The sequence below is a fragment of the Toxorhynchites rutilus genome, chromosome 1 (genome assembly GCF_029784135.1).
Source record: "Toxorhynchites rutilus septentrionalis strain SRP chromosome 1, ASM2978413v1, whole genome shotgun sequence".
NCBI lineage: Eukaryota > Metazoa > Arthropoda > Insecta > Diptera > Culicidae > Toxorhynchites > Toxorhynchites rutilus.
Genome location: NC_073744.1, coordinates 71,954,808 through 72,062,160, shown reverse-complemented (window position 1 = coordinate 72,062,160; position 107,353 = coordinate 71,954,808). Strand labels below are relative to the sequence as shown.

Sequence of the window (107,353 nt, the reverse complement as noted above, 5' to 3'; positions counted from 1 at the left end):
ACTCCCATGGAACAGTATGGGGATCACTCTACGATGACAACCGTGCCACTTTGATTTATGATCCGTGCGACAACTTCAAATTGACAGTTTTGAATACTGGGGAAGCAACTAGAATAGCCAACCCTCCTGCACTGGCAAGCATGCTAGACATATCTCTGTGTTCTTCTTCGTTATCCCTGGATTGCACATTGCACGTGGAAGGTAATCCAAGATCCCCACGATAGTGATCACCTACCAATAATTTTATCGATCGCTGATGAATCAAGCTCTCGTGACTCAGTCAATATTGCGTATGACCTCACGAAGAATATTGACTGGAGAAAATTTGCGGAAATAATATCTGAAGCAATTGTTTCAATGCATGCACTTCCTCCACTCGAAGAGTATAACTTTATATCAGGTTTGATCTACGAAAGCGCACTTCAAGCTCAAAAGAAACGTGTACCTGCCACCACTTTCCGACGTGGTCCTCCATCACCTTGGTGGGACAAGGAGTGTTCAAAGGTCTACCTTGAAAAATCATCCGCTTTCAAAAAATTCAGGAAAGTGGAATAGGAAAATGCGTGGCTGGAACCATACAAACGAAAGTGAGGAATACTCTGAATGTTAGATTTTTATCTTTGCAAGGAAGGTTTGCCCCGACTCCGTTCCTGCACAAAACGTCGTACGCGACATTACGCTTCAAAGCAATTATGAGAATTTTTCGATGGTGGAATTCTCAATTGCCCTTCTGTCATGTAACAATTCAGCCCCGGGGTCGGACAAGATTAAATTCAACTTGTTGAAGAATCTTCCCGACTTGGAAAAACAGCGTTTGCTGAACTTGTTCAACAAGTTTTTGGAGCTGAATATTGTCCCGCATGACTGAAGACAAGTGAGAGTGATAGCCATACGAAACCCCAACAAGCCAGCTTGCGATCACAATTCGTATAGGCCGATTGCAATCCTGTATTCGTAAATTGTTAGGGAAAATAATTCTACTTCGTTTGGACAAGTGGGTCGAAACGAACAATTTGCTGTCAAATACGCAGTTTGGCTTCCACCGAAGTAAAGGGATGAACGATTGTCTCGCGCTGCTATCTTCTGAAATCCAAATCGCATTTGCTCGCAAAGAACAAATGGCTTCCGTTTTTCTCGATATTAAAGGGGCATTTGATTCAGTTTCCATGGAAATTCTCTCAGAGAAGCTTCATAATCGTGGACTTTCACCAATTCTGAATAATTTCCTGTACAATTTACTGTCAGAAAAGCCTTGGCTCGTGCCTAAGCCCCCTCCTATACAGTTTTTACGTCAATGATATGGATGATTGTCTAACTAGAGACTGCAAAACAACGATATCATCAGTGTTAGAATATGGCAGTTTTTGCTTCCGATCAGTTGCCAGGATTCATATTCTCAAGCTGGAGAGGATATAATATCGTTGGTTGCGTATAGCCATGGGGTGTTTGCATTCGACACATACGATGAGTCTCGAAGTCTTGGCAGGAGTACCCCCGCTTACTCTCCGGTTCACAGAATTATCCTACAGATTTCTCATCCGTTGTAAGATAAACTTTTACTTAGTCGCGGCAATACATACACATACTCTTTACAGATACACGGGCCGAAGGTTGTGCAGCCCACTGATCATTTACCAAGAGCTGAGGATTGTACCGCTCATGGCAACTCTACACGAGCTGATGATTCTGCCGGCTAGTGACCATTCTATTCTGGATTCCTCGAGTCGAGAAAGACGCACCACGCTAGATATGGGGTACAGACTAGGGATGCGTTGTTGATTAATGGTCAGCTGCATCCCAATAGGAAGTATCCCGTGTCTGGCACACGTACAGAGTAATCGGTTACATATTACTAACATAGTTGTAAGCAAACATTGTCGAATTATTGAACTCCCGGCCTCGTTGTATGAGTCTTAATAAAAATATATATTCTGGGTAAAAACAAACATAACATAATGTGAAAAACAAGTAAAAACAGTAAAATCATTTAAAACATAACAGATGAAGCACTGGTTCTTTCTTTTCCTTTCCATTCAGAAACGACGGAACGCGAACTACCATCCGGCGCGGCAAACGTTTCGGGGAAAAAAACTCCTCGAACCTCACCGGCTCGAATACATTTATTCAACCTTCTATTTTTACAATATCTACCTTATTTACTAACTTAAAACCTAGGGCGCGCGGTCGTCGCGCTGAGCTACCGCGCACGCAAGCGGTCGCACAATAAACCAACAAACTAACGATATCGCCGGCTCACTGTTGCGTCGTCACGCTGAACTTCCGCGCGCGCAAGCGACCACACAATAAACAAACAAAAACTAACTGTAGCGCGACAAATTACTTCACAACCCCCAAAAGTGTGCCAAGTTCACAACGGGGTTTTCAAATTAACTAAATACATCCGCTTCGAACACATCCGGGTCGCTACACAGATAATCATTAGAAAAGTGTGCAGAATATATAATCTAGGTTAAAAACGTTCCGAAAAATGTATCGTTTTGTAGAAACTTGCACAAATAATGTTTACAAAAATGTCCAATTGATCGTGACTGCATTACAGGTTTGTTTAATTGGCAAGTTGTCGAATTAGAAGCAAATCTCTGTATGTGAGCCCCTCGCCAACAGCTGACAGCACGGCACTATGTGAAGCAAGGAAACAAACAAAAACAAAGATCGCTGTCAAGCTGATCCATTTTGAAAGCCCTACTGTCCGCAACATTGGTTGTCACTGTTTCTCACCGATCGCGCTAGCCCTGTGCGAGAGGGAAAGAAGTTTTTTGTTGTTGTGGCAAACATTGATAGAAGCACCAGCAGCAGCAGCAGCAACAGTAGTGAAGCCTTCAAGGCGAGGAAGGAAAGAAAAATCTGTCGAGACATAATTTAGACAAATCGTAGTTGACTGCTGGTTTCAGTTGATATAATTCATTTTCCTCGTTTGATGTTATTCACACAATCAATTGGGTGATCGCTTTTTTGCACGCATTCTAGCGAAATCAGACTGTCAAATTGGTTTAAAAAGAGCAGCTGGTTTGAAGGATTTCGTTTCGATTTTTTGTGAGGCACGGATTTTTCCTTTTATTTTGAAATGGCTGAAATAAAGGCTATGGAACACCCGACGTTAAAGGTAAGTTTTAGTTGAATCTAACACTGACATTTGCCAAGCTTGTTTTCACTAGACGGCAATGTATTGCGCGAAATTCTGTCGCTGAAGAGGTAAATTATGATTAATCAATTCTGAATGCATACAATGTATTCCGTTTCATTTGCGTTGTACATAGCCCCCCCTTGTCCCACTAACTTCACTGAATCAAGAGTATAGACAAGTGTGGAATAAAATGGTTTCCATTTATCTTCATCCTGTATTTTTCGTATTATCTGTATTCTGTTATACACAGAGGAGATAAAGTATTGTAATGTGATATTTAAGGCTGGTAATATATTCTTAATTACTGAAATCGAATGAAGATTTTGCGTGTATTTTTCTAGCGTCCACTCGAGCATTATGTAAATCGAATATTTCAAATCCTTTCTGGGAAACAAATGGAAATTCTCACGCTCTACTAGGAAATTCCTACAACAGATGTTTATCAAAATGGAGAGACATCTATTCTTCCATTCCTTTCCGCTCATTGGATTTTTTTTTCATCGTGTTCATGTTTATTTTCCGCAGTCAACTCGGATCTTTTCTGATGCACACTGAAGCAAATTCAATGATACCAGGTTTTTTCAGCTTCTGATTGTCGTTGCTTTGTTTGTTTCCATTCTTTCAATTATTTCTTTTCCGAGCAATGATTTTGTCTTCATTAGATGCAACGCAGTCGATGAGATGTTAATTGTACAATAAACTTTAAAAGACTTTAAAGCAAATGCTCAGATTACATCCCAAATTTCTTCAAATTGAAATTCAATTAGAACTCTTATATTGCAACGATGACATCATTCACTGTTCGACGATGGTAATTTATACAGTAGAGTAAACAACTGCTCAACAGAATGAATTTCTGGAGCTAACTTGTACAAACAAGAGGAAAAACAAATAACGCTCTGTCGTCTATATCTAGTTACATGGATTAAGGACTCAGATTTATAATGCAAAATATTGTAGAAACTATATGCACTGATACAAACACGAATTGTACAAATGTAATTGTAATTGGAATTTGTAGAAACTGAACGATCGATGTGAAAGATTTCAATAAGCTCAAAGATACGACTAAATTAACGAAGGCTCTTCCCAAGCAATCAAAAATCAGTTGATATATTTCACTTTATTATTCAGCTATTATTTTAGAATGTATCGTATTGTAGATAACTTTTAATAACTCTTTTGTGAAAGATTTGGTGGTCCTGAAAAGCGCCAATGGATAAATTGTTGTTCTCAAGATGCCGAATTTTTTGTCCTCATTTTTCTCGACAAACTGAATGCAGCCACAGGTACTGGTGTATTGGATCGATTACCAAAAACAATGGGTTACGGTTGTCCATTTGATGAAAACTCGTTGGTTGGTTGGTCTGTTGGGAATTTTCTAACTTATATTGGCTTATATTGGTTATATTGGCTGGTTGAAATGGACAGTCATATCCATAATCACATCCAATGCATGATAGAAAGTAAAGGGAAGAATATTGAACTCCTTTTTATATTGCTTTCTCTTTTTGTTCTATATCAGCTACTGAACGCACAAACACAGAGAGAGAGTGAAATTATTCCTCTCGCGAGCGATAAACCTCTACGCTTCGTATATCATGAACCTGGCCATATTCCCCCCACTACATGTCCATTATACCCGCACCGTTAAAAATGTTCTACTTTTCGGCTTGTTTTAATTTCAGTAAAAAGCATGGAAAAACACATTTTTATAAAACATTTGGCCAGTTATTTCGAAAAGCAGTATATTGAATTGTAAGAAACAGCTTTTAAATTTTTGAAAACATGAGTTTCCAAAGATACAATTGAAGTTTTCCTTAACATGTCCGTCTTACCCCCATCTCCCCTACTTGTAACAGTATCTATTTCTTTTATCTTGCCTTTTTGATAAAAACTTTTTCAAACATTTATAAAAAACAAAAACCAACACTGTCCAAGAAGTGGTTTGGTATTGACGTCACACATTGACGAAAAAAGGACGCTAATTCGCAAAGATTAATTTGTTAATAAGAAATTTAAGGTGTACACTCAATTCTGCGATGCTTAGAATAGAGATTGTTCCCATTTTTTTGGAATAAATAATTAGCAAAAATTTTTTCGCGAAATTTTCTTGCGCGCATAGTTAGTTGGGGGTGTGGGGTGTAGCCAACATTTTAGTGCATGGTGTTTATATCAGTGGCATTACATCGAGGAAGGAATTCACTAACACACTAATTCTGCCAGCAAGACGATAACCCAACTACAGGGAAACTTCGATATAACGTACCCTCGTTATAACGTACCCTCGATATAACGTCACTCGATATAACGTACATTTTACCTCGATATAACGTACACATTTCCAAAGTGTAAAGGACATTTTTCTTCAATTTTTTTTTCTGATAAAACAATGAATTATCTGTATTGTGATGCTAAACAAGTTTTGTACCTTCAATCAATCCCGAAATACAGCTGGTTTTGTGATTCCGGATTCTAAAGTAATCAGGCTTTAATCAACAGTACGAAGGGAAACATCATGAGAAAGGCTGGCTTCGTCTTCTGATTGAAGTTATTCATTAAATTTACTAAAACAGCAACACAATCATGTATTATAGACTACGTTTGTGAGTACTTTATTATGCTTCGATATAACGTACAATTCGATACAACGTACAATTTGGAAAGTGAAATGTACGTTATATCGAAGTTTACCTGTATATCGAGAAACCCAGCTAATCCTAGCTAAGTACTATTAATAATTTGCAATTTCAGTGGAGGCGATCTGGCGTAGTGGTAACATCCGTACCCAGCGTTGCCAATGTTCCAGTTTAAACTGGATTCTTCCAGTTTTTTTCTTCCGATCCAGTCGAACAGTTAAATCCTAAAATCTTCCAGTTTTTTCAAATATCATCCAGTTTTATCCAGTTTTTTATATGTGTACTTCAGTTTTACCCATTTTATGAAAAATGAATTCACGATGTATAAATAATATCCTTCAAAGGGATTCCAGGTGATTTTTTTCAAATGTCTTCACATGGTACGACATTATATGAATTTGATCCTTTATGGGTAAGATTTCTTACTATGTATGTACATTACATAGCAAGAAATCTTACCCATAAAGGTTCAAAGAGCCCGTGTGCTATGCTGGCGTTGATTGATATAATCATCAAATGTTATAGATCCTCCAAATAATTCTAAAGTTCAGATGATCATAGAGTCAATATAGTTGTTGTTAAGTCAGAGGAGACCAAGTCGCAAAATTGAAAATATCTGGTTATTGATTGCATTAGGTTAAGTATTTCGTAAGCTACATTCCACATTTATCAAATTTGTAAATCGCTCGTGCAGCAGGAATCTCATTTAGATCTGGATAAAATACCAGAGAATAAAGGGTGTGTCACATCAAATTGCATCACGGAAAAAACGCTGTAGAATTTCGCTTAGTAGACCGATCCTTTTGAAAATTTTAGACAGTAAATTCAAAACTATTAAACAACTTTTGGCATTTTCTTTTTATTCATACTTCGAGCCCAAGCCCGTATGCTCGCACCTTCCTCTTTACCCCGTCCATAAGGTTCTGTACAACGTCAGGTTGTAGTTTTTTTTTAACAGAAATCCATTTTCTCTTGAAGTCCGCCTCCGATTTGACAACTTTTGGGTTCTTCCGGAGGACCTGCTTCATAATCGCCCAATATTTCTCTATTGGGCGAAGCTCCGGCGCGTTGGGCGGGTTCATTTCCTTTGGCACGAAGGTGACCCCGTTGGCTTCGTACCACTCCAACACGTCCTTTGAATAGTGGCACGAAGCGAGATCCAGCCAGAAGATGGTCGGGCCCTCGTGCTGCTTCAATAGTGGTAGTAAGCGCTTCTGTAGGCACTCCTTAAGGTAAACCTGCCCGTTTACCGTGCCGGTCATCACGAAGGGGGCGCTCCGCTTTCCGCAAGAGCAGATCGCTTGCCACACCATGTACTTTTTGGCAAACTTGGATAGTTTCTGCTTGCGAATCGCCTCCGGAACGCTGAATTTGTCCTCTGCGGAGAAGAACAACAGGCCCGGCAGCTGACGAAAGTCCGCTTTGACGTAGGTTTTGTCGTTCATTACCAGGCAATGCGACTTCGTCAGCATTTCGGTGTACAGCTTCCGGGCTCGCGTCTTCCCCACCATGTTTTGCCTTTCGTCGCGGTTAGGAGCCTTCTGAACCTTGTATGTACGCAGGCCCTCCCGCTGCTTGGTCCGCTGGACGAATGAACTTGACAAATTCAGCTTATTGGCGACATCCCGGACCGAACTTCTCGGATCACGTCTAAACGGCTTAACTACGCGCTTGTGATCTTTTTCACTGAGGGAGCATCCATTTTTGCCGTTCTTCACCTTCCGGTCGATGGTTAGGTTCTCGAAGTATCGTTTTAGTACTCTGCTGACCGTGGATTGGACGATTCCCAGCATCTTACCGATGTCCCGATGTGACAACTCCGGATTCTCGAAATGAGTGTACAAGATTAATTCACGACGCTCTTTTTCGTTCGACGACATTTTTCCAAATTTACGAAAAATTGACAGTGAAGCATGGCCAACGTGATCTATACACTCTTATCTGATTATAAGCGAAAGCTGAAGATATAATTCCTAAAAATTAAATTTCTACAGCGTTTTTTCCGTGATGCAATTTGATGTGACACACCCTTTAATACCAAAATTGGAAAGAAATAGCTTTTAAATACCAGTATTTCATAATTTCAATACCAAAGTAACACTTTATCAGTGTTGCTTTGGTTTTGGAAGTACTCTTTTTGTATTGGAATAATATTGTAGACCTGATAAAAAATTATTCCTGCATTTCAATATATAGATTTGCTCGAATGATATGATTAATTGTTTTTGCCATTTTATGAACTACATATAAAAACTACACGAAGCTTCGAAGGAAATACTATTGCTCAATCATTAGAATAAATAAAAAAAAAATCATTTTAGAGCCGATATTTTTTAAAATAAAACGGTTTTACAGGATCCAGTTTTCTTCCAGTTTTTGAAGTAGAACTACCTCTATCATTAAGGGTGCCAAATCAGAAAACAGGTCACGTTTTTATGAAATAAAGTTAACGTTAATAACTATTTTTGTTGCGAACGGATTTAGACGATGTACAATCCCCTAATGTGGAAACGCTTTATATTGATGAGAACTAGAAGCACTTCCATTTTCCAATACATTTGTGAGCTTTCCTACCCATGCCATCAATAACGAGCAACTCATCGGCGATCAACGAAGGGGAATGATTTAAAGTCACCGTGAACAAAGTAAAGAAGAAGAAGAAAGAAGGAGAATATTTGCCTGGAGCATAAATATTGGATCTCGCTGAGGTGAACTTTCAGTATCGTTCTAGATACGAAGCAATAAATATCGCTTGTTCTTCCTTGTTTTGCGTCATCACATGTCTTCGTTTCGGTTTGAGCTGTGGACGCGACCAAACTACTTACTCGCTGATGTATCTGGCATTGCAATATTTACATCAATCTGACGCCATTCTATAAAGGTTCTGAACTGCACAATTGTGTGAAGGAATCATTAAACTAGGCTATCATCGGCTCACCAAGAAAATAATTGTTCAGGAATTTTGTGTGTGGTTTGATTTCGCATGACAGTAGCAATACTATCTCCACCAAGGATGACAGCTAAGCTAATCGAAATCTGAAATCAGAAAGGGCTTGTGTTGAGGAGAGCACAAAGCGGAGATAAGTGTGTGGAAAATAATATCCGAAGTTATTAACAAGCGACTTGAACAAAATAACACCGTAGTTCTACGTCAACAAAGTGGTCGTGTCTTGGACACAACCTCCTATAATTTTTTTTAAAGCAATTTTCCAGTTTTTTGAAAAATATTATTGGCAACCCTGTCCGTACCTCTCACGCTCAAGGTCACGAGTTCGATTCTCACTCCCGACATTCTTCCAAAAATGGAAGTTAAAAGTGACGAACCAGCCAAAATGTGTTGAAAATCACTATAATACAGAAAAAAAAGAAAAAAAAATTTGCAATTTCAATAACTGTTCCGAAATCTGTCCGAAATGCGCATCGCTTGCGGAGAATCTCTCGGTTTTGTGTGAGAGAGATAGTATCAGTTAATATTAGGTTGCGATTGTGTGTGAGAGCGTACCTGTACGGTTGGTGTGCGGTCGTGAAGGATGAGCACCTGCATGGGATTGTATTGTTGTGGTTGCATTGCCTCTAGAGATGGGCAAATCAGCTCATCATGGTGAGCGGCTCAGAGCCGTTCAGCTCATACAAGTGAGCTGCTCATTTGGAACAGCTCTTCAGCTCAGTTGAATTTTGCAGTTGTCCACACAATTGCATATGAAACGTAATCACCATGGGACATTGCATAGTGTGCATTTTCTTAATAAAAAGCAAAAAATAAACGAATTTAATTCGTAATTGTACAAAAACTAAAACTGATATGAATTCTAACAATATAATATACAACAAATACTGAATGCTGAAATCCAACATAGAAGATGCTATCAATCATCAACATTTATGCCGGGTGGTTTTCTGAATTGTTTTGATTCAGTACGCGGAAATAAATGTATGTGTTTCCACAGTAATGTTTAAATAACAATGTAATATATTAAATTTATTTACAAGCATATAATAATGTTTATTATTTTGTTTGGCCATATAAGAAAAATTTAATGAAGTAACGAACGATTGAATATCTTCAAAACAAACACCTTTTTTCCTATCTGGCATCTCTGCTAAAGCTAAAGTACGAAGAGGGATAAACGAAAACAAACTGACGTCATGCCATGAAGCGCGGGAGACGAAAAATCCTTTCGCGTCTCGCAATTCACACTCTCTGCAGCTTTTGCGCTCCACAGCTATGCATGCAGCTCAACAGCTCAACAGCTCTTCAGCTCAACAGCTCAGCAGCTCATCAGCTCAACAGCTCAACAGCTCATCAGCTCAACAGCTCATCAGCTCAACAACTCAACAGCTCATCAGCTCATCAGCTCCAGCTCCGTAATGAGCTGATGAGCTGCGTTTTTTTTATTGCGAGCCGATCCGAATCCGCTCACTATGATGAAGCGATTCGAATGAACAGCTCATGAGCGGATGGCACATCTCTAATTGCCTCCCCACTCGGTCTGCTTGGGACGAGCGGGGTGGTTTGTTTGTTTTCGTTGGTGTACAGTCAAGTATTTGATTGGATAACATAATTTAACTGTACACTGAGAGGAATAATTAGTATATATTACGAATTCTTTAGTAATTAATACCAATTCGTTAGTCATTTTCTACCGTACTAATAATTCGTATATTTTACGCGAGTAAATTAGTAAATACAAGTGTCAAAACATGTACCAGAATATCGCCCCAACTTCGATCCTTCTTTCGGGATTTCGTGTCAACGCCCAATTTATTGATATCGGGTTGCATTCGTTTATTATACAATACAATAATGACGATATAGAGGTTATATTTTGTTCATTTATTTCCATCGAATAAAATTCCAACAAAAAAAGAGCACTTAAGCACTTGTATGGGCACAAGTTTGCAAACGGGTATACTTCCACGCTCGGAGCATTTTGCTGCTGGATGATTGGCATGTTGGTAATGGATATCTACGTTAGTATTTTGTTGCCGGTGCCGTCGAGATAGATTATTCAGCACAACAATTAGTATTTATTCGGTGTGGCCCTTCATTTCCTTTCGGCGAAAATAGCTTCGTGACCGAGAAGAAATATAAATGTGTGATTATATTTTATTTCAAACAAACTGCTTACATCCAAATTGCATTTCTTTCATGAGGGAAATGGCGACTGCGAGCTTTGCTCTACACAGTTGCTCAGATATGGCAACACTCTAACTAACGCTTACTAATCTCTCGTAAGAATGTATATTACATCTGACATTTGCTTTACGAAATTTTGGTAAAATGTACTAATAATGTGTGCATTCTACCAATGTATCGACTACTAAAGATTTGGTAGCTCCAGTTACGAAAGATTTCTTCTAGTGTACGATGACTGACGGATGGAGGCAGGTTATTTTGTTTGCTCGAGGCGAACGATTTTTTTGGGGCGAGCGGGTGGTGTAGCCGTGCTCCCGTGGCCGAGTGGTTAGCGTCAAACCTAACATGCCGGGGGTTCGGGTTCGATTCCCGTTCTGGTCGGGGAAATTTTTCTTCAAAGAAATTTCCTCTGACTTGCACTGTGGTCAGGCGTATTCTAGAGCTTGCCACTCAGAATGCATTCAAGGCGTGTTATTTGGCATAGAAATCTTAACTAAGTACTAATGAAAATGACGCAAGTAATACTACGTTGAGACGGCGGAGTTCCTCTAGGAACGTTAGTGCCATATAAGAAGAAGAAGAAGGGTGGTGTAGCCACACCGGTGCAGTTCTGTGCAGTTATTTATTTTTCGCAATTTTTGCGCGAAGTTGCATAAAATAAAAATATAATATGAGTGATGAATAACGAAGTATATTTCGTCGGTTGGAAAATTTAACAGGACATCTAACGGCGACCTTCTTAGGTTACCCAAAGATAACCTCTACCGTCTCGATTGAAGAATGCGTTGAAATATAATACAAATGATGAATAATAATATATACCATCGGTTCGGCCATTTTTACGCCTTAAAATTCATCGGTGACCTTCTCAGGTTATATATATGCTCGATTCGAAGAATGTTAAAGAAGTTTCTCGTCGATCTTCTCAGATCTATATCTTGATATATCGTTCGACCGACTTTAAAGGAGTTACGTAGATGATCTTCTCAGGTTGAAAAATATATTGTCGATTTCAGGAATCTCAATGGCTGCCTTGTAAAGAGTCTCATCGGTGACCTTTTCAGGTTGACCAGAGATAATCTCAGCCGCTGCGTTTAAATATTTTTTATACATAATACGAGTAATGAATCACAAAATAAATTGTCGAATCGAGTAATTTCAGAGGGATTTTCTCGTTGACCTTCTCAGGTTAAAAATATATCGTTAATTCAAAAAATGCTAAATAATTTCTTGCCGACCTTCTCAGGCTGCCCAAAATAACCTTAGTTGTGGCAATTGAAAAACATGTTAACATGTAAAATCGGTTGGTCGTTGAATAATATTCTGAAAGATAATACAAGTGACGAACATCGAACTACATAGTCAGTTTTAACAGGTTTAAAGAATTTCCTTTGTGACCTTTTCAGGTTATGGGAACCACGCTATAGAGGCGACCCTTCTGGCCTTCGGGCGGCGAATATCATACTAACATTCCTTTCCTTCCCCTGGTGATTGTAAGGACGTGGCCGGCGTCGTTATTGACCTTTAAAGCTCGAATCACCGAAAATTGCACAACGAGAATGGTTTGCTAGTCCCAAGCGTCATTCTGTGTGTTCTTTGTGCAATTTGGTTGGTTCAGGTCAATCACGAAGAGCAACTACGAATTGTACAGTGTACCCAAGCTCAAGCTCAAGCTATTCTAGTCCAGAAATTTGTAAAAATCTTTTTTCATTCATATTTCTGTAGTTTAGGCATTCAAGAATATACCCTACAAAAGACTTATCAAAAATACTATTATTTACCGAGTAAGAGCCATTTTGGTTATGCGGTATCTAACCTGATACGGCCATAACAATGAACTTCAAACGCGTTTTTCTCGAAACTAGTTTTTACAAACTGGCGTAAACCATACCTCAAGTTCTATTGAATCGATTCATGTCGAATTTATATGGATACATTCTGCATGCATCTCGCTATCGCACGAACCTCTGAAATATGATATTTTTTAACTTTTACTATTTTTAAAAAATCGGGAAACATAAAAAAACACATTAAAAACAGCATTTTTTTCTTCAAGCGGCCGCCATTTTGTCAAAAAAGATGTTTTTGACTTGTCCGAGGTTCATGCAATAGCGGCATTTTCACTGATTCAGATTTTTTTTGTTTCAGATAACCAGAAGGGCTGGAATCGTGTACGCCATGGCACAACTTTTTTGAACCCTCTCACTTCATCAGCTCTTAACTCTTTGCGATCGTATTAAATTTGGGTATGGTTATCGTATTGGTCGGAATTTTTTTTCCTTGAAAAAGCAGTGATACATGCAAGATTATGAGAAATAAACATTTTTTTGTGAACTTTTTATTTATGTATTAACTTAACAATGTATTTTAAAGTGATTTTTTTTATATAAAAAAATTAATTTTATGAATCGTCTTCGTGTGAAATCTCCAAGTGTAAATCATATGATGTATAATCAATACATAATTTCATTTTTATTATCCGTTGAATTTATGGAAACAATTATTCAGCTCTTTGAAAATAACTACTTCAACATAATTTAATCCAGTAGTTTCTCAAATAATGATTTCTGCGTATCCAAAATGATCAGAACTTTTCACTTTAGATTAACAAAGACTTTATCGCTTGAGACACTTATGCGATTATTCAAATAGTATGAGCCATTTATGTAAACAGTAGTTCTGATACTTATGATATTATTCCATCACACAAAAGTGTTACAATGGTAAATTCTGCTGTTATATTTTTTGTCCCACATTCCTGTGCATCCAACACACTGTGCGTTGTCTTGTGTGGGTGACTACTTTGTTTGATACTGAATACCGTTATTTATTACTCATAGAAGCACCGTGTTGATTCGTGAACAGGTTCACTAGACATCAAGCTGTGTTTTGGAAAAGCAAAAACTTAAACTTGGTTGAGTAAAATATAATATTAGCATTGTTTCTTGCTGTGGTGGATGAGAGCAGACAAACGACCAGAACGGTAAAAAAGGTATGGTGGCTGGGAGCAGACAAACCACAACCTTAGACCCCCATAGCCAAATTTCTTTGAAATCCTATCCTTAGTTTTTTTTCTTACTGAATAATTATCAATTCGAAAACATTGCAATTGGTTAAATGAATAAACTTGACATATTTTTTTCACGGAGGCGATCTGGCATAGTGGTAACATCCGCACCTCTCACGCAAAAGGTCACTAGTTCAATTCACACTCCCAACATTCTTCCAAAAAATGGAAGTAATGTGACAAACAAACCAAAATCACTATAATACAGGAAAAAAATATTTTCTCAGTAATGTTCAACAAAATAAATTGAGATGAAATTTAGTAAATATCAAGTGTAATAAATAATTATTAATACTAATTACTCACAAACTATAAAAACCTCCAAATCTCAAACCAATCTATCCACAATTACCAAAATACAGTTCAATATTGGTTATTTGAGGCCTTAAATCTCCGCGTTCGTTGATTTTCAAATGTTCCCTTCGGTTTCGCGTTGTTTCTAATCGTAATGAAACCTTTTTCGTCAAAGTATGATGATGGAAAAACGAGAAGATAATTTTCAGCAATGTCTCACATCGCAGGATACTGTTTTTCAATGTTTCGTTATAACTAGAACATTTTACAACCTTGGTTGTTCTCCTGCCACATCTGTGCTGATGATAATCAACTTTCCTTGCATTATCACCTTGGCTCATTCCATTGATGTGATATAGTGCCTGATTTATTATCCATTGAGGAATTTGAATATTTTGAAGATCTAAAAACATTTTAGTAAAATCCTTGTGTAATGCGTCCAAGTGAGTGACATATGATAATATAACATGTTCTTGAAGCTTTTGTGATAATTTTGATAAATGCGAGAAACTGTGAATATTCTCTTCTGCTTAAATTTTGTTTGGAAAGTTTTGTCAGAAGGGTCAATGTTATTGATATTGTTTCGATTAAGTTGAAATCGTCACCCTGCAGCTGAAACACAAATTCAAAAAGCTGAAAATCTTGCTATGCGAGGGGCTCTTGGTGGTCAGCGAACTTCAGCGTGTAGAAGTAACCGAGTAAAGATTTCGTCGTTTTTCTCATATAGCTGAGCAAATAATCGAGTGTTCAAAGGATTGCTTCGAAGGTTTTTGATAGCACTCATAACATACAGTAAATAGGTTTTTCGGTAAAAAAAAACTCGATCGATTCTTCTCTGGTATCAATCTTCATATATGTAGCAACAATCATTTCTTGGTTCATATTTTCATCTTTGATGAACATTCTCTAATAACAAAGCTTCATTGCTGGGTAATGTATACTCGTCAAGTTGGAGAGAAAATCTATTGGTCTATAATAAATATATAATTTTAAAATAATAATAAATAACATATTTCCCTTTTCGCGACCCATTTCAAGTTTCCTGAAATAATTGAATTTTTTTTTGTTACGTCATGCACATAGATGACCAAGCATTTTGTAAATTCTTTTTCAATCACTTTATTCCGGTTCACTTCATTTAGCTATTTAAATACCTTGTAATTGCTTGAATTAAATTAGAAGTTGAGTACATTATCATTCAAGCTCCCATGTATTTAGAACGCATATGAAATTGCAATCTAAGGACAAGCTTGTTATACCGTAAAATATCAGGAGCATGTTTGGACATGAATTTGATGATGACTTCTTTCGTGTTAAATCGCGTATATGTTTAAAATACAGAGAAACATGTTTGAAGGACTCATACGCTCAAACACATTAACTTGCACGAACCGGTTCAGGTTTTTTTACTTTCCGAATTTTTCATCTTGTACTTTTTGTACTTTTTTATTTTCATCTTATGCACATTCATCGTCTTGGTGAGTTTTTAAAATGTACAGCAATACTATTTTCTACTAAGATATAAGTCATTCTCAAGGTTGCCACATATACAGAACATTCTGTATTTTACAGATTTTACAGAAACTGAATCTGCATATACAGAATTACAGATTTTCTGCAAAGATGCAGAATTTAATGATATTTTTTCAAATTCAAATTTAAATGTTATTAATTACAGTTCATTTTCTCTGTCTTCCTTCTCACTAATAAACTTTTTGTCGTTGATTTATGAAGATATGTACCTTGACCTATAAAAATGTATTTGAAATGTCACCTCACTTCTCCATTCTTGCTAATCCTGCTGCTTTTGGGATACTTTTTGATAATTCCACATTCATCAGCGTGTGTTGAGCGAATATTCTCGCTTCACAGTGCCAACAAAACAAAGTTCTGAAATCGGTTGGCTTACACAATGATGGACTCTATTTTGAAAGCGAATAACTATGTATCGGCTCAAGGAGGAGCGTCAAGGATGAAATTGACGGAGAATTTAAGAAAAGCAAAGTTCAACAAAACCATGTATAAATATCATACAACTTATTATGAGAAACCTTTTTAATGATTTATTTTGTTTTATTGATACGACTTAAGCAGACCATAAATAAGAGCAATAAATTCAAAATGGAAATAAATTTTTCTTTTCATGTTTTTCGTTAGTTTTTTTGATACAGATTTGTTTTCCAAAAATACAGATATACAGATTTTTTCGGAAAATTTTACAGGATCAAATGTGGCAACCCTGGTCATTATTATAACAGGGTGGTTAGAGTAACGCTCTCGGTATTTAAAACATACGCGATTGAACACGAAGGAAGTAATCATCAAACTCATATTCAAACATGCTCCTGATATTTTATTGTATAACAAGCATTTTCATATGCGTTCTGAAATACGTGGGAATGCTTGAATGATAATGTAACTTCTAATTTAATTCGAGAGATTACAAGGTATTTACATAGCTAAATGAAGTGAACTGGAATAAAGTGATCGGAAAAGGATTTACAAAATGCTTGGTCATCTATGTGCATGACGTAACTTTTTTTTTCAATTATTTCAGGGAACTTGAAAATATGGAGCATCTTGAATATTTCAAATAATAATTTTATGTTTTATAGAGGTCGATATTCAGACCCCGTCTTCCCCCAAAATCAGTTTTCATTTCTATCGACCTCTGGGAAACCGAAATCGACCACTGGGGTCGAACCCCGGGAAGCCGAAATCGACACCTGGGGTCGATATCGACCACTTTGAGAAACTCTGGTTTAGGCCAATCAAAGTGCCTGGTCGGGTAATGAAGTAAAAATTGCCCCCAAACCAAATCACTAGCTGTATGGAAAATATTGTTTAGGGTACTAAATTAAACATTTTGGCAGAAGTACCATATATTTGAGTCCTTATATGGTACACCTTAGGATCTGTGGTGAAAAATGCACCTTTTCTTTCTTTTCACGCCATTCTCAATAGCTTTGAGACAAAAATATGAAAAAAAATACTGAAAGTACATCTTACTAAGGTGTATCGATCAATATTTCAATCAATTTTGTCATCAACAAATCAACTACTAAAAAAAATTAAATTTAATTTTAGTTTAATTTTAAATTAAATTAAAATCGTTAACCTCGTTAATAATTACGCAGTTCCGGTCCTATTGATTAGTGCGCAGATCTGAGGACCAAAAATCATGTTCGTCCATTTCAACTTGGACCGTGGACCGAGGCAGGAGTGGTGATAGTTTTTTAAACCACGAGAAAAGTTGTAAAAGGTAGTTGGTGCTCGCGTGTTAGTTATACACACATGTGTTCTTTTTTTTTTGTTAATTTTCGTTAGCTTTGTTAGTGATTAAAAGTTGGTGAAACAAAACTGTATCCTCCCACGCATCCGCTCAATAAATTCTGAAGGTAAGAACAACATTGTGGTTTTGTGTAATGTAGCGTAATTTTGAATGGCTTTCTGTTAACGTCTTAGGAAGTGCTGCTTTTGACCCCATGGAGTCAACGTTGAAATTTAGTCCTGTAATGAGATTCTCGGCATAAACGGTGTTCTTGGGACTAGCCGAGGTTGTATCGTGGATCGCGGACCATCGGTGTCGCGGCTCCTCCAGAGAACGCAGAAAAAGTCGCGGAAATAACCAGGTTTGTGAGAAAAAGCTTATCTGTGCAAAATCCCCGGTTGCGACGAACTCGCGCGCTTCCCCGGCATCGCGGGTTCCAATGTGTTTCGGTAAAGTTTTTGAACGAATTTTTCTGGCTCATTATGTTTCTTGAAGCATTTTTAACGGAAAATTTGCATTTGTTGTCGGTTTCAAAATACGGTTGGTTGTAGTATGTGTTAACATCACACAAAGTAAGTACTATTTTGATAGTTTTATTTTGTTCCGGATGGACTTATGAAAATTGCTCCGCATTTGCCCGCAAAACATTTTTAACGAAAGTGTTCCTCAAAGTGTCTCTTATCACTTTGCACTTGAACTTTTCACCCGAAATTCCCCTTTTTGGATTTTCCCTCGATATTAACCCTAAATATTCATTAGAAATAACTTTTATTTGAAGTTGTGCCTTTTCATTAAAAATGTGAATAATTTTTTGTAGATATGGCCTCCCAGTTATATAATAATTTGTTCGATCATTTAAGAACAACTGGGCAAAATATAACAGGCTCAACTCCCGTGAGGAATTCATTATACGACTTCGTTATAGGAAAAATAAATTCAACCAACATTTCGTCAACTTTGCAAGCGCTTCTACGAAAGAAAATTGGGAGATTTGTTGGTATATTAGTAGAGAAATGGTGCGCTGCAAACAATATGGTCGACCGATTTTCAAATAAAGAAGATGCGTGGCTGATGTTGGAATTTGTAATTCCTTCAGAAACTGGTAATTGTAGTGTTTTCTTATTATAAATGGTGCTTTAAAAATATTTTATAGGTTACAATATTGTTTATGTTATTTAGGGGCTGCGGCACCGAGTAGTGAAAATGGTTCATCTCTCATCTTTGAACTTTGCCCCATTGCTTCCCCCCTTTTAGTTTTTTGGTGAAACAGCGTCGCAATTTTGAACTTTGCCCCGTTGTCCCTTCTCCTTTTTGGTTTTTGGTGGAACAGAGTTGAAAAATAAACTCAGCGTATCCGAAAACCCCAGTCTACCAAAAATTGGATTTTTAGCTCAAAAATCTGAGTTTTGGCCGCCTAAATTTTCTCAGGTTCGACATTCTCCCCATATTATATGAAGTACACCTAATATAAAAATGTTTTTGAAGACCATGTGAATTTAAAAAGTAAATCAAGTAGTATCAACGAAGAACTAAGGAGTCGATGTATTTTACTATCGGTCAAAAATATTTCTTCTTGACTATATTTACTTTTTAGTGTGCAAACATGAACATGAATATTTATTTTCTCAAAATAAAATTCTCATATCGCTAGTCAAATTTTTGCTAATGATTTTCTAAAAATTATTTCCTCACAGGTGCCGTACGAAATTCTCAACAAAAAGTTCCGTATTGCGCAGAAGACGCTGGACCGAGAACTCAGCCAAATTCAGAATGCAGCCTCGGAGCTGGAGAAAGGTTTATCCGAGGGATCGGCCGGATCGGAGATCTCGCGGCTCCTGGGCGGTGTCGTGGAACGTCTGCAAGTATTGAAACGCAAAGCCGAAGAAAGTATTTCGGAGGAACTTTCCGCGGGGCTCGTTTGCAAGCGGCGGTTGGAACATCTCAAGCAGAACGCTAACCCTCCAACGGACCCAGCGACGCTGGAACTGCAGGCCGCGACCACGAACCAGTGGAAGAAAATTCGCATCGATCGTATGATTGTTGAACATTTTCTCCGTTTGGGCTACTATGACACCGCGGAAAGGTTAGCCATTCGCAGCGGTATTCGAGATCTAACTAATTTGGACATATTTCAAGTTACCCGCGAGGTCGAGCGTGACTTAGCCGATCGAAGCACTGCAAAGTGCATAGTTTGGTGTAACGATAACAAATCGAAACTGAAAAAGATCAATTCTAACATCGAGTTTCAGCTTCGTGTACAGGAATTTGTCGAATTAATCCGGGAGGACAAGCGTTTGATGGCTGTGAAGCACGCACAGAAATATTTCCCCTCCTTCGAACACGAACAGTTGAAGGAAATTCGCCAATGTATGGCGCTACTAGCGTTCCCTGTTAACACTGAGATAGAACCATACAAAACCCTATTCGACCCGCAACGCTGGAATGATTTGGTGCTGCATTTTCGCTTGGAGAACTACCGGTTATTCCAACTGCCATCGCAATCGGTACTGAGTGTAACAGTTCAAGCGGGCATTTCGGCCCTTAAGACTCCACAGTGTTATTCGACCACATCGAAGAACTCGAAATGTCCCGTCTGCCAGAAAAACGTCAACGAGATTGCAGAGAACCTGCCATTCTCACATTGTGCTCAGAGCAGATTAATTTGCAGGTGAGTAATCATGTTTATGACCTTTTTGAACAACATGCAAACATGCAGTACTAATCCGCTGTTTTCTAGAATTTCTGGTAAGCCACTGAATGAGCACAATCTACCAATGATGCTTCCTAATGGACAAATATTCGGACAGCAAGCAATAGAGCAGATGCGGCGCGAGAATGACATTCTTGTGTGTCCAAAAACGAACGAAACCTTCCATTCACCAAAGATCGAGAAAGTTTTCGTCATGTAGTAGAGTTGTTATTCCACTCTACGTCCTATAGCGATATTAATATCTGTATATGAAACAAAATCTAAATCAGTTCTTGTTTATCGCGGTCGGTTTGTCTTTCATTTTTACTTATATTTTTTATTATTAAGGAATCCATAAGGAGGGAAAACACTCCTGAAAATAATTTTACTCTGAATTCTAACCATTTTGATTGAAGTGATAAACGAAGTAATAAACGCGAGAACATTTTGAATTTTATTTCGGATTAATATATAACTTGCAGTACCACATTCTAAAATAGTAACATGACTTGTGAATCGACTGATCGAATACAACGGGTAAATGACGAAAAAACATTCGTTTCATACCAGAAACTGGCCATCTACTGATGATGTTGATTCTATCGTTTGGTATCTATTGGAAATGTTAATTAGCTTATATATTTTTGAGACAACAGCTATGTACAAAAATTCAAGCATTACAACTTCAAATATAATCGAGCAACAGCAAACATGTAGTCTCGGATTCTGAGTACAGTTTGAGGTTAGTTAGGGTTCTCGACTGTATATAGAACTGTGTGTAGCCTATCGATAATACAGTAATCGTTCGCTAACTGGTCCTGGTTTAACTGGGCGAACGTTAACTGGTCCTTGGACCATTTAAAAAGCAGAATTACGTAAACAATCGACGCCATATTCAAATGGAAAATTTGCTGGAGGGGCATTCGAATGTTATTTGAAATGTTATGAAAATTGACATTATTTTCGCGTGACAAAAGCATTGATTAATCTACAGAAAAATAATTTTCTCGAATTATATTTCATACCTGTTGTCGCACTCAATGCGAAACTTCCATTGGAATCCTTTTGTTTATCCAATTACATGAACAATGCGAATCAAACAATTCATTGAAGTTTTCCTCGATTTTATTTGACGGACTAGTTAAAACGCGAATTTCGATAAGTGGTCTTCCCTTTTCGCCCAGCTAGTGAATGTTTACTGTATTGGAAACTGCGAACAACTTCTAAATGTATGATAGTGCAAGTTCGAATGCTGCACACTGTGTATACAAACATAAAATTTAAATTTGCTTTTTTGACGAAACTGAATAATGAAGAAACTAAATTATCACAAAGTAATGTTTCCATGATGAGACAAAAAGAATAATTATAATTATAAAATAGATTTTTGTCTTTGTATGATAAGTGATAAATACTAGTCTTTTATGAAAATATATGAGTTTGGGAGAAAGAAAGCCAGCGTATTCGGGTTTATTGCATTAAGATTTTGTTCGTACTATTTCGTTTACCCTCCCGTGCAGCATTTCCAATTGGTCGGTGTTAAAACTTTACGGACCGCTCACGAGTTTTCACGATTTCGTGTTCCTTCTTTACGGGCTTGTGTAAAATAGCGGATAAAAGTTTTTGTTGCGTGCAAGTTTCTGTTCAACGTCTTGCTGGATTTAATGAATAATGAATTATTTTAATTGAAATAAATTGATTGTTTATCAAGTAACATCTTTCACAATTGTGCACATCACAATCATTAGATAGAGAATTGAATCATTCCTCTTTCCACATAATTCATATAGTATAGGAAAATACACAGAATTTTGAAACAGTTATCGAAGTTATTCGAGATAAGTGGCGGACAAAAATGCATCGGTTCCGCCTGAGGATTTGTCATCAGGAATAATATCATGCTCTGGTTTCGTTCAGAACTCGACTGTTCTCCGTTTATTCAATTCATATAGTTTTATCAATTCTTACATTATTGTTTCTTTATCCTAAGTTAGTAAGAGAAATAAACATAAACATAGAAGTTTGGTTTGTTTGGTGCGCGCATGTTGTGTTTATTCGAGTATACGCGCACGGTCATAAAGTGGGTCAGTTTATTACGATCGCGTATGGTCGTAAAGTATGTGCTGCGCGCTGCGCTGCAATTATGCGTCAGTATGATTGAAAAATAATCAACATGACTCACAGTCATTGTTCCGCCTTAATCAGTATGTCGATTGAAGCAGAATAATGTTAGTAAGCACATGTCTAGGAAATGAACTGATTTCGTTGTAAAGTGTTTAAGCGTAAAAGTCCAACAAAGTCATAAAGTCATAAATGGTAGTCGGATGACTCAAGCGTATGCTACACATATTTCAGTTGGAACAAATTACATTTTTCCGCCTGAGGGTTTTGTCATCAGGAATAATATCATGCTCTGGTTTCGTTCAGAACTCGACTGTTCTCCGTTTATTCAATTCATATAGTTTTATCAATTCTTACATTATTGTTTCTTTATCCTAAGTTAGTAAGAGAAATAAACATAAACATAGAAGTTTGGTTTGTTTGGTGCGCGCATGTTGTGTTTATTCGAGTATACGCGCACGGTCATAAAGTGGGTCAGTTTATTACGATCGCGTATGGTCGTAAAGTATGTGCTGCGCGCTGCGCTGCAATTATGCGTCAGTATGATTGAAAAATAATCAACATGACTCACAGTCATTGTTCCGCCTTAATCAGTATGTCGATTGAAGCAGAATAATGTTAGTAAGCACATGTCTAGGAAATGAACTGATTTCGTTGTAAAGTGTTTAAGCGTAAAAGTCCAACAAAGTCATAAAGTCATAAATGGTAGTCGGATGACTCAAGCGTATGCTACACATATTTCAGTTGGAACAAAATTACCCCCGACCTGCATGTATTTGAAATGCCAATTTACCTACGCTCCATGGGTTAGAAGTCTGTGTTAGGGAAACAAATTTCAGTCGGGGCAAAATGACCCCGACTTGCATGAATTTGCAATGCGAATTTCCCCACGCTCCATGGATTTGAAATATGTGTTAGGGAAACACATTTCAGTCTGAACAAAAATACCCCCAACTTTCATGTATTTGCAATGCCAATTTCTTCAACGCTACTTGGTTTTGATGTCTGTGTTAGGGAAACCGTAAATCGGGCCAATCAAAACGAGGCAGTTAGGGTGTTTAGATAACGCCTAACATTTTACAGTTATTCAATTGTTTATCTTATAAAAAATAACATTTTATCAATTGCGATAGAAGCGTAGAAATATTCCCTATCAATTGGTGCAAACATCTTTCCGATCCAGTAAGAAATGTTCGAGTTATAAGCATTTAGAATCTTTCGTTTTTTCCTGCATGTTCTGTGTTTAGGTTTTCATTTTACCCCCCCATATATTCCTGTTAGACGTAGTCCCACGTCAAAACGTAGATCACGAAAATCGCCTTGTTTTTTGTCCTAACTTTATTTTTCCGCGGTTTCTGAGGCACTGAAACTAATTTTTTGAACGACTCTCGTAGATGAGTGCGCATAAGTTCGTTTAAGTTAAAAAATTTGGCAAGTGCATTTGACATTTGCGTTCTGAAATTTGTTAGAACTTGAATACACTTATTTACTAATTTAATTCAATAGATTACATTAGTAGAAATAGAAAGAAAGTCACCAGGTTCATTTCATAACAAAAAACTTACAAAAATGAATTGCCTTCTCCAGTATTTGTGAGTAATTTGTATTAATATATTTACACTTAAATTATTATTTGTGATTTCACATTACATTTTGTTGAATTTTGATGGGAAAATGATGTCAAGTTCACTCGCTCAAACCACGGTAGCCAGACGTCCAGATTTTTTCTGAAATCTCCCAGACTTTAGTAAAGCATCCAGATATCCAGACTGTCCTTTATCTAGTTCAGCTTTCCCCCCAGATTTAAAAAAAACTGCAATCACATTTCACTTTTTTAAGTTGGTCTGAAAAGTTAGTTTGTGCTAATTTTATTGAAACAGTTGTTCAAAATGGCATCACTGATTTCACCGAAGGGTATTCTCAGAGTATCGATAAGCATGCTGGTTTTTACAAAGTATGTAGTAAGGACATGTTCCATGACATGTGTCTCGGAGGACTGAAGGATTTCTTGAAGCATGCTGCGACTGAGAAGCACAAAAATGGCTGCTGTGATCACGAATGTTCTCGAAGATGGTCAACACAAGGAGCCCATTAGTCATTTGCGAAGCAATCTTTTCAGTTTGATTGCCGACGAATCGATGGATCTGTCGAAGAAATAGTCCCTAACCTTAAGGGGGTTGTGATCTAGGGAACTCGAAATTCCCTAGATGCTTGCTATTGAAGCAAGACTTTTAGCTCGTCCTCTCTCGAGTTTCTCGTAATTTTATCTAGGGAATTTATTTCCCTAGATATCGGCAATTTAGGCATTAGAATCACGTTATCCGGAACTGGTAGTTTTCTCCAAGAATGGAGCCACCTGGTGTTAATGGAGCCAGGGAACCTATTTCTCTGGACTTGTTTAGAAGTGGTCTCTTGAGGGCTAAGCCCGGTCAAAAATACCCCGTAATCACAAATACGTTTCAGTATCAGACGGCTCCAGATTGGTCCGTCCGAGTGAAACTCGCAATTACTTTCGTTTGGGATATTTTTGTTTGTATACCATTTATTTCTGGTGTGTGGCACCTGATTGCCAACGCTTGGATGGTGGTTTTCGGATCAATCCGCTCTTCTTCAATTCACCAGTGCGAACCGTTGGTTGGTGCAAACAGAGAAGCACAGCTCAGTTTTTGCACATTACCCAACGTGGCGAACGATAACACTTCCTCGATTGCTGAAATTTGATAACTTTATTTAGATTTTAGAATTGAACAAATTGAACTGTGCTTTTTGACTTATGAATTGAACTGTGCTTTTTGACTTTTGATTGAACTTGTCCAAAGGTTTATACCTTTGGATTGAATGAATTTGAACTAACTTTTCTAGGCAATCTTCAGTTTTTATACCCGAAATTCTTACCCAGCCTAAATTTGTGAGAGAGATAAAACATCTCCCTCCCCTACTCAGACAACCGAGACAGTGTCGGTTTGCCTGCCTAATTCTATCCGCTTGTTTTGTGGTCCTTCGCCCTCACTAGAGGGTTCAATACCTAAATAAACTTAAATAAACATTTCATCTTACACGTCCTTTTCCTTCTTCGGCCTTTCGCACGTTTCATGCGATAAGGGACGAACCTAAACTTGGCTAATTGCCTCAATAAAAATATTTTGTTTCTTCGTCTAGCGCACTATCGCTGCGCATGATCCATACCGAGGATCGTGCTGGTGTCGTAAATATTATTCGTTTGTTACCTACTCTTTCTCTGACCTTCGCATTTACGCGATAAAGATCGAGACCTAAGCAAACAAACTAACACCTCTCGGGTGGCCCAGTGCTCTCGCTTGGGTCTTATCTTAATCTTAATCAAACATCCAGCACGCTTATCTGTTGGAAGCTATACAAAACAAAGAAAAGAAAGGAAAAGGGACGAATCACATGGCCGTATCTGGAATTGGTGATTTATTTTTCAAGTGCACATTGTGCCATAAATTTCCTATGCGCTTGTTTGCGCTTCAAATAACATTAGTTATTGCAGGCCCTGCTATCTAAGCTGGGTCCGTAACAGGGGTAGTACACTATGGAAACTTGAAACAATAAAAAAAAATCTGGCTTAAAATGCTCTCTGGGATGTCTACTTTACTGTAGTTTTTGTACCAGGTTTGTCCGATGCTCCGTTGGAAAGTTACAAACCAATTAGTGGACCTAAGTCCTTGCGTAAGGAGCGCGGATCCAAAATTTAAAACGCGTTTTTCTCGAAACTAAGTTTTGCGAACTGGTGGGAGTTCTACCTCCGGAATGGTCCATCTGATTTTGATGAAATAGTTTTTTCCCAGATTCTCCACTATACTTCTTGGCCCTCGTGCGTAGATTTTTTTTTTGATATTTTGAAAAATAAAATTTTGGAGAAATTTTTCCCGATTTTTGAGGCAAAAACGCAATATTTTTACTAAAAAATTCTCTATTTCGTCAAAAATCAATATTTTGAAAAAATCCTACGTACAATAACAGGAAATATATCCAAGATTACGTTAAGAAAAACAGTGGTTGAATTCGGTCCACTAGAAAAACTTGTAGAACTCTCTCAAGTTTACAAGGTTTTGGCTGCAAGGGTTCAACAAACCGGTTGCGGCTATTCAGGAGACAGTCCAATTGACACCCACTTTTTTCAAATTTCCAGATATCCGTTAGAAATCTACTGTCATTGCGCATCTTTTCCAGTATATGTCAAAAAGTTGAAGTGTAAACAACATTGCTTTTTCCACTTCGAATATGTCGAATTTCGTACCAACGAGAGTGTTTTTGTGGGGAGTGTTACTTCATTACTTCAATATGAAGAAAACAGCTGCGGAAGGCCATCGCATTTTGGTGGAAGGTTATGGTGACCATGCTTCAACTGAGCGAACGAGTCAGACGTGGTTTGCACGGAATTTTGACTTGGAAGAACGTTCCGGGCCTGCTAAAAAAAATTTGAAGATGAAGAATTGGAGGCTTTACTCGATTAAGATCCGTCACAAACACAACAAGAACTTGCAGATACGGACAGTCGTGGTTTGTATGGTTTAAAAGTGGTAATTTCGAATAGGAACACGAAGAACGTTCCGGACCGCTAAAAAAATTTGAAGATGAAGAATTGAAGGCTTTACTCGATCAAAATCCGTCACAAACGCAACAATAACTTGCAGATACAATGCTCGGCTGCATGTCGTGAAACCGGTAAAAATATACTTGGAAACGCTGAAATGGAAGGTAATATCCTACCCGCCATAGTCTCCAGACATTGCTACGTCCGATTACTACCTTTTTCGATCGATGCAACATGGCCTGGTTGACCAGCACTTCTCCAATTTTGATAAAGTCAAAAATTGGATCGATTCGTGGTTAGCCGACAAATCGGCCGATTATTTCCACAAAAAGATCCGTGAATTGCCAGAAATATGGGAACAAGTTGTGACTAGCGATGGGCAATACTTTGAATATTAAATTTGTAACCATTTTTGCAGAAAGCATTAATTAATTTAAAAAAAACGAAGAAACTTACCAGTACTTAATAAAACTGTTATTTCAGATTAATTATAGTATCTATTTTCTCTTTGAAAAAATTAACCCCAAAAACACTGTTTGCCGCTGCCTTGTAAGCTCATTTTATTGTACCTTTGGTTATACAAAAATAAAAACAATATCTCTAGCGCAGCGAAATTTTTTTTTTCATATAGACTTACAAAGATAAAAATATAAAATTTGAATTTTTCATCTAATACATCAATTTTTTATTGAATAGAACGCTTACAGTGAAAAACTTATAAACTTATTGTATGTTCTACGAATTTAAACAGAAATTTTTGCCGGCGTTTCGAAATCGCTGTTTTATTTACATAAAAATTACTCCCACATGAATATCGTACATTTTTAGCAGCCAAAAAAAATTGTCATATTTTATGTGGGTGGCAATATAGTTGTTCTAACAGGTTAACCAACCACAGAGTTTTTAAATTAGTAAAAATTTCATATGAATAAGACAAAAACTAGGAATAGATTTTTGTTTAAACAATTTGGCTATAGGGGTCTGAGGTATCACTTAATTCTGGAAAAGGGGTATATTGCCCAAAATAGTTTGAGAACCCTCTGGACTAGACCATGTGTCATTTTAATGATTCCGAGAAAAATGAACCTGAAGTTTAGTGCTATAAGGGATTTTTGTTTATCATTCAAAACAATTTCGATACGTTGTTTCTGCTGCACGCGTGACAAAATGTTGTATGTAACTTACGTAGTGTTAAACCTAATGTAATGAATTACTCGAAATTTTTATTAATATTTGCATCTTGGTCCCCTTTGATTTAACACCGACCATTTGTATCTCGAACTTAATGCCGCATTAATTTTCCGAAGTGTCTAACTAAAAAGATTATTCCAATATTGGGAAGTGGCAATTTGGTTCCTAGATATGGTAACGGGTGTTCAATAAAATAATGAGAATGGTTTCAATACCTTTCTGTAAAAAAAGTAAAGAGCGTAATTTTTGTTCTCACCGAAATAATTGCTCTCTGGGCCCCTAGAAACGGGTTGCTCGTTTCTTTTCGCTCGGGTGCTGTCAGTTCGGTCAAATATGGCGTCGAAACAACAAGCTTTTCGCGAACGTGTTGTACGATTCTTCGAAACACTTGAAAGTCAAAAAAAAAGTTTAGAGTAGAACACTTTCGGGACGAAAATGTGCCGATGAGCACTGTTTACCGTATTCTGGCATCCCGGAACGTCGAGCGGAAGACCGGTAGTGACGACATGAAGCTCACTGGGCCATGGAGGCCGTATAAGGTGTTCCGGGACATTGCAGCAGAAAATTCTGTTGGGGAAGCAATCGTTCAGGCGCGTAAATGCGTCAACTCTTCTCCGTTTGGTTGGTAAACGACTGAACTAAGCGTACCATCGGTACTTCGCGTACATGCAGGCATAAAATAGACCCCATTCGTGGTTCTTAGCTTCCCGTCCAGTAACATCGTAGCACTGAAGGAGGTGTGCTGGAAAGATTTGATGGTGTGATACTTTCAAGGTGGGTATACCATCTACCAAGGCTGCGGCAACACACACGAGTTGGGTACGGCTTTCATTGTGATGGGGGAGATGCAGAAACGGGTGATTGGCTGGTGGCCGACCAACGAAAGAATGTGCAGACTGAGGATACGAGGCCGCTTCTTCAACATCTGCATTATCAACGTCCTCAGCCCCCATTTAGCTAGCACTGATGACGACAAAGGAGAATTCTACGCGCAGCTAGAGCGTGAATACGATCACTGCCCAAAACACGACATTAAAATTGTCAACGATGATTTGAACGCTCAGGTCACCCAAGAGAAAGAGTTCAGACCGGTAGTTGGTAGGTTCAGCTGCCATCAGCGAACCAACGAAAACGGCCTAAGAGTTATCGACTTCGCTGCCTCCAAGAACATTGCCATACGTGGTACTTTCTTCCAGCATAGCCTCCAATACCATTACATCTGGAGATCATCTCACCTGAACACCTGAACAGCGCGCAGACAGGAGAACATGACGGCGTTGATGAAGACTACACCGGTGCAGTGAATAACGACGAGGTATCACTGCACCGCGGATCATCCGCTCGCGGATAATAGTGGTTCCACTGTATATACAGTAGTACAGGAAAACGGAGTATGGAGAAGGATAATGAACCACGAACTAGCGCAACTCTACGGCGTACCCAGCATCCAGAAAGTCGCCAAGGCTGGACGAGTACGATGGGCAGGGTATGTTGCAAGTTTACCGAAGAGCAACCCTGCAAAGATGATGTTCGCATCGAATCCTGTAGGAACGAGAAAGAGAGGAGCCTAGTGAGCGAGGTGGTTGGACCAGATGGGGCAGGACTTGGCAAGAATCGGTGTGGTCGAAAATTTGGAGAACTGCAGGCATGGATCAGGTTTTTTGGCGAAAAATGGTGAAGAAGATATGTAACCATTCGAAGTCCCGACACGATTATAGTGAAACACGGTGGCTTTAGCGCCACTCCCAAATGGGAGACCACCTGTCGTGTTTAATAATTGCCCGACTAACTACAAGGATTGCTCAGGGTCAAGTTAGCCTCGAATGATCATGCACGTTCTCAGGAAGGGGTTACGTAATCACAGATGAACTCTCCTGCAAGAAACCTTATCCGGTCAATGCTCGGATTTCGCGAACGCGTAGGGATATGCTCTCAGAAATCTCACCAAGCCGAATGGAAACATTTGGGAGAGAGAAACAATCAAACCAACATCGAGGAATAAAATCTGTTAGGAAATGTTATCTCAATGAAGGAAGAAAATAGTGTTTAGAACCCTATTTCCAATTTTTGTTTCTACTTGTTACCTACCCTCTCCTCCTCTTCCTACCCTAATTCTCCCGCTTATCCTTCTCTCTTCTCAAATTTCCTCAACATCAAAAATTCAACATAATTTAATGTAACGTGTAACGTGTTACGTTTCACGACATGGCCGGTTTACCGGGCGTTGCTGAGTGGCTGCGTGCGATGCTGTGTGCGCTGATACAGGCTAGATACAGATGAAGCTAGATTTATCGTCGGTACAAATCAGAAAGCCCAGCTTGTAACGGCGGACGCTGACGGACACTGCGACTTCGTCGAGTGCCGGTCGGCTAATCTTTATTGTCTCACGTCGGTTTCGTTGAATTAGGGAATACTCGCGTCCCGCCGCCTTTTGAACAGGCTCTCTTTCTTCCTCGAAAACGAAAAATATAGTGGAACAATAATTATTACTCAGTAACTCAAAAAACTGCAAATATATAAGCTTTTGTACTTTTGCGCACTTTAAAAACCGTGACACTCTCCGACCGCTCCGCAAACGATATGCCCGAGAGATTCTGAAAATTGTAGGCTGAAGCCGTAGCCGTATGCCAAATAGCGACTTATTTCCGCCCGAAAATGTCTTGCAAATGATTTCGCCGTGCAATTGTACGACGTTCCCTTATCGATAGTCATTATCGATAATAGTTATCGATTATGAATACCTCAGGCAAACTGGACCCCTAATAGATGTCGTTATTGGTTTTTTTTGTAACTCTTTAAATTTGCGGCAAGAACTCTCTGTTTTATTTGTTAATACACTGCGTTTCACAACTATAGAATCACTCGTTTTTCCTGAGTTTCCAGAGATAAAGAGTGTGTCATATCAAATTGCATCACGGAAAAAACGCTGTAGAAATTTAATTTTTAGGAATTATATCTTCAGCTTTCGCTTATAATCAGATAAGAGTGTATAGATCACGTTGGCCATGCTTCACTGTTAATTTTTCTCAAATTTGGAAAAATGTCGTCGAACGAAAAAGAGCGTCGTGAATTAATCCTGTGCACTCATTTCGAGAATCCGGAGTTGTCACATCGGGACATCGGTAAGATGCTGGGAATCGTCCAATCCACGGTCAGCAGAGTACTAAAACGATACTTCGAGAACCTAACCATCGACCGGAAGGTGAAGAAAGGCAAAAATGGATGCTCCGTCAGTGAAAAAGATCACAAACGCGTAGTTAAGCAGTTTAGACGTGATCCGAGAAGTTCGGTCCGGGATGTCGCCAATAAGCTGAATTTGTCAAGTTCATTCGTCCAGCGGACCAAGCAGCGGGAGGGCCTGCGTACATACAAGGTTCAGAAGGCTCCTAACCGCGACGAAAGGTAAAACATGGTGGGGAAGACGCAAGCCCGGAAGCTGTACACCGAAATGCTGACGAAGCCGCATTGCCTGGTAATGGACGACGAAACCTACGTCAAAGCGGACTTTCGTCAGCTGCCGGGCCTGTTGTTCTTCTCCGCAGAGGACAAATTCAGCGTTCCGGAGGAGATTCGCAAGCAGAAACTATCCAAGTTTGCCAAAAAGTACATGGTGTGGCAAGCGATCTACTCTTGCGGAAAGCGGAGCGCCCCTTCGTGATGACCGGCACGGTAAACGGGCAGGTTTACCTTAAGGAGTGCCTACAGAAGCGCTTACTACCACTATTGAAGCAGCACGAGGGCCCGACCATCTTCTGGCCGGATCTCGCTTCGTGCCACTATTCAAAGGACGTGTTGGAGTGGTACGAAGCCAACGGGGTCACCTTCGTGCCAAAGGAAATAAACCCGCCCAACGCGCCGGAGCTTCGCCCAATAGAGAAATATTGGGCGATTATGAAGCAGGCCCTCCGGAAGAACATAAAAGTTGTCAAATCGGAGGCGGACTTCAAGAGAAAATGGATTTCTGTACAAAAAAAACTACAACCTGACGTTGTACAGAACCTTATGGACGGGGTAAAGAGGAAGGTGCGAGTATACGGGCTTGGGCTCGAAGTATGAATAAAAATAAAATGCCAAAAGTTGTTTAATAGTTTTTATTTTACTGTCTAAAATTTTCAAAAGGATCGGTCTCCTGGGCGATTTTATGCAGCGTATTTTCCGTGATGCAATTTGATGTGACACACCCTTTATGTAAGAAGTCGGTTCAATTGAAGTATATAGTGTAGGATATAATAACTATCTTCAATTAAAAAACTGGCCATTTGAACTTTATTGTTGTGTTCAGACAACAAAACAATCAAAAAACTACTTCCAGTTTTTCATAACTATAGAACCACATGGAAAAACTCTCTCTTCTTTACAATATTTACGTCAATTTCACATGAATTAAAATAAGTTTGTTATTCGTAGATCATCTTTAGATCTCAATCAATTCAAATAACTCTTTCGGGGTGGTTTTGGCCGTGTTGTAGTGTGTATCTCGTTCTACGCAGAGAAAACTGGTCGTTTAAGCTCTTCAAATCACTTATACTGCTTGTAAGCTACTTCTACTATTCGTCACTCCTCATAAGTTCTTGATAGGGGTTTGATCTGGTAAACAAGCTGACCAGTCCTGAATCTGAAGTCCTTATTCATCAAACCATGCCATGACCTTCCAGATAGGTACGAAAAAATCATGTTTTTGTGCAAATAAAAACCCTGCGAAAGTGAATATTGTTCGTCTTGTACGCTGTGTTTTATGTGAAACACGAAAAACTGCTGTGACGTATGATAATTGCAAAACACATCAAGTTTCATGCCCAAAACAGAGAGCTATTTGGCTTTCTATATGTACATGGTACACTCTGACTGAACCAATGAAACCCTTTTTAAGACTTGGTTTATTATAACTGAATAATTTCGAAATATTTTTCAATCGATTAGCAGTTGTGAGCAGAGATTCCAGGAGATTATTTCGAATGACTCCACATAGTACGAAAAAATGTCTTCAAATCTCTTCACAATCATATCGGAGGTAACTAAAATTCATAACATACTTTTGAACAAAGTTTGATGGCTAATCCAATGTTTATTCTAATAGGTATTGTTATTTAGCGTATTTCATTAAACATGTCTTGATGTTCTGGAGCTAATTTCAATAAATGTGAACAAAGAATATATTGCGCAACTGCGAACTAAATTTTATGAGTTCATAAACGATAATTGACCTAACAAACCTTTCATTAAGTTCTCAATTTGCTTGTTTCAGCTTTGAAGTTTTGGTTGTAACTCAAGCCACATTGAAACGGTATGTAACGGTCGTTTGAAATATCTAGTTTAATCTATTATAAAGTAAAGGCCCAGAATAATAAAAATACAATGTCACAAACATTCGACTTCTCGAAATGAACTAATATCTTCTAGAGACAGTGTGTTTTCAGACCGCTTGAAGTTCTCCAGAATTTGAAGTAAAAGTCGTTTTGTTGTTAAATTCATTTTATATGCTTGTGGATTTTTTGTCTTCAATCATGTTATCTCTGGTTGTGAGTCAAAGTGTGTCATTATGATATGAATATTAGACTGAGAAGGGGTGTGAGCAGTGTTGACACATTTCTCATCTGTACTTTTTCTTCCAAAAATCTGTACCATCTAAAATATTCGTTGTAGAAAAAATATATATTATTAGAATGAAAAAAGAAACTCATTTATTTATTACAAATACCACATTTTCATTTGCAAGTCATGCGTGTGTTTGATGAAACTCATACATAGCTACTATGTTTAAGGGGGTATTCTAGTCTAGAAATCTGAAAAAATCGAAATTTTTGTTTTACCATATTTCTGTAGTTTAGGCATTCAAGAATATACTCTAGAAAGGACTTATCGAAAATCCTATTATTTACCTAGTTAGAGCCATCTTAGTGATGTGGTATCTAACCTGTTACGGCCATCACAATGAACTTCAAACGCGTTTCTCTCGGAACTAGTTTTTTTCTAACTGGCGTACACGATATCTCAAGTTCTACTGAACTGATTTATGTCAAATTTATATGAAAATAATCTGCATACATCTCTCTATCGCATGAACCAATAAAAAGTTATAACTTTTTAATTTTACTGTTTTTAAAAAATCGGTAAACGCAAAAAAAACGTTTTAAACAGCATTTTTGGTTTCAAACGGCCGCCATTTTGTTAAAACCCATGTTTTTGACTTGTCCGAGGTTCATGCCATAGCGACATCTTTACTGATTCAGAATCTGTTCGATTTTTTTGTTTCAGATAACCAGAAGGACTGGAATCGTGTACGCCATGGCACAACTTTTTTTTGAACACCCTCACTTCACCAGCATGTAACTATTCTAATTATGAATATTTTTTTTCCGTCCTATTTTTGTTTTATTGTTGAAAGATAGATAAACGAATAATGATATAATGGATAGTAAAAATATTCTTTGTTTTATTTTTACGGAGTTCGAAAAAACGTCCGAAATTCGTGTCTCTACACTAGAATACCCCCTTAATCAAATCTTTTAATCTCAAAACAGCGTTCATCGTATCGTAGCTGAGTCGATTTCGAAGCTTATTTTTGTTCTGATTACATTCAGAAAAAATTGCAGAGGAGCAAGGCATGGTGAGAAAGTTACAAACAAGCCATCGAAGCGCCGAAAATGCGATCGAACCGTCTATTCTTTTCAGATATTGAATTTTTGTCCACCAATCCTGCACATGCTCGATTTCTGAAACTGTGATTTTCTTAAGGTGAAGGTGGAAGCTAGCCATTGTAGTAGTATAGGTAAACCCACGTGTAAAAATGGGGTAATAGTGTTTGTGAGAGAAGAGCAAAGCACACGTAAATAGATTAATTCACTTATCAGACTGTGTGGCGCTTCATTTACACGAGTCTTTGAATACATTTGAAAAAATAAAACAATTCAATACTAAAGTAAAATGGATGAACGATATGTTCCGGTGAACAATTGCAAATATAAATATATATAGAAGGTGCATTTGCATATGAAGTAAAATTCTGATTATACGCGAGCGTAACACAAGCAAATTTATAACACATGCAAATTGGGGTTCTTTTGGTATTAACAAGTTCCTCCGCATAGTAACTCGATGTTGATATTTCCTTAATATTTTCCTTCGTTGATAGTATTGTTTTCACATTTTCTCGTTGGAGAGCCTTAACCCTTCTCTTCGTTGGCCGAGGCATTTTGATTGAATGTAATACTTTTCCGTTTACTGTTTTTGAAAGCATAGGCAGCCGTGGCAATGTTCCGAGCTCTGCAATATAATTTTCTTACCCAATGTTAAAGTTGCTAAAACTTACATTATAGACCCATTAAACGTAAAAATAATAATTGTATTGATATCAACACAATTTTATTCTATTGATTTTCATGACATGAAACGCTAAAACTCAGGAATAACATTTTATTGAGTGGTTTTTATAGCTGTTTCGATGATGTTGTCTGGCATCAGTGTCGAAAAAATAACGATGCTTTCACCAATACAAACAAAACCATTGCTGAAGATTGAAAAATGAAAATTTAACTTTCAGAGCACTTGCTCGAGTTTTCCGACGTTTTTCACTATACAGTGCGATAGAAGATGAAAATTTAACATCTTGTGAGTAATCGATTAGAATTTGGTTGATATTAATTGATGGGAAGTGTGCGAAACCGATCATTTTCTTCACACTGTTTCGTAAAATTATTGATTTTCGGGCGAGGGGTGAGGGAGGGAGATGAAAGAAATGAGCGCCATTGTGGCAACCATTTGTGGCTAGCTTCCACCTTCACCTTAAGGAGTAATTCTTCCTTTATGGTACGGAATTTTTTCTCCAGATAATGTATATTCGATCATGTAGAATTTCGGTCTTATGAAACTGATAAATTTTTGCATTGTAAATGCTTTTATGATCAGCAGCACCGAGTGATACTGCGGCGGAAAAGTCGCCATGTACATTAATGTTGGTTTGCTCAAATGTAAGAAATTTCACACGCGGAAGAAAATCTGTACCAATCTGTACTTTTCGACGAAAATCTGTACTCTGTACCGTACAGAATCTGTACCGAAAATAACGAAAAAATCTGAACCTTTCCAGATAAATCTGTACGTGTGGCAACACTGGGTGTGATGGTGGAACTGCATAAGCATCTGGTTGAGTTCAGTACAATAGCCTCTGCCATTTACTACAGGCATGAATATGATTCCACGGCTTACGTGTTAAAGCATATACTCCCCATTTTCAATCATCTTAGGCAGTATTCCTCAATAGAATCGTCAGATTCGAGTTCATGAGGGGTTTTCGTTGATTATTAAGAACCATTTCGATCCGTTATTCCTGCTGTGTGCATGATTTTCCATATCTGCAAATATTGCAAAGGAGATATCAAGGAATCCTCCGAGCTACTCAGAGTGCCTAGTACTCCGCCTAACGTATTCGTCTGTAGAAGCCAAAAATCGGGAGATTGTTTTTCTATAGGCTTTCAGGCTCATTGGAAATGGGGAAAGTCATCACTAAAATAAAGTACATAGCACCAATTTCTCTGAATTAATTTTCATTGAAACATACCCTCAAAATTTATTTTTACCGCTAATATATCTTTCATACGGAAAATATAATTAGGAACAAACGAAAATAGTTTATTGGAGCCATCATTTTGAAGAGTCCAGTGTCAGTGTTCCGAGGAAGTTGTATTTGTCCATGACTAGCCATAGACGTTCGGTATTTCTTAATAGTATTAATAGTACCAATATTCGATCATGCATCCAGAACATCCGTTGTGATCGATGACGGGAAGTTGATTTTATGTTTGCACTCAACCTTTCGGAATGATTTCTCGTGTGATTCATTTAGTTCGATGAGAATCACCTGTTCCTGCACTATGTTAGAAGATCGCGTATCACCTAGACTCGGTAAAGTCTTGTCCAAGGGCTGTAAAGCAGTAGCTGTATAGACAAATTAACAAGAGAACATCTCACACTTGAAATGAAATTGGAATGAATTATTGAAATGGAGGAAAATAATTTTGAAAAACAAGTTCAGTATTGTTATGTTAGTATTTTATTGTTACGCTACCTCAACTGTTTTAGTTGAACAAACGTTACTACCAATAATCATAGTGTCCTTTTTTTTGCTTGCGTCTATCGAAAAGTTTTTGTATATCCACTATCGCATCAATCGAAGAAGAGCATGTTTGCTATACAATGCTTAAGCGTAACATTTTGATTTGTTGTATTTCTGTACCTTTTCACTGCGAGGAAAAACTGGGTTTGTTAATAATTCTACTATAAAATGTATCGAAAACTGTAAAGCGATTTCATTTAGAAAGAGTCGAGGATTTTGTTGTTCAAAAATTGCTTATTGTCATACTCTGGTTCCATTCGCTTTGCTTTAGTCTCTAGTAATACTACTGGTTTAATTTTGAGTGAGAAAAAGTAGCATATGTCCGATAATATTCACAAATGCGAAGATTAGTCGATGAAATATGTAATGAGATTTGAAGTGATAAAAATAATGAACTACATATTGATAAATATTCTTTACTGAATGGAACATTGTTTTAGCTGTCGTTCGCTGATAGCACAAACATAAATATCGTGTTCATAGCTATTTACCAATGATATGTAAAACAAAGTTTCTTTAGTTTCTTAGTTGTGGAATGAAGGATATGTATTATTCTATCTATCATGATGTTAAAGGTTATCTTCAGATGTTTATAGGATTTCGAAGGTCAATATTTGATTGGTGTGGGAGTTCTATATTGTTATTGTTCGAATAGTGTAATTTCCCCTCGAACTATCCTGTGCATTCTGTTCACGAAGGAAGTCCCGTTTTTGTATACAAAATGTTATCGACAGTCATCTTGTTGTGAAACATAGCGAGGCGATATCATATACGTTCAGTGAAGCTCATATACCTATATTTTTTAACTGATGAAAAATTCAAAGATAGATCCTTGTTTGTAAGCAAAACACAATACGTTTGCTCACGGTTTGTAAACTCTATTCAATACGGTCATACCTTTATCGGAGAACGCTCCACGACCAGCTCCAGTATAACACTTCATCTCCGTTTGCTGTTTCTTAGGGAGTTCCGCTAGGCGGAAATTTAGGACCACTGCTGTTTGCGATCTTTTATAACGCTTATTCTAGCATCAAATTTAGTTCCATTTGCTTAATTAGTTCTCGAGTTATGCAGAAATTCGTGCTTCATTCGTTTGGCAGCATTTTTCAACACCTTTACCTGGCAACAAACATCCTTAGAATTGTGCTTCCTGTGGCAGTCACACGGATCAACCATGTTCGCATTGTTTTAGGTATACGTCCTCTTTGTTCCGCAATCACGGACTTTCGCTTGTTTTCATGAAAGAGGTGAATGACGAAGTTGACCAAACTATTATGGTGATAGCAAATGGGACAAACAGAGCAGCAAAGCACTGTTTCTCCAGTCGAAGTGATAAACAAGTGTTAAGTGGTAGTCCTGTGTTAACAATGCGATCTTGTCTTGGACATAACCCTCTATATTTTTTATAACACTTTGCACCTTACTAGTTAACAATACTGCTTCCATTTTTATGTTGAAGAACTCTAATAAAATCATCAAAATTAACATCAACTTCAGTGTCAGATACATCATCTCTGTAATATACCTCAGGCCAATAAAGGTTTGGAAGATCACTGATAGTAGTACAACATGACAGTATTACAAATGAGGGGCTTAGAATGAAAGGGGTGTAAGTGATTAGATCGATTTCTCTACATCGACTCTCTCTTTTGGTCATAACTTAGCTGCAAACTCATTCTCAGCTGTAATTAACAATGTGGAAGATAGGTCAAAACCTCATCTATCGTATTCTATAGCAAACTCAAATTGGAACGTTTTTGTAATTGAGCTATTAACTGAAGAAAAAGTTGATGAAGAGAAATGAGTGTTATAAATTTGCTCATGTTACGCTCGCGTATAATCAGAATTTTACTTCATATGCAAATACATATTCTATATATATATTTATATTTGCAATTGTTCATCGGAGCACATCGTACATATATTTTACTTCAGTATTGAATTGTTATGTTTTTCAAATGTATTCTAAGACTCGTGTCAATGAAGCGCCTCACAGTCTGATAAGGGAATTGATCTATTTACGTACAAAGATCAAAACAAACGAAACAAATTGCTCTTCTCTCACCAACACTATTACCCCATTTTTACACATATACTACTATACTACTACAAAGCTTGCTTCCATCTTCACCTTAATATTTTTGTCGCCACAGTTTATCTACCTCCGAATTTTCACCCTTCGCTTTATGAGATGCTCTCAACTTGTATACAGCAAATTGCTTCGACGGCACGGAATCGTGATGAGTTGGTTGTGATAGGTGATTACAATCTGTCAAAATTATGCTGGCAATATGACGGGGACATGTTTCTTGCCAATGAATGCATCTACTGATCGGAGTTGACTTTAATACGAGGGTCGCTCAAAAAATAAGTTTCAGTATCTCAGAAATCGCGGAAAAATAAAGTTAGGACAAAAAACAAGGTGATTTTCGTAATCGACGTTCCATTTTCTATTTTTCTACATAATAGCCGTAAAGTTCGAGGCATTTTTCATAGCGTGGCACGAGTTTTCCTATTCCGAGCGCGAAGTGCGTAGCGTCCAACTTTTTGAAGTACGATGTAACTGCGTCTCGAATTTCTTCAGTGTTATCGAATCGTTGACCGCCGAACGCCTGTTTCATCACCGTACTATTGTGAAGAACCGATTAAGAACCGCAATTAAGAACAAAAGGCCAGGCTTATTGACGGAAGAAGTGTTCCTAATCCACGATAATGCGCGGCATTCTGCTCGCGTAACTCAAGAGCAATTGAAAATTCAAAATTCAAATGCAAATGGACTGTGTTCGAGCATACTCCTCACTCCCCAGCGACTATCACTTATTCCCGGTGATGAAACAGGCGTCAACGATTCGATTACACTGAAGAAATTCGTGACGCAGATACATCGTACTTCAAAAAGTTGGAAGCTACGCGCTTCGCGCTCTGAATAGAAAAACTCGTGCCACGCTATGAAAAATGCCTCGAACGTTACGGCTATTATGTAGAAAAATAGAAAATGAAACGTCGATTACGAAAATCACCTGGTATTTTGTCTTAACTTTATTTTTCGGCGATTTCTGAGGCACTGAAACCAATTTTTGGACACCCTTCGTAGAATCTATGCTGGTTACCGGACTGCAGCAGCAGAATCATTTCGTTAACAACAATGGCAGGCTACTCGATCTGGTTTTTACTAGTAGGGAAGCTAGCGTAGATATTTTCGAGCTACTACTGCCCCTACTGAATGTAGAAACTGAACCCGATCGTTTTGAGGCTCGATGATATGCACAGTTTTATCGAAGAAAAGATTGATCGTTTTAATTTTCATTGTTGTGACATGATTGCACTCAATGAGAAAATTCAGCAAGTCGATTGGGAGCAATTACTTGGAATTAGATCAGTGGACGAAGCAGTTGCACGCTTTTACGATGTGCTCTACTAGTCTACGAAATGCATAATCTCTGCCGACCAACATGGTTTCATGAAAAAACGCTCGACTACTGTTAAGTTTCGTATCGACTTTGGTGGACAAAATGGAAAAGCGGCAGCAAGTCGACGCTGTTTATGATGATTTCGCCAAAGCTTTCGACAAAGCGCACACATAGCTGTTGAAAAGTTCAGGAGAATAGGACTTCCAGAGTGGCAGACACGATGGTCCTCGGTGAAAATTGGTGGTGTATCCTCTGCCTCGCAGTGTCTTGGGCCGTTGCTCTTCGTTCTGTTCATCAACGCCATCTGTAAACCGCTGAAATCACCGAAATCTGTGTATGCAGACGATCTCAAGTTTTATCGAGCAGTTCAAACGCTTGTGCGCTGCAATCGGACATCGACATGATTCTGGAATGGTGCAGTTTGAACGGAATGAAAATCAATATCAGCAAATGTTGTGTGATTTCATTCAGTCGCTCACGAACACCGATTGTCTTCGACTACAAAATGGCAACGAGTACCGTGAATAATCTGGGGATTCTCATAGACAATAAATTAAGGTTTACGGAACACATCGCGAAAGCATATTCCATGCTAGGTTTCTTGAAGCGAAACACGAAGTTCTTCGATAATTTATATTGTCTAAAAACTCTGTACTGCTCATTGGTGCCTACTATGTTAGAATACGGGGTACAAATCTGGTCTCCGTTCAATGTAGTCCACATCGAATCATCGCACCCCCTATAGTGTGAACTATCCCCTGGACGTCAGCTGTAGAAAGTTCAACGAAGTGTCTGATACGTTTATACAATGTTATTTCATCTGCTATGCTCTGAGTCTTCTACCAAGGAACGATGAAACTATCTACCCAACTACCGTTCTGAATCATATTTCGGACACTTAAGGCATATGATGCAGAAAACAGATCTCAACTTTATGCACAGGTTTTATTTGGTTGATATTTTTAATAAATTAGTTCAATATGCTACTAAGCTTTCTACTTTGGTACCTATTTCATTGAAAACATAAAAAAATCATCGAAAAAAATGCTTTTCAAATCAAACGAAAAAGAATCAAACTTCGGACACTATTCATAAAAAAAATCAAATTTCGGACAGATTGAATTCAAATTTCGGACACTTTATTTTGTAATTTTTGGAACGAAAATTACATTACACTTGATTATATTTTAAAGTTAACTGCGAAACACTTACCAAGCAGTCACAGTAAGCTGATAACGATGATGAGAACTGATGAAACACGAGAGAAATTTAAATATTGATGTAGGGGTAAATTTTACGTGCTCACGATAAGCGAATGTCAAACACAAACGATAATGAGTGGATTTTGGATTTTGGATGGATTTTTTCCTACTATGTAATAATTCAAATGTAAATCTCAAATGAAGTGATAGTGAAACCAAGGGATTACTCTAAAGAAGTAATTGTGATATTAATTTTATAGTTATATCATCAGCGCATTAAGCATTTCAAGATATTAGAACAAATATGATGTTGTCCGAAATATGATTCAGAACGGTATGAACATCGTTAATTTGGAAACGAATGGTTGTCTGGCAACATTGATTGTTTTGATTGTCATCAGTGGCGACACAAACTTCCTGGATAACCTAATAAACATGTATTAACGAATACCAGATTTTCTTGAGGAAGTCTAACGGCGTCAAATCGCACGACCGAGGCGGCCAATTGACTGGGCCATTTCGTGAGATAACACGCTCACCAAACTCGGTTTTCAACAAATTGATTATTAAATTCGCTGTGTTGCATGTGGCGCCGTCCTGTTGAAACCACATATTGTCCATGTCCATATCACCCAATTCGAGCCAAAAATATTCGGTTATCATTGAGCGGTAGCGATTCCTATTCACAGTATCGTGCCGGCCTTGATCATCACGGAAGAATTACGGCCCAATGACGCTGCCGGACCGCACCAAACCGCAATTTTTTCGGGATGCAATGGTAACTCATGGAGTACGTGTGGATTGCTGCCTAACTAATAACGCATATTTTGCTTATCGACGGAGACATACAATCAGAAATGAGCCTCATCGCTGAAGATGATTTTCGGTAGTAAACTTTAATAATCTCGTTGTTGGATCGTATATCTTTCCATTATGAAATGGCAAACCTTACTGAAGAGAAATGTCAAGAGAGCGGAAAAAATATGGCGTCGTTTGCCATATTTTTCCCGCTCTCGTCTCTATTGGTCTACTTTTGTAGCGTCCCTATTGAAATACTCTTTACCTCGTTCTGATTGGTCGGGTTTAATATACATGCTTCCTCTTGTACTCGCAATTTTTGCTCAGTCAGTTTCTGATAGATTTACGAGAATTTTGCATCAATCATTTTGGGCATCCCATAACAATTCATTACAGTGAAAATGAATAAAATAATATATTTTATGAAACTACAGACTTCAAAACCAAGGCACATAGAGAAATCGCAAATACATGAAAGTAGGGGGAGCTTTTGTTTCCACCGAAATGTGTTCCCTAAGATCTACAAAATGTAGGTTAAAGAACGAAATGTAGGAAATTACTTAGGCTTTCATTAAAAAATATGAAACATTTTTTTGAAAAAAAAATATTCTGAAAATTAAAATTGATTTTTCTCGAAAACATGTGTTTTGAAAATTCCGACAAAATAGATATAAATAGCCCATACAGTTTCCAACAAGACTCTCATACTTCGGAAGACACTTTTACAGAGAAAAGTTTTTCTGACAACAACTTTTTCAGGATATTTCCTATCAGTTGATGCAAATATCTTTGCGATCTATGGAAAATGCGTGAGTTATGAGCATTCGAAACTTTTCATTTTTTCCTACATGTTCAGTGTTGAGATTTTCATTTTACTCCGCTGTCTAAGCGACACTGAAACACTGAATTTATTGAACAACCATGTTGTTTTTCAGTATCTCTTATGGCGGGTTTACATTAGGGAGATCTATAGCTATAGATGGATTTATTTACGTGAATATAGGTGTAAACGGGTGAGAATAAATATGATACACTTATTCGAGGTATATATAACTTGAATAAATTCAGCATATGTAAACGCTTGTGAATTTCTCACTGGTGAGAAATCACTAAAGTTGGATGCAGTTCTACTTCAGGTGAATAAATTCACCGAAAATATGAATATATTCATTATAGAAGTTCATGCTAGTGTAAACAGTTGATGCGATTTCTATGAATCTCTTCACATGAATATATCACTAGTCTAAACCCACCCTTAGTAAAAGAACATTTCCAACGCTCCGAAAAATACGCAAAACGGCAACAGAGAATGCGAACCGAATCGGATGTGTGATAGGGTGATGACGTCGACACCAACCACTGCAGAACATTTTTTTTCTTCAGTTTTCCACTGAAGAACGCAATTAACAACGCTGAAAATACGACTTGGAATGCGCTGCACTTTGACGCCACTTTTAACCCGGACACAATGCTGAATTCACGAAAATTAATTGATCGATTAATGACAGCGGCAGCGAGCCTTTCCTAATGGTCTTTCTCAAGGTCGAATGTTTAGTTTAGTTTTCCAAATTGGCCTTTTTAAGGCTAGAAGCGAATGATCTAAGAAAATCTGCAATCTGCTTTCAAGCTAGGATTGGGCGATCTTAGATCGACCTTCAGAAGATCGATATTTTTGACTCCGATTTCCGATTTGTTGGATCGATTATTTGTACTCCAAAACAATCGAGAAAATCGATCTTTCCGATCGCTTTGATCGTATGAAAATTTTTGTAAATTAGTTTTTCAGATAACATTGATGTTAATTTCAACAAAAATTAGTCTGATAACAAATTTCATAAACATTGGATCCCTTTCAAGGTCAAATTTGACAAAATTCCAATCCAATCCAATTTCAAATTAGTGGTCGCAAATTTGGGAGAAGCAGTTTTGTAAAGTTGGGCATTAAAAAAACAAGTACACAAGTTATATTAACACCATCACATTCACTATGATGACAGTAAAAATTGTAACGAAATTGGATGGTGACATCAGGTCCAGCTAAAGCGTTTTTTTTTCTAGAACTGGGACTATTATCAAGATTTTCAAATCCAAGACTACCACACACTAGACGTATGGCCTGATTGTATTTTATGGGATTATTGTCAGCAAAGTTCAGGATGAATATCAGTTGTTGAATTTCTTATAAGGATTTTAAATTAATTTATTTAACTAAAAAATTCTATGATGAATGACCTGGAAAATACGATTTTTCTAAGCGTTAATGTGCATGCTGAGAATAAAAATATAATCCTTTGATATTTGAATAGAAAGGTGAATTGTTTATTCTATGTTTAAATGTGTTAAATGGAATGTTTAAAGTTAATGGAACAAGTAGATAAATTGGAAAAAATGCATCCATTCTTTTCAAAGCAACACTTTAATGGAACAATGAAATAAATTGGATAAAAGGCATTCGAGTTTACGAAGATCGATTCAGCAAAGATCGATTCTTTACTACCGATTTGATCAGTGAATCGATCCTTACGCCGTTTTGAAAATCGATCCGTCAAGATCGATCTTTTTCGAAACATCGCCCAATCCTATTTCAAGCGATATCAATCTTCCATTGTTCCTTTGTATCGAACAAAACAGCTGTGTCAAACATCAGCATTGCGAAATACTACTATCTGCTAGCTGGAGCGAGGCTGTGACTTGAATAATGATGATCATGGTTTGAATTACAGATGCTTTAAACTTCCTTAGTTTGGTCGCTAGCTGGATGCTTGATGAATCGTGAACGCTGTGAAATCGCGAACAGTTTGTTCATACTCGAAAAAAACGGGCGTAGCTTAAATTGCAATATTTATGTTTACGTAGAATGAACGCTGCTTTTGCTATTTCTATTTTATAAGAATTATGCTCTCTTCTCTTCCATTATTGAAAGACGTAGTCCTACGTTATATAATAGGTAATTATTTCTTAGGTTTTCGTTGTTACACGTACAGAAGCCAACCAGAAGAACACTTTGGACCACACGCAACCCACGGACCGTATAACTGCTTTAGCTAATCACGAAGCCTTCGATTGCAAACTTTCCTCAATCCGATTCACCAAGGTTTGTTCCGACAAGATGATTGTGAATTTCAGACAGAATCATATCTGGATATCCGCTTTCGTAGTATAAAAAAAAACAAATTACAAGCAACGAAGAACTTCGAATTGCAGCTGTCCTAAGACTTCTGTGAGGGTAAAATAAAAAGGAAAATTCTTCATGCATATAGAATTAAACGAATTTTGGTTTTGTAAAAATACACTTTCTAATGTAACAATTATCTTATTACAATATAAATTAAAATGCGATCATTCTAATTCATGCCTAAACTTAACTACGCAAGACTTATGTTACATTTCAAATAAGAGCAATTTTAACAACGGAAAAAAGTTGTCTTCAAGAATTTAAATTAAGATAAAACGAAAAATAAAGACAGACAAGCTAAAAACAAACATAGAATCTACAATAATTCGTAAATTCTACGATATGAAAACAATATGAAGAACCTAATGTTATTAGCATTATGTTATCAATTTTGGTTTGCTGCATTTTTTCAACAATCCCTATTTATTACTTTTTGTTCTTATCTAGATGATACGTATTCATAATTTGGTTCCGTTTAAAAAAAAGTGAAAAAAACTACTTTTTACTAAGAAAGAACTAAAAACCGTAAAATTCGTTAAAAAATAATAAAATAGAAGAAAATTGAGCGCATCTATGAGTTTCACTAAACGCATAGTTTTTCAAGAGTGCGTGACTATCGGTTGACGCATCCGGAGCCGGGTGGAAACGATGGATCTAGCTATCCAATGCCAGCAGTCCGATTCCCCAGCGCCAGCCCTAGTGCAACCACTCGAGGAAGTTGTGCTGTACAACCATGGGAAAAACCATCGAGAACAGAATGCCGGAGAATATACCGGTGATCAACATCGCTGCGGCAAACATTCCCGCCGTGACTGCGTACCGCGATTCTACTGTCTGCGGAGCGTACATCATTCCCAGTGAGCTCAGATAGCCGGAGCTGAAGGCCATCACGGCAGCCACAGTCCAGTAGACCCAATCGTTGTCGATGTAGATCGGCAGCGTCCGTTCAATTCCCAGCGGGCGATAGTTACAGAATAGGAACAGTGGTATGAACGCGGCCCGGAGAATAACTGGGTATACCAGATATTTTGGCTTCGGCCATGTCACCCAGGAGGTCGTTAAACTACCTAACATCGCGAACACGTTGAATGTCAGGAAGCAGGTGATGCTCACGTACAGATCGTCCTCGATCAGAAAATCCGGACTCGACCGCTTCACATCCGAATGCACCGCGGGAAAAACAGCTAGCGTAACGAAAAACACAAAGAACACGTTGAATAGCTGAGGGAAGGCTTGATTGAAGATGGTCAAGAAGGGAGGTCGACCATCAACGTTGATGCCAGCCCTCTTGTTTGTTTCTGCTTCCTTCTCTTTCAGCATCTCGTGGTAGCGGTAAAATTTCTAGAAGTAAGCGAGGGTAAATGTGGAATTCGAAATATGCAAGAACCAACAACTCACGTTCAAAGGCAAAGCGAAGTAGGTGTCAAAGCAAATGAGCAACACGAACATTGCCGTTATGAAGTAGTAGATGGCAGCAGTTCGCACCGACGATGCAAACTGCGAGCTTAGAATGGCGATTATTGATGCGAAAGTGCCACTGATATTGGATCCGAGCACAACCGCACCGGTGTATTTAAACGGGAGCTTGGCCACCATGCCATAAACTGTGTTCTGGTAGATACCTCCAGCCACTGAAATGAGAGATAGTTCAAGTTTGTATCAAGTGTTCGATCGAGAATGTTTTCCGGTTATACTCACTGTTAAGGATAACCACTGTTACCATGGTTATCCAGAAGAAGGCACCTGGCCAGTCAGCAGAATCGATCATTGCGAGTACCACAGTTACAACGAACACGATCACTTCAATCAGAATACTGTATACAATGCGCTTCGTAAGATTTCCTCTGAAAAAAAAGGAATATTATTGAACAATCTTATCAATCATAGCTGACCCGGCAAACTTCGTCCCACCCAAAATTAGTTTTTTGTTATCAATACCTTCAAACATTCACGTTTTCTTACTAAGCGCAAGTTCATGAGTCCAATCGCAAAACTGTTCATTGATTGATCTTCTAATCGACCCCGTTGAATTTACGTTTTATTAAAAAAAAATCCTAGTACTTCTACCAAAACTCATCATTATAATATCAGATAATTTTCAGACACAATTCTCGTTCAAGATTTTTCAACCACTTGCAAATAACATGTTTCTCCGTTACATGGAATAAATGTTTGATACAGAAAGTATGATAGAATAAAGACACCCCTTAGAGAGGGAGGAGAAGTGTCCATTTACTAAAGAAACGTTTCGTGTCCGCTAAAATCTTCACATGCCAAATTTGGCTTCGTTTGTTTGATTAATTCTCGAGTAATGCAGAAATTTGTGTTTCATTTGTATGGCATTTTTATTTGTATGGCATTTTTATTTGTATGGCTTCTCTACCCATGCCGTCAATAACGAGCAACTTATCGGCGATCAACGCACGGGAATGATTTAAAGTCTTCTTGATTTGAAAAACGAAGAACGAAGGGAAATATTAGTCTAAAGCGTAAATATTGGATCTCGTTGAAGCAAACTTTCAGTATCATTCAAGATATGAAGCAATGAACATTGCTTGTTCTTCCTTGTGTTACGTCATCACATGTCTTCGTTTCGAATTGAGCTGTGGACGTTACTCGCTGATGTGTCTGGCATTGCAATCATTACATCAAACTGTGCCATTCCATTAAGGGTCTAAACTACACAATTGTGTGGGGAATCATCAAACTAGGCTATCATCGGCTCACCAAGAAAATAATTGTTCAGGAATTTTGTGTGTGATTTGGTTTTGCATGACAGTAACAATACTATCTCCACCAAGGATGATAGCTAAGCTAATCGAGACCGGAAATATTAATATAAAGGGCTTCTGTTGAGAAGAGCGCAAAGCTTGTGTATAAAATAATATCCGAAGTTATTTACAAGCGACTTGAATAAAATAACAGCGTAGTTCTACGACAACAATGTGATCGTGTCTTGGACACAACCTTCTATAATTTTTTTTGTTGTTTTCATGGCTTTGGACTAGAGGGCGCAATTTTTTGTAATATTTTTTCTTGAAAGCTGAGCTTTTTACATAAAATATCATAACATAACATAATATCAGAGATGCTATTTTTTTCGTTTTCGAGACATAATTTTTAAAAGTTAACCGGTGGTACAATCAATAATTACAAAAACAAAATCCATTTTCATTGCTAATTCAATATTTTTTATAAAAGGCTAGCTTTGGCTTCAATTTTATATATCGATCATTCAAAAAGTTATGATTTTTTTTTAAAAATCATTCTTGGGAAAAAGTGGAAATAATTGATTTTTTGGACCACCCTAAAATGGAAATGGGCATCCTTATAAAAAATTTTAAAAAATGGGTCTAATGTTTTGTGATGGAGAACAAAGTTACCACTTTTCACAAGAAGCACTGTATCGTTTTGGCATTGAATGGCTGTATACTTAAGAGTTTGATAGTGTTTGAGTCCCGGAGTTTATTAAAACACTGCGTAACTAATCGGAAGGTTTATCCTTTTTAGTAATAGTCGTTGATAAATATTAAACAATGTTTTCTATTTAAGGCGGAATATTATTGGAGGTGCGAAAAAATAATAAATTTCTGCTAATTTGCGTTCATAGAAAACGCCTGTGTAAAAATATTATATGATAAAAAAACAGATAAATCACTCTCACTTTGCAAAACAAATAAAATTGAAACAGGAAACTGCTAAGAATGAATTCACGGTCTTTACCCCTTTACACATGTGTATTTTGAACCATTCTACTTACCCAAGATTAACGAAAATGTTCAACCAATTGAACAACAGGTTAGGAATCTGCGATGCGAATCCAACATAAGACAGAAAATAGGTTCCGTACTCGGACTCCATACCGGTATAGTTCTGGCTGAGCTTATAATCTACAAAGTACTGAAAGAAAAGGGAAAAACATGATTATATTACTTCGAACCAGAACGAATTGCACGAAAAAACTTACCGATTTGGCAGTAATGAACATATTCCAGGGCATCAGCGTACCCACGCCGTGGATCATGAGCGTTAGGAAAACGAGCAGCAGTTTGTCCCGCGGTGGGTTCAATTCCATTTTGGCCCGTTCCATCGTCATCCCTGGAAGAAACCCCGCACGGATTAATAGATAATATATGGAAAAAATCATTATTAATTCTATGCTCAGATTGTAGTTTTTTTGTGAGAACCAATATGGCGATCACGCCACGATGACTGCTTTCTTCAGAATGAATTCAACATGGTCGATGCAGAAGAAAATCACGGTGAAAATGCAACGCCAAAGACCCTGATTGTACCTTGTCCTGTGTGTGTAAGTTTTCGAAAGAAAAGCATATGAGGGCACACAAAAACTAAACGAATGATAATGCGCGAGTTGTATCATCTCCGTCGGAGATTATACAGCTCAGGAATGCACGCTATTTGATCGAAAAAAGAAAATTTAGACACTAACTTTTGCACTTAACCATAAGTTGAAACCCGTTGGGATCCATTTTAGCGGCACCAAAACAAATAAATGTGATATTACAGAAAACGATCGTGCTCAACCGATATAAAACGCCGAATTTGCAAAAGCAATTATGTTCGGTGTTGCACTTTTGTACTGTTTTTTTCCCCGTGAGCCTTTTTATTTCATCGGACCCTCGGACTCAGCTTCAAATAAGAATTCTTAGAAACCCAACAACAGAATCGAAAATATGCTCAGCAAATTCCAAGTTCTTGCTGTGCCAGTCTTTTTAAGCCGTTGAATTATTGCTCGAAGACGACACCTGCAATAAGTCAATGTTTCGGCGAAACCTGCATGGATTTCTTCAGACAGTTCAACGGAAATAATTTTTGTTTGTATTTGATTTGTTATCCGCAAATTGTGATTAAATTTGATTTCGTACGATGAAATTACAAAAACCAACTTTGCATGATTTTTTTTTGTTATTTTTGGTAAGTTAGCAATATTTTTCCCATCACTCCTGTGATTATTTGATAGTGACAATTTATCGAATTGAGTACAGTAGATCCCCGATTATCAGTAAGCGGATGATCCGCAGTGCGGGTTATTCGCGAAAGTGAAATCCATAGTAATTCTATAGAACATCCCGAAAATTGTCAGCGAGAGGTAGGCACTGGCTCTTTTGTTTTGGTCACCGCTTTCACATTATCTGACCACTGATGTAGGTACACGACCTTACAGATGGATAGTTGAATGATTTCTATATTGATAATACATAGTTTTCATGTTGAAATATCTTTATTTAGGGTTTGCACCTCATTTTTAGTCCTTTATCGCGTTATCCGCGATTTTCATTTTTCGCGATGACCTTGCCAGACTATTTCGCGGATAATCGGGGTTCTACTGTACATGTTCAAATGAAATGGTCTATGAGAAGAATATGTATAAAACTGATGAGCCTGAATTTATATTGAGGTTTCTTGTAAACCTTATTGTTCTGATAAGGTTTTATTTTTATCCTCACGCCGCTAGTTCAGCGGGTGAACTGTGAACCGGAGATGACACTGGAGTCCTATCATCAACAATGATCAATGACCGGAGGACTCTTCTGCGAGTCTTCTCGAAATTCTTCTGTGAATCGTTCTTTCCGCGTCGACCAAGGACCGCATTAGACACTGAAACAAAACTTGGTGGCCAAAAAAACACGCGCTCGGGAATTCTACATGATGGTTCTAAAGAGGTACTATGTGGTAGGTATGCTTATTTATGGATGACATTACGAAGTGGAACCATGACAACGGTCCAAAAAATTGTTCCCAATTTCGCCCATTCGGAAAATGTCGGGCAACTATTAAATGGAAACTGCTCAAAAGCGACAAGGTGACAAATGATGCTGCAGAGATGGTGGAGTATGATATGATGTGGACCGGAGTGTCCAAAACTAGTATATTGTAAGAAAGCATCGCGATTTCATTGAAACCGAATCGAGTTAGTTTTTTTTGTATTTTTTTAAGAAAGACATAGAAATCTTAATTTTCAGACCACAACGTTTTAATTTTATCATACCTATTCTGAGATAGAGCGTAATTTTTGTGTACATATTCTAATTGAAGCAAGCTTTACGTATACAAAACACACTGCGCTCATACGAAGATATCAATATATATTGAATGGCGTTAACGTTCCCATGTTCAGCTAGAGGCTAAGAAAAGCGCTCTAAAGCTTAAACAATGAAAAAAAATACTAGACGGAGACAAAATTGGTCACTTGAGCATCCTGAATCTCTTACCCGTAGGACCATCCTCAGAGATGAACAGTGATTGGATGGAACCTAGGACTAACTACGACATTCCATACAGTGTAATCGAACCTTCTCGTTCAATATGGGATGAAGGCGGTCCCAGTGTTCGTAATGGTTCAATCATGTTCTACACTGATGGGTCAAAAATGGAAATCAGAACAGGTGCTGGAGTGTATGGTCCCAGAACAAAAATCTCTGTAGCTATGGGAAACTGGCCAACAGTTTTTCAAGCAGAAATAGCTGCGATAATAGAATGCTCAAATGTCTGCTTTAAAAGAAAATATAGACATGCTAACATCTGCATATTCTCAGACAGTCAAGCGGCACTTAAAGCTCTAAATGCTTTTAAATGCTCCTCAAAAATTGTCTGGGAATGCATTCTCCTCTTACGGCAACTAAGTCGGATAAGTTCGGTACAACTGTACTGGATTCCTGGCCATTGTGGAATAGAGGGAAACGAGCGAGCAGATGAACTTGCCAGGAACGGCTCAAGCTCACCTTTCACTGGTCCAGAACCATTCTGTGGAATATCTGACTGTGTGTTAAAAGGTGAGCTGAAGAACTGGGAAGACCGGGAAGTGTTAGCCAACTGGTTGGCGGTACAACTTAACCAGTCAAAAAAATTTATCACGCCGAGTATTAAAATTACTCAACAATTGCTGAGTCTTAATAAGAAAGACTTAGGCACAATCACAGGCCTTATAACAGGACACTGTCCGAGTAAATACCATCTCAAAAACATAGGTTTAGTGCAAGATGATATTTGTCGTTTTTGTAATACCGAAAGCGAAACCTCGGAACATTTGCTCTGTAATTGTGGAGCTCTAACTAGACGCAGACTTCAATACCTTGATAAGGCTATTCTGGAGCCCAAGGAAATTTGGTCTGCGTCGCCGATCAGGATTTTAAAATTTATCAAACAGAGTATTCCTGATTGGCACCTATCTCGCTATAGCTTTCAGTCTACTTCTTCATCAATAAGCAGTAGGTAAGCTTGAAGCGGAGTACAAAAAAATGGGATATACCACAATAGTTCAGAATAATGGACGCAGTGGTTCACATCCAACAGGGGAAAAAAAAACGTTCCCATGGAACTTTTGCCGTCTCAACGTATGCATTAACTAGCATCATTTAAGCCAAATAACACGCCTTGAATGTATTCCGAGGGGCAAACTCTAGAATACGCGCGACCACAGTGCAAGTCGAAGGAAATTTCTTTGACGAAAAATCCCCCGGCTAGAACGGGAATCGAACCCGAACACCCGGCATGATAATGTGAGACGCTAACCACTCGGCCACGGGTGCACCACGAAGATATCAATATAAATATCATAAATATCATTTCACAATTTGTTTGTGCGAGTTGTATTTATAATATTGCTTACTATTTTGACATTATTTTATCCTTATGTGATACTTGCTCTACTTTGTCCATACTACAATGTGTCTATTTTTTTATCAGACCCTACCCTGCTACAAGCAAAAGTTGAATTCATGAATATAAGAGTCTGCCGAAGTGATCGTTTCCGAATCCAGACAGCTGAGCAAACCGAAGCCTAAATCTAGCCGATATTTCAGGCTCATTACAAAACATGTCAAAAGAATTTTCAATCCGAAAAAACGTAGGGAGTTGCGTCCAAGACACGACCGTATTTTTAACGTAGTTATGGGATATTATTTTAGAAGACATCTAAAATAAATATTCAGTAGAAAGTTTAAGTGACCCTAAAAAGAGCCAATGGCTTGTGTGGTTTTGTCAACTGGTCAACTGAAAAGGATTGAAGATTCATGGTTCATTATTTTCCTCGCGAGAATAATACAGAAACTGACGATGCACTGATGGTAACCATTAATTTTCATTTGGCAACGCATAAAAACAACAACAATGTGATGTGATGCGTAAGCTGCAAAAATATACAAGCGCTCTCCTCCACCAAACGGCATGAAAACCGAAGCTTTGTATTATTGTTTTAACGTTGGAATTGAAGTTGCGAACAAAATCGCACTGACTGGAACGACACTGTATAACAAGAAAAAAGATAGAATTTGACCCATGTCAATTAATGACAATCGGGTGAAGCTCAACTAGAAATATTATTATTATAATCAGTCGTAGCATCGACCATGTTGACAATCTTTATGCTTTTCGACCCAAGCATCTTTAAATGTATTTCTAATCGTTTATTCATATTCATTTCACAACACACATAAACTTCCCGTCTCGTTAATTTTCCATACAAAATCTTCAGCTGATCTTCACAAGAAAATCTATGAATCGTTTATGAAGCATTTGTTAGGTATTTGAATAAGCCAAATGAAAATAGAGAAATGAAAGCTATATTTCAGACTAAAATTACATCTGTTCAGTTTATCCATGAACTGTTACACAAACAAAAATAAAATCACTCTCAAAACGTTTCACTTGCATATTATCCAGGTAAATATGAATGGTTGAAGGAAAACTTCAATCTTTTATAGAACGAATAGTTCAGCATATCGTTTTATCATACACTCTATGCTACTGTTCGACCATTATTCACCTGATTAGTTGATTCACAGCTAATGCTTGTTGGGTGAGCAGAACAAATGTATGAGAAAATAGGAATGCTATCAATTTTTCATCCATTTAAACCATTTACAGACTACGAATAGCATGGAATCGTGAGCTATAGCATATCAAACAAATCTTAGAGAATTTCCGATTCGATTGGTATGTAAATAATCAAATAATCGTTCACAGCAAAAATAGTTATTAGCGTTAAAACTATTTCATAAAAACGTATCCTGTTTTCTGATTAGGTACTCTTTCTGAGGCAGTCTTACGTCAAAAAATACTTGACTGATCATGAACTGAACCCATCATTCAATGCGATCGCTTTCGAGTTCTGACTGTTGCGCAAACCTTTTCTCAACTCAGGGTATAAAATTATCAACCTGAATCTACTATGACATCCGTCACAGCACAGAATAATTTGCTTATGATATTCTATAGAGAGGATAAATTTACAAGCATTCCGGCTGAGCTATCTCAAGTTTTATTCCAGTTTCCACTTTGAGTGATTTTCAAGCTATTGTAGACTGTACAAGTTTTTAAAATCAATTCTACAACTGAAATAAAAAAAAATACCATCTTTACATTTAGCTATCACTTAACACGATTTCATCTCTTAAGAGGGTATTCAATTCAAAAAATTCAAAAATAAAATCTTCATGTTTCTGAAATTTAGACATTCAGGAATTGTCATTGTGGGCACTCTACGAAGTTCTTATTATTAACCGAGGATTTAGTGACGCGATATCTTATCTAGTACTTTTTTGACTCAAAGCATCTAACGCGAAATTATGTCACCTAGTTATAATTGTACAGCGGTTGGGGCATGTTATCGCTGCTCAAGATTGATGTGGTGAAGCTAACTTCGTAAATCAAGAGAGCGCTGATGAGCGGTGTCACCATCAATTGCCTGTTTGTGCAATCGAAGGACACTGATGTGTCGTGTTCGATCAAGTTTCCTTTTAAGGTCAAAGAGGAATCCACCGAAAAATGGTACCGCTAAGAAGGCGATCAAGAAAGCGCCAGCATTAAAAAAGGCTATCGCAAGGCATAGAAGACCGCCGAGAAGAAGCTGAAAAGTGTCATCGCTGCTGGCAAATAATCTGCCACTGCAACCGGATAGAAGAAGGTGATCTGCAAGAAGAAATCTGCTGCTTTTGCTCGAAAGTAAAAGCCAACTTATCCTTATAAATCGATACACAGAAGCCGAAAACGCCGAGACCACCGAAATCAGCAGCAGCTTCGAGAAAAACTAACGTCGCCACGCACAACACGAGAGATTTTGGCAAATCAAATCAAGTTCTTTTCAAAACACCAACTTGCTTTGAGGCGAAAGAGTTTATAGAATATTGCGATCAAATACATTATTTTTGTAATTTCTTCGATCAAGTGCGATCAACGTAAGATTACGTCTCTCGGGAACTTATAAGGGATACAATGAATCTTGAGAAAGACAATTCATTCCCGCTCGATGTTTGCCGACAAACGATGTTCACTCAACAATTTCTCGAACGGGAGGTGGGTGTTGTGAGAAAGGACAGAGCGAACGCAACATATATGTAGACTAATTGGAAGCGACAGATATTTTGTCATTTAGGAAAGGTATACAAATTATATCACAAACAAAAAATTTGTTGAATATTTTTCATTCGCTAAATACAAGTTGCACGATGATGTGCACAAAGCGAATGACAATTTTGCTTTGCCAACCGTGTCTTGCATCACCCGCATATTAATCATGACATTTCATGCAGGTACCCGTATTTATAGATCTTTGTGATTCCAATAAATTGTTGTTGTTGTCTTCAGCTATAGAGACTTTAAACTATTTCAGTTCATTCGTCTCTATCAATTGTTTGCTTTCAAAACATATAACTCGAAGCATCTCGATGTTTTCCTAGAATAGTTATTGATCTTAATTGGATATACTCAAACAAAAACTCATTATCATGCTAGAATAAATCTGGATCAACATGTCAAAAGGGTCTATCTTTTTTGATCGATTCTCTTCATCTACATTCTCTTTCATTAATAACTCTACAGTACCAGAATTTTCGGATGTGTTCGACGATAAGGAGTGTGAAATGGGATCTCATTTGTCAAGCTACATGACAAAACTGGAGCAAAATGTGTCTGAAAGGCCGTGGTTATCGAAAGAGAAAGTCGGTGAAGAGAATCGATCAAAGAAGATAGACCCTTTTAACATGTTGATCTAGAAATATTGTTATCAAATATGGATGCACTCGAAAAAGAAGTTGAACAGCTTACCCTTGAAATTGAGTTCATCATTGGGAAGATTAGTTTCTTCCCAAGCCGGCGTGAGTCGGACAGGTTCCGTTGGCAGGAAAGGTGCTTTCTCCGTATCATGATTGGGACCTGCGAAATATATGAAAAAAAACATTTACTTTTCTGTGATACGCTCTTAACGATAAAACTTAAAAGTTCTAAAGAGCTGTCCATGTACACTTAGCTGTCATAGCAAATGCTTTTTATGAATCAAGCAGTAGTGTTGAATATCAAAATACGCTACAGGTCGGTTCAAATCCACTAATGTAGATGTTTCAAAACTATATCCTGTACTAGATTTTCTCATCTTTCAAATGGAAGCAACAGCCCTGCGTAGGGTAATTTTTTAATTGCTGCCAGTTTAAGGGGAACAGAGCCCGTAACAAAAGAGAAGTTCAACAACTCTGTCATTGTTGAAATTGGAACATATACGTAGAATACGTAGAATTGGAACATATACGATGAATCAAAAATTAAATTCTTCTTCCATATTCAAAAAAAAAAATATATATTTATATAAAGCAATCATAAAAAAATGTTTTGACTCGATTATATGCAGAATTCTATTATATACAGTGAAAAGGATTTGGCTGTAAACAATCGAGATTGCCCTGTATCCTAAAATTTTCTTCAATGCTATTCGAGTACATTCGGGTGCGATGATAGCTTTGAGCAAGAGATGACGCCACTAGGTCCTGTTTTTGGCTTGTTTTCTACATTAATAGACAGTGATACAAACTTGAATTCGTACGCCATGCAGATCCATTTTCCTTTCTTTTGGAGTATTCTATTCAAATAATTTTAATTTGACACTGCAATTCAATAAAATTCGTACGGTGTTTCAAATGATTTGAATTCGATTCCGAAAGAGTTGATCAATTTTATGATTCAATATTTTGTATGGTAATCTTGCTCATTGCAACTCCCTTCAGCCCTTTCAGAAGGCTATCTACGAGATTTTTTGTATACTCGGCAGTTTTCATCCATTCGGATATTCGGATTCGAGTTTGTATCACTGTATCTCACTAGCATATACAGTAGGGTGCTAATGAATGTATGGGAAAAAATCGACCCTACAATTTCAAAAAGATACCCTATACAAAATGTTTACTAACTCGAAAAAACACCCTATGCCAAATTTCAGCTCAATCGGACTTAAGGGAGAGTGGTGCAAAGCGGTCAAAGTTTGAGTTTTTTGAAAATAGAAAAATCAACAAAGGAGGGAGGTAAAGGAAATAGGGGGGTTCGAAAAAAAATTTTTAATGCCAAATGTTTTAAAATTGCATGAAACGTCGAGAGCTAATGTCATTTCGAATTATTTTTTGTCAAAAATCGACACTCTGGCACTTTTTCGGAATACGAGACGAAACGTATGGTTTTAAGAGCCAATAAAAATAATTATCTCGATTTTTCATTCGGAACTTGTTGCGAAATGATGATTTGCATGATAATATACCCTATGCAAAATATAAGCTCATTCGGACTTCATTTATTAGTGTTGCAGACGATAAAATTTGAGTTTTTTGAAAACCGAAAAATCACTGGAAATCGGGGTTTTAAAAAAAAATTGATGCCAAATATCTTAAAATTGCACATTGGCACATCGAGATTTACAGTTATCTCAAAAAAATTTTTGTTAAAAATTGAGCTTTCAGACGGAAAAACGACCAAGTATCAAAATTTTTTGTTTGCAATTTTCGACGGTTAATGCAATTTTAAGACATTTGGCACTAACAATTTTTTTTGAAAACCCCGATTTTCGGTGATCTTTAGTTTTTCAAAAAACTCAAATTTTTACGTCTATGACACCAATAAATGAAGCCCGAATGAGCTAATATTTTGCAAAGGGTATATTATCGTGCAAATCAACATTTCGCAGCAAGTTCCGAATGAAAAACCGAGGTAACTATTTTTATTGATACCCAAAACCATACGTTTCGTCTCGTATTCCGAAAAAAAAAACTAAGTTCCAGAGTGTCGATTTTTGACAATTTTTTTTTCAGAAATGACACTAGATCTCGACGTTTCATGCAATTTCAAGACATTTGGCATAAAAAATAAATTCGAAAACCCCTATTTCCTTTACTCCCCCCTTGGGTGATTTTTCGATTTTCAAAAAACTCAAACTTTGACCGCTTTGCGTCGATCTCCCTTAAGTCCGATTGAGCTAATATTTGGCATAGGGTGTTTTCTCGAGGTAGTGAACATTTTTTATGAAGTAACTTTTTGAAATTAGAGATGACCATTTTCATTGGCACCCTAATATACAGCCTATCGCAAAATTGAAATTGAATTTTCCGGTTTTTCGGGTGATTGGACAGCACTTGAAATCGGAAGTGGCTACACGAAAAACTGTTTGATAAAAATGGTTGCTTTTGTAAAAAAGCGCCATAAGGGGCAAACCGTTCACGAACGGTACGAAAGAACTAGTTCGCCGAAAAGAGTGAACGAACGGTTTGTGAACGAACTGATTCCGTAAGAACGGTTTGCGAGTGAACTGTTTGAGAGTGAACTGTTAGAGAGTGAACTGTTTGTGTACGAACTGTTTGCGAGTGAACTGTATGGGAAAGAACTGATTGAGAGTGAACTGTTTGGGAACGAACTGTTTCAGAACGAAGTGTTTGCGGGCAAATTGTTTGCGAACGAACGAGTGCAGCTGAACTGATTTGCGCTGGACGGAATGGATAAATATAACGAGAACGCTTGTAAGTAAAATAAAATGATTTGTCATTCATGAGCAAGATGCATGTAACGCAGGGTTTATTTCGTTAATGTATTCTCAATTTTGGGTTAAAAATTAAATTAGATTTTCGTAGCTTTAAAAGCAAAACATCATATACATATATATCAGAAAAAAATCTGGGGGAAGCTGGGGCGATTTATGGATTAGGTAAACATAAAATTTTATAGTGAGGGCATGTTGAAAAAAAAGTTTTTTCGATGCTCTCAATTCATTGTTTGGCCTATTGCGTGTACGTGTTATCGTGATTGTTTGTATGATTGATTGTTAGTTAAAATCGCTGCTGATTTTTTTCCCTGAATGAACATTATGAAATATGATCTTACATGGAACCTGCGTGTTGTCCAAAAAAAGAATATGAAAAATTGCACATATTTTGTGCGCATCAAATTATTGTATAAACTTTTGTCGAACGATAAACATATTTTCACATAAAGTTTGCGACTTTTAGTGAAGCAGCTTATCTTTCCCCACTAACTTTCAAAAATATAAATCCCATACGTACACTATCCAATCCAACGATATCAATTAATAGCTGTCTATTGAGTTCCAGCCAACATTCTATGTTGTTCTTAATATCGCTGAACGAAAGAGCGAAAGAACGGTTCAAAAGAACTGATTTACTTAGCAACGGTTATGAACGGTTAGTGAGTGAACCATTCATCAAAGTGAACTGTTTTGCCCATCTCTATTTTGTATCATCAGATGTGTCAAAAAAGTGGACTTCATGGTGGTCCAGATCATGATTGTGAGCAGTGTTGCCACATTTAAATCTGTACCAGAGGTGTTACAAATCTTTCTCATCTGTACTTTTGTTCCAAAAATCTGTACCATCGGAAATATTCGTAGTAGAAAAAACCTGTTTTCTTAGTATGAAAACATACTCATTTATTTACTACAAATTCACTACATTTACATTTGCAAGTCATTCTTGTGTTTGATGATGCTTATACATCGGTTTTCTGAATCTAGACTGCATACTATCATTTATAAAAATTTTCAAGCTGCCACCACGATGTTTGATCAAAACTTTTGATCTCAAAATAACATTCATCGTATCGTTGCTGAACCGATTTCGAAGTTTATTTCTGTTCTGATCAGGGCTCAGCATAGTCATAGTCAACTGAGGATAATCGGCTGACTAACCGACTGACTATATCCATAGTCAGTCGGTAAATGACTTTTGGCTCTTCACGCAGTTTCTCCGCCAAAACGACTGAACAGTCAGTCAGACGTTTAGTCGCTAGTTTCGTCGTCGTTTAGTCGTTTAGTCGACTCGACTATATCATTCCATTTTCCCCAGTCAAATTGTCCTCATTGCATTTTGAAGTGACTTCCCCCAAAACGAATTCGTTCCTCTCTCTCTCACCCATGCACGTTTGCATGCATCGATGTTTGAGTTCACCGGAGCTTGACAAACGCTACAGGTGAGCTAGATTTTTTTTGTAGCGTACACGAAAACTACTCACACGTATAAAATAGCGTGCAGTGTGTGTGCGCTATTTTGCACGCCTAATACTTGTTAAGGAATGAAATAGTTATGCCAAGTTTGTCACCCTAACGTGATCCACACTGTTGTACTAAAGACAACACAGTCTTTCTCTTTCGCAACAATGATCGCTCGCTCGCTGGTTGCCAATAGGAGAATTGTTCTATATTCACCACTGACCATTGGTATCGTATAAAATACCAGTGGCAGTGGCAGTCAAGTCAGTCACAAAAAGAACATCGGATAGATCACATCTCGAATTTATTAAACTTGCTTATACCCGTTTCGAAATACAGTGTTTCTTTGAACCGCGAAATCAAATAGTTTTTTTTTCCAATTGTGGAATCCAACGGCTAGATCTAATCTTGAACATACTAACTAATACTAATGCGAGGACCTTTATATCATACTTGATAAATGTCTAAGTTCGTTGGTTTGAGTTCACGATGGGTAGAAAAAAAACCGTCCATTGATGGGGTAACTACTTTTTTGCATCAGGAATCAAGTTTTCGTTCCTCTTTATATGGACGTGCGTACGCGTGTACAAAATTAGTATCAGGGGAAAATGGAAATGTGGATTGAAGTCAGTTGAATGAAGAGGCAGATTTGTATTCATTAGTCGAGTCAGTTAAAATAACCACTGACTGGACTAGTTCACCAGTCATCCTCGCTAGTCAGCGCTAGTCAATTCATTTTCTAGTCAAGTCGTTTTTTGTTGGCGGCGACTGCCGAAGCAACCTAGTCGAAGCGAAGCTACTGGGAGTAGAGTCGTTCTTCATTTTCCCCTTCGAAGATTTCGGGCCCTGGTTCTGATAATATTCAGAAAAAAAAATCGCTCGACAGTTTCCGAGGAGTGAGGTATAGCGAGAATGTTACAAACATGGCATCGTAGCGCCAAAAATGCTAGCGAACCGTCAATTCTTTTCAGGCATCTAATTTTTGTCCACCAATCTTGTACATGCTCGTCTTCTGGAACTGTAATTTCCTTACGGAGTAATTTTACCTTTAGGATACGGAATTCATTCTCCAGATCTCATCATGGAACCGTGGAAACGCCTGAAACACATTTTTTCTGAATTCCCCTGAATTACCTATATATGTCCCTCAAAACATGCTCAACTAGCACACAAAACATGCATAACTAGCACTCAAAACCAAGGAATGACGTGTACATTTGAATACAAGTAGATCTGGGCAATCGATTTTCGTCAAGCGCATTACGGAATTCGAAACCTCCCCCATTATCACGGTCGCACCGTCCGATGCGAATCCTTTTAGACGATCCTTGTAAAAAAATTCGTCCTAATGAAACTGATCATTTTTCATTAGATTTTTGACGAAAATTTGCATTTTTGTACGGACTTGTGAAAATGCAATGAAGAATTGAATTTGAAAAAAAGTTGATGGGTTAGGGCGTAGGAGCACGCAAAAGGACTTGACAAAAGACTGCGAGATTGTGTGTAGTAATTGCATTTCAATTGAGTTTTTTCATTGCTCAAAATCTGTTTTTTTCCCTCCTGATACATAAAATGGATGCTCTGAAAAAACCGTATGAACTTCCTTCCTGTATGAACTTGTGTCCTTTATGGGTTAGATGAGACAACGTGGTAGAATACGGAACCACATTCTGTTCAAAAATGTACACAAAATATCATTTATCATTGTTAAACACTAGTTTGAATAGTGTAGATTTACATAAATATAAGCCTAAGACAAATAAATATCAACTACAGAAATATATTATATATATTTATAAATATATATTATATAAAACTAGCATTTTCTCCTTCGTTGCACGTTGACCGGAACATTGTTTGTAGGGGGTTGTAATAACTTTATAGCCAGTTGATGTATATCATTTTTTTTATCTTGAGAAGTTCGTGTAGCTGCTGTAGTGAAGAGATCTCATTGAGTGCTAAGTTCTGCTTATGTATAGGAAATGGAAAGAAGAATGCTCTGAAAAAACCATGCAAAGAAGAATGCAATTGCATTCGAGGAAGCGAAACGGGCTTCTAGGAAGACATATGTGAAGAACATAATATTAAGATCACGACTACTCGAGCTCTCATAATCTGATATGCGTGAGTATACCCATCGAACTTCTAATTCAGCAGCGAGTTAAATTCTTTGATTGCATTTTTTACATAACCAAACAACATGCTCGATATTACGACATCCTAGACCACAATTACATGAATTTTTAGTAGCAAGACCTTCATGATAAAGACAGGAATTGAACCCGAATTGATTGAACTTTGGGGATAATAGAGCAAAACCATCTTCCAAGATTATCCCTCCATTGATTCTGCCAACTTATAAAACTTATAAATGCCTAATTGTGCGAAAAATGGAGAATAACTCGTGATACGCATCAACTCATATCGTGTACTAACGCCGAATCGTAGGCCAAAAAGATTGCTTGTTACGTCGGGAGGAACGAGTGTTTAATCGTCAAGTTGTTTAACTTTTTTACTACATTTTGTGTTCGTGTTTCAAGCCAAAAATATGCTGCATGAATTTCCTGTCTCATGGCATATAACACAACATAGAGTAGTGCGCGGCAAAGGTGCGCACGGGACAAAAGTGCGCATTGTACGCACAGTGTATTCGTTTGATACATTATTACACCAGCAACTCACACATATAAACAAGATACATTCCATGAAAGTGGCAAAAAGTTATGAGGTAAAAAGAGTTTTGCGATGTTTGATCTATTTTTTTCAATTTTGGAGATGATGATTAACTTACCTAAAATAACTAGAAAGTTCGAAACTACACTGTCAAGGAAACCTTCATTCTATAGTAGATGATAGTGCGTATTCGTTTTTGTGAAAAAGTTCAAGAGCTTTTTTTGAAAAAATCGATTAGTTCAAAAATTGCTTATGGGGCAAAGGTGCGCAGTAGCTGTGGGGCAAAAGTACGCACCAGAGTTTTGCTCTGAAAAAAAATGTTTTCAACCAAATTTTTAACGGGACCCATAAGAAGAAAACTGATTTGAAGAAATGCACTCCAGACATGCTCAAATGGCCCGACAGAGGTTCCGGAAGGGAGTCTCGAAGCGTCGAATTGCGGCAGACCTCGATATTTCTGAATTAGCTCTGAGGAAGAGGCTCATATCAGTGAGTGATTTATGATTTGAATCTTCTTTTATTGACATTTCTACTTCTACTGGGATGTGCCAGCGAGCACCTAGAGCGGTTCAGACAAGTATTTACAAGTGAGCTGTCTGAGGATCTGGCGGACCACTGCAAAGCACTGGACAAAGCTTTCAATGGTATGACTCTCAAGGTTTTAAGTCGGGAGCCAATAACCTCCAGCACGAATTCAACAAAGTTGTACAACTGGCAGAAAGAGATTGGGCTTCTTGCTTCATGAGGAACCATCGTCTGTCTCTTCAAACCCCACAACAGCGCAACGAAGCAACAGTGCTCCAAGGCAAAGCGTCGGAAGCCTTAGAACCAAATCCAAGATTAGGAAGAAAAATAGACAATTGCTTAAAAATAATTCAAAATAAATTTCTAATATATTAAAAAAAATATTTCCACCATGCATTCAATTCAATAACGGTTATGTTTCGTTTATGTTTATGTTTTCACAATGAACTTCAAACAAATATCGTTTTTGTTTTCAACAATGAGTTTCAAATAAATCAAGTTAAGGTAACTATGCTTTAAATCCGTTGCTCCGTTCTCAAGTTAAATTGTGAGGAACGGACACCAAATCATTTTTAATTAATATAGATCAAGTTTATAAAAGCATAGTTTTTTTTTTCCAAAATATATATTTTTATAACGCCATATGAGCCTTTATAAAAATATATATTTTGGAAAAAAAAACTATGCTTTTATAAACTTGATCTATATTAATTAAAAATGATTTGGTGTCCGTTCCTCACAATTTAACTTGGGAACGGAGCAACGGATTTAAACAGTCAGTTTCAGGATTGATGCGTCTTAGTTTGCATCAGGTTGATATGTCAAAAAAGAAATTATATACCGCGAGTATAGGTTATGTATTATTATTATAGAAATAATTTCTATGGGAACTTGAGTGATCGAAGTGATTTATATCAGGGATGTCCAAACGGTAGTCCGCGGTCTACCGGTCGCCCGCGTAAGTATTCTTAGAAGCCCGCCAGCTGGTCCAGGATAGTGTCACCTCTAAAATTAGTTGTAAGAGTAGATATACCTTCATTAAAGTTTCCGTTTTTATATATATTTTTCCAGATTGTTAGTTATTTTATATTAACACAACCAGTTGTTCGACCATAACTTGTAATAAAACAAAAAATTGTCACTAGGAACAATTTCTACAATTTTTTCTCCATGCATTTCATTTGCTGGATGACCATTTGAAAATGCTGGATACATCCATCATAAGATTTGTAAAATCAAGAAGAATTAAATTTTTGGAGAAAACTTCGCCTTTGAAGACTGCGAATGCGAGTTTTAATGAAGTATTGTTATTTTTCTTTAAAAGATGAGATGAGTAATATGAATTAATTGTGCTAATTTCTTTCAAGAAATATAGTCATGAATAGAACAACAGAGATGAATGAGAAACTTATATATTGGGCCCTATTATGGAGTCTAGTTGAACAGAATTTTGCTCGTCATCTCTATTTTGCTGTTATAGATAATGAAAGCTGTCGGCATAATTTTTCGAGCTGTTTGATTTGCTTGTTGCTTCTTCTTGAATGGCGTTAACGTTCCCTTGTGGAATTTTTGCCGTCTCAACGTATGCATTAACTAGCGTCATTTTATTAATACTTGGTTGAGATTTCTTAAGCCAAATAACACGCCTTGAATGTATTCCGAGGGGCAAGCTCTTGAATACGCGTGACCACAGTGCGAGTCGAAGGAAATTTCTTTGACGAAAAATCCCCCGGCCAGAACGAGAATCGAACCCGAACACCCGGCATGTGAGATGTGAGACGCTAACCACTCGGCCACGGGTGCATTTGCTTGTTGCATTCCTAATATTTTGCTTTGGGAAACAATTCAACAGCTTTTCGAAATATGCAATTTGCAACACATGACGTTCGAGCAAGAACTCGATTCGATAAGATTCTATTGATTTACAAAATACGAAAATTTGCTCGGTGTGATAGTTATAGGGATCTAATTGACCGTTCGATTTAATGTACATAATAAGGGCCAATATTTCCGATAGATAATTCTTATTAGTGATGAAATGGATAGTAGTTTAACCAGCTACCGGATATCTGGCAAGCTTCGAGGCCGGATGGCAGGATATTCAGCTTCTTATTTGCATATACGAAACTAGGAGAAATTGCATGTGTGCATGAAGCAAATAAATGTTTATATTTTTTAAGTAAACATAAGGAACTATGATTAAATTATCCGTATAGAATGAATAATCCCTAATAGAGTATTAAGTTTTCTGCATAGAATATTGAACAGTTTTTTTTTGTTAAGGATTTTCTATTACAATTATGAAATTTTTGTGGATATATTAAAATAATTTTAATACCAGTCGAGTAAGAGTAGGAACTATGAATTTATATAAACAAAGAACATTAATCAACTATTTTCATTCTGATTTGAAAATTTGAAACCGTCTTCAGGGATGACAATCTGAGACTTACTTCACCACAAATCAAATTAAACGAAGCAATTAAGACGAAACAAAATTATATGTCACACACGAAGCTCATGACATCTTTTGAAACAGTTTCAACGAAGTGGCAAATAAAAATTATAGTCAGTTTCCATTAAAAAAAATCCATTACTAACGAAATCGACTGTCATGCGAAAACATTTCGAATCGATCGAAACCACCGTCAAAATCACGTCACGTCACGTCACGTCATCAAAATCTAATCAGTACCCTTAATTCGCAAGGTTCGCTACAGTTCATCTTTCAGTTCCTTGCAGTAGTGTTTACAGTGAAAGAAAAAACTTGTTCTCTGAAACAAGCCTGGAGTACGAAGCAAATGCTTTGCTTCGTCGTTTAAAAAACATTATAATAAAAGTAATAGCGTTAATGAATTAATGTTATGACTTAATATTAACCTAATTTTGAAAAAAAAAGACTCATCTTCTGTTAATGAAAAACAATTGATTTTTTTTCTAGTATCCGGAATCCGGTCGGATAGCAAATATTGGCCGGATAGTTACCGGATATCTGTTCCATCTCTAGTTCTTGTACCTTTTGGTAGTTGAGGAATATAATTATAATTTTGGGTGTATTTTTATGAAAAATAAATGATTTATATGTTTTATATGTTAACTTTACGGAAAACAAAGTATAACATACAATTATTTTGTAACCGATAATTATTTTATTATATAGATACTCGGTCAGTGATACCCCCTATACATAACATACGGTGTCACTGACCGAGAATCAATAATTTTGTTTTGAGGAGGCTGTGTTAACATGTTAACCCCCACGTTGAGCTGCATTTTTTAATCAATGTCACTGACTACTGACGAGGCACGTTAGTCACTTCCTACTGACAAAATTCTCGGTTATATGGTGACTAACAGAGTACGATGCAACAATTTGCCTGTTACTGAGTTTTGTCAATACGCTTTGACCGATCAAGTAGGCGGTAAAATTGTCCATAATTAATTGATAACTGTCGCAGATTGCATTTCATTTTCCCTGGACACTGAATTTTCCGCCTTTTTTGCGCCGATCTCACCGGACCGACAGCAGATTTTTCGTTCGGATAGTGTCGGCATTGGGAACGGCAACAACAAAGTTACAAAATGATTTTTAGAAAAGCCCACTATCGATTCGCTAGGGCCGACACGGGCCAGACGAAAAGTTCATTGTCGGTCCACTATTTCGGTCGGAATATTTTCTGGAATTTTTTAATTTATTTATAGGTATCTTTTTTACTTTAAATACCAAATACCTTCTTGAATGGTGTTATCGTTCCCTGTGTAACTTGTGCCGTCTCTAAAATATGCGTGACCTCAGTGCAAATCGAAGAAAATTTCCCGGCCAGAACGGGAATCGAACCCAAACACCCAAATACCAACTACCAATAACCCCTAAAAATACAAAATAGCAAAATTATAAAGCCACGCACGAGTTATACAAGTTATCATTTGGCGCGCGATTACAGGAGGGTTAAAATTTCGTTCTATCATCCCGTACTAAATACATTTTATAATGTCTTTTTGAGACAGTCAACGTTGGGTGACCCCAGCCTAACATTTGAACAATTAGTCGCCCGGAATGCCCAAAAGTATGTTCCACCAAAACTCCCACTCATCTCCACCCATAAAACATCATACTGCATTTCCCCACAGGATGGTGTCTACACACTCTGGTAATGATGCTTCTTCCGCTGATAATGATAAAGCATTTATTTTTGTTACAAGTTACCCTACAAGTACAATTTAATAAGTGCGCACTTTTGCCCCCACTCCACTTCAGATTGCAGTAAGTTTTGCGCAATTTGAAATGTTTCAATGTTGCAAAAACTTCGTTTTGGTTAATCAATTTACACTTTAGTTCGCTTTCGTCGTATTCGTCGCTCATTCCTATTATTTTAATGGTTGGTTTCATGTTCTCGCGCACTTTTATCTCAAACCGACTTCCTAGTTGTTTGTCAACTGTCTCTTCAAGATGCTTGATTGACGCATCATCCTTCAGAGCTACTATGACCGACCCATCTTTACTACTTGTCACCCGTCTAACGTTCATATTTTTCAAATTTCTATAGAAACATTAACGTTTGTTTGGGTCTTCGTAGCCGCATTAGTTGCGCATTCACTTACTAAGCGATCGATCGTGAGTTCAAAACTCAGGGTTGTATTGTCATAAAATACCTACGTCTACCCAACAATCATCAGTGATGGAGATTGATTCACGGTCGGAATCCTGGCCTGAATCCATACAAGCTCTGCTTGTAACAAGAAATATCGGGCTATTGAGCTATTATTAACACAAAATGATCATATCAACTGTCTTCGCTGTCCGGTCAAACTGAGTAATGGAACAGAAAGAATACTCTTACGCTCATGGCTACTGTGTAATATACCATATGTATAGATATGATAAACATTTAACATGTACACAATTAAACCCGCCCCTGTTACGGCTAAAATGTTAATGAGCCTAGATAAAAAAATAAACCAATGGGATGAACAAAAATAACATTTTTCCGAAACATTATACACTCCGTTGAATCTTGACTTGTTGGAACTGATTGCGAGTCCAGACAGCTGACCAACTGATTCAACCTGGGGTATAAACGTGTCAACCTGAATCTGCAATGCCACAACACAGAAAAATATTTTTGAATTATAAGAATATTTTTCTCTGTTATGATCTTTTGGGAAGATGAATTTACAAATCTTCCGGTTGAGCTATTCGTAGCTTCATACCGGTTTCCACATTTAACTTCTGAGAATGCTTTTATTTTATTCGAGAAAAATAACTCTTCGATCTCAAATTTATTTTTGCTTGTCAACGCGCGTAGGCACAAACTATTGAGATTTCACAAACATCGTTTGAGTTTTAGATCTACAGCTAAAGGAGAAAAAACAAATGACATACCATCACTATAGTCGGAAGAATAAAAATACAAATACCCTTTTAGAAATACTCCTCATACATACATTGACCAATCGAAAATATCGATTATGTTGAAAATTTTTGCTTACTACATTTGGTACAGTCTACATGCAGAGATCGTTTATGATGGCCTATCTATTCCAGTATGACCTGGAATTGAGCGTCGACGGCGGCGAAACAACTCTCTATCACACGGAGTGATAAATATGACAGGGATCAAGTTCAATGGATAAATTAAATTTTACAAATTGACTGTTATTGAATAGAGTTGGACGCGCGTTGGAGCATGCTTCGCTTCTGCTCATATTACGGTAGTCAGGCGAATGGGAATTTCATCGAGTAAAATAGATACTGCATAGTATTTGAAATGGACAAACACAGAGTGGCTCGATTCGACACTTTAGGATTCAATTCAATCACTGTACTACAAGAACGTAAATGAATGGTATCTGCTAAGTAATTGAACTGCAAATAATCATTAGAGTGTTATGAGTGGATGCCTATTGCTTATGTTCTCATAATATGTGTATCTCAATGTGCAATATACAATATTAGGTACCAGATATTTTCAATGACTAGAAATTTACTATATTTTTTTAGATGCTTTAACTTATTTCATCGTAACCACCACTTTTCACTGCAGTCATTTATAGGAAAACGGTGGAAACACAGTTGCACACCTATTAATTCACACCGTTTGGTCGATTATTTTCTCCTTCATTCCCTTCTGTTCCGAAGAATATTGCAGTTAACTGCTTGTTTACTTTTAAGAAACAATTAATTAAAAATTACGATTTTCCAACACCACTTAATTATCAAACTTTATTTCGGATTAAGACACTTAGGGGAAAAGGGGGGAATTTGGACCACCTAAGCAAATCGCATAATATTTCCAAACCAATATGGTCTAAATAAAAAATGTCACATTATATACTGAGCTACACTTGTTTTCTCTCAATCAATATTGTTGAATCATTTTATCAAGCTTCAAATTACGTAATATATCATAAAAGAGATGATTTCTGAACATTTAAATTTGATGCGGGGTGATTTGGACCGTCTGTGGGGTGATTTGGTCCAGCGTGTGTTTCATCGAAAAAAACATACTTATGTTTATGTAAATTATTTTGGAATAATATTATAATCAGTAACAGTGTTATGGGATCGATACCAGGTGTCTTGGCCAGATTCCAGACCGGAAAAATTGGATTGAGACCATCTCGAATTCTGCATGGATCTTTTCACTGTTTTTCGAGCATTTTCAAACACTTTCGAGGAAAGTCCGTTCAAGCTCTCCCTTCTTCCAACGTTGTCTGCCCATCCTTTTTTGTAATTCAGCGGCATCTGGAATCAATTAGACCAAAGAAAAGCCTCAAACCTGTAGGACCAATTCACCCCACAGAAACGTGTCCATGTCACCCCACACAACATGCAAAAATTAAAATGCAATTAATTCCATTTATTGTTATCAAACTGACAGTTTCGCTGTATCAAATTGTTCCTCTTCTGTAGACGAACAGAACTTTACTGCACAATACACGAAAAGTTTGTTTAATCAGCGGGGAAAACCTTAAAACCACGATCGGAAAATTCACATTTTTTGACAATCAAAGTGCTTGTTGTGTTCATGCTACCATTTCCTCCCACCTGTCGAATTCTACCAAAGTTTTTTTTACGTTAGGTACATACGGTTCAACAGTAGAAGGAGATGACATTATAAAAAATCCAAGTTGAGCCGTACTTTTTGAGATAAAGGGGTGATCCAAATCACCCCATATGTCCAACTCACCCCGTGTTACCCTACTACCGCACTAATGGATGTTTAAAGCTTTTTCAAGTCAAGTTCAAGTAACAAATGTATTCTCATAAAGATTCTGCGACTTAGATTGGATCTTAGCGTGGACCCAATTCTTCAAAGCGACTGAACATAAGATAATTATGAACAGATCATGAAATGTATAACAATCTGTCAATGCTATTTTGTGATATTCCTCATTCTCATAGGATTGGTGACTGCTGTGTTAACCGTCCTCCAGAACAAAATTACCCGTTTCAAACCTCCCGATCCAACAATGAACTGTTCGATCACTTATGGCACCACTTCCATACGCAGTACAAATCTCAGTTGCAGTATGCTTATCACTATCACATAACTTATTAGCACAATGAAGCTGTATACGTCGAAAATATCTTCTTCGATTATTCATACTTAAAAACTATCTCTCAGCAGAAAGACACGAAAAAGACAGCAATAAAAATGAATCGCATACTACGAGGGCTTGATGACAACTAAAGATTGAAAGATTAAGTTTCCTGTTTGTAGAAACATTACCAGATAAAGCAACTGTGTGCAGTGCAGATAGCGGAAGACAACCGGCAACCTGATGCTAAAATAAACATATGTTATTTGCTGTATTTAAAGGGATCGAATGTTTGAGATTGAGATAAATTCAAAATATTATTGATATACGAAAATAATAAATTGATAATAAAGAAAATATTTCCGTTTCAATTTTACGTTTTCTTTTTCTTATTTCAATCAAGAACGAGTAAGATTCCCAGAATGAAGCGAAAATGCATTTTTTTTCAAATCGACACAGGTAATTTCGAAGATAGCTATGCATTTCGGTTATCATATCTATGTGACGCTACCTGAGGTAAACCAGGTGAAAATAAACTAGATGTGTGACTCATGAATTCTGACAACTGAAGAAAAACTCAAATTTTAACCTCGGCGACCTGAGATGCCAACCCTCCTGATTTTTCAGGATTTCCCAGACTTTTTGGCACGTACCCTGATATCCTGACAAATATTCAATTTTACCTGAATATTCGTTTATACATTTCCTGATATTTCCATAAAACTCATCATTAAAATATAATATCATCATAAGATACGGGGTTTTTCAATACTTTTCATTACTAAAAAAAGTGTTCTTCTATTACGTAGAATACATATTCGATACGGAAAAGTAAACTTTCATTCGTAGTTTTTATATGAAAGCGTCTTTATTCCACCTAAAACATCCGTTATGATTTTAATTTCACAATGACAGAACACGAAGCTAAATTACGTCAGCCATATGTTTCGTCTCGTATTCCGAAAAAAAAGTCCCATAGTGTCGATTTCTAACAATTTTTTTTTTCGAGATGACAGTAGATCATGAAACGCAATTTTGAGACATTTGGCAACCATTTTTTTTGTTTTAAATTCCGATTTTTCGATTTTTCAAAAAACTCAAACTTTGACCGCTTTGCGCCACTCTCCCTCAAGTCCATTTGAGCTGATATTTTACATAGGGTTTTTTTTCGAGGTGGTGAACATTTTTTGGGGGCAACTTTTTGAAATTCCCATTTCCATGACCATTTTCATTAGCCCCCTAGTAAATAGCTTACCAGAACAAAAATCGTAGCTTTTAAATCAAAATGAACTTAAGTGATACAACATGGAATGTAGATCGCAGAATAGAAAAGTTTAGTGCGCATACAACAAAGTACTCGGTGATCATTTCCAGCAGTTTTTCTATACGAACGAAGACAGTGAAATGGAAATGCGGACGGCTAAATATATGAATTGTGAACGATTCAATCTCATCAGTACTGTCAACGTTATCAGTGAACAATTGTTTCTTGTTTATTACAAACCACTGATATTAAATAATTTTGGAAATGCTTATCAGCCGGCTAAATGCCCGATTTAGGATGGACGTAGTTATTGCGAGGTTCATTTTTGGTACTGGAATCTGGCATTGACAAATCTGGCGAGCTTTTATAGGTTACTTCGTATTTACGGACGGCCAAGATCATTCGATCAAGGTCTTTCGAGTGTCGAGTGTTGATGTTCAGTTCAAAAGATTATCGCAATGCTACGTGCCAATGATCCTTAATGTCTTATCAAGGTGGTCCTATATGAGAGCAACAAGAGGGGCTTGGCCAATATGAGGCGATTTTTTTTAAATTACTTTGAGATCACAAAAAAATACCATTACGAAAAGAACGTCTCGAATAGAATTTTGAAATTCTGCAAGCTGTATCAGAACGTTTTTAGGTACAGTTTTCGTACAGTTTTGGTTATCGTTTCTAACCTAACAGTTGTAATCATATAATAAGAGTTCGGAATCGATTCCCGTCGGGGGATTTTTCGCCAAAGAAATTTTCTCCGACTTGCATTGTGGTAGCGCGTAAAGCTTGGCACTAATCAATACATTCAAGGCGGTGTTATTTGGCATAGAAATCTCAGCTAACTACTAAAAAAATACCGCAAGCAATACTACGTTGAGACGGCGAAGTTCCTCTAGGAATGTTAGTGCCACCGAAAAAGAAGAGAAATCTTAAAAATTATTAAAAACGAATGAGCCACAGCCGTTAACCTTTCACTACGAGCGTCGCCTATAGACGACATCAGCATGATACTGCACATCGATCACACCAGCGCGATATGCATACTTTTCGGCGTAGTGCTCCGTTCAGCGGCAGTACTCCGGCGGAGCACACTGCCGTAGTGAAAGGGTTAAGCCATAAAAAAGGTTATTACGCTATAGCACCGCATTTGAAATGTAACTTATTCTTTTTCTAACTTGTTCGAATTTTCTTTGAGCTCAAATTTATTACGTATAAACTGGTGGCAACTAAATTTTTGGATTTTTTTTGAGGCCCCTATGCTCAACAAAAAAGGAGCTCAGAGAGAAATGAGAGTGTGATATGATAGCTCTCTTCTCTTTCTGTTAGTATTTTTTTGTTTTGTATATGCTTGCTCAGTTTTGCTCAAAGTGCCATTGAAACAAAAAGCATTTCGTGAGGGCGTAAATTTTGCAAAGTATACGGTTGAACATTTCAAAAGCGAAAATGGTGCGAATTTGACTGTTTACTATATCCTAAAATCCCCAACAACTACCAACCAGAATCATGGACGCAACAGGCCTTCGTTCTCTTTTTCGTGCCTTCGACAAAAAGGATTCTTTGAGCCAACACATTTCGACGCTGAAATTCCAATGCCGCTGATTGATAAAAAATTATTCCGGAAAATGTTTTGTTTTGGACGACGACAGATAACGGGTGTTAAATAAAAAATGAGAATTTTTTCAATACCTTTCAGTAACTCAAATAAAGAGCGTAAAATGTTCTTTCTCCAAGAAAATTGCTCTTTGGACTCCTTAGAAACAATAGGCGTCTTTGGTTTTGCTAGTTTGAATTTAGTCAAAGCAAAGATGGCGTCGAAACAGCACGTGCTCCGCGAACGCATTGTACGGTTCTACGAAACGCAAACGGAAAAAAATTCACGGTGACACATTTTAAGGAAGAAAATGTACCTGTCAGTACGGTATATAGTATCCTGGGTTCCCTGAACGTAGAGCGGAAGGTCGGAAGTGGTCCGGTGACGATAATGACAAAGCAGAGGAAGACATCGTTGAAGAAGCTGTTTGACAACAAGGACGCAACCAGCCTGCGTGACGCCGGTCGGAAATATGGCTGCTCCCACGTATTGATCCATCGGACCCTCAAGATGGAAGGAATCGTCTGCAGGAAGAAGACGAGGTCGCCGAAGTACACGGAGGAGCAGATTGAGGCGGTTAAATCACAGTGTCAGTGGATGACCAAAAAATACCGCGGGACGTCTTTCGTTCTGGACGACGAAAGCTATTTTCCGCTGTCCAAAACGCATATTCCAGGAAATGATAATTACTTCTCCAGCGACAAGTCATCCACACCGCCTGAAGTGAAATACAAGTTCAAGCACAAGTTTGAAAAAAAGGTAATGTTGTACATCGTCATTTCCGACCGGGGCATTTCAAAGCCTTGGTTTAAGCCGAGCGGTCTGGCAATCAACCAACAAATCTATCGAGAAGAGTGCCTCGATAAAATCCTTCTGCCGTTCCTGAACAAGCATCACGCTGATGGGAAGTACGTCTTCTGGCCGGACAAGGCGTCTTCCCATTACGCCAAGAAGACGCTGGAGAAAAAGATACCGTTCGTGCCGAAAGATCGTAACCCAACAAACTTGCCCCAGTGCCGCCCAATAGAGGATTTATTTGGCTCACTCAGTGCCCTAGTGTGTAAAAACAATTGGAGGGCCAAGGACACGAAGCAACTGACTACAAGAATCCGGAATTGTATCCGGAAAATGGACGTAAGTGCCGTACAACGTTCTTGTGAGACAACGCGACAAAGTTGCGTCGAACAGCAGACCACGGCCCTTACCCAAACATTCACTGACATTTTTTTGAAGAAAATACATTATGTTATTAATAAAAAATACTGAAATCGATGAAAAAAAAATGGTTTTATATGTGATTGAAAAAATTCTCATTTTTTATTTAACACCCGTTGCTTCCCTCTTTCGAAGACATACATTCCCGGAAACGATCGATACTATTCCATGGATAGTTCTACTGCATCTTCGCACATAAAATATAAGTTTGAACATAAATTTGAGCAGAAAGTGATGCTGTACATGCTCAATTCTTCTCGCTAGGCGCACTGCTTCATCCAAGCATCAAACGGTTCAGAGTATGACAACCGGTAATGCTTGTTTTAGAATGAGCGAATTTTTCAGGTTCGAAATTGGTTCTTGCGAAATGTTTTCGCTGAAGTCATTCACATTGAATTACAAAATCATGCGAATCTGTCAAACTATCGTCCTTAATACGAAAACAAATTGTACGAGATTGGTGGAACAAATCCAAATTACTCACAAATGTGAGTTTAACCCTCCTGTACTCGCGTGCAAAATCATAACACTTATACTCGCGCACGGTGTCACAGACTGAAAATTGAACTTCTCTGTAATGTTGCCATTGTGTATTTTTCAGGCTTTATTGGCATTTATTTGAAGAAGAGGGTATGATTGAATGAAAAAACTCCAAAAAATATGCGTTTTTATTATGTTTTGATAGTCATCTAATTCAGCCTCATCAAAACAGAGTAATTTTTGATACTCCAACACAAATAACGAAATTCGAATTGTTTACTGTTATTAATTAAGAGTAAGCAACTAAGTATAATTTATGAAAGTATAAAGAGCTATAAAATAACATAAAAACGTATTAATCGATTGTGGTTTCATTGGAGTAAGAATCGGAACATAGCATAACTGCATGCTCGAAGCAAACATATTTTTTACATTTCATGCAGTTGTTGCGTGTTTTCGGGTTTTTTTTTATCAAAGAGAAGAATGTATAACGTATTCTAGATAATTACCGGATGATAAAGGTTCTGGAATATAAAGTTTGCATATTTCTAACATTTTTTCTCTTGGTAAACGAAGAACTAATGCCTAATGCTTTAGATGGGGCATAAAAAGATTATATAAAAGGATTTCTAGGAACTTCCTTTTCTTTTTCTTGTTTTCTTGTAGATAGACTCCATTATAGAAAAATATCCCCGAAACTGTAGCTGTTAAAAATTACCATATGCCACCGATTAGTTTATAGTTTACTGTTTACAATTCTTCCACAAGTGAAATTCTGTCACAAGTGTGTATATGACCATTATATTTAACGAATAACTATACGAAAGTCAAACATTCATATTTTGCTTTTGAACGTATGAATCTAACGACGAATATATCGACGAATAGTTAATATATGGATCCGTTCAATCCAGTTACAAAAGGGACTGAAATCAAATAAGAATGGTCCGGTAATGATCTTATGCATTATATTCAATGACTATTCCACGCCGCTAACATTAATTTATACATCTCATTCAACAATATTCTAGAATATGAAAAATGGCACTTGTCCAAAAAAGTTACTCCTATACTCGCGTCGGTATGTCAGACCGAAAGTGTTAAAAAAGTGGCACACGTCCCCTTTGTACCAACACATGCGACACGCTAAACGTTGACGAACGACGAATAACGAAGCTAGAGAGAATCGCAAAGTCGTAGTGTTGATATTTTCTGAGAAATGAACGAATTATTGATTTCTCGGTCTGACAAACCAGTGCGCGAGTATAGGAGTATTAAATATATCTCGAATTCGATACAATTCAATATTAGAAAATACAGTAGACTATAAATAGAAATTCGGAAAACTATTTATTATCCTGCAGCAAGCTAGAATAATGCTTAAATCGCAGAGGCAACTGTCAAAGCACCGCGAACTCGTATTTGTTCGCAGGAAGTTTTCTTTTTCGCTCTTTCGCAAGTGATCCCGCGCTTCGTTCTGACATTCGTTCGCAAATATTTGCGTAAATTTGTGTTCATTGTGAAGGGTTGAAAAACAAGCTTAAGTAGAAAAAAATCTCCGCATTTGCAAGTCGCAATAGTTAATAGTGAAAAATATAAACTGAGTCTCAAAATTAAAATTTGTTTGTGGAATAGTAAAATTGGTTCCTAGTAAGTAATTTTAAATAACTAATGGCTATTTGCTCACACGTGTAACATGTATTTTAGATCATTCGATTTGCTAGAGTTATCTTGGAGATCTCGCGAGATGAATTTCGTACTCGCTATCACCGAAAGTGTGAGTAAAAGAAGCATACTTTACCTAGTTCAGAAATAGAAATTGAAATATATTTTTTTTAAAAGCTGCGTAAAACAAATAAATATTATTTCTGTGCTGCTGAGAACCCGGTGATTTATAATATTCCTTCTAGACCACTCGCTGTAACACAGCTTTTAAACTTTCGCGAAAGAAGCCGGTGCGAATCAACACTGTCGCAAACGCTGGAAAAGCAGAATACGGGAGGCTGCGTCAACTGCTCGCACCCCGATTGATACGACAATTTCGTCCAATGTGACCAGTGTAATGGCTGGTGGCCTACAGTGGTCCCTCATAAATTCTAGGTGGCATTAAATAAAAAAATGAACAACAATGTCTGACCGAATGAATGGTCTAGTTTTGTTCTATAACCTTCAACATATGTTCATATATGTTCTATATCCTTCAACATTTGTTCTAGTATCACATATGGCAACAGTGTCCGTAACGATTTTCGTTGCGATAACGACGTGGCAACGTAGTGTTTGATGCAGTGAAGCTGTGCAGCGATAAACACGCATGTTTTTCAAATTTTGCCCAAGTGCTACAAAATACGTTAAAAAATAATGTGATGGTGTTCAGGATAGATATTTTTATGCTGATTTCGAATTTGTATTCCGTTTTAAGTTGAAAAAATTTTGAAGCTGTGAAATGAGTGTTTGAAACTAAGTACATTTTCTACATTGAATTTATACAAAAGTAAACCTACAAAAAAATTTCCTAAGTTTTTATAACAAAATGTCTTCCTTATGGTCACCTCCACAATTTCCCTTTATGACTTCTGGCCAATTCGGACCACTTTGTGAAAAAAATGCCATAAATATGTTGATACCCCACAGGAGTTTTTCTAATTTTTAAATTTTATCTCTTCTCCCTGCACCCCTTTTTGGGTTTTGGGTAAAATGAATATTGAAAACATGTTCAGGAAGTTTCAAAACATATATTTATACACCTCACACGTCTTTTTCCGAAAATTTCAAATTTTACCCACTCCCCCTGCCTATGCTTTGGGGTTCATAACCAAAATGACTCAAAAATAGATTCAGCACCTTCGAAAACCCCCGTACACCAAAATTCAAGGCATTTCCATTCATTTTTCTATTTAATGCCACCTAGAATTTCTGAGGGACCACTGTGTGGCCCATGCGCCGCCCGGGAGTGACCGCATCAATCGCGGAGAGGCCCTGAACGTGTCTTAATTGCTTACCTTTGTCTGTCCATAGCAACGCGACGAACCGGTCGGCTCTGATTGCTCTGATGCTGAGAAAGCTGGAGGAGGAGCGCGCAATTGAACAGCGTGCGTTGGAGACCGAGGAGAAGACCATCAAATCAAGAGGAATCTCATGCAGGAAAAGTTTGCTCTGATGGAGGAGCAGCTTGAAGAAGAACGGAAGTGAGCAAGCAACCGTTGCCAGGTGAGTCGATGTTCGAGGGAACAACGAGTGACAGAATGGGTACAGAAGCAGTCATCGAATGAAGGAGCTGTAGGAGGAATATCGGAGAAGCAAGGTGCACAAACCGGATGTAACCCTTCCGCCACGGAGCATCAGGCAGAGCCCAACCCAGTGAAGGAATCACCGATGCAGCGTGAAGAAATACTGGTAGATCCTTCGAAACACAACGAGAATCAGCAACGTAACACAGGCGCGATGCGCCTTCCGAATCGTCAAATCATCACTCGTATGTCGACGTCTGTAGGTAATCCTATACCCTATGAACCCCCCCCCCACACTGCCACCAGGTAAGCAACCGAAAATTACCCTACCCGAAAGGGAAAAAAATAAATGAAAAAGGAATTAAAATAAACGATTATTACCAAGATATGATTAATAGGTATCGAGTAGCCCGGTACTCCAAAATACGAGTCGAGCTGATCCTATTGGGGCTAAGGAACGAAGATCAATTTGCTCCTCCGGCCAACACATACAAGACGACGACAACAATTTACATTCAAATGTACATTCTATTCCGGTACAAAGAGTGCCACCTGATGAACCCTGTTTGCTGATGGAGCTGGTGGAAAAGTTGCCCGCACATGTGAAAATGGAGTGGACGAGTTTCATGCAGCGATATCCCGAGGTAAATCTCAAGACTTTTGGAATCTTTATGGACGGCATAGTGGTATCGGCCAGCTAGATAACGAGAACATCGGAAGAACGGACGCGTACTCCGGAAAAGGTCCGACTCATCTGGGACGCCGCAGTTGCAGTGGATGGGATCTCCCTCAACGCATTGCTTCTCAAAGGCCCAGATCAGCTCACTTCATTGCCAGCCGTATTGTCGCGGTCCCGGCAGTTTGCGATGGCAGTCGCCGCCGACATTCAAGAGATGTTCCATCTATTGCGAATTCGTAGGATAGATCGACACTCGCTGCGTTTCTTGTTTAGTGAAGATCCGCTACACCGGAAGGCTAAATTCGGGGCCCGAAGCTCCAGCATGAGCAGATTGGTGAAGATCACGAGAAACGATGGCGGAGCTGAACTGCAGTAATACAGCGGATTTCGACCGTAAAAAACCCGATGCTATGTCCCGAACAGTGTTTTTTCTAGATTCTCAATCCATTTCATGGTTGAAGAGATAGTAGCGTGGTGTCAAAGAGCGAATTGTAGAATGGGTTGAGACCTTTATTTTGTTTGATAATAACTTTGCGCTGTTTTGCGATTTGCTGTGGAATCGATTCAATTCATGTTGACATTGTTTCCATTTCATAATTCTAAAAAACATCCGTTCGGAATTCAATTGAGCTCCTGCATACTCACGTCGTGCACTCTTTACAATCAACTGTCACTCAGAATTAAGCAAACATGATTTAAGCCAACCATTAATTGCAGCTGAGGTGGGTAACTAGTGAAAAATCGCGAGCGCTCGTTACGTGAATCGTAATCGTAAATCATACTCCGCTGGCGCGGCAGTAATTGCGGTGATGATTCTGCCCTGTGCCAAAAAAGAGATTGGCTAGGGATGCAAAACATTTCGAGTTAAATTAATCCAATTCATCATCCGCTTGTTTGATTGCAGAGCAGGCGTTCATTTGTCTTGGTTGCACGACTGAATCATTTCTATTTTTTATGTACTATTTTCTGGCAAGAATTCGTCCGATTCGTACTTTTTTCTGGTTTTGTTCGAATATTCATAAATCAACGCACATAATGGCGTTTAATGTTTATTCCACACAAATAAAATCCGCGATCTGGTGAGACTTCGGCCTGAGGCGGTTGAAATTACTCTTGGCACTTGGCAGTCTTTTTTTCAGCATTAATTTTTTGGCACGTGCTGCTATCGCTTGTCATCGAACAAACACTGACACTGCCGATAGAGCGGACATTCGGAAATGTTTCATGTGTGATCATTGGGAATCGCCGGGCAATTAAATTTGACACAAACTGTGCGAATAGCCGTTATAATCCGAATGTGTATTTTGCAATAGAAGCATTAGCTTGCAAGAACCATTATTATTTCAATCCCTTTATGAGCAGATAGCACAGAGCAACTTGATGACATTGTTAATGTGGATGTTGGTCTCAAGTTTACCGCGTCAAGATATTTAATCTTCCAACCACGTCTCATAACCAATTGTAACCTCCTTGGACGGCATTTGGAAGCCGGTTGGAGAGAGATCATAGGGATCTGTTTTCAATAATCTTTTAGCTGTTTTGAATACACGTGCTGAACAAAGAGCGAGGAAGTCTTAGGTAAGCCAACGTTCAGCAGGCATCAAGTCGGGATACCATTGAGGCAACATTTAGGCAATGTGCAATCTCTTTTATCTCTTTCCGTCGAAGGTACACGGTACGACAATCTGTTCAGCGATGCATCAGTAGAATTTCGCCTCTAGAACAATTAGATTGAATCAGCGTGATACCTGTTTTTCAGGATTTTCAATGTTAATGAAATGTTTGTCCGTATTACGTGAACCAAAATTTATCGCAGCTAACTAGACACACAGTCTAGTCTACCCGTATGATCCAAACATTTACAGCGTTCCCAGTGGAAACCCCTAATTGTACCTCCAGGTGACACGTGACAAGCTTGAAGCTCTCGGGCTCTATTGCGATACTATCTATACTTCAACAATAAAAAAACGTTATTGAAACACTACAAACCGGACACACATCAAGCATCCCACCATGAGTAGAAGCAATTTTATATAATAGTAAAAAAATTCCCCGCCAAGCTGGAACACGATTTCTGTTATTACTGGCATATTAGACTGATCACGGCGCAGTACGATCGAGCCATTCAGAGTGACTACTAACAAACGTCGAAATTTTAGAACAAAACAGTTTCACTATAATCTAGCACAAGTTAGTGGACTGTAAACTGTGAAAATGAGAGTCTCGATGCTGTCCATCGTGCTCTTGGTCACAATGATGGTCATGTCATTCAACGCATTTGCTGTGGATGCAAACAAAGTCCACAAAAGGAGAAGTTATTCGAACTATTATCCTGTATACGGATATTACTACTATAGCAGACCACGTATGAATCGCAAACGACATGGATAATATGTGAACCCTCTCGGAACATCGGAGCATCGGAGCATCAAACACCAGTGAGAGTGAAATGACCCACAGAGTAACAATAAAAGCTATTTAGGTATAGTTGCAAAGTGTAACAACCTCGTTATTGCATGTAAAATCATCACAGCCAGATCATTCGTGTACCGTAAGCACTCGGGCCAATTGACTCATCTATTTTCGCCATAGCACACGGCCATTGTCAAAAGAGTTCTCGTGTTATCGAAAAGAAAAAGTTGTTATACAATGCATAACAACGCTGCTACACCCACTGTCACTGACTTCCGACGGTTGAGGTAAAAGAGAATGCAGATCTATTTTTAAATAAGATCTCAGTATCCGCTCCCCTTTCATTTTTTTCAGTAGAAAAAGTTTTGAAAAAAACACAGTTTCTGGTAGGAAAACTGTGTCACTCGCTTACAGTGTTTCTGTATCAATACGCACTTTTACCACGTGTGTTGGAAAGTCTGCAAGAAATAATATTGAACTGTTCCCAACAAATACAATTGATAGTTTATTTATAAGCTACTAGCTGACCCGGCAAACTTCGTCCCGCCATAAACGATTTTTTTGTTATCAACCCTTTTGAACATTTACGTTTTTACTAAGCGAAGGTTCTTGGGTCCAATCACGGAACTATTGATTGATTGATCTTCTAATTGACTCTTTACAATTTCATTTTACTATAAATTTCCTAGTACTTCTACCAAAACTCGTCATTATATTATTTTTTTTCAGACGAAACTCTTGTTCAAGATTTTTCAATCATTTGCAAATAACATGTTTCTCTGTTAGACAGAATACATGTTTGATACAGGAAATATAATAAAATGAAGACTACTCAAATCAGTCTATTCCTTTCTCAAGTTTTGCGCTTATCAACGCATTTGGCGATTAATTTTTATTTATATAGTTAGAAGATACATGAGCAGTGCCACAAATTATCAAAATCTGTTCACGAATGAAGACATTAGCTTTTTCCCAGTGTCGGATGAATTTTTTTCTGTTGAAACTCAACGCCATATCTGTCATAATGAGTATAACACAAGAGTCGAGACGCGTGAACTTTGTCTGGTATATTGAACGAATAGAGCATGAACGAATTTCGGAAAGCCTGCATTCAGGCACTTCCATTACTGTCAATAATTTCAGGTGATTATCACGAACGTTAAGTTGATCCTCATCGCTTGCAGTGAATTTCTATTGAAAACGTGTTTGATTTCCATATTTAGAAACAAAGGAATCCGGAGAAGGCAACATTAGCTTTCGTTGAGCGTTGACCGTTGTGCGGTGTTGAGCGGTTGAGCGACATCTTGCGTTGAACGGCGTTGAGCGTTCCGTTTCCGTTTCCGCTTTATATGATCTTTTACTATCGCCATTTCGCTCTAACACGATCTTAGTTTCTAACACTTTCTTTATCTAACTCCATTTCACTAACTCCATTTTCGGTCTCCTAGGGCGGTTTTCAATGCACCGGAAGTCACCGGAATACGATATTCGACTTCCGCTGTTTAAGCCCTTCCATCCAATACCCATATCGTATGGGTTTTATATGATTGCTAGTCATTTATAGCCAGTACCATTAAACCGGAAATCAAAATAAGATTATGTTCGTTTTTCGCTCGTCTGTTATTGTCATCCATTGCCCATATAATTGGGGTGTACGCCATTTCTGGCCAATCGGGAGTAGATTCATAAAATATAGCTAGAGTTATACCATACATTTCATTGCCAATGTCGCCAAAAACAAGAATTTTGTATAATAAATGGCCATCCTTTACCATTAATCGATTTTACTCTCAATTAGTTGACGTTGAATTTTATGCTTTGATTTTCACTAACACGCAATGATATTCAATTTCGACGTTACGAATATCATGGCGAAAATGAATATGCAAATGAAAAATGAACTTTATGGCAAGCTGATGTTGATGTTCATTGCACTGGTGTTCATTGATAGTGTTGTTCCATATTTATCGACTCTCGCTTGAGCAGTAGGTTGTCAATACAAGGCAGGCTGAAATTCGCCGTATTTGAATGCCGTGAACGTGAATATTTTCGGCACTGTACAGGAGTGCACTTACAGGTTCAACAAAGGTCACTTAGAGATCTGGGTGTAGGTTTCCGAATTTCGATTAGAGCATTTGAAATCCCATAAACCTACCTGTGTATTTTGCATTGTTAATAACCTTTTTTAGTCTCATATCTGAAACAATAGCCCATTACCAAGACTTTTATAACAAGTTTACATTTTCGCATCACATGCCCTGCAATATGGTTTGAACACTTATGCTGAACAACAAAGGTGCAAACGATGATTTTATCTATTAACCGTTAAGGTTTGATTCAGTTAGAATCCTTAATAATTGTTCATTTTATGACAGCGTTTTATAGCAGTAGGTAAATCTCAAATCATTTGACAGGGTGTCTGAAGAAAAGTACGAAAATTCATCGAAACTGTAAAGAAATATTTTTTCTGAAACAATAAGAGGGGCTTAGAATGGAAGGGGTGTAAGTGATTTGATCGATTTCTCTACATCGACTCTCTCTTTGGGTCATAACTTAGCTGCAAATACATTCCCAGCTGTTTTTACCAACGTGTATAACAGGTCAGAACCTCATCTATCGGATTCTATAGCAAACTTAAATTGGAAAGTTTTTGCAGTTGAGTTATTAACTAAATAAAAAGTTGATGAAGAGAAAACGATCAAATCACTTACACCCCTTGCATTCTGAGCCCCTCATAAATTATCTGTATTTTGATATAAAAACCTGTACCTTTGTTGTTTAACCAATCCAGTGATACAGCTGGTTTTATGATTCCGGATTTTGAATGAATCAAATAGAGGCGAATGAGTTTGCAAAGTTTAAAGCCTCTTAAAAACAAAGAAAGAAAGAATGAATCAAAATTTATTTATTTATTTATTCGTCTTCGATTTCAACGTACACTAATTACTCCTAAAAATCTTAATTCTATTTTTAAACACGCATCGATTGATTTCATAGTCAAAACAGTCATTAATATCGTTAAAAGCACGGAGGGCTCCATTTTGATTAACATGCAGCGGGCAGGGTAATCAGGCAGATTTGACGATTCATTCAATGGTAGGTTTCGTAAAGCGAATCGAATAAAGCGCTTTTGTATTCTTTCAACTCTGACGACCATGGATACGTGATAAGGTGCCCAAAGAGGGGCCGCGTATTTAAGCCACTACGAATCAGGCAGCAGAATAATGCTTTCTGTGCGTAGATGTCGGTAAATTGCCAAGTGAAGCGTCGAATGAAACCAAGAATAGTAGAGGCTTTGGCTGTGATGAGTGCGACGTGTTCATTAAATCTAATCTTGGAGTCAAACGTGACACCAAGATCACAAATCTAGGTAACGCGCTCTAGTGGAGAAGATCCGATAGCGTATTGATGTTCGATGATGGTGTTTCTTCGGGAAAATTAAACCACCTTGCATTTGATAACATTGACGCTCATACCGTTTTCATTGCACCACAGTAGCAGTTCGTCGATGTTTTTTTGTAGAGCGAGGCAGTCGAGTGCAGTCATAATAACGCGGTAAATCTTCAGGTCGTCAGCAAACATTTGTTTAAAAGATGACAAACGAGGACACAAGTCATTGACGAAAAAAAAAACAACAGCGGTCCAAGCACGCTTCCTCGTGGTGCTCCAGATGTGGTTTTGAAAGTTGAAGAACGCGTGAAGTTAATCGATACCGAGAACTGACGGTCTATTAAGTAAGATAAAATCCACTCAACCAGCCAAGTTGGAAATCCCATTGCTTCTAATTTTCCAATCGCATATTGGTGTGGCACGGTGTCGAATGCTTTCGAAAAATCAACGTAGATGGAATCGATCGGGATTCGACTACGGGATTCGACCTCACGGAACAACGTATTGGTATAGCACATCAGATTTGTGGTAGTAGATCGGTGCTGGACGAACCCGTGTTGAACCTCAGATATTACAGAATGAACCACGTTGTAAAGGGCGTTGCGGACTAAAGTTTCAAATACTTCACTCAAGCTGCAGAGAAGCGATACTCCACGGTCATTCTCAACTTGATTTCGATTTCCTGCTTGGTGAATTGGAACAATCGTGGCTATCTTCCACACGCTGGGGAAGGATCTTTCGCTCATCGAACGGTTATACAGATAGGAAATCGGTGCAGCGAGCGCTCTCACACCATACTTCAAAAAAAAAACGGAGGAATGCCATCTGCTCCAGGACCTTTTGATGCATCAATGTTATTCAAGACTTTCATGACTTCGTCTAGTGTGAACTGCAGCGTTGTAATGTTGAAGTCATATTCTTGTATGCGACTGAAACTTGTTGGAAGCAATGGTGGCGAATTCGTGTTGTAGACCGACTTAAAGAACTTCGCGAACATATTAGCAACTTCAAGAGAAGTACTAGCAGTGATCCCATTGAATTTCACTGTGTCCGGAATACGGTTACTAGACCGCTGCGATTTTACGAATTTCCAGAATTCCAAAGGGTTTTGCTTCAGGTTTGCTTGCGTTCGTTTGACGTAATCCTGGTGGCTAACCTTTAGGAGTTCGTTATACTGCAGTTCAATTAATCTGAGACAACTGCTACTGTCGATTGTTCGGGTATTCAGATAACGTTTGCGCGACTTACGCAGTACATTCCGTAAGTTGCGTAACTGAGAATTCCACCAGGGTTGCGCCTCGCCACGCGTCGTTGGAGAGGAACCCGTGCATAAACGGTTTCGTATGATTTGGCATAGAAACGATCGATCAATACATCCACAGAGTCTCCGTTTAAAATTTGTTGCCAGTCAATAATAGACAAGTCGTTGTTTAATGAGTCGTAGTCACAAAGCCTGAAATTCGGTTGTGGAAAAGATTCGTAATCAGGCGTGACGACCGAGTTGCATTGAGCGTCCAGTTTGATGATGAACGGCCTGTGATGTTGGTCTATCTCCAGAAGTGGTGCTGATGGCTCAAGAAGGTTAACAGTATCGGGCTCGCTGATGAATGCTAAATCAAGCAATCTATCATTTGCGTATGAAAAATAGTTCACTTGAATTAGCCTTCAGGCAAGCATCGGCTCCGTGAGAGTTAATTGTTGCTCCTTTGATGCATTGGATGGTAAGTATCCGTTCACGTCTTCATCGAAGTGCCATCTCACAAAGGGAAGGTTGTAATCGCCCATCGTTAAGATTATATCGACACTCGAAGACCTATCCACGATCGTCTGTACCGCATTGATGTGAGACGTGTAGACATCGGGACTGGAGAGCGGACGAATTTATATTCGTGATAAATAGCGAGCGGTGCAGCAGATTAATACGGACAGCCATTTGTTCGAGTTGATCGACGTTTTCGAGCGATATCGTTGTACATGAGTGCTTGGATTTGACTGCGATGAGCACATTCCCACCTCTGGAAAGATCACTGGTATCATGATTACGGTCACAACGGAAGAGTTGGTAATCCAACGATAACACACAGTCCCGAATGTCAGCACGAAGCCAGGTTTCCGTTAGAACCAGAGCATCGTAATCACACGACGGAAGCTTCAAGCGTAGTTCAGTTGTCTTTGTGCGTAAGCCTCTCACGTTTTGATAGTAAACGGTGAAGACGGAATCCATGTCATTCCGTGGCTTGATGGTCCAAGCATAGTTATGGATATCACGGGACTATCAGGAAGCCATTAAATCACAGTGCTTGCCTGACGATGGCAACTGGAAGGTCCCCTCACCATTTACAACCGCAGGGCCGAGACGACGTCGATGGCGGGATACACATGCAGACGTAGAGTAAGGTGCTGTAGGCTCGACTGGGTTGTAGGGCTAAGTGGCGTGCGTCTTGGTGGAGCGAGTGATGTATCCATAGGATTCAATGCGATGGTAGAAATCGATGAGCGTAGAGAAACAGAACTGATAACATTGGTTTGACTGAAACATGGGAGCGCATCAGACGCAGTAGGAATCGTCAGATTTTGGTACTCGCCTGAAGTAACAGGATGGAATCGTTGCTGAGCCGATTTCGAAGCTAATTTTTGATCTGATTATATTCAGAAAAAAACGCTCGATAGTTGCCGAAGTGCGAGGCATAGTGAAAACGTTACAAACAAGGCGTTGAAGCGCCGAAAATGCGAGCGAACTGTCATTTTTTAGACCTATAATTATTGTCCACCAATCCTGCACATGCTCGTTTTCTGAAACTGTGATTCCCTTACGGTTTAATTTCACTTTAGGGTACGATTGTACATTCCCATCGTAGAATCCTGGAAACGCCTCTAACACAACGTTAATACTTGTCAAATTGGAGAAATTTCATGGATTTAACAATGCCGCAGCCTTGAGCGTCGGATCATCAAAATTGAATCTTTTGACGTAGAACTACGTCTTTCAGGAACGGGTGCCAAATCAGAAAACAGGTCACGTTTTTATGAAATAAAGTTAACGTTAATAACTATTTTCACTGTGAACGAATTCTCATGATTTGCATACCAATCGAATCGGAAATTCTCTAAGATTTGTTTGATATGCTATACATTACAATTCACTTATCTCTAAACGGGTTAAATTCTTGAAAACTGGAAGAACCTCCTTTTTTCCCATACATTTGTTTTGCCGATTTGTTTGCTATCCCTACCCGTATTTCTAATGCTTATAACTCGAACATTTCTTAACAGATCGGAAAGATGCTTGCATCAATTGATAGGAAATATTTCTACGCGTCTATAACAATTGATAAAATGTTGTTTTTCATGAGATGAACAATTGAAGAACTGTAAAATATCAAGCGTTGTTTAAACGCCCTAACTGCCAAGTTTTGATTGATCCGATTTACGGTTTCCCCAACACAGACTTCAAAATCGATGTACCTGTGGAAATCCGCTTTGCAAATATAAATGCAAGTCGGGGGTATTTTTGTTCCCTCCTAGCTGTGTTTCCCTAACACGGACTTCAAAATCAATGTGTCTGGGGGAATCCGCTTTATCAAAACATGCAATTCGGGGGTATCTTTTTCCATTGAGCTGTGTTTCCCTAACACGGACTTCAAAATTAAAGTGCCCGGGGGAAATTAAAGTGTATCCGCTTTGCAAATACATTCAAGTCGGGGGTATTTTTGGTGTTGAGTACTTTTGTACTGGCTTGTCGTTGTGCAGACCGGAATATGTTACCCTAAAAGGTACTTTTCAACTGAAAAACCTGGGAAAATCGTCATTTCAGATACTAGAGGCAAATGTGAGGTGAACTTTCGCGGCTCGAGAACTACGTAAAAATGAAATGTGCAATGTAAAATACAATGATCGTTTGACAATTCTTCCGTTCACATTTTTTGATAGTCCTAGGCATCATATCAAACGTAAAAGAACGTTCATCAAATTTATTTGTAACGAAGAACATAATCTATTACAAAAATTTCGATGCATTCTAAAATAATATTCGAAGTGGTAAACAAGTGGATTTCATAATGTAATTGCGTAGTTCTACGTCGGAAATATACGGTCGTGTCCTAGATACAACACCTTACAATTTTTCTCATTTGCTTGATCAGCTCCTCGAAAAACCTGCGACAAATATTCCTTAAAATTATCTGTCTTTCGCTGTCCATTGTCTGATAGTTTCTACTGCTACCATTCCAACCTAATTGAGTGTGAAATGTCAGTGTGAATGAGAATGTGAATGTGAATGTGAGTGCGAGTGTAAACACACATCCCGTTACATCCCATCCTTTTCCTAATGAAAATGTGTCACCCTTCTAAACTCGAGTCGACCGCGAGTAATCGGTTTCCTATTTCATTAACCATAGAATTAAGGAAACAACATGTTGATATATGCTAGTTGAAATATAGTTAAGAGTTTGGCTCCATTAAACTTATGTAACTGAGCCTGTAAAAATAAACGGATTAATAAAAAAAAACTATTCCAACCTAAAAATTCCTGCCCCTTTTTAATGATCTTCAAATTTAACAAGGGATTCCGTCCTTATGGAATTGATAAATTATTACAAAATTGTTTTGAGATCAGCACTACCAAGCGATACTGCGGTGTAAAAGTAGGCATGTACCTTAATATTCTTAATATTCAAATGTAAGAAATTTCACATGCGGAAAAATCTATACCTTTCCGGATAAATCTGTATGTGTGGCAACACTGATTCCGATTTGGCCTGGTTTGGAAATTGTTGTTTGGGTTGGTGGGTGGAAAACACTGTGCTCGTTGTGGATTTCAACAGATGTCCACTGAGAAGTGCAAATAGAAACCCGCCGTTTTTATTAAGTTGTGTCAATAGTAATTTTTAGTCAAAAAGGAAAAGAAGTCGCACTGTGAGATACTTGTGAACAATTCATCATCATTACGGTTAATAGTTTGTATCGGTGTCAAGGAAGCGTGGAAATGGAAACATTTTTGCGGGAAGTTTCTCGTTGACATCGATGATGAGACCGCTATTAGTGTGAGAACGTGTCACCAATGGTTCAACACTCCAGAAGGTGTTTAATTAGTATCGAAGACAAAGAGCATCCCGGAAAGGTCAACACGGTTGAAGATGCAGAATTGGAGAACTTCTTCAGTCATTCCAGTCAAACGAAGAGGAACTAACAGAATCACTGTGCACCATTCCATGTCGTTTGCGAGATTCAAGAATATGTCGCAATTTGTTTCCGCTCGCGATACCAAAATTATTTGAGCGATTTGTTCACGCCCACCCATACAAACGTATTATCGTCCGTGTTCCAGTAGCACAGTATTGTTTCTTGAGAAGAAAGTCAGTCGCGACGAACCTATGTGAGCTTTGTTCAACCGTCACGGGTTATACAGGGTTTTCCAACTTTAAATTCCGAAAGTAAATTGAAATAAAACACACTTATAGCGAATTCGTTTTTGTTCAGTTTCAACCCCAGTGCCGCACTAACTGCTGTCAAAACGTTTTTTTATTCACTCAGTTTCGCACTCAGTGTCGCACTAGTTCGCCCCGAAAGCTGTTAGTTTCGCACTGAGATGTTTCACGGGTTGGCACTCGGGTTCACCAATACAACTATACTGAACTGTCAAGTTCCGAATATTGTTTTGGAAAATCTAAAAATAAAGACTATGAAAATGGAAAACCTGCTGCTTTTGCTTTTGTATTATTGGAATCGTAATCCAATTCGGATTCTGATTTTGAAGAGTAGAGTAGACGGCATTAAGCTACGTGTGCTTTCATTGGGAGGTGAAAATAATGATGGATATTCAGGTGGAATAAATTTCAAAATCAAAATTATGAATGAAAATTTACTTTAACGTATCGAATATTTATTTTATGTGATTAAATAAAAGTTTTTTTCCGATATCGCAGAATATTGAACGAAAACTGTGTCTAATGATGGTTTTATATCATAATAGTAATTATTTGTGGAACAAACAGGAAATGCATCGACAAATGGTTAAGTGAGTGTCAGAACTACATGTGTTAGGTAATCAAACAATATTAAGTAAAAATTTTCATTCAAACTTTTATATGTTTACACTGCACTTGGCCCTTCTGATCTGATGGAGAACAATTTACCTGCCAAGCACTAATATCACCACCAGACGTCGACACTGTACATTTGCCGTCGTAAATATAAACAAATCAGACTATATAACGCACACCAACAAACCACCGCATACGTGAAACTGAAAACGTTTTTTTATTACAGAGTCAGTTTGGCACTGACTCAGTTTTAAAAACGAATTCGCTATTAGAATTCGAATTTCGATGAAACTTTTATTTCACATTAAGGTTTGGTTTATGCCATTATGTGTGAAATACAACATCATTCAAATGTCCACCTAGGGTTTCCTCGCACACCTTGATCCGGAACAGGTAATTTTCGATGACTTTTCGGCACATATGGGGCGGTATCTCGGTCATAACTTCACGAATTTTGTCTTTCAAATGTTCAAGAGTTTGCGGAGAGTTGGCATAGACACGGTCTTTCGCATAATCCCACAAAAAAAAGTCTAGCGGGTTCAAATCGTATGATCTGGACGGCCAATTGGCATCACCATAACGCGAAATTATGCGTCCCTCAAAATTCGTTCGCAATATAGCCATGTTCGGTCGTGTTGTGTGGCACGTTGAGCCGTCCTGCTGAAACCACATGTCATCCGTATCCATATCTTCAATTTGTGGTAAAAAAAAATCGGTTAACATGCGGCCATTGCGCTCACCATTCACAGTTACCGTCCCGCCGTCCTCATTTTCAAAGAAATATGGCCCGATGACTCCACCAGACCATAACGCGCACCAAACAGTGACTTTTGGCGGATACGAAGGCCTCTCAACAATCACGTGTGGATTTTCTGAGCCCCTGACCAAAATCCGTCAGTAATGCTCGAAAAACATTTGCCGGTTTTTCATCATTTTTATAGTATAATTTAACAAAATTAACACGTTGTGCGATGCTAAAACGATCCATATTGTAAAATGGCAGACATTCAACTAACGATATGACGCTTTGGTTGACAACTATGTCAAACGGTTGTCAGCGCAGGGCTGTATACATTCGGAAGCCCGGAATGGAAAACCCTGTATATCCAAAGCATATCTGGTGGACTGTATTCATACAGACACTAGCTGACCCGGCATACTTCGTCCCGCCAAAAATGGATATGAATACTTTCAAACATTTACGTTTCCTTACTCAGCGAACGTTTACTAATTTACGCTATTTACTAATTCTAACGCGAAGACGAAATGTCTACGTCACGTTGGGTAAACAATAAGCCGTCCATTGATGGGGTAACTTCTTTTTTGCATCAGAAATCATATTTTCGTTCCTCCTTATATGGACGTCAAAATAAGATTGCGTACGCGGGTATAAATTCCGTTCCTAGGTGAGTAGAAATGTGGATAGAAGTCAGTTGAATGAAAAGGCAGATTTGTATTCATTAGTCGAGTCAGTTCTTCTTCTTCTTTCTTTGTTTTTAAGAGGCTTTAAACTTTGAAGTTCATTCGCCTCTATTCCGAGTCAGTTAAAATAACTACTGACTGGACTAGTTCACCAGTCATCCTCGCTAGTCAACGCTAGTCAACGCTAGTCAATTCATTTCAAGTCACTTTTTGTTGTGGGCGACTGCCGAAGCAGTTCTAGTCGAAGCGAAGCGAAGAGTAGAGTCTGTCTTCATTTTTCACCTTCGAAGATTTCAGGCCCTGAGTACAGATTTGCCCAAAAAACGATTGTTTTCATTAAAAATCCCGGGACTTTTCAGTCGACGAAAAAAAAGTCGAATGAATTATAGTTATTTATTTCTAGTAACATATCCTGAATTTTAATAGACAAATTTAACAATTCATCATATTGAAATCACTCAATCATTTTTTTCCGATCGGTGGCGGTGTTATGATGGGTCCCGAAGTTGTTGACGTTGTGGTGTCAGTTGTTGTTGCGGTAATTGTTGTAGATGGTTCAGGGGTTACAACCGTTGTACCCGGTAATCCATCCGTCGTAGTTTCAACCGGTGGTGGAGCAGTAGTAGTTTCCGGGTCTTCCACATCTCCTGATCCTCCTGAGCCATTGTTGATGTTTACCAATTTGGCCACAATGACTGCCATATTGTTTATGGTTTCTGCCGTGATGTTGACGCCGGCTACCCCATTTTGATCCAACTCCAGCGGCCACGAGCTCCGAACAAAGGATGTCGGGTTAGCGTGTGCACTTGCAAGAACCAGTAACAGCACAGCAACTTGATTCACAAGCAATTTCATTCTGGACGTCCGAATATTTTTGATACAATAAGTTGGATGATTCGACCGTTCCGACTGTTTGACTGTTTCTCGCTAACTGTTGGCTTACTTATATCCAATCTACCTTCGATAGAGCGCTTCTTATCTCGGAAGCAATGAAGAAATACATGTTGCAAATCGATCATCGCGCTCTGTCAATGTTCGGATTTACTAAATATGTCTTCATGTGAATTTCATAATTTTTTTTATTTACAAAAATGTGTTCAAATGCATGTTTTATGTTAGCGCTAAGTAATGAAACAGATAAGATTAAGAATCTGTTTCGGAAAAAGAACTTAAATTTTTTACTCAGAATTCAAACACATTCCGAACAGCAGTTCCGATGGATTGTTCTTCAGTAGTTTTTGACTAGACAACACCAAGCGCTTAGCTCAATTCCTACGCCCGGTATAATTCGAAAAAGCGATTGCTGTACAGTGACGAATATATCGAACGCACCTTGATAATTAATGGAATCACAAGAAATTATATGAATACTAAATTGGTACCAAAAGAATCATTAGCACTTGAGCACTCCCTTGTGACAAAAATGTGAAAAAACAACTTCTTAGATAAACACATTGGTTTTGATTTAAAAGAGGTGAATACCAATTTTCCTCACATAAACAAGGTACACTTTTCTGAAGCAAAACGCTACAGGCTACCACCATTCACGTGAATATGTGAATATGCAAATTCATGTGACAAGTGCACCGGCATAAAAAATAACGTTCAGGCTTTTTCCGTTTTCCTTCCTCCTCCTGCTATTATGGTCGTTCTTCTGGTGGGATGCAGAAACTATTTCAAAAGAGGAAATTGCTTCCACCTAACGCTCTCTGCACTTAGTACAGTTGTTAACATGACTTGTTGGATCTATCAACTCATGAAAGTTTTATTCCTAGTATGACATCTTCATTTAAATACACCGTATATGTAGTGGTACAAAATAAAAGTAAAAGATATTTCACATACCTCTACTCCCAACGATACTGATGGATCCATTTTTTCTCTGATCTAATAGATTATCGTTCGCAGCCATTCTCGCCAAGGTTATTAGTAGATGATCGCCAGAGCAGCAACAATTTTTGGATTTTTCTCGTTCTGCATTCAACAATCAATGCAAGTATTTTTATCTTCGACAGCACTTCATAAGCTATACACTCTGTATAAACAATATCACAACAAAAGTAAAAAATTTACACAGCCTAATTTTCCATCACAAGCACATGTTTTAACGTCAACTTTTAGATCAGCTTTCTCAGCTACAATACCACATTCATTTTGTATTAACTTCACGCTTCATTTCCTTCGATGACGCCGTGGTTGCGCTACTCCAGCAGACCTAAAAATAGAAAATTTGAACTGCCATAAATTTGGGAAAACCCGAGATTGTAGACAGAGCGGAGATGCGAATACTATCTAACAGCCGCTTCAGAGACGACATTACACATTTACTTTCTGAACGGTGTAGCAAACAAATCGGAACACACATTCACTTTTGTTTTACAACACGTGTATTCCTTACTACTGAACTCACAACGGAACCATATGAAGTACAAGCGAAGCCGTGCTTCAACAGACCAGAACGGATTGACACGCGTAATCAAACATATGTAATCTTCAAGCCGGCTGCTAACGTGCATACTGAGCGAGCAAAGTTTTCTGCGGTTTCAATTAATAGATAATCATTTCAATAATAAATCAATGATAGTTTCTCTATTGTATTGTTATCTTTCGAACAGATCCAATTGTTAGATTCCTAGCCACAATGTGTGTTGTACATCGTATCTTGTGATTCTGCTAAACGACAACCATACTGTCACCTTATGCCACCCCACGGGATAAAAAGAACCCCAAAATCGGTTGCACCACCACTATAATAGTAATTGAACGGGATTAGAATTCATGCAACGATATATTTGATCAGTGCTTCCCGCGGCCAAATGCGGGCAATCATCAGCATGTAATTGAATCTCGGCAAGCAGTTGGGCGTGCTGGGGCTATCTTCGGTCCATGTGAAAATTCCAGAAGGGAAAAATGACCTGTCAATTGAGCTATGATCAGTATGACTCCCATTCCAAAGTGCGCTGAGCTTCATTGGACAATTAATTATCGATTACAACTGTCGGAACACAACATTGGATTATGATATTGATCGTCAATTAGAAATCCAGTTCCTGAGGAACGGTTTCCATATCTAACCTTGAGTAAATCGTGAATAAGGCCGATTACACATTATCCGGTTTCTGCCGGACCGGTTTGAAACCCAAATGGCAAATTTCGACCGTACCAACTTCTTAACGGCGCCGTGATGCAGCCGTCTACTGCGACTGCAATGTCCGGTGACCAGACAAGCATTATACGCGATGACAATAGTGTTATGCCGACGTCTGGTGGAGACATCAGTATGGGAAAGCAAATTATCCTCTATAAGATTATTAGACCTTAAGACAGTTTTAAGTTGCTCAATTTTTAATGAAAATTTTTACATCATGTTATTTGATTACTTTAAACACGTAGTACTGACCCTTACTTAACAATTTCTGTATAATTTTCTTGATATTTTCACAAAAACTCATCATTATAGTATAAAACCATTATTAAACACAATTCTTGTTCAGGAGTTTTTCCCTACTTGCAAAAGAACGTTTACTTCATCACTTAAATAACATATTTGTTAAGAAAAAAGTTTATTTTCATCCATAATTCTTATTTTGTATATGAGTTTACTGCACCTGAAAATCCATTATCACTATCATTTCCCAAAAGCGGAGCACGGAGCTCCATGCCATCAACACGAATTGACAGTTGTTTGCCATGTCTGTTAGTATTAGTACAATTCAGGCAATTTTTCGTCCCTTGTAATAGTATGTGTGCGCTATTGACGTTTGTTTATTGATTTTGAAACCAGTTGATAATTTGCAAGTGATATGGATGCTGAAATTCTTATTTCACTTCTTCAGCAACTACCAGTGCTGTGGAACAAATTCTGTGATACAAGTTTCTGTTCAAAGAGAAGCAATGGTCGCAGGTGCACGATGTCATCATTGGGCATATTGCCACGGACTGTGTTATTAACGGTGAGTGGTGTCTTTCGACAAGCAGATCGAGTTATTTAATTAACCTATATTTTTTTGTTCACAGGCAACATCCCTTATTTGAAAGTATTCCTGAATTTCTGGGTATTCCAGTTTGACCTGACCCGGGACGCGATCAACGACGAGACCGAGGCACTCAAGCTCAAAATGTTCCCATGCCCGATGCCAAAGCATTGGAAATTCCAACTTATCTGATTCGGTCATTCTTTGCCCCGGATCCGCGAATTGATAGCTGTGATGCGAAATGGGCTCGAGAAGCTGCCCCTGCCCCAGAAGGCATATGTTGAGCGCGAGGAATTGCGGCATATGTTGAGCGCGTTCTTGGACGAGGATCTGCGGAAGCAGCAATGGAATAGTGTTTGAACGAATTATAATGTTATTTTAATCGTATTTTTTACTGTAATAGTGAAATAAAAACCACTCTAAAATGAATGGATGTTCATACATTCTCTTGTAGGAAAATTCCAAGATAATTACAGGAAGTGAACACATTATGCATATAAATAAATAGTGCCCCTAGCTTGTTACGGAATGTTATTATTATTGGTTCATCAAATTGCACTTTTATCTAACCGTGTTTCTGAGACTGTTGAAAAAATATGTGGCAACGTGTGAAATAAATCATGCTATTTGTGGAAGCTTGGCAACAAAATAATTATGCGTATGAATGAGTAAACCACAACTGGATTAAAGTTAGTTTTTGTAAAAGTATTCTGAAGTGGGACGGAAGTATTTACGATAGGTACGGTATGAACGCCGATATGATGCAGGATATGCGTAATGTCCGTGAGGCCTGGTCTCACTTTGACCATGCTCCTGGTGTGCCACTCCAACATTCGTCCCTATGTGCCCACCAAGGAACATAAATATGAGAACGCTGATTTTAAGATTTTCCGTCTGCAGTCAGCTGCATGTAACCGGAATATTTGCAGCAATGTTTACCTGTCAATCCACTATATAAATAAAAGCATGTATGTGTTTGTGAGAGGTTTTGTGTAGTGAGAAGTGTCTTTCACATTGTTATCCGGTTATCCGTCCAAACCCAGCGGCGCTTTTTGAAACCGGTCCGGCAGAAACCGGATAATGTGTAATCGCCCTAACTGTTCGATTCTTACTAAATGTAGAACTAAGTTGTCAGTGTAAATAAACAAACAAGAATATCATTTGCAAATTATTGGGTTGCCCGAAAAGTAATTGCCGATTTTTTTCATTACAAATATTTTTTTTTTTGTACTTAGTATATGATCGCTGCACGTTTACCACCGCTCCTGCCACTCCTGGCCTCAGCTCTGCTTCGCGGTTAGTGAATGATGTTTTCGGAAAGTAAGAGCCAAATTTATTTCATTCGACTTGTGGTAAAATAACAAGAGGGTAGTTTACAATATAATTCTTTGCTTGTAATCAAAGTATATTCTGCTGTTACTCTGGTTGCTCCTTTTGGTCGGAGAACTATTTGAGGAGCACAACTTGGAACAATCAAAACGAGGTACATAGCTTGTTTGGACAATGCTTGACATTCCACAATTATTCAATTGTTTATCACGAGAAAAATATTATAGTTTGTGATAGATGCGTAGAAATATTTCGTTTCAATTAATGTAAACATCTTTGCAATCTATTGAGAAATGTTCGAGTTATAAGCATTCGAGATCTTTCGTTTTACCTACAAGTCCAGTGCCTAGATTTTTTTTTACCCTCTGTATCTTCCGATTAGATGGTGTCCTACGTCAAAAAATAATTAAGGACAGTAACCCCGCGAATTGGCCTATATTCATTAGTGCATTTGTAAATACCAACGTCATATGTGAATATTGCCATGTGAAAAACTTAACACGACTACAACGGTATCTGAAAGGTGCAGCATATGAAGCAGTTAAAAATCGTCTCATTCTATCGGAAACAATGCCATAAATCATCAACACTATTCAGCTTTACTACACTCGCTGCGTTTCTAATTTCGCAAAGTTCCGACTGCTACACCAGAAGTCTACCTTATTGACTGGGCTACATGCGGTGCATTGGCACATTATGTCAAGAATATGAATGCAGTAGACTTTCCTGAAATATGTCCAAGAACAGTCAAAGAGATGATAGAAAACCACTACGTCGACAATTATCTCGATAGCGTTTGTACAGAAGCGGAAGTAGAGATATAGGAGCAAGTGGGAGCGATTCAAAGTAATTAGTAGCAGAAGCAGCCAAAGGTTCTCGTGTGTTATTAACACTTTGGCGTCCGGCGACACCACAGTGGTTACGCACGCAAACTAGCGCCTGACTGCCGGCGACACCACAGTGGTTACGTGCGCATAGTATCTCAGTGGCCGGCGATAGCACTTGAGTATCATTTGCATTCTGTTGGGGTTTGCTTTAAGTAACAATAACATACACAGACTATCAATTTTAATGTTTTTATAAGTAGGGAAGGTGGGTAAAAACGGACATATCAAGAAGAACTTTTATTATATCTTTCGAAACTCGTGTTTTACCAAACTTAAATGCAGTTTCATGCATTTCAATGTCCTGTTTTTCGAAATAATCGGTCGAAGGTTTTTCAATGTTTTTAATAAAATTAAAACAGACCGAAAAGTAGAACATTTATTCGATGATTATCCGCATTGACATATAGTGGGGGGAATACCGACATGTTTGTAATATTTACGAATGTATATTATCGAAATTTCATGAAATTAGGGGAATAGGGTTGAGAACTTATGAAAACTAACGATAAGATTAGATTTCTATTTCTAGATCTAGATCTATTTCTATTTCAATTTCTAATTTCCCGATAATGTCAAGAACGGGCGGGGACAAGCCAAGTAATCCGAGTTAGCGCTGCCGGCGCCAAGCGCATATTTTTTTACGAATCGTGCGGACGTCAAAGTGTTAACAAGTATTTGGTTCATATTAAAACTTCGAAAAACGGACCTATAATTGACATGCTGTGATTGACGGATGAAGATGTCTAGATGCCTTGAGCTTTTGCGCACAGCTGAAGGAAGACGGACAGCAAATCGAGTGACTGTCCCGTTACCTATAAAGGGTGTGTCACATCAAATTGCATCACAGAAAAAACGCTGTAGAAATTCGCCCAGTAGACCGATCCTTTTGAAAATTTTAGACAGTAAAATAAAAACTATTAAACAACTTTTGGCATTTTGATTTTATTCATACTTCGAGCCCAAGCCCGTATGCTCGCACCTTCCTCTTTACCCCGTCCATAAGGTTCTGTACAACGTCAGGTTGTAGTTTTTTTTGAACAGAAATCCATTTTCTCTTGAAGTCCTCCGATTTGACAACTTTTGGGTTCTTCCGGAGGGCCTGCTTCATAATCGCCCAATATTTCTCTATTGGGCGAAGCTCCGGCGCGTTGGGCAGGTTCATTTCCTTTGGCACGAAGGTGACCCCGTTGGCTTCGTACCACTCCAACACGTCCTTTGAATAGTGGCACGAAGCGAGATCCGGCCAGAAGATGGTCGGGCCCTCGTGCTGCTTCAATAGTGGTAGTAAGCGCTTCTGTAGGCACTCCTTAAGGTAAACCTGCCCGTTTACCGTGCCGGTCATCACGAAGGGGGCGCTCCGCTTTCCGCAAGAGCAGATCGCTTGCCACACCATGTACTTTTTGGCAAACTTGGATAGTTTCTGCTTGCGAATCTCCGCTGATTTTGTCCTCTGCGAAGAAGAACAACAGGCCCGGCAGCTGACGAAAGTCCGCTTTGACGTAGGTTTTGTCGTCCATTACCAGGCAATGCGGCTTCGTCAGCATTTCGGTGTACAGCTTCCGGGCTCGCGTCTTCCCCACCATGTTTTGCCTTTCGTCGCGGTTAGGAGCCTTCTGAACCTTGTATGTACGCAGGCCCTCCCGCTGCTTGGTCCGCTGGACGAATGAACTTGACAAATTCAGCTTATTGGCGACATCCCGGACCGAACTTCTCGGATCACGTCTAAACTGCTTAACTACGCGTTTGTGATCTTTTTCACTGACGGAGCATCCATTTTTGCCGTTCTTCACCTTCCAGTCGATGGTTAGGTTCTCGAAGTATCGTTTTAGTACTCTGCTGACCGTGGATTGGACGATTCCCAGCATCTTACCGATGTCCCGATGTGACAACTCCGGATTCTCGAAATGAGTGCACAGGATTAATTCACGACGCTCTTTTTCGTTCGACGACATTTTTCTAAATTTACGAAAAATTGACAGTGAAGCATGGCCAACGTGATCTATACACTCTTATCTGATTATAAGCGAAAGCTGAAGATATAATTCCTAAAAATTAAATTTCTACAGCGTTTTTTCCGTGATGCAATTTGATGTGACACACCCTTTACAACAATGGTGAATTTTCGTACCGATGTCCCTAACGTAACGTCGGACGGCTAAGACCAAGGTTGCACCGTTTTAACACCTATCAACTCCTCCAATTGTCCAAACCTTCGAGACAACTATGAACACTATGGGAATAAATTATCTGCATTTATTTCAATTTGAACTAAAGTTATTTGAAATTCACGGCGTGGAAATGGCGTATGGAGCATCAACTGCGGAGGATGGGTATCGTTCACACACTTCTCCGCACTCAGCCATAGGAAAATTAGGCTGAATCCCGTGAGCAACGCTGGCGGGAAAGAAATAAGTAATACAAACGAGATAGTGAGACTATGGACGTCCCAATCAGCACGCGCCAAAAGCTTGGTACCGGATCAATCATGAACATGCGACAACGGCTGTTTATGTTGAGATTCAGAAAGTTCGATTCAATCGAAAGATTCTTCGACCGTAAGTATGAACATAAGAGAGTTGGATTAAATGGGTTCAGAAGTTTCTGATAGAGTCAAGTGGTGAAAACAACGTTGCGTTGACAGCAGGGCAGAAGTAGTTCCAGTTTTCCGGGTGTAATGAGTTTGGAGAGTGTGACGCTTGGAGTGCAAGGTTTTTAACGTAGATACCTCTTTGCCGGTGGAATCACTTATTTCGAAAAACAAAATGGGCCAATGAGCCTGGGGAAATCGCGTTGAAAATACATGCAAGTTAAGGGAACTTTTGAACTCTGTGATGATCCCAACAGGCTCTTCAATTTTTTTGGATCTACCTTCTTTTGGAGTGGAAGGGACTGATAATCTTGTTTATTATTTGATTCTCACTGTTTTTTCCCTCGATGTCTTGGGATATATTCCGGTACTGCATGACTCGTTACATATATCTCCCGCACATGGCCATCATTATAAGTCCATCACATCTAGTCAATTATATCTAATTATATCGCAGTCAGTGTAATATTATCATTTCAGTTATCATTGAGCAACTTTCGTGTCAGTAGTCAATAAAATGTTCTAACAACTCCGCCTACGAATGACGGATCTCTATAGTAGGAACCTGAAACTATTGAGAACAAGAGCAGAGGGTCCAAAGCCCCTAAGGAGGATGGGTGTAATAGCTGGTTATTATGCAAAAAAAAGAAATGGATAAACTCTTAATCACATCACTCATCACAGTGAATCCTGCTTCTTACCTCCCCCCACTAACAACCATCTCTTCCTTGATAAACGCTAGAGAACCATGCTATAGAGGCGACTCTTCTGGTCTTCGGGCCTCGAATATCATACTAATATTCTTTCCCTTCCCCTGGTGACTATAAAGGCGTGGCTGGCGTCGTTATTCATTATTAAAAATTTGATTCACCGAAACTTGCACAGTGAAAATGAATTGCTACTCCCAAGCGTCATTCAGTGTACAGTCTACCCAAGCTCAAGCTCAAGTAGTCAATAAAATGTTTTAACGAAGTTAATTTTTGTCCTTTTGAATTGTGCGATTTTGTCATCTGTTTAGCATCATGTGGTAATACGTTGTAAATTTGTGTCCACGATAAAAGAGTGACCGTTGAGTCATTGTTTTCGTAAGATACGGTAATCTGAAGTCAGCTGCTCTTCGGTTATTTTGAGAGTGCACGTCATTTTATGAATAAAAACCAGGCAATTCCGGACAATGTCGTACGGACAACCATTGAAACCTATCCAACATCGAGACACTTGGCGTGTACCTACTACATTTAGGAACTACTCTCATTATTTCATTTTGTAATCGCTGCAGTCTTCGTAATTGCGTGTCTGAATCATGCAGCAATTCTGTAGTGTAATTTTCAAAGTGTGGCATTATAACAGCCCATACGTCAACCTAGATTGATATATGAGATATCTATTGATTCGACAGAACACACCATATTTATCAACCACCTTTTTTCATTTTTTTCATGTTCTACAAGCGTTAGCTTCTTGTCCACTTGTACATCTAGATATTTGATAATTTTTACTCGTTCAATTATTTCACCATCGATAAACACGGGTGGATGTCCGTCTTTCTTCCAACTACCAATTATCATCCAGTAAGTCTTGGAAAGATTCAGACAAAGCCTCTTCATTTTTAAATATTCTGCTATTATCTGCAAGTCTTCGTTCGCCTCCGCTATTTCTGTAGCCAAGTCAACATTTACCCAATAAATCGTAGAGTTATCGGCAAACAGTTTCAACACACTCCTTTCTATTTGGCATTTCATGCCATTGATGTATATAATAAACAACAAGGGACCTAACACACTATCTTGAGGACACCATCTCCACCAACAATTCCATTTTCTGTAAAACTTGAAGAAGCTTTTGCCTTTCATACTCAAGTATTCTCAAGCGCTTATCACTGGAACTATGAGAGTGGCATAAACCACTAATTTTTATTGCAATTTCCATTTTTCTTGTCATTTTTAACCAACTTCACCAAATGTCCATTTTTCACGTATATGGTAACTCCACCAGTATGTTTCGAATGTGATATGCAATTTACCATCTGGTATACAAGAAAAGAGTGTATAAACATTGATCAACATCGTCAGTCAGATGTGTTTCCACTATTATAACCGCTAAAGGTTTTATATCATATATGCTGAGAAAAATGTCTTCGAAATGAGTGAATAAACCTGCCGCATTCAAATATATAATCGGCAACTTTGACTTCTATTTGCTATAGTCAACTAGATCTCTTGCTTTTCGAACTTTCTCCTTATAAATGGCAAATTGTCTATTAACCAACATTAATTGAAGTATACAGTGCCTTCTGCAAAGGTGGTGGTGCTCCCTATAACAGTTGGCTAGGTCACTAACAGTTTTTTGTTTCTCTAAATTATCTAGAAAGTTCGAGCCATCATTTTTCTTAATTTTTTCGTCATGACCAGCAATCTTCAACTTTGGTTTGTTTGGCTGTCTGATACGAATGTCCTATGTTGTACTCGCATGCATTTCTGCAGACCGTAATAAGTTCCCACAACACAGAATTCAAAACCAAGGAGTCTGGGGAAATCGAAATTGCAAATACATGCAAGGTGCGGGTACTTTTGTACCCGCATGCATTTTTGCACTCCGGAATGTGTGCGGACTTCAAAAAGTGTTTAAACGGTATAAGCACAACACAACGCTTTGGCTTGGTCATTTAAGGCTGTATTAGACGATATCCCTTCATGTTTTCAGCTCACTGAACTTCTATGTATACCGTTTGTCAAACTGTTGATAATAATTTGTCGCGATAACTTCGATAACGTCGATTGAACAATATGCGTTCAACTTACATGTCAAAATCAAAACTGATTGCCTGAAGTTCATCAAATCAATCATCAAATTTACGGGTCGATAAGTACTTACACTTGGGAGATGCAATAACTTCAGAGGGAAGTGTAAAATACGTTGATCGTTCAGCTATTCTAGCGTTCACGAAGAACGTAACCTATCACAATGCATGAATTGTACTAAATTGGGATTTGTCCCCAATTGAATTCGGAAATCGTTTCATTCAGTTGAATCAATAATTTTACCAATACACTCAAACGATTACTAAGCCAACGGTAGTCCTACGTCAATCTTGCGGTTATATTTTAGGTATCTTAGGTTGAAATTGCACCATTTAAATTTCACCATTCTGGCAGAAACGTTATCTACAACACTACGCCCGGTTCCAGTTGTAATTTGCGATGGAGCATCTGGTAGAAAATGTTATCGTAATCATATGTTATCATACTAGACATATTTGTTCAGAAACAATCAGACGCGTATCACAAAGCAAAACAGCACGAATTTCTATTTGTGGACTGGACCGATGTGTCCCAGCAACTACAGAATAAGATTTGAAAAAGTTAGCACTGTAGTTTATTTATCCAAAACAACTTGTAAAACAGCTTGATTCGAACTATCACAGTCTCGATTTACAAACTTCTTATTCCTATCCGCTTCATCACATCAATCATTTGCCTTAAGCTGACTGCCGAGAGGTGATAGTGTCTTTTTCTATAATTTATGCATTCTCTGAGAAACCAGTCATGCACCACAGTTGCAGGTATATTGATAAACACGACAAACTACAGGTACAACTAAACTTGACAGTCCTAAAGGTGTTCATTCCGAATAATGTGGATTTTCATTCATCCCTGCGTTCAGAGTCACATTACAACTTTGTGTTCATGTTGGCTTGGTGAAACGGTGTGCGTGTTTCCTCCGATATCATTCTAAATGAATGTCAGTACTAGATATGGTGTGCGTACAATTTGATTCTGGTGTTTTTCTCTATTCTATACCGAAGCGAGTAGCGGTTTTATGCAGACGAAAATGGTGTGCATTCGCATAACGAGGTTAGGGGACAAACCTGAATGAAACGTCAAAAGCTGAATAAACACAATGTGGGGGCATAACCTGCTCGGTTCTATTATGTCTTACACAAAGGATCACCTCAATTGAAACCGGAAAAGAAATACACAGAAAATGAGCATTGATATTTCATCCTACTAAATTCTAGACGACTCTTGCAACGAAAAACACAATTCCGCTTCTCTAATATTATCGTGGGTTTCAATATAAGCTCGTTCTCTTGTTTCACTTGGTTCCTTTCGTTGCCATTCTGATGAAGATGTTTATTCTTCACGCAATATTTGTCTAATTTTATAACATCATTTCACTAGATAAAACGCAGTTTTCACTAGTTGCGTCACTGATTCATTATTGCACGAAAGCACCGTCTAACACGACATGCTTTTCACGATGCAGTTAAGTGTTCAATGTTCCATGAAAAAATACACCATAACACATTTCAATCTGGTAAAACAGAAACACGCGGTTTTTCACGTGTATCTAAGAGTACGGCAACCACGTGATTCCGAATATTGACACAATTGGAAAACTTACAGTTCTTTTCCTCTTCCCACAATACACCAAAATAAATTTCGATTTTCCGCCGACAAAAACTGTTGTACCGCGTTACCATAAACGAATTACGATTGCAGCGAACGATGTGAACGATGTTTGATCGAAGACAGCCGAGTACTGATTTACTTTCCGAACCGAATCTCACCGAATGCCGATGTGCTACCACTCGTGTACGACTTGCTCACGATGGCGATAAGTTTGAACGTTACAGATCTAATGAAACAGTCTCTCTATTCCTCTCAGCAAACCTACATTATCACTATTGACCATGAGTGCATGGCAGCTGCCAACATAAATTGAAACAGTAACCTTGAAAAGTTTAAACCTTGTCATGACTGTAGAGAGAAAAGCAATTCAGTTTGTTATGTTGTTGAAATTGCGATACTCGCTTATGGGAATAAAATAATATCCCAAAACATGAGTAAATCTCTCCGTTGCAGAAACACAGAGAGAAAATAAAATTATCACATGAAGTGAGTCGTTTCTCGATTGTTACGTTACGTTCATGTATCGCACTGGATGAACATGATATGTAGCATGCATCTGGCATGTTCATGTGAACAACCAACTTTTTTATGTATTGCCGTCCGCTGATACGTTATCAGGAAACAGT

At 38.1% G+C, this 107,353-nt stretch overlaps 2 protein-coding genes and 1 long non-coding RNA gene across 6 annotated transcripts; 1 reads left to right on the top strand and 2 right to left on the bottom strand.

Annotated features, from left to right (window-relative positions):
- Positions 1–2,788: 2,788 nt before the first annotated feature.
- On the top strand, positions 2,789–20,699 carry LOC129762037 (E3 ubiquitin-protein transferase MAEA). The gene is made up of 3 exons (XM_055760010.1): positions 2,789–3,124; positions 19,248–20,221; positions 20,291–20,699. Exons 1-3 carry the CDS (start codon positions 3,086–3,088, stop codon positions 20,460–20,462), a joined length of 1,185 nt encoding a protein of 394 aa, XP_055615985.1. The 5' UTR covers positions 2,789–3,085; the 3' UTR covers positions 20,463–20,699.
- A 3,238-nt stretch (positions 20,700–23,937) lies between these two features.
- Positions 23,938–25,625, bottom strand: LOC129762038 (uncharacterized). The gene is made up of 2 exons (XR_008740523.1): positions 25,135–25,625; positions 23,938–25,073 (listed from the first exon to the last, which is right to left on the bottom strand). It is a non-coding gene; the product is annotated as an uncharacterized LOC129762038 (long non-coding RNA).
- Positions 25,626–36,628: 11,003 nt separating this feature from the next.
- On the bottom strand, positions 36,629–106,898 carry LOC129770051 (equilibrative nucleoside transporter 1). 4 transcript variants are annotated; one of them, XM_055772661.1, is made up of 8 exons: positions 106,720–106,898; positions 95,384–95,753; positions 56,874–56,981; positions 49,777–49,907; positions 49,570–49,709; positions 47,508–47,653; positions 47,208–47,440; positions 36,632–47,150 (listed from the first exon to the last, which is right to left on the bottom strand). In XM_055772661.1, the coding sequence occupies exons 2-8, from the start codon at positions 95,448–95,450 to the stop codon at positions 46,506–46,508; spliced, it is 1,470 nt and encodes a 489-aa protein (XP_055628636.1). In that variant the 5' UTR covers positions 95,451–95,753; positions 106,720–106,898; the 3' UTR covers positions 36,632–46,505. The 4 variants fall into 4 exon arrangements, with proteins under 4 accessions (XP_055628629.1, XP_055628636.1, XP_055628656.1 ...); XM_055772681.1 differs by lacking the exon at positions 106,720–106,898 and adding an exon at positions 106,184–106,272; XM_055772672.1 differs by lacking the exon at positions 106,720–106,898 and adding an exon at positions 105,190–105,774.
- Between the last annotated feature and the right edge of the window lie 455 nt (positions 106,899–107,353).

Bases quoted from the DNA above. Each gene is read 5' to 3' on its own strand.
- LOC129762037 (XM_055760010.1), top strand. From the start codon at position 3,086: ATGGCTGAAATAAAGGCTATGGAACACCCGACGTTAAAG. The intron at 3,125-19,247 runs GTAAGTTTTAGT...ATTTCCTCACAG, and splicing joins TGGAACACCCGACGTTAAAG to GTGCCGTACGAAATTCTCAA. The intron at 20,222-20,290 runs GTGAGTAATCAT...GCTGTTTTCTAG, and splicing joins CAGAGCAGATTAATTTGCAG to AATTTCTGGTAAGCCACTGA.
- LOC129770051 (XM_055772654.1), bottom strand. From the start codon at position 71,883: ATGAATAATCGAAGAAGATATTTTCGACGTATACAGCTTCATTGTGCT. The intron at 47,654-49,569 runs GTAAGTAGAATG...CTTTTTTTTCAG, and splicing joins AACATTTTCGTTAATCTTGG to AGGAAATCTTACGAAGCGCA. The intron at 47,151-47,207 runs GTGAGTTGTTGG...GCTTACTTCTAG, and splicing joins ACTTCGCTTTGCCTTTGAAC to AAATTTTACCGCTACCACGA.